The sequence below is a fragment of the Tenrec ecaudatus genome, chromosome 7 (assembly GCF_050624435.1).
Source record: "Tenrec ecaudatus isolate mTenEca1 chromosome 7, mTenEca1.hap1, whole genome shotgun sequence".
Taxonomy (NCBI): Eukaryota; Metazoa; Chordata; class Mammalia; order Afrosoricida; family Tenrecidae; genus Tenrec; species Tenrec ecaudatus.
In genome coordinates, this window is record NC_134536.1 from 16,441,626 (window position 1) to 16,563,521 (window position 121,896).

Here is a 121,896-nt window from a genome sequence, read left to right on the forward strand (position 1 = left end):
ACCTGACCCTGGGGGGTTCTGAGATATTCAATCTACTGGAACCGACAACCTCACCTTCCTCTCGAGGAGCAACTGGTTGGTTTAAACCACTAGCCTTTTGGTTAGCAGCATAATGCACAGCCCACTATGTCCCCTGGGCTACTTGGAAAATGAGAGAATAAATAATATACCTCTGATCCTGAAGGAGGTACCATTATTAAAGTGATGAGATCAGTCTTGTTCAAATGTTTTAAATTATCGTTGGGTTCATTATAATTCAACATGCTGAACAGGTAAGTCTCTTAGAGAACCTCAGGCTTGTGGGAGTGGTGCAAATGGTCCATGCATTTGGCTGCTAACCAAAGGTTGGAGGTCTGAGTCCTTACGAGGTACCTTGGTAAAATTGAGGTCATGATAGTGGGGGGAAGGAAGCACCAAAGAACTGGAGGAAAGTTGCGTGTTTCATCCACCCTATATTGCACCCTGACTGGCTCATCTCTGTGAGGGAATGTCCAATTGTCTACAGCTGGGCCTTGGGTCTCCACTCCATGCCCCCCTCCAATTCACCTTGGGTATGGTTTTATTCTGCGTCTTAAATGCCTGACACCTGGCCCCATCGACCCCTCGTGGTCACACAGGCTTGTGTGCTTCTTCCCAGTGGGCTTTGTTGCTTCTCAGCTAGATGGCCGTTTGATTATCTTCAAGCCTTTAAGATCCCAGAAGCTATATCTGGGATCAGCTTTCTGTATCATATTTGCTTATGCACCTGCTTTGTCTTCGGCAATCGTGTCAGGAAGGTGAACATCACAGAATGCCAGATTGTTAGAACACTATCATGACCTCAATTCTACCTTACAAATTGGATTAGACCGCAGCATGCATACTGCTACAGATAAGAACCTGAAACACAGGGAATCGGGATGAATAAAACCTTTCAGGGCCAACAAGGAGAGTAGAGATACCAGGAGGATTAGGGGGGTGTGGGGGGGAGAAAGGGAGGATTGATAACAAGGATCAATCTAGAATAGCCTCCCAGGGGGGTGAATAACAGAAGTGGGTGAGGGGCGATGGAGGACAAATGTAAGATATGGGGAAAACATCTATGACTTATCAAGGGTTTGTGAGGGAGGGCAGGCAGGGGTGGGGGGAAGAAATGGGGAGCTGATATCAAGGGCTCAAGTAGAAAGAGAATGTTTTGAAAATGATGATGGCAGCATATGTGCAAATGTGCTTCACACATTGGAAGAATGTATGGATTGTGATAAAATATGTAAGAGCCCCCAATAAAAGCATTTTTTTAAAAAAAGAATGTCAACGAAGCTCAGGGTGACTGGGTTATATGCTTAGAACCAAGGGAGAAAGGGCATAGCCCCGCCAATATCCAGAAATAAGATTTCTTGTCTGCAGCACTATGAAAACATAAACTTGTATTCTGTAAAAAAAAAAATTTTTTTAAGTGCCTTGGTAGAAAGGCCAGGCAATCTGCTGAAAAATCAGCCATTTAAAAACCCCACAGGCTGGTTCTCCTCCAACATCCATGAGGAGCTATTAAGTCAGAGTCAGCTCCAGGCCAACTGATTTTATTTGTTTGATTTTATTGCTTTTTAAAGAAATATTTGATATACTCATAAATGTCGGTCACTTTGGATTTAAATTGTTTTTTGAGTTGTCACATCGATATTTATTAGCAACGTCCACCCACAAAAGAAAAGATTTTGTAATGAAATTTGGAGCTGAAAATTCTTTTAATTTCACACTGGCAATGTTACCAAACCCAACCCTGTGGTGTCGCTTCCAGCTCAGAGTGACCCTTAGGACAGAGTCGCACTGCCTTGGGGGGGTTCCGAGACTGTAACTCTTGATGGGGATGGACAACTTTGTCTTTCTCTCATGGAGTGACCGGTGGTTTTGAACTGTGACCTGATAGTTAACAGTCCAAGGAGTACCCACCACACCAACAGGACTCCTGAAATGTAGCAAGCTCAATCCAACCTGAAGATGTGCCTGTAGAGAGTGGTAGTATCGTCTGATTTTACAAACAACACAAAGATTCACAATTGCAGAAGAGGGTCTTTATTTTCAGTGAATTACTGCGAGTTCAAAGTTCCAAAATGGAAGTTCAGATATTTAGCCTGAAACTAGTAACACTCAAACTCTGATAGAGATGGGAGAGGAACAGCTACTAAGCCCACATATTTCCTGCTTAGCATCCTCATTGGCCAGCTGCAAGACTTTTTAAAAAGATTTTTTTGGTTGGGAATTGGGTAGAGACCATCAGTTTTACAGTCAGCCATTCATACAGATTTCGTTGCATGTCTTTGGGGTACCATCGCTTACCCCATTTCCTCCCTGTATTTCCTGCTCCCCTACCTCTATCTTTTCCAGCCCTCTGAACGTGGTCCTGGGGTCAGTGCAGCCCCTTTTGATCGCAGTGGTTAATCATTCTACAGTGGGGTACCTCCCTAGTGGTATGGTCCCATAGGCGTGTCTATGGTTTGGCTGGAAATTGCCCCACAGGGTGAGTTCGGTCCCAGACTTGAAGGAATTATACAGATATGTTCCTTTCTCTCTGCAAGAAACATCCATCAGAATCTCGGAGATGCTAGAGTAGGAGAAAAGGCAATGTGCCCTTTGACCCTGGGCAGCCATGTGGTAGATCTGACTCTCTCTCTCTCTAACCAGCTGCAGCCTGGGATAGGGAACACCTCCTCTGAGCCATGAACCCTCTGCCATTGGCTCCATTCTGACCTGGAGCAACCCTCCCGAGGGTTTCTGAGACTAACTCGCCACAGGAAGAGGCAGCCTCAGCTGTCTCCCTTACAGTGGCTCCAGACTTTGAACCTCTGACCTTGCAACGAGCAGTCCAATGCTTAGCTGATGGTGCCACCAGCACTAATTCCCATAGAAGTTGGAAAATAAATGCCACAAGGGCCTCTCCATCTGGTTGAGATGGGAATTAAATCAGATAACAAAGCCCCTGCCTAATAGGTGCCTAATAAAGGTCGATTTCCTCTCCCATTTACCAACTTAAATATTGTGGAAGTATCTAAGGTATTTAGGAAAATTCTTCTGGGTCCCAACATGGTAGCAAATAAAATATCTGTTTTTAGTGCTGGGCTGGCACCCACGGGATCGTGTATGTGTGTGTCCTAGTTATATCATGAAAGTGTACAGTGTTCACAGAGGAATCTGAACTCAAAGGCATGTGAACTTAGGAGCTGTGTCCATCTCTGCTCCACCTCCTCCCAGAGACAGGGGGTGCTTACGGAAGCGGTTTTAAGAAATCTGTCAGATGCCTGTCTTGCCCAGTGAGCACATCGCTGAGGCAGGCACGGGTGACAAAATGGTGCTGGTAGGAGTGGATCAGTCCTTCAAGACACTTGATGATTTCATAGTCAGGAAGTGCAAGACTGGTCACCTTCAAGCCCAACATCTGGGAAATCACTTCTCTGAAGTCCATCAGCTGCAAAATCAGACAGAAACTTGTTACCTGGGAGAAGGAAGTATATTCACTACTGCTGAGCCAAATGAACCAAGAACCACCAGAAAACCAACCTGTGGAAAACACATGCTTGCACACAGCATGCAAATGAGGAAATCTGTTGCTATGGTGCCCACTTGAATCCTGGCAACCTTGTGTGTGTCCAAGTGGAACCATGCTCGATGGGTTTCCAATACCTGTGATTGTTCAGAAGGAGATTGCCAGGCCTTTCTTCCAAGATCTGTGGTTGGATTAGAACCACCAAGCTTTTGCTTAGTATCAAGTACTTCACTGCTTGCACCAAACAAGAGCTCATGTAGGCAAATCACCTCCCTTGTTTAGTATTTGTTCTCTCGTGTCGACTAAAATACCTCTGAAGTCCCCTCGGGTTTCCATCATCAGTAATTTCTGATTATCAAGGAGTCCTGCTGGCACCATCAGGTAAGCATTGGGGTGTTAACTGCAAGGTCAGTGGTTCAAACCTACCAGTCCCTTCTTGAGAAAGAGGCTGTCTGTTCCCATAAAGATTGACAGTCCCGGACGCCCTGTAAAGAACTGCTATGAGCTGGAATTGACTCAACCATGGACTTGAGAGTGTTTGGGGTTTCTGATTATGAATGTCACATGGCGACCAAGTCAGGAAGCCTGGTTAAGTAGCTGTTACCTAGGTCTTGACCTCAGGAAGACTCAATTTTCTCACCCAGGGTAGGTATCACCATCTCCCTACCTCTCAGGGCTGTAAGATTCAGAGCAGGATCCCTGAAAACTTGCCTGTGTGCTCTACACATGTTGATGTGCTACACAAATGTAGGTGGGGCCAGGGATGGTTAGCTCTAGGCAGTGGAATGCTCACTGGGCAGCGAACCTCCTCAATGGATGTTAAGATTAAGGGGTGAGAAAATATAAGCTGATGAAAAAGAAGGACTTCGAAGCCTTCAAATCCCCTCCACAGAGCCACTTCACAACCTGTAGGCGTAGATGACCCCGAGACTGGGCTTTTGTGCGCAGCTATGGTGAAAACAGGAGGCTGTGGAGCTTCCGGACCAAGGTGGACTTAGAAGGAAGGCCTTGGGATCTACATCTGAAAAATCGGCCGCCGAAACCCTAATGGATCACAACCCCTTTGTGCAGGGGTTGGAGGCCAACTGGATGGCAGCCAACAACAGTTGATGTTCATTGATCGTGGCTAACTGGGCACTGCGGGCAATGGCTGAGGTAGGCCTCAATCGCCTTTGAAATCTCATAGGCTGGTTTCCGAGCTTTCGGTCCAGGTTAAAGCAAGGTTGCCCAGCAACACCCTACCAAGGTACCTGCCACAGGGAGAAGACACCCAAGAGAGCCGCCATTCAAACCCTCTCCCACCCCCCACTCTCTCATTGCCCTCCCTCTTACCCAATTCCCTCCATCCTTGCCTGGTGGGTAGAAAAGTTTCCTTCCAACTTTCCCCACCTTTGACTGAGAGTCAGAGCTCTTCTCTCCTAGCAGGCTGGCTCTCTGAGCACCTTCCCTTCCAAATCGGCCTCCGCCCAGATCTGCCTGACACATGAGCCAAGGCAGAGGCAGCCAAGGAGAGAGAGACTTAAAAAAAGACCAGGACCAGTGTCCACTCCATGTCCTCTGAGCTTCAGAAAGCAAGCAAGATGAAAGCCAAGAACGACGGGGTCAAGCTGCCCGAAGGGCTCTTTATGCGCTTGACCTCCTGATGCACCCCTCAGATAAAACACGCTGACCAGCCAGCAACCGAGAGCTGGTTTACGGCTTCCATCTGCACCTGATCAGCCATCAAGTCTGTGTGCCACTGTTTGGGATTTGGGGCGATTTCCCGCAACAGCTCCCAGCTGGGGATCAGGTTCCCCTCCTGCACCCTCCACCCATCCTGAACCTGCTCTGGGAGGAGACAAGCCCCGGAGACAGCCAGGGAATGTCAGAGAAAGCTTGCCGGAGCCGGAGCCTGGCTTCTCCCAGGCTTTCAGCTGCCCGTCTTCATGTTTCCCTCCAGCTCATGACATGGGTGCGAACTCTTTCTCTCCGCAGAGCAAATCACAGTAGGTCTGAACAATGCCAGCAAGATACCTCGGGGAGCAGGTCGTTCTGTGAGACGGTGCCCCGAACCTGCCAGTGTCCTGCCAGTCCTCAAGCCAGCAAGTTTTCAGACCCACCTGCTTTTCTCTCTTCTCTGCCTCCTCCAGCGATTTCTTTAGGGATTTCATCTCACTGGTCACCACTCCCATCATGCTCTGGGCCCTCTCCTGGTGCTCCTTGGCCGCCTGCTCTGTGGTGTCAAGTTCTGCCTTGAGGGACAGGAGCTTTCTCTCAGCATTCTCCTTCACCTTCTCCAGCTTGTCCCTGGATTTACTTAGGTCTTCGATGGCTTTGGTTTGTTCCAAAGTCTTAATCTAAGAAACCAAGAACATGTGGATAATGCCCTTCATATTTATTTAGGAAAATGGTAGACACAAGACAAATCAGAAATTTACAGAATCCACTTGGCTTTTTTTAAAATGAATAAAGAACAAACAAGTATGCCAAACAATTATGAGACTTTGCAGAGCATCTTTGCTATACAAACATATTTTCAGATAGTTGTTGTGAATGATGAGGGTAACGAATGTAAAAATGTGCTTTATACAACTGATGTATGTATGGATTGTGATAAGAGTTGTATGAGCCCCCAATAAAATGATTAAAAATAAATAAAATAGATACTCCAAAAAAAGACCATTGTTGTTTAGAAATAACATACTGGTGTATCAAGGTTTGGCAAGTCCATGCGATACCATGATCCCAGAGGCTGGATGATAACGTGAAGTCTGTGAACACATGCACACACCTATAGACGTTCAGGCGACTTGCACCTGCTTTCTCCATCACTAAGTCATCCCTGGTGCATCAACGTCACTTAGTAACCAGTTGTCATGGGATTGATTCCAACTGTTGGCCAACCCAAGCATGTTACAATACAACCGTGTTCCAGGGGGCTTCCACTGGATGGCTTGTCATAAGGAGATTGCCACATCTTTCTTCGGAGGTACCTATGGGTGGACACCAATTGCCAGTCTTTCTGCTAGCAACCCAAGTTTGTACCATCTAGGGACTCCTGCATCAGTATCAGGAAGAGCAAACCATCTCCTCTCCTTGCGGTACATCACAATGAGACCCTGCCTAAAACACCCTCCCAAGAGTGCAGAGAAGTTGGCCAGTGATTTTCACAAGAGATGTGCCAGACTTGCACTTCTTTGCTCCTTTCTAGCGAGTGCAACAGGCGGGAGGTGGCAATAGATGTCCACTGCAAGCGAGGTGGGAGGAGGTGGCCCCTCTAGCAGGCTGTTCCAGCAGCTGAAACTCAAACTATGGAATACACTTTGTTTCTCAGCTTAGCATTTAAAATTACACCACGTCGGCTTCCAGAACAAGCATCCCTGGTGGTGGTGTGGTTATGCACTGGGCTGCTAACGGAAAAGTCAGCAGTTCAAAACCACCAGCTGCTCTCAGGAGAAAGACAAGGCTTTCTACTCCCATGAAGAGCCATGCTCTTGAAGCCCACAGGGGCAGTTCTACTGTGTTCCACAGGGTCACTATGAGGCGATATTGACTCAAGGGCGGTGAGTTTGGGGAGCTTACAAAAAGGCTTTGAGATCATTCCATTTGAATTCATTTCACATATTAGAAATAAAGTTTTCAGACAGGAGAGCTAAAATTAGATATGGTCATTTCCTATCCATTAGGATGGGTCTAATAAAAAAGGCCGACAATACAAATGATGACATGGAGAAACTGGAAATCTGGTGGGAATATAAAAGGGGGTGTTCTGAAAAGTCCCTTGTCAGTTTCTGAAATGTTTAACAAAAGTTTTACAATATAAGCTGGTGATTCCGCACCTAGGTTTCTACCCAAGAAAACAGAAACTCATATCTACATAAGAACCTATACTCACATACATTAAAATTCATAAAAGCACTAGCCACAATAGCCAAAATTGAGGCCATCCTAAATGTTACACCAACAGCTAGATGGATAAACAAAATATGGTACATGCCTACAACGGAGTATTACTCAGCCACAAAGAAAAGTGAACTTCTGATAGACTCTCTACCATGGATGGCCCTGGAGAACATTATGGTGAGCAATGTAAGTCGATCACAAAAGGATAAATATTAAACTGCTTACATGAAATATCTAGAATAAACAAATATGTAGAGGCCAAAGCTCATTGGTGGCTCCCAGGGTAGGAGGGAGAGGACAAGGAGAAGCCGTTGTTTAGGAACTATTCATGATCTCTTCATGGGGGTGGATAATTCGGCAAAGGTGGCGGTTTCATAATATATTTATTATATTTATCATTATCACGGTACATATGAAAATATTCTTAATCAGCAAACCGTATGCGTGATGGTTACGGTCGTGTCAACTTGGCTGTGATTCTCACTGTTTTGGCATTGATTCTGTAATCATCCTCATATTGTGATCTGATGTGAGCAGCCAATCAATTGAAAGGGGAGTTTCTTTGGAGGTGTGGCTTACATCCAATATATATGGATATCCCGGGAAAGCTTCCTCTTTCTCAGTCCTACCTACAATTCACCGTCCTCCGACTTACTGGTCTTGGGACATGAAACAGCAGTCATCTGACCAGCAGTTTGGGGAATCCTGCTCCCCAAACCTCATGAACCTGCTGTCTGCACTGCACATTTTTTATTCTTGAGCCTCTGAAACTGTGTAAGTTAGAAGAAGCCTCCAGACGGACCCACACTGGCCAGCCTCTACAACTGGGTGAGCCATTTCTTGAAATAAATCTCTGTATGAACATTTCTGGAAGAAAGATGAGGGCTGTTGGATCCTGTAAATATTTACAGCCTTAGAAACCCCAGGGAGCAGTTCTACCCTGCCCTATAGGGTTGCTATAAGTTATAATTAACTCTATGGCAATGTTTGGATGGGGGGGGTGTGATTTTGTTATTTATATATATATATACACACACACACACACACAAACACACACACACACACACAAACACACACAAACACACACACGCACAAACACACACACACACACACTTCTTTGGTTTTGTTTCTCTAGAGAACCCAGCCTAAGACAGTGTGTTTTATATTAATGCATTGACTGGAATTAAACAAACCGATACACAAGAGTTGATAGCAGTAACATACATAATAGTCAAAAAGTGGAAACGCTGTCATTCCATTCATTAATGAATGAATAAAAAATGTGATTTGTCCATAAATGGAATAGTACTGAGCCATAAAAAAATAACAAAGTATAAATTCACCCAACCACAGGGATGAACACTGAGAATATTATACTCAGTGGAAGAACCCCGTCAGAATAAATTGGGTTCATCACATGATTCCACATCACATGATTCCATTCATACTAAAGATCCAGAAAAGATAAATCCACAAAAAGTAGATTCGAAGTTGTCGAGGGCCAGGCAGCAGGGGAGGGGAGACACGAATGGGTGCGAAGCTTTCTTCTACGGTGATGGAAATGTTCTGAAGTGTGGGGCGATGGCCCGATAAGATAGCCCTACAACTCTGGGAGGACATTAAAAACCACACAATTGTACACTTGGAAAGGGTAAATTTTATGATATGTAAATTATAGCTCCATAAAGCTGTTATTTGAAAGAAGGCGCACTTACCACGAAAGCCTTAAACACCGTCCCAATAAATGACTTTGAAGTGGTTTCTCAATGTAAATAAACAAGTGAATATGGAACAAGCAGCCAAAGTAAAGACCAGGAGAGCTCTCAATTCAACTCCAAGCTTAGGAGTCCAGACAAACCTATAGGCATATGCTTCTAAAAGCAGCAGCATTTTGTCTCTTCATTTTGCTGACAATCATGTGAAGAGTTCAGAGCGACAGAATAAAAGACAGCAAGGCGTGAGTGCTTGAAATCTTCTCTTTTCCCTCACTACCCCCTCACTTCATCTACTCTCATCTGGTTCTTCTGGAGCAGATGGGGGGGGGGGCTGCAGAACAAAGCCAGGCAGAGAGGCTAAGTGCCTTTACATAAGCAAGAACTGAGGAAGAGGTGGGTGAAGGGCATAAGTCCAGCGAGCCCATGCTAAGTAGGTTTCAGGAAGTATGTCTTAAAGAGAGTTGAAAGGGTGACAAGATGATTGAGGAATCCATGAATCTCAAGTCAGCAACAGAACCAAACAAAAAAAGAAAGAAAGAAAAGATTTTAAGAAACTTTGTTGCCTCAACTGAATCAAGCCCCCTTTTGCTTGGTCTTGTTTTGTTGAGCAAAACGAGGAAAGCTGACACTTGCCAGGTAGCTGCTGGGATGTTGGCTATTAAGTGCTTTAAGATGGCTGTGAGTTACATGACTACATTTCGAGGAACGGTGGAAGATTAAAACCCTTACCTCATCTTCAGCTTAGAGTGTATCTTCTCTGGAGGATCTAAGTAATGCACAGGAGCACACGCTGACCTGATAAAAACACTGGAGGTTCTCATGATACCACTAGCAAGTCAGGGGAGTTGTGGAAACTTTTCTAAAATTGGAATGAGGACAAGTGATAGTGGGTACGTCCAGATGGAAAAGCAGACTAATACCCCTGGGGGGGTCCTCAGTAAATTGGGGAGTCTGCATGAAATACCTCCATTCCTCCTCACCTTCAGCAAAGGCTGTGTCATCTGCATATCACAGGTTGTTAGTAAGCCTTCCTATAATCCTGATGCGGCCCTCGTCCTTATATAGTCCAGCTTCTCTGATGACCTGCTCCGCACATAAATTGGACAAGCATGGTGAGAGAATACAACCCTGACACACGCCTTTCCTGATTCTACACCATGTAGTGTGCCCTTGCTCTGTTCGCACAACTTCCTCTTGATCCAAGTACGCGTTCCGAATGAAGTATTCTGGAATTCCCATTCTTCTCAAGATTAGCCATAGTTTACTATGGTCCATTCAATCGAATGCCTTTGCACACAGTCCAGGAAACACAATAGACATCTTTCCGGTAGTCTCTGCTTTGAGCCAAGATCCATCTGACACAGCAATACTATCGCTTGTTCCACGTTCTCTTCTGAATTCAGTCTGAACTTCTGGAAGTTCCCTGTCAAGGTGCTGCTGTAACCATTGTCAGATGATCTTAAGTGAAATTTTACGTGTGTGATATCAATGATATCGCTCTATAAGCAGTCTGCTGATTTTGTCTTACTTAGATCCACAATCAGTGCTCATGGAAGCAGCATTCAAGAGATCAAAAGATGGATGGCATTGGGTAAATCTGCTGCACAAGACCTCTAAACTATTGCAGGCATGAATGTTACTTTGAGGACTAAGATGCACCTGCCCCAAGCCATGGCATTCTCCATTGCAGCATAGGCATGTGACAGTTGGACAATGAATAAAGAAGACCGTAGAAGAATCGGTATATTTGAATTGTGGTGCTGGAGAAGAATATCAAAAATACCATGAATAACTAAAAGGAGAAATTGATCTGTATTGGAAGAAGAAAGTCCAGAGGCTCCTTAGAGGCAACGATGGCAAGAGTTCATCTTCCATACTTTGAACAAATTGTTCCCCAGTCCCTGGAGAACACCATGTTTGGAAACGTGGAGGGGCAACGAAACAGAGGAAGGCCCTCTACGAGATGGATTGACCCCGTGGCTGCCTCAATAGGCTCAAGCATAGCAACAATTGTGAGGATGGCGCAGGACCAGGCAGTGTTTCGTTCTGCTGTGCCTAGGGTCGCTGTGGGTTGGAAATGACTCTATGGTACTTAACCGTGACAACAACTACATGAAGTACCTGCAGACATCATAAGTGAAGAACCAGTTTTGCCCGCTGTCACATGCACAACTTCAGAAGAAACTAAATCCCTTTCCAGACCAAGAGGAGGTCCATGCTAGGCATATTTGAACAAGTTCAAGCCGTTTAAGCATCCCATCCATCAGACACTAAAACCGCTGGGAAACAGCAGTAACCAAGGCTTAAGAACAGCTACTGAAGTTTGGGAAGCAGTCGGGATGTAAAATGCCAAGAGCTAGAAGAAATGAGTCTGCATTGAGGTCATGAGGTGACCCCCTGTATCTCATGGCCTCAACAGAGACAGGGAGATGGTGTGTACTGAGGACGGGCTACAGGACTGATGTTGGGCAGCACAAATTGGTTCAAACCCGCTGAAGGCCACCTTGGAATGTGGACTTTACATTAGATGCCAGTATAATCAAGCTTTGCTCAATGTTAGTTTTGGGTGTTATCGTTGTATTCTGACTATGCAGAAGAATGTTCGTAGGAGACAGCATTTAATGCTTTCAAAGTGAAATGTCATGATGTCAGCAAGTGACTTTCAACACGTTCAGCAATTTGTGTGAATGTGTGTGTTTCTCTCTCTCTTGCTCTAATTCAACTCATTGCTATTGAGTCATTTCTGACTCATAGCAACGTTATAGGGCAGTGGTTCTCAACCTTCCTAATGCCACGGCCCTTTAATACAGTTGCTCATTGCGATAACCCCAACCAGAAAATTATTTTCACTGCTACGTTATAACTTTAATGTTGCTATTATTATGAATCATAATGTAAATATCTGATAGGCAGGATGTATTTTAAATATAATTAAAGCATAGTGATTAATCACAAAACAATATGTAATTATATCTTGTGAAATATTTATGTGTTTTCCGATGGTCTTAGGCCACTCCTGTGAAAGGATCGTTCAATCCCCAAAGGGTTGTGACCTACAGGTTGAGAACCGCTGCTACCGGGCAGGGTGTCTATGATTGTAACTCTTTCATGAAAGTAGAACGCCTCCTCTTTCTCCCACAGCAAGGCTGGTGGTTTTGAAGTGCCTACCTTGTGCTTCACAACCCAAAGTGCAACTCACTACACACCACCAGACTCCTGGTCTATCTGTAATTAGGCCACATGTATCAACCAGTTATCAACGTAAAAGGGGATGTTATCAGATGTTATCAAAGGAAAAGGGGGATCTATTATATTATTTTTTTATGATTCTATAGATTTGAGAATTTTTCTAAATAAAATACAAATGAATGTGTTAATTATGTATCTTATCAGTAGAAGTTTTTTTAATATATGAGTAGATTCACTTAAAAGTTTTATCAACAAACTGATCTGCAAGACATATTTTATAGACTATTGCACAGTTTACAAATCAGGAATGTTACAAGGATGAAATAAAATAGACTTTGAGGCAAAGTGGCCCAATGGCCCCTTTCGTTTGCCAACCATCTCACAGCTGCTGAGGGACCGTGTGACACAGCTAGAGATCAGTGGGATTTGTATGTCAATTTCAGAACTGACATTAACACAAGAGAGCCAAACTCAGCCTTTCTGTTAAGATGGGAGGGAAAATTACAGTGAGCTGTCTACCAAAAGCAAAAGAATACAGCTCGGAGAGCTAGTCGCACATGAATCAAATCATAATGAGAAGACTACAGCCAAGAATTTCTGAAAAGTTTGAGGCCGTATCACCAGCCTGAACACAGTCTGGATTCTTGCTGTCAGGAAACAAGAGTACAGTAAGTTCTAGGGCTGGATCCGTGCCACCCAGTAGGACCAGAGCCAGCCGCAGTGAGGACAGCGACCTCACCCTTGGAAACTCAAGCCTGGGGGTGACCAGAGCTAAGTCGCCTTCCACATCCTCATAAAGCACCTACCCAGAGTTTGGTTAGGGACTATGGCCCCTCATTTTCTCCTGGGGGGGTGATCTGGGCGAGATCAATGTGCCTTGCAGAGCCCCGCTAGGAAGACAGCGTTCTGAGAGCTCTCGGTTCATGTCAGGGGATTGCCTCTTGGAGGGAAAGAATCTCACCCCCCTGGTGGACATCCTGGATCCGTTTCCTAGGGCTGCCGTGCAAAACACCAGAAACAGGGTAGCTTCAAACAAGAGGACTGCATTGTTTCACATCTCTGCAGGCTACCAGCCCAGACCCAGGGTGGAGGCAGGGACTGCACACACACACACACACTTTCTGAAGGTTCCGAGGGAAGCTTTATCTGTTAGCCCCAGACATTCATTGACACACAGCAGCAACACACCAATTTCTGTCTCCATCTTTACGTAGTCTTCCTTCCTTCCGTCCTTCCTTCTGTCATGTCTATTCTTCTAAGGAAGGACACCAGACATATTGGATTAGGGCCCACCGTACTCCAGCAGGACCTCATGTCAACTAACTACATCGGCAAAGATTCAATTCCCAAATAAGTTCATAGTCACACATAGTAAGAGGTACTGGGAGTCAAGACGTGAGCATACCTCTTTGGGGTTACATGTCAACCCATGGTAAATCGCCTCTCATGCTCATGACCAGAGACTCTGGAGTCAACTTAAAATCTAAAGTGTGTTTGCTCTCCCAGAGGGTCTCAATTCTCCAGCTGCATGGTTTTCACAAACATAAACTGGAAACAGCAGCCTACAAGAGCCAGGTGCTGCTCAGAGACCCCCCAGAAGGAACCCTGCTCAGGCCCTGAGAAAAGGGGGCTAATACAGCAAAATGAGAGCATCTCTCAGTGTCCCAAATGGATGCTGGGATCCCTTGGAAGAGGACCACAAAGATGTAACTGGAGAAAGGTGTAGCAGGAGTAAAAGAAGGATGCTACGGGGCTGGCCCCAGTCCCAACTATGTGGACACCCCAATATTCCTGCTCAGAGCAGAGAATACACAGAGCGGACCATAGAGCCGGTCCCACCACAAGATGCTACGTCCCTCACTGAACCATAGCACTGTGGGGGACAACACTGGAGATACAGTGTGGGAATTGTGCCCAATCTGACCCCACTGCTCTGGGGTGAAACACTGAGGGCATGCAACAGAGCAGCAAGGGGAACAGAGTGATGAAGTGCCTGGGGAATACCAAATATATACTTTGGAGACAGTGTGGCAATCCATCAGACTTGACTGGAAAACACTAGTAAAGACCAACTAAGAGGACCTGATACCAGGGGCTTAAGTGGAGAGCAAATGTTTTGAGAATGATGAGGGCAATGAATGTACAAATGTGCTTTACACAATTGGTGTATGTATGGATTGTGATGAGTTGTATGAGCCCCTAATAAAATGATTTTTTTAAAGATATACCATCTAGAGTCTTAAGGGCTTGAAGATAAACAAACAGCCATCTAGCTAAGAAGCAACAAAGCCCACATGGATGAAACACCCCAGCCTGTGTGATCATGAGGTATTGATGGGATCAGATATCAGGCATCAAAGACCTAGAACAAAATCATACCCAATGTGAATTGGGTGGTGTGTGTGAAGTGGAGACCCAAAACCCATTTGTAGACAACTGGACATCCCCTCACAGAAAGGTCACAAGAAGAGATGAGCCAGTCAGGGTGCATTATAGCACCAATAAAACACACAACTTTCCTCTAGTTCCTTAATGCTTCCTTCCCCCCACTATCATGACCTCAATTCTCCTTTACAAATCAGATTAGACCAGAACATGCACACTGCTACAGATAGGAGCTTGTAACACAGGGAATCCAGGATGGATAAACCCCTCAGGGCCAACAATGAGACTAGAGATACTAGGAGGATAAGGAGAAGGCATGGGGAGAAAGGGGGAATCGATCACAAGGATCGACATATAACCTCCTCCCAGGGGGATGAACAACAGAAAAGTGGGTGAAGGGCAACAGAAGATGGTGCAATATATGAAAATAATAATCTATAACCTATCAAAGGTTCATGAGGGAGGGAGGGAGGGAGGGAGGGAGAGAAGGAGGGAGGGGGAAGGAGGAAAGTGAGCTGATATCAAGGGCTCGTGTAGAAAGAAAATGCTTTGAAAACGTTGATGGCAGCGTATGTACAAATGTGCTTGACACAATGGATGAATGGATGGATTTTGATAGGAGATATAAGAGACCCCAATAAAAGCATTTAATAAAAAGAAAGATGCTAAACCTCTCCATCTCCATATATCTCCATTTCTTCACCATTCCACACCCCAGGAGGAGTCGCCCATGCTGGGTCTTTTTCCCAGAAGTAGGTAGAACTCGAAGCAATCCGAGCAGATAGGCAGATCTACAGTCAGAGCTTGGAGTCAAACAATGGCACTGCTGTGTTGGAGAAAGTTCTGTCAAGGGGAAAGAGCGTGAAGGGGTATGTCTTGTGCGGATATATGAAGAGAAAGAGGCAGTGTAGTAGCTGAAGAGTGTTACCCTCTTCTGACGTTTCCTTGCGGGACTTCAAGGAGGAAGAAGAGGAGGATGACTTCCCACTAATCGGTGGTTCTGTCTACTGCTTTTTATCCACGACTCCCTCCTAAAGTCGATACAAGCTGACAGCTGGGAGCTCGTCACCAACAAAGCACCTATTCTTTATTTCTTCTTTATGGCTGCAAGGGAGATGGCAAGCCAGTGTTTTCAAGACAACCGGGCTGTGTGGAGCTCCTAGAACTCTGTTCTGCCCGCACCCATGAGGACATAACATATCTCCCCTTTCTAGCTCCCGACACGAACCAGTCATGCAGCACAGCTTTTGAACCCTACCCACCACACACAACCCTTCAGACTGCGAAAGAGATGCCAGCTATAGCTCAGCAAAAAAAAAAAAAAAAAAAGATGAAAAAGCCTTGACAAGATGAGTTGGCATTGTAATTGCACCAGGGGCTCACACATAGCAACCGTCATGAAGCTGGCCCAGGACCGGCTGTTTTCTTCTCTTGGTCATAGGGTTTCTGTGAGTCCAAACCAACCTGCTGGCACCTAACAACAGCAACAACGGAGGAGTGCAGGTGGCATCCTTACTTCAGACCCACTGGCCACAAATGCACTGATTTATTGTCACACCCTCAGAGTACCAGCTGTGAGCTCAGGGGTCCCCTAATCATTTGGCTTCCCCTAGTCTTCTGAGTTCAATAATTTGTTTAAATGACTCACAGAATTCCCAGAAAGTGCTATCCTTGGAATTACACATGTACTGTAGCGAAAGGATACAAATCAGGACCAACGTAAAGAAGAGCTCCATGAGGACTCCCCAGGCAGAGCTTCTAGACGTGCCTCAAAGAAGGGAGGCACTAATCCCCCCAGCTTCCCGATGTCCTCCACCACCCAGGAAGCTCTGGGAGCCCCCAGGGCAGAGCTTTCGCTGAGGCTTCTGTGTACAGTCGTGAGCGAGGCCTCATCAAACCTGCCCCAGTGATTACATCATGCCCCCACTGCCATCCTCAGGTGAGCTGACCAGGCGGTCTCTGAGGTCTGGCCGGCCCTCCACTCATTTACACACATCTTCACGTGCTGTCTAGCAGTTTTCCATAATAAAGCACTTCCGCGATTCAGGGAATCCTCAGGGTTATCTCTCAAGAAGCAGGAATAGCAGCCGAGTCCTTTGTCGCTGAATGACCCAGAATAAAGACACCACTTCTCAGGCTGACGACCCCCAAGTACGGGCTGGAGACGACATTTTGGAAAATGGAGATGTCAGAAGTGGTATTTGGGTCCTGGAAAGCTCTACCCTTCCTCCTGCCAGGACTGCAGTGAGACAGGAGTGCCCAGCAGCTGGCCACTGAGGGGGCGGTCTTGAGGACGAAAACCATTGCAAGGATAGGGGGACACGAACTAAAGCCAGCCAAGGTGGCGGGTAGCCACAGAGCACCCACCCTAACCTGGGAGTGGCTCCTGCTGTGCTGCTGTTCAAGAAAGAAAGTCACACCCATCCTGTTTAGGGCACCTTTACTGTGGAGGCCAGGAGGACACATGTACAGCTGACCCCGACCATAAATAATGAAGGTCGGGAGACAAGTGACTTTATATAGGTTACACGAAGCATTTGCTGCACCATCTGCAGTTCTACATGATTTCAGAGTGTGCATTAGTTTTGTGTATAGACTGTTCACGTCAACTAACATGACTCGAATTATCCAGTAGCTTACACACTGGGCTGCCAACCACAAGATCAGAAGTTCCAACCCACCAACGTCTCCAAGGGAGGGAGACGGGAGGGTTTCCACTTCCATAAAGATACATAGCCTCAGGAACCCCCGAGAGCAGGTTAATGGGAAAGGGGCAAAGGTGGATTTCATACATAAATAATGCAGTCATGCCAAGCATCGGCCAAACTATGTCACATGGACTATAGAATCAAAAGACCCTCGGTAGTACAATATGGCACACGCGTGTGCACGCGCACACAACAACCAATGCCATCCCGTTGATTCTGACTCACAATGACTATATAGGACAAAATAGAACTGCCCATTGTGTTTCCAAAACTCTGTATCTTTACAGAAGCAGACTGACACACCTTTATCCACACATGGTAGAAAAAGTGTCCGTTGCCAACATACATTACAGGCATGCCTAACTCAAAAGAACCTGCACCACAGGCAGTGGGCACTATGTTGTTGTTAGTCGTTGTCAAGTCAGCTGGCTGAAAGCAACCTTATGCATGACAACAAAACATTGCCTGGCTCAGCACCATCCTCACCATCGCCTGTCTGTTTGAGTTGATCCCATCCATTCTTAATCTTTTTTTAGGAAAATGACACACCCTTATCAACAATTTCATTCTATTTGGATCAACAATATCCCTGAAAGCTGAAGTCAAGAAGAAAACCAATGTCGTATTTCATTGAGCCAATCTGCTGTAAAAGGTCTCTTTAAAGTGTTAAGAAACAAAGATGTCACTTTGATGACAAAGGGGTGCCGGAATGAAGCCAGGATCTTTTCAATCACCTCATATACATGCTAAAGCTGAACAATGAAAAAGAAAGGCTGATGAAGAATTGGTACATTTGAATTCTAGTGCTAGCAAAGAATATTGAATATAGCAATGGGGGAATGCCAGAAGAATGAACAAGTCAGTTTGAGAAGACATACAACCAGAATACTCCTTAGAAGCAAGAATGGTAAGACTTAGACTTGCTTACTTTGAATACATCGTTGGAAAAAACACTAATCAATAGAAAAGAACATGCTTAGAAAAGTCAGCAAAAAAAAATGGGGCGGTGCTAACTTCATGGCCACTAACAAAACCAACTCCATGATGGAAGGAGTTTTATATCATCAACATGACACCAGGTGGCTGGCTGGTATTTGTTGGAGAAAGGTGTCATATTAAGGGCTCAGAATTGGGCAGATTAAAAGTCAGCACTCAAAGTAGCCAGGTCAACCTGGGTGAAGAGACATTCATGTATAGCTTCCAGCCATCCCCAACCCATGGCCATGCCCTTGGTATGTGACTCTTTTGAGTAAAAAGCAAGGTATCCCAGAAAAAGGCTAGCATTCACAGAACATCTCATTTTGTCCGTGTGATTATTGGGAACCCCCTGGTAGTACATGTCCTTTGGTGAATATTCACATATTTCATAAAAATATTGTTTTAAATATAGTAGGGAAAAGTTTAAGTATCCCTTAAAATAGTCTTGATCATGCCAGCAAATCTCTCTCCAAATAAATTGTTTCTCAATCTATATACATTTTCATGACAGGAACCTACTATTCTAGTCTCCAGGGCTAGGATCTGGAAATAGTCCTCCTATTTCTGACATCATCAACTCACCCCTTCTTCATGTGAAGTCACAGAATTTGGTTAAAAACAAACAAACAAAAACAACCCAACTGTGCTGTCCCCAACTCATTCATATTTCTACTCAAGAATTCAAAGCACACATTACAAATTACTCTGGTGATATTATGTATTCCCATATTAACAGATGTTAAGAAGTCCCTAATCAGAAACAAGGTTATGCCAATTGTTGTGGCAGCATTGGGAAATTATCTATGCTGGTAAAGTCTTACCTGTTCAGTTCTTTTATTTCATCATTTCTTCCATTTGCCTTAGCTGCTAATACCTTCAAGAACAAGTTTCAGAAAATAAAAGAACAAGTTCCAAAGTATCTTCTGACGACCACTTTGATATTTTAATTCTTTGTCTTTTCGTAGCCCTTTGCTTTCTTTATGTGTAATGTTCTTGATGTCGTCCCATAGTTTGTGAGGTCTTCTATCTTGTATTCAGTGCATCAAATCTGTTTTTATAATGTGCTCAACATTCAGGTGGAATATACTCTATGTTGTGTTTTGACTCTTATGAATTCATTTTCAATTCCTTCAACTTCAACCTGAACTTATATGTGAGCAATTGATGGTCAGTTCCACAGTCTGTCCCTGGCCTTCTTTTGTCTGGTGATATTGAGTCAATGGAGCTTCTCCATTGTCTCTTCCCACAGATTTTATTTCTGTGCATTACATCTGTCAAGTTCATATGTAATACAGGCACCATTTATGTCATGGAAAAATGGTGTTTGAAATGAAGAAGTCATTGGTCTTACAAAATTTTATCTTGCCCAAAATTTTTCAACAAAATTCTAGCTATAGAACACAACAAAATATGTTGAAAATAATCCATCATGATCAAGTGGCATTTACGCCAAGTATGAAAGGATAGCTCTATATTAGAAAAACAATCCATGTAATCCACCATATAAATAAAACAAAATAATCATGTGATTACATCAACTGATACAGAAAAGGCATTCAATAAGATCCAAAATCTATGTTTTATAAAAAACACTCAGCGAAATACAAATAGAGGGGGAATTCCTCAACATTATAAAGGTCAGGTAGGCAAAACCAACAGCCAGCATTTTGCTCAATGGTGAGAAACTGCAACCATTCCTCCTCTGAATGGGAGCCAGACAGAGTTGCCCTTTATCACCACTCTTAATTAATATAGTCTTGAAAGTCTTAATCACAGCTATTAGACATCAAAAAGAAATCAAAGGTGTCTAAATTGGCAAAGAAGTAAAACTCTCTCTGTTGGCAAGCAATATGATTTGAAATATACAAAACATCAAAATCTCAGTGAAATAATGGTTGAAACTAATTGAAAATGTTGGCAATGTGGCAAGCTATAAGATCAACATACAAAAAATCAATAGAATTCTTGTGTATTAAGGAAAAGAACTCTGAAAAGGAAGTATAAAAGCAAGAGCATTTACAATAACCACCAAAAGATGAAATACTTAGGAATAAACCTAACCAAAAGACAAAAGACTTGTTCAAAAGAAACTATAAAACACTACTACAAGAATATAAAACAAAATTTATCAAGGAAGAAAAATAAATGTTCTGTGTTCATCTGGGTAGACTACAGAAACCAATTCATAGAAACTCATATGTATAAGAAAGAGGTTTATATACAAGGACAATTGAATATTGAGAAAACATCCCAGCCCAGTGCAGATCAAGTCCCTAAATCCAATATTAGTCCATTGTCCAATACCAATCTACAAGGTCCTCTTCAGATTCACAAGGTACATGCGATGATGCCGACTGCAGGATAATCACAGGCCAGTGGGTACAAAGCCTTTGGGATCCAGTGGCAGTAGAAGCATCTCAGCGCAGGCAGGGGTTTCCATGTGGCTCCTCCAGTTCCCAGGGAATGGGGTCTATCAGCATAGTGACATCTGTCTTGTTAGTAGAGAGTCTCCAAGGGAGAGAGTAGAGAGAGAGATAGTGTCTCCCATCTCCAAGAAGGAATACTGGATTTCCCAGAATTCTCAGGAGAAAGCCATACCCACACAGAGGCCTCATCGGTTATATCTTGATTGACAGGCCAGACTTCATCCCTCACTCGTAATCCTCTCAAATTGACACCGCATTATGTACCTACCACAGGTTCTAAAAATGACTGTGGTAATGATTATACAACTCTTCTTTACATGATTGAATTGTATGCTATGTGGATGAAGTGCCAATAAAGCTGTTTTTAAAATTTTACATAAATGGAAAAATTTTCTATGCTCATGGATATGAAGATGTAATCTAGTGAAAATGTCAATATTACTGAAAACACTCTTTACCTATAACACAACTCCCTCCAAATACCAACACTCTTCAAAGAAATGGGAAAATGAATCAACATTCTTACATGGAAAGGAAAGAAACCTAGGATGAAAAAAATGCTACTAAAAAACTAATGTTAGCATTCTCTCCTCTGATTTCAAAACCTAGTAGAGCCGCAGTAAGCTAAACAGCTCCGTATTGGTACAATGATAGAAATGTAGACCAACAGATCAGAACCGAGAACCCAGAAATAAAACCAAACACCTAGAGAAACCTGATTTTTTTATAACAGAAGAAAACACATTAAGTCCGGAAATGATAGTGTTATCCACAAATGGTGTGCTGGCAAAAACAAGGTCTCCAGCAGGAACTCCAGATGAGTTAAAGAGTTCAATATAAACACTACAACTATAAAGATCACCCAGGAAGAAAGAGGGACAGATTTATGTGCCCTAATACAAAGTATGAACACACTACCAAACCTAATGAAAAATACCCACATGACAGAAGCCAAAACAGAGGACTGGGATCTCCAAAAATATATTTATGTGCATCAAAAATTTCATCAAAAGAGTAGATGAGAACCCATAGATTGGGAAAACTGGGAGCAATAATATATTGGATAAAGGGCTAACCTCTAAAAGTCACAGAACACTACACTATTTCAATAAGAAAAACAAAAATACTCTAATTTTTAAATGGGGAGTATACATAAATAGACAACTCACCAAAGATGATATTAAGGTAACCAACAATTATATGAAGAAATGCTCACAATCATGAGTTATAAGGAGAAATGCAAATTTAAACAACAATGAGATACCACCTCACACCAGCACTGATAGCAAAAACTCAAAAGGACAGAAAATAGCAAATGCTGGCCAGGATGTGGAGACATTGGGACTCTCACTGGAATTCAGCTGGTGGGATTGCAGAATGCTACACAGCCACTATGGAAAACAGTATGGTTCCTCCTTAAACAAATAAGAATAGAAAAATGATATGAACCAGCATCTGTCTACTCAGTATATACTCCAAAGAAATAATGAATAAAACATGAAGAGACATGTACACAGCTATGTTTATTGCAGTACTGTCCACAAGAACAAAAAGACGGAAACAATAAAAATGCCTATCTGTGAGGAATGGATACACTCTGGTTCATACATATATTGTGCATTCCTAGAAAACAATGATGACACTGTCAAACACCTGATGACACGGACAAATTGGGAAGACATTATGCTCAGTACAGTTAGTCAATCGTATAAAATTAAATACTGTGTGTGACCACTGTTAAAAGGAGGGGAGAATCAAGAAAAACGTTCTTCACACAAAAGCAGAAAACTTGGAAGGCTGTAGGGAGAGATGGAAGAAGGTAAAGGAGGGGGGAAAAGAGAGGGAAAAAATTAAAGAATATCTATTGATAACTTAAAAAACAAATCTATAGCATGAAATCCAGCTTCACTTCTATACTGATTTAATTAATGTTCTATAATTTACTTCTCTATTTCTAATATCCATTACAACAGCTACAAAAACTCATGATTAGAGTTTATTCAGACAGCAAGTTGTAATGCCATTGATATATACTCAGGGTTGAGTTGTTTATCAGGACATTACAAGGTTCTGGTGAGCCTTCTAATATAAGTGGGTACCACTTCACACACACACCCCAAAAAAAACCCTCTGCTGGGCAGAGGATTATAGTACATATCTTTCCCCCACTAGGTGAGCATCAAGCAAATCGCTCTGAGTGAGTGCAAACAGTGGCATCACCTGGGAAGGTTCTCTCTGGTCACAGTGAATTTTTTCATAAAAGCAGATTTGCTCATTTTACTATTTTTTGTGACGGTCAAATTTAAGAGAACAGTGTACAGCTATGAAATTTTGTTTTCTGCTTGGGAAAATGCTGCGGAAACTGTTGTTATGTTGAACAAAGCTTACAAGTATGGCGCTACGGGGAAAAACTCAAGTGTACAAATGGTTTTCTCGTTTCAAAAAGGTAAAATGTTAATTGATGACAAACCTCGTTCTGGATGTCTGTCAACTTCTAAACTGATGAAAATGTCAACTTGTAGTGCATTTGGAGTTCATTCCACCAGGTCAGACTGTTAATCAAGCGTTCTATTTAGAGGTTCTGAAAAGATTGTGTAACAGTGTGTGACAGAAAAGACCTGATTTGTGGCAGACAGGGCACTGGTTTTGCCACCACAACGATGCACCTGCTCATGCAGCCATCTCAGTGTGCCAATTTGGGGCAATAGCAGCATGCCTCTCTTGCCCCCCACACCTGACCTTGCTCTGTGGGGTTCCTTTTTGTTTCCTCAAACCGAGAGGGACATTGAAAGGACAGAAATTGGACGACAGAGAAGAGATGAAGAGAGAAACAGAGGTGCGTCAGCCATCTAAACAGAAGAGTTTGAAAAATGTTTCCAAAAATTTAATTGCAGATTTGACAAAGGTATTACGTGTAATGGAGAGTGCTTTAAAGGTGAGTTAGTCTGGTAGACTAGAGAAACAAACTCATAGATGTTCATATGAGTATAAGAAAGAGCTTTATATAAGAGAGCAATTATATTCTGAGAAAACATCCTAGCCCAGTCCAGATCAAGTCCATGAGTCTGATATTAGCCCATATGTCTAATATCAGTCCATAAATTGTTCAGATTCACGCAACACATGCAATGATGCCGAATTCAGGAAGATCACAGACCAGTGGGTGGAAAGTCTTGTGGATGCAGTGGCGATGGAAGCATCTTAGCACTGGCGTGGGTCTCCATGTGGTTCCTCCAGCCCCAGAGCTCTGGCTCCATCAATGTAGCTCCATGTAGCTTGTCATCAGGAATGTCTCACAGACAGAGGGTGTCTGGCCTACAGTGAGCTATTTATATCTGTCACGCCTCCAAATAAAGTCAGCAAGCTGTGACTTGATTGACAGGCTAGACTCCACCCCTTCCTCAAGTTGATGGTAGATTATGTAACTGCCACAGAAGGTGAAAAGATTGTTTTGTTAGACTTTGGAGGAGCCAGGGTGTGGCACTCCATCAGACTCCTAAAGGTCAACAAACAGACCTTGAATTATTTATAGGCTTTTTTGTATTGGTTTTTTTGGTTTTGTTGTTGTTTCGTTTTCTTTTGTTGTTTTTATTTTTTCTGTCTTGTTTTTGTGCATATTATTATCTCTGCAGGTCTATCTAGATAAGATAGGCACATAAACAATCTGGAGGAGAAACCAACAGGACCAACAGTTCCTGAGGGACATGGAGAGAGGGAGGTGGGGGGAAAGAAGTGGGTGTTAACAAACCTAGGGACAAGGGAACAACAAGTGATCCAAAATTGATGGTGAGGAGAGTGTAGGAGGCCTGGTAGAGCTTGATCAAGGGCTTTGTAACTGAAAGGAATTACTGAAACCCAAATGAAGACTGAACATGATCGTGGGACAAGAGGAAAGTAAAAGAAAATAGAGGAAAGAACTAGGAGGCAAAGGGCATAATAATAATATATAAATGATCAAGGGTCTGTGAGGGAAGGAAGGTGTGGAGGGAGGAAGAGAGGGGGAAAATGAGGAGCTGATGCCAAGGGCTCAAGTAGAAAGGAAATGTTATGAGAATGATGATGGCAACAAATGTACAAAAATACTTGACACAATGGACAGATGGATGGCTTTTGATAAGAGTTTTATGAACCCCCAATAAAACAATTTTTAAAATAAATAGTTTTTTTAAAGAAAATTATGATTGCAACATATGTGCTTGACACAATGGATGGGTGTATGGATTGTCATAAGAGCTGTAAGAGTCCCCAATAAAATGATTTTTTTAAATTTTAACAATTTATTAGGGGCTCATACAATTCTTATCACAGTTCATACATATACATACATCAATTGTATAAAGTACATCTGTACAGTCTTTGCGCTAATCATTTTTTCTCCTCTTTTCTTTTTTTACATTTTATTAGGGACTCATACAACTCTTATCACCATCCATACATATACATACATCAATTGTATAAAGCACATCCATACATTCCCTGCCCCAATCATTCTCAAAGCATTTGCTCTCCACTTAAGCCCCTTGCATCAGGTCCTCTTTTTTTTTTTCCCCTCCCTCCCCTTTCCCCCCTCCCTCATGTGCCCTTGGTAATTTATACCTTGTTATTTTGTCATATCTTGCCCTACCCGGAGTCTCCCTTCCCCCCTTCTCTGCTGTCCCTCTCCCAGGGAAGAGGTCACATGTGGATCCTTGTAATCAGTTCCCCCTTTCCAGCCCACTCACCCTCCACTCTCCCAGCATCGCCCCTCACACCCTTGGTCCTGAAGGTATCATCCACCCTGGATTCCCTGTACCTCCAACCCTCATATGTACCAGTGTACAGCCTCTGTCCTATCCAGGCCTGCAAGGTAGAATTCGGATCATGGTAGTTGGGGGAAGGAAGCATCCAGGATCTGGGGGAAAGCTGTGTTCTTCATCGGTACTACCTCGCACCCTAATTAACCCATCTCCTCTCCTAAACGCCTCTATGAGGGGATCTCCATTGGCCGACACTTGGGCCTTGGGTCTCCACTCTGCACTTCCCCCTTCATTTAATATGGTATATATATACATATGCATATACACATATATACACATACATACACACACTTACATCATTGTGTTGTTTTTTTTTTTTTGCATGATGCCTTATACCTGGTCCCTTGGCACCTCGTGATCGCACTGGCCGGTGTGCTTCTTCCATGTGGGCTTTTTTGCTTCTGAGCTTGATGGCCGCTTGTTCACCTTCAAGCCTTTAAGACCTCAGACACTATCTCTTTTGATAGCCGGGCACCATCAGCTTTCTTCATCACATTTGCTTATGCACCCATTTGTCTTCAGCGATCCTATCATGGAGGTGTGCAGTCAATGATATGATTTTTTGTTCTTTGATGCCTGGTAACTGATCCCTTAGGGACCACTCGATCAAACAGGCTGGTGTGCTCTTCCATGTGGACTTTGTTGCTTCTGAGCTAGATGGCCGCTTGTTTATCTTCAAGCCTTTAAGACCCCAGTCACTATCTCTTTTGATAGCCAGGCACCATCAGCTTTCTTCACCACATTTACTTGTTCACCCACTTTGGCTCCAGCCGTTGTGTCGGGAGAGTGAGCATCATAGAGTTCCAATTTAATAAAAGAAGGTATTCATGCATTGAGGGAGTGTTTGAGTAGAGGCCCAAGGTCCTTCCGCCACCTTAATACTTGACCTATAAATATAGACACATAGATCTATTTCCCCATCCTCCTATATATAGTTGCATGTACATGTCTTTGTCTAGACCTCCATGAATGCCCTTTGACTCCTAGCTCTTTCCTCCATCTCCCTTGACTTTCCTCCTGCCCTACTACCATGCTTCATCGCCACCTGGGCTAGAGTATACCTCTTCTCCAAGCAACCTTACCCTTGATCATTTCCCACCATGCCTGCTACTCCCCCTTCTCTACCATTTGGGGTCCCATGTTTTTCCCTTGTCCCTGGGTTTGTTAACACCACTTCCTTACCCCCCCTACTCCCCCACCCCAAGTCCCTCGGGAACTGTCGGTCCCGTTGTTTTTCCTCCAGATAGTTCATCCAGCCTGTCCTATTCAGACAGACCTGTGGAGTCACTAACATGCACGAAAACAAGACAGAAGAAAACAAAGCAACAGTATACAACCAGACAACAAAACAACAAAAACAAACCACTGACAAAAAACAGAACAAAACAGTTCACAAGAGAAAAGCTTGTAGTTAGTTCAGGGATCGTTTGCTGGCCCTTAGGAGCGTTTTCCAGTCCAGTCTGTTGGGGCACCACACCCTGGCCCCAAAGTCCACTTTCAGCATTCCCTGGGGACCTTGCCACTCCATTCCCTTGCTGTTCTGCTGCACTCCCCCAGTGATTTGCCTCGGTGTGGTGGGATCAGGTCAGGTGCAATTCCCACACTGTGTCTCCGGTGCTGTCCCCTGTATCGCCCTTAGTCACTGAGGGGCATCATGTCTCATAGTAGGGCCAGCCATGTTGTTCTCTCTAAAATGATTTTTTAAAAAACAGTTGTACTAACTGGACTTCCTTGTAGATGCATAGACACTATCCTATCCCAGACAGTATTCTTCATCAAGATAGATCCTGAAATGTTCTATTTGACAATGACAGTGATGTCATCCACTTGAGTTTGTCATTCCTGGCAAAGTAAACTGCATGCCTGTCTGATTCAAAGTGGCCAATCCCAGACATTTCCATTCATTAATGCCTAGGGTATTGATCATCATGCATTCCATTGCATTTTTGACAACTTCCAATTTTCCTATATTCATCCTTCTTACATTCCACTTTCTAATCATTAATGGACATTTGCGACTGTGTCTTCCCATTTTGAGTCATGTCCCATCCGCAAAGGAAGGTCCCAAACGCTTTACTCTGTCCATGGCATCATGGGTGACACCACTTGGAGAAGCAGCTCTTCCTGAGGTGCAATTTGAGTGTCTCCCAACCTGAAGGGCTTGTCTTCCAGCACCATCGCTGACAGTGTTCTGCAACCAGCCAGAGGCTTCAGTGGCCAATCCCTCAGAGGAGGGCAGTCAGGGTGCTGTGTTTGGCCAGGTTCTGCTGCTGTTCATGGGGTTTTCAGTGGCCAATCCCTCACAAGTAGAAAGCCTATTCTCTCTTCATACACTGCTCGTAGTCTGGAAGTGCCACTGGAAGTATTTCTGGACCCTTTGTCCTGTCCAACAAAGCAGTGTTCCCGGAGCTCCAACATCATGGGAGCTGGTGGGGAACGAGGGCCACCCGACAGAGGGCACTGCCCACACACATCCCCCAAAGGAGAACCGGCTCACACCACGTACCAGCCACTTCAACTTCAGGACAAGCTTTGTGAGTTTTGAAGGGGGTAGCGGGGTAAGAAAATGACTCATATTCGTCATACTCAACTGGTAGAGTAGATGGCAGTTGGTAACCCTATTTCTCCCAGTCTGGCTTTTGCTTTCTTTCCAGCACAGAATGAATTTCAAGGACTCTTCTCTCCCTTCTTTCTTCCTGAGAGAGTAGCTGGGTGGGAGAACACCCTTGGATATTATTGGGAGACCTGTTTTACGTCCACAGGTGGCCCTGGGATCCTTCTTGCAGATGAACTTGGTTCACCCACCAAATTCAAAACCAGGTATTTGGCTTGTCAGACAAGGTTCTCCGGGGGACAGATAGATAAAGGGATAGATCGAGCTAGGTACTAAGAGAGAAATACATCCTCTCCCTATTGCTCTTCTTTCTACCCCTTCCTCACTTCCTCTCTCCTCCTTTCTTCCTCTCTCCCTCCCTCTGTTCCTTCATGTCAAAGAATTGGCTCCTGTAAGTGTGGGGTCTAACAGGCCTGAAACCTAGAAGTGAGGTGATGGGATTCCTGTTTCCATTTGGGGGCAAGCTTTTGTCTGCTCCAGCAAAGCTTAGGTCTGCACCCACAGTATTGTGGGTAATCTCACAGTATTGTGGGTAATCTCACAGTATTGTGGGTAATCTCACTGTATTATAGGTAATCTCACTGTATTATGGGTAATCTCCCTGACTCCACGTGGGCTCACATCTGCTAACTCCCTTCCCATCGGCATTCAGATTCCTGTGTAACCAAACAGTGGGGCACAACCCAGCTGACTGAGCTCACAGACAAGCCCGCACACCTGGGTGGGGCCCTCCATCCTTCATGAGGGCACACCCCACCTGCTTCCACAGGGAGGTCTGGGACTAGCATCTTTAACTCTCACACAGAGACACATCTCACCCCTACCCCCTCCGGAGTGCAGAGTGAGCACCAGGACCCCACGCTGCAATTTAGGTACCTTTCTCCAGGAGGGGGGGGGCATACTTCGTACTGACTTTGGGACAGATGGCCCAGCCACCACACCCCCTCCTATGGTGGCCTGAGGGTTGAGGGAGCAGTGGCTACTTGCTAACTTCTAGGGCTGCCTCCTGACCCAATGCACCCCACAGATGTTCCCCTGCCCCTCCTACCCTTGCAGTCAAACATTTCTCGTGCTTGCCTCTTCCCTCGGGCAGTATGCCATGGGCTGTCTCGGCAGAATTACTTTGAGAGGTTGCAGAGCTAATGGCTCAGAAGGGAGGATATAGTGGGTGTGTTAGTCTGGGTAGACTAGAGACGCAAATGCAGGGAGACTCGTGTATGTGTATGCTTTATGTACAAGAGCAATTGAATATTGAGAAAACATCCCAACCCAGTCCACATCAAGTCCGTAGTCTGATATTAGCCCATATGTCCAATACCAATCTATAAATTCCTCTTCAGATTCATACTACATGCAATGATGCCGAATGCAGAAAGATCACAGGCAAATGGGTGGGAAGTCTTATGGATCCAGTGGCAGTAGAAGCATCTCAGCACTGGCAGGCATCTCCACGTGGCTCCTTCAGCTCCTGAGCTATAACATAGTTCCATGTGTCTTCTCAACAGGGAGGTCTCACAGAGGCGGGGGGGGGGGCGCCTCCAACAAGCTACTTATCTCCTTAGCACCTCCAAATGAGGTCATCAAGCTGTGACCTGATTGACAGGCTAAACTCCACCCCTTCACTCAATATTCTCAAATTGACAACAGGTTATGTAACTACCACAGTGGGAAACAGTCTCCAAAGTGAGATCCCTGCTACCCATCTTCAAAGGCTGGCTTAACTCCAGATTCTTCTTTTCTGCTCATCTGTCTCCAAAAGTCAGTTCCAGAGGGCTGTTCCCCCAAGAGCTCAGGCCCTCGTGTCCTGCTGCTCATGGGGATATGTGTCTGTTCCATTACTTACTGTAGGGATGGCATGTGTGTGTTCCATTTTTTATTGTGGCCCACGGCACACAACTATGCCATTCTAAACACTTGGATTAAATTTGTCTAAGTTTCCATTTCTTTCTTTCCATATCCATTCGGAGTTCACCAGCTTTCCAGGGAGTGTATCTGCCAAGTCTGTTCTACCTCTTCACAGAACGGCACCCCTGAAGCACAGCCCCCTTGCACGCCTGGTTCTCAGGAACCAGCTGTGTGCCTGGTCCCTGCCTTCCCGGAACCAGCTGTGTGCCTGGTCTCTTGCCTTCCCGCTCAACACAAGCCCTGGTAGCAATACCACCACTGGTGCCCATCCAGTCAATTCTGGCTCCTGGCGACCCCCGGGTATCAGAGTAGAACCGTGCTCCATGAGTTTCCCTTGGTTGGATTTTCAGAAGTGAACCACCAGGCCTTTCTTCTGAGGCAACTTCTAGATGGACTTGAACCTCTACCCTTCTGTTAGCAACTGAGGTCATGGCAGTTTCTGCTGCCTGCTCAGGTTGCACCCACTTTCAAATAAACACTTTTCTTTTCTGGAGAATGACACCACCACCCGTCTTTGACTGCCGTGTTACGCAGCAACGACTGCTTCCATTAGAAGACTGAAGAGACACAAAGTTGATATAATCTGGTGATCCCGGTGTTGTTTTGTTTTGTGTTTTCATTTCTCCCACCACTCTAGAGATTGGGAGGAACATTTCATCATCTTTTTCCTGGTGCAAACATTACCAAAATAAACTCACTGCCCTTGAGTCAATGCCAACTCATAGCAAACCCCTGTGGGTTTCCAAGACTTTCACTCTTTATGGGAGTAGAAGGCCCAGTCTTTCTCCCACAGAGGCAGCTGGTGGTTTCAAACTGTTGGCCTTGTGGTTAGCAGGCCAACACTAAACCACTATGCCACCAGGGCTCCTAGGTACAAACATTATGAGGCTGTCACTCTCTTTTTTTTTTTTTTTGAGGCTGTAACTCTTTTGCATCCACTTCTATACTCCCCGTGTCACTGCCATCAAGGTGACCCTGACTCATAGTAACCCTAGGGACAGGGCAGAGCTGCTGCTGTGGGTTTCTGAGACAGTAGCTCTTGAGGAGAGTAGGCAGTCTCATCTTCCTTCCGAGGAGCGGCTGGTGGAGTCCAACTACTGACCTTGTGTTTCGTAACCCACGGTGTAAGCACTGCACCACCAGGGGGCCTGCCGCATCTAAGCTGACTAGCAAAGAAACCCCAACAAACTGCCCCAAGGCTGGGCACTTGCCTTAAGCTCGTTGGTGTCGGCGAGTTTGGCTTTGAGCTCAGTGTTCGATTCTCGACACGCACTCAGCTCCTTCTGCAGCCTGTCCACCCTCTTCTCCAGCTTCCTGATGGTGAGCGTGGCCTCGTCCCTCTCCACAGCCAGGGCCGTGCGCGCCTGCTTCTCCTCCTGCAACTGGGCAATCTTCTGCCGGAGCAGGTTCATGTGCAGCTCTTTGCTCTCCAGCCGTTCCCTCTGAGTCTTTAGCTGGCTCGAGAGAAGCAGGGATGTGATTATTACAACTCAGCCATCAGTCAATAGAAATGAATTGCCCGGACAATGTGGGTCTTTAACTACATTGCAATAAAACTCATTTAGAACATCCCCCCTCCCACCCCCCCTCCAAAAAAAAACAACCCACAGCTACTGGGTTTCTTTGCCTGATTGCGCTTCTCAGCACATGTTATCCAAGGGTTGTTTGCAGAGCTGCAGAGTAAATTATAAGGCACCAAAACTGAAAATTAAATTCACTGCCACTGAGTTGATTCAGACCCAGAGCGATCCTTCAGGAATGGGCAGAACCGCCCCGTGATTTTCTGAGACTGTAACTCTGCATGGGAATAGAAAGCCTAGTCTTTCTCCTACGGAGCGGGAGGTGGTTTTGAACTGCTAATCTCATGGTTAGCAGCCCAACTTGTAACCACTATGCTACCAAAGCTCACCAAAAACCAACTCACTGTCATCGAGTTGATGATGACTCATAGTGACCCTATAGGAAGGCATAAAATTGTCCCAGGGAGTTTCTGAGGCTGTAACTCTTTGCAAGGGTAGAAAGCCCTGACGTTCTTTCTCCCTCGAAATAGCTGATGGTTTCGAACTGCTGACTTTGCAGTTAGCCACCCAACGCGTAACCGCTATGCCACCAGGCCTCCTTCCACCAGGGCTCAGAGAGACAAAAATCCACCCCGGTGCCGAATGGCAACTCTGCCTAGTCCGGTGTTTCTTAAGAAAAGGCAGGGTGTTGATTCAGGCTGCAAACACAGACTTGTAGAGGCCAGTCACCTATCCCAAGTCTGCTAACACCACGCACGCCCACTCGTGTTTTATTGATTTGTATGGTTTCAGTTTTTAATGTTTAAATCTTTTTAAGAATATTGATTCCGGAAGTTTAATCGTCGTGCTTAGGATGTATTACAGAAATGCTTAACATTCTAATTTTTTAATTTTTCAGACTGTTTTCTTGGCATATAATTCACATAGCTAACCAATGGTTTAAATATATTAAAAGGAGTTGCGCACGCTGATGCGTTTCTTAAGCCAGGCACACCCGGGAGGCTGCTCAGGACGCCTTGCTTACGTAGTTAGAAGCTTAGGGGCAGAAGGGCCTGAAGGACATGTCGAGTTCATCAACGTCTTGGTGTGTCCCTCTCCTACATGCTCCCTAAACCAAACGGAACACTTAAACCAACGGAGCACCGCTCACTGCTGGCCATCAACCTGATGAAGGATCGATGGGGGGTTGTAAAAGAGATGCTGGATGCTGAGAGAGGCTGGAAAGTCCTCTTGGGCTTCCCGTGTCGCAATGAGTGAGAGGACTACTCAGGGCCGAAACCTCTTTCATCGGGAACAAACGCTGGGATTCTGATTGGAGAACGTGAGAACTGAGGAACATCCTGTCTCCCTAATTACACCCGCGCTCGTACCACATTCTTTAGGGGGTGCCAGGGACCCACTAAAATGCCGGTTCCCATATCTTGCCAGACAGCCACAGCTGCACCTTCCAACCAGGCACTCTGAACGCTTCTCTTTATTAAACGTCTGCTATGAATTAAATTACTCCCAACCCCCTGCCCTGTGTAGATTCCGACTCACAGCAAACCGATAGGACAGAGTAGAAACACCCATGGAGGTTTCTGGGGTGTAACTCTTGACGGAGGCAGAAAGCCTCGTCTCTCCCACAGAGCTGTTGGTGGGGTCCAACTACTGACCTGGCCATTAGCAGCCAGCCCATTGCTTAACCTTCTTAGTTATCAGGCTCCTCCATAGATTAAATTATGTCCCCTGAAAAGATATGCTGGACATCCCTGTGTTTGTGGAGGTGAGCTTCTTCGGAAACAGGGTTTTTCTTTTGTTATCAGTTAAGCTAAGCAAGGTCCTATGAAGAGGCTTTCAAATGGTTGTGACCAAAGACAACTTCTTTGAAATGCCTGGTGTGTGACTAGGATGCTGATTCTAATCCCTCGTCATCATACTTTGTACAAGGGCGAGGGAGCCTACACGGAGAGACATGCTTGCAGGGGGATGGGGTCCCGGCATATCTGTAAGCAGCATAGGATTGTCAGCAGGTACAGGAGAGAGACACAGGAGGAACTGATCAAGCAGACACCCTGGCCAGACTTTCAAACTCCAGAACCATGAGAGACTACCCTTCTGTTCTTTGAAGCTGCCTCCTTTCCAGAACGAGGCAGCACTGGAAGGTTAAGACAGCTCCTTCCCCTGAGCACCTTCCTGTCAAATTCCACCCTCCTGCACCTGGATGAGGAGCCCTGGGGGCGTAGTGATTGCGTGTTGGGCTGCTAACTGCAGAGTCAGCAGTTCGAACCCACCAGCTGCTCTGAGAGCGCCGGCATTCCGTGATGGCAGTGCGTTTGGTTTGGTTTGCACATGGACACTGGCAAGTCCTTACACAGTCAATTGTCATCCTTCTGGACAACTTCAGAACAGATGGATAAGGCATTGAAGAGGACGACCCCTTCTCTGAGGAATTTGGGAAGGATTGTAGCTCAGTTCAATCTCTGTGGCAGAAACAGGAGTAGTCTGCTTTCTTTTATTAAATAATAATAATAGTCCTAAAAGTAAAGAGAAGCGGCCCAATCTGAATCGAGCACTTTCTGGGAGTCAGGAGTTCAGAAGTGTTACCACCATATTTTAAAGCAAGGAACTGGTGCGTTTTAGGTAGGTCAGCACCAAGCCAGCCCTCACAGTGAATTTCCTGTCCACGCTGTGTGTATTATGAATGTAGGCACCTTGCTTACAGGAGCACATTCTATGTGGACTCTGCAGCAAGGTGGAGTATGGGCCCTGGTGGTGCGGTGGGTTACATATCGGGCTACTTGATTGAACCCACCAGCCGCTGAGGGAGAATACTGAGGCAGTTTATTCCCATAAAGGCTGAGAGTCTCGGAAACTGAAAGAGGCAGTTCTACTGTGCCCTGCAGGATCGCAATGAGTTGGAATCGACTCGGTGGCAGGGGGTTTATACAGTACTCCCTAACTACCCCCATGAGTTAGGGCTCCTCTCCATCTTAACCATGAGGAGACGGAGAGGGGTGTCATTTGCTGAAGGTCACACCGCTAAGAGGAGAGCCAAGTTAGAGGCCCAGATGTGGCGTCAAACAGGCTCCACACCATCCTCCTGGCATCACTATTACCAGAACACATCTGTGTTTTCCTAGTTCTTCCCGCACTACCAATAATTATGGAACCAATGATTATATTTTCATCCTAGTCATCCATTTATGTATTTAGTCTAAACTGTCTCGCACGCCTCCTTTGAGGCAAAAGAAAGTTCTTCTCCACTCTCCACTTCCCAGTGCAAAGGCAGAGATGGCTAGATGGTACCCAACCCTCCCCTTCTCCTAGAGTCCTAGATGCAGCGAACTTTTCAGCTAGGCGAGTGGCTACCCAGGCGAAGGTCTACGTTTGCCAGCATCCCTTGCAGCTAGGTTTAACCATCCGAACCTCTTCCAGCTGAGAGATCTAAACACGCGCAAGCCCACCTAGCAGCTCTGAGAAACCTTCACGGAGAGGCCTCAACCCCTCGCACTGGAAACAGCAGTTTCGAGTAGAACGCAGTCAGTCTACTGTGCTCTTGATTCACCACGGTACACGTAGTGGAAGTACATGCACGTAGTGGGAGTACATCGGTGTTCGATGTTGGGGATTCTCAGAGAGTCACACCCTCGACACTAACCGGTTTTAACAGCCCTACCTTTCTCTGTAAATTGTGGGCAATCGTCTTGTTTTGAACGACGGCGTGGCTCTCGAGGTGGACCAGCTGCTCTGCACGAGCTAAAACTATGTCCAGACGCATGTCGAAGCCAAGTTCAGCAGCCATCTGGTCCAACTTCATCTTCTCGGAAAGCTGATCCAGAAATTTAAGGTACTAAACCCAACAACCAAAAAAATGAAAATGGAACACAAACATAAAAGTCAGTGAGTCATCTCACATAATCCTTCCTCTGGCTCAGCTGGAACTCACTGGCTCACAATAAAGCCAAATGGACCCTGAACCCCAACCTGAGGCTTGGTAATGGACCAGGCAGCTCCGGGCCCTGCTCTACTTCTGCTCAAAGACTCTTGGCTTCTCCTGGTCGGTGACACTGATGCTCAAGATAGACTCACACACCCCTGTCCCCCTACGGCAGGGTCCACGTGACGGTGCCCCAGACGACGCCTTCACCTCTCTGATCTGACCCCACGCTGCTGCGATGTCATCCCTCCGAGGCTAATGCAGCCCCTGGAACCCGCCCATGTCCACAGGCACCTTTCTTTCCTCAGTGACTTCTCCTCAAGGAAGAAAACGGCTACTTTGCCAGTGTCCTTTTCCTCTCATTGAGCTTATCTTAAAAGAACAAGATACAACAGTTGTGCCAATTCCGTCTCAATGCCAAGTCCATTCCAACTCAAGGCGGCCCATGTGTACCCAAGTAGGGTTTTCTGGATCTGGCTTTCAGAAGCAGATTGCCAGGCTTTTCCTGCGAGGTACCTCTGGGTGGGCTAGAAACACCAACGTTCCACATAGTGACGTTTACCACCCAGAAACCAACAACCAAGACAAGCTCACAGCCATCAAGTCAATTCTGACTCCCGGCGACCCTATAGTTCAGGGTAGAACTGACCCTGTGGGTTCCCGAGACTGTGACTCTTTACGGGAGTAGAAAGCCTCATCTTTTCCCCAGGAGCAGCTGGTGGTTTCAAATAGCTGACCATCCAGTTAGCAGCCCACTTGCTACCCAGAGATTTCAAATCACAGCTCTTCATACAAACAAAATTAGATTTTTTTTTCCTTTAAATGTATTGGATAATGTCTTTATCCATTTTTAATGTATCCAAGTTAAATGAACAACCTTCTAAAACACACCTGGACCAAGGAAGTCAGGGTTCATATTGTAACAGGGGGAAATAGCAATGCTGACTTCTGTGGCTTATCTGGCCACAGAAGGAGCGTTGGTGGCCCAGTGAGTTATGCATTGGGCTGCTAACCACAAGGTCAGCAGTTCAAAACCACCAGCCACTCCATGAGAGAAAGATGAGGCTGAATGCACCTGTAAAGATTTATAGTTCTAGAAACCCACCTTTGTCCTATAGGGTAATTATGAGCCAAATGGACTTGAAGGCCATGAGCAAATGACCTGGACACACACATACTACAGTACTGGTCGCTAGATGGTCAACCCAGTCAGGGGACATTCTACGCTTTAGTTTCGAGCCTTGGGCTCTCACTTCATATGTTCTTCCTGTGGCAGTAGCTTCTCATCCATCCGGCATTTGCTGGCAATTAAATGTTTAAAATATGTACAATCTCCTGACGGCCGAAGCATATCATCTTAAGAGCCCAACTGTCTATCTTTCAGTTATCACGATGAAATTATGTGTAGGTGTATGTTTTCTTATCTTCTTAACGAGCATAGAGAGAAATGCAGCTTAACCTCTTCCGTGTGTGCCATGCCATGACAGACAGGGTGGGTTACATCGTCACACATTCTCACAGCGTCCTGCTCCGTCCTCTCTCCCCTGGGGAACTGACATTCCTAACTTGTATGTGTGCAAAGGGGAAACCACTGCTGCTTGTATTATGTTCATATTACTTACATGTTTATTTTCACAGCCTACACCGCTTTTCCTTCCTCCTTCCCTTCCTTCGCCTTCCCCTCCACCCGTTAGTACGTGCCTACATCTATCTAGTAGTCTACTTTCTCTTCCTTCCCCACCCTCGGTAACCATCAAAGAATGCTTCTATGTATATGAAAACCTTTTCTTGACTTTTTATAATCATGGTCTTATAAAATGCTTGTCCTCTTGTGATCGACTTCTTTCACTCCACATAATCTCCTCCTTCATCCAGCTTATCAAGGTGTTGTTTTGTTATTTTACATAAAACTGAGTTGATGTGATGACATGAAAGCTGCTTTATTATTTATTTATTTTCTACTTCTACATGTGACCTACCCACTTAGCAAGCAAGGATCGGTGAGGGGGCCTTCAAAGAGTCTGTGGGAAACATGGAATTAGGAGGTAAAGGAATTTTTCCACCAACTTTGTGAAGCTCCCTTGTATAAGAGAATTCTGAGCAGGCCAAGCTGGACCCCATGCCAGTTGCAGCTTTCCACAGAGGAAGTACCATATTTCAAGAATCTTGGTGATACCCAAGAGAGTCGAAAACCACAAACGAAACTCACTGCCACTGAGTCAATGCCAATGCATAGCAACCAAGTAGGACTATAACCCTTTCAGGGAGATGAAAGCCTCATCTTTTGCCCATGTAGCAATAGTGATTTCAAACACATAGCCAGCCTGCCACCAGGGATCCTCCAGAGGGTCAAGTTTGCTAGGAATAAAGTATGAGTGTATGTCTCGTGCACTTGACTCACAGTCTAATGTGCGTAAGAAAGGGTGTGTGCTATACCATGTTGTATGAATTTCCATTACCTACATGTCTAGGTGGTGCAAACAGTTTGCAGTGGACTATAGTTCAAACCCTCCTAGTGTTACCACGGAAGAAGCAGCCTGGTGATCGATTGGCCTCTATGAACATCTGAGCCAAGAGAGCCCTATGCCACCGTTCTACTCAGTAACACACGGGCTGTCGCCACGAGCCAGAACTGACTCAACATCCAGGAAGCACAGCAGAATTTAAATTCTGCACAACAAGAAATACATGAAATGCTCTGCTGGTTACATGAACAAGGTAAAAATAAGGAAATAAATAAGTTCTGCACATTCGCATGTGCACACTAGGCCAGGCATGTCACAGCGGCCATCTATGGACTACTCGCCTTGAACAGAATCCCCTTACGTAATCTGTTTCCATAATGGAGACTCAATGTGGCCTAATTCCAGTTAAAATGAGTCCGCAGATTCATATGCTGCAAGCGTGGTGTTTCCTCTTTTTTTTTTCCATTACAGGTGGTGAACATGAATGAGTTTCCAGAGTAGAGATTTTTTTTAACCCAAGAATATCTTCCCTGACCAAATCCTGCACCTGTGTGATTGATTCCATGTGTTACCCCTGTTGCTGTTCACCCCCCCCACACACACACACACACTCATCTACAAACTCCTGCAGCCACCAACGCACCCCTCTCTGTCCTGTCCAGAAAAAAAGTCTTTCTGTGGTTCTCATTTTTCACATCTACTGGCTCATCCCTGAGTGATCTGGTCACCAAAGGTCACAGTGGTCTTGTTTAATTCTATACTTCACCCTGCCTAGCCACCCTCTCAGCCCAGCTCACTCTGGTTTCTCTGCTCCACCCCTTGACAGCTACTCCAAATCACATCTCCCATCTGGGTCCCTTCTTCTCCTCCTCTCCCATGGAGTGCCGTCACCACCATTTGTAAGTCTCTGCACTGCAACTCAAGCCCACGGTGAAGTCAAACACGTGGGAATACTTGCAGTCAATGTTTCCCAAAGTAGGTGATCCTGCCCCCTGGTGGTGGGGGGGGACTGGAACCATGGGGCCCTGTGTGCAAAAACAGCTGTGTATGCTTTAATCTGGATTGTGGGCCATAATACAAAAGTATTTCGTTTCTGGGACAGGGGGTACCCAGGGGATAGGCATTGAGTAAATTTTTTTTTCAGAAAAGATGGTGGTAGGCCAAATAATTTGGGGGGAAAGAGGCTCAAAATCATGGATTTCTATTAAGCTCCTTCAGATTCTACAGAATAAAGAACACTTACACTTCATAGTCCAGCCCCAAATTGTCCTCGTCTCTCTTGCCTCAGTCTGATCAAGATCGACCCACTCATCACCCAGGGATGAGCTCTCGGCCTTCTGTAAGCACGGGGGAGGGGGGGGGGCTTGCACACGTTCCTGGGGAAATTCCATTGCCTTTCGCTCCACTCTGATTCAGACCTTGTGAAGCTCCGAGGTACACAAGGCATTCACACACTTTCTACCTTTACTTCAACACACTGCCCCCCCCCCCCCGTGATATCTGCCTCTTCTCTCACCTAAACCCTAGTTCATCTTCAGAGATGAGCTTAACAACCACTTCTTTTAGGGACTGACTTGTGCCCCGCCCCTTAAAAAAGGCAAGTTGAATTTGGAACCCTGTTCCTGTGACTTTGACTTTGTCTGTGGACACAGAGTCTCTCTTGGAGGCGATCCTCTGTTACACAATGCCGTACAAGGTTGGGTTCTCGCCCTGCTCCCCTCCTGAGGACTGCCTGACAAAGAGGAGGGGGAACATGAAGAGAGTCACACACGGAAGAAAGACCTCCTTCCCTGTAAGGATCTCTCTACCAGTCAGGGAATTCCAAGAAATGCCCAGGACTGAGAAGACAGTGACTAGGACCTGGAGCCAGACACCAAGCCTCCCACACAGAGAGAGTAGATTTCTGTTCTTAAAAGCTACCTATCTTGTGGCAACTCTAGGGAACTAAGTCACCACCCCAGTACAGTCCACCCCTTCTCAGGAAGTTACCATTGTTCCTACTGTACTCCCACAATACATCTCTCATAGCACATGTAGCCTTGCAATAGGAGAAACTGCTTGAATACCTATTTCCCCCATCCCTTCTGAGTCATTTCAGATCCAAAACCAGATTCACTGTCACTGAGTCTATGCCGACTCCTGGCAACCCTCCAGGACAGGGTAGAACTGTCCCTGTGGGTTTCAGAGACTGTAACCTTTTATAGAAGCAGAAACTCCCATCTGTTTCCTATGAGTGACTGGTGGTTTTGAACTGTGGACCTTGCCGATCACAGCCTAACAAGCCACCAGGATTGTGTATTCCTCCTACCTTAGCCCCAAACCTTCACACATAATAGGTACTCAACAAATACCTGTTGTGTTGAATTGAACGAATTTGTATGGAGGAAGCTTCAAAGAATGGGAAGAGAGCCCAAAACAATGCCCATTGTTCTTGGAACTTGTTCAGTGCAGAAAGTGATCTAAATCCTGTCAAATTCAGAATGCCAAGTATTCTATCGACTGCAACAGATGTTTTCCCCCCAGGAGCATTCCCTTGGATTATTACTTTTTGTTTCTCAAAATGCAAATTGTCTCGCAAAAAATCTCCGGCAACCAGCTCCTCCTCCAGGTGTGTCAGTTGACCCTGGAGATCCCCCAACTGGATCTCTGCTTTCTGGGCCCTCTGCAGAGCTTTCTGGTGCAGCCCCGTCTCGTTCCCCAACTGTTCAACAAGCTTGGCTATTTGGGCTTCAAGCTGGGAAACCGTCTGGAAACAAAGAGAAACAGAACGCCGATAAGCCTTGTTTTAAATGCAACAAAGCGCTGAAATCCACTGCTTGGTCCAGGCAGGACAACTATTTATAACACCAGCTTCTAGGTACTTGGGAAAAATCAAATAAGTAGATGATAGCAGTATTTGCCTCTGCTTCAGAGAAAGCTACATTCATTTAATTAATTTTCATATGTTTGTAACCAGGTTAATTAATAAATATTTATGGATAACATGCACTTATTTCTCAAACTGGTATTCATTTAGGAGTTTCAAAGCTAGTTGGAAGAAAAGTTTAGACAAAGAATACATCAAAAAACCTACAAAAACATCATTTTCCAAAGAAACCCTTTCATTTATATATATATATATTTGACTAAAGATTATAGTATGAATGAATAATGATAAATTACCTAGAAGCCTTAAGGGAGGGAAATAGTAGAACAGAAATATTTGGTTTATCAAGCTTGTTTTTGTTTGGTTGTATTTAAAATTTCTAATGAGTGTTGGATACTTATGCTCTAAATTTATGGCCCTGCTTGCAACATAAGTGTGCAATAATATTATCAGGTCTCAGCATTTGAAAAGTCAACACCCATTTAATATTGTGGCAGGACATGGACGCAAAGGTGACAATTTGGACAGAGTATGTGCAGAGTGCGTTCAATATTTTGGGACTACATTTCCCAGAAACTCTTACTACCCGCAGCAGAAATTTCCCAACCGTCTCTTGTCCTAGTGAATACTTGAAAAGCCTTTGATTTACAGCAGGAGGGGAGGAGATCACCAGAGGGCCTTGCTGCCTGTCAGGACATTTCCTCCTTCCTGGGAGGGCCTCAATACAATTCTCTATGCAGAAAACCCATTCTGTGCCTCTCAACGTAAACCTTTGTTTTGAGAAGGCAAGAACCTGAAACTCCAATAACAGCAAGGTAGCTCTAAATAAAATAATGGCAAGGGACAGGGTCAGAGGACTGTCCGTGCAACGGCTAAGTGCTTTGGGTGTGCGTTGGGGGAGGGTATTTTTATCTCTGTGTCTTGACCTTCTTAAACCAAGAGCAGTAAAGTTTACCAAAAACCTCAGCTACGTACAAATTGAGAACACACAAATTGATTTCCGTTTTTATAAAATGAATTTAATAAATTCGCCAAATTAAGGATGATGACATCCTTTTTGGAGGAGTTCAGGAAAAATATACACAGTAATTATTTTCCATAACACTACCATACTATTTTTGCAGAGGTTGGAATTTTGAACTCTTTACAGTTGATGTTTATATATATATAAACATATATATATATATATATATATATATATATATATATATATATATATATATATATATATATATATTCAATACAGACAGTATGTATAGACGGTTTGCCTCTCTATAAGTAACACCTGGTCAGGTAAGAAGACATTCTAGAACTAAAGTCATTACCCTCCAGTCAATTCTGACTCATTGTGATGTAATAGGAGAGCACAGAAAAGCTCCATAGGATCTCCAAGATCAAACATCTGTAAGGAAGCAGACGACCACAACATGGGCTCGGTGACAGAAACAAACTAGATAGCACATGATCAAATTTTTCAAGACCAGTGAGCAACACAAAAGGTGGCTATACTCAGGGACTTCTCTCGATGGAACAAATGCACAGAAAGCAAATAAACTACATCTGTGGGAAAAAATGGTAGAAAACTCAATATCAGTGGCTAAAACCAGTTAGGGGCTGGCTGTAGAACAGACAACCAATTTGCGCATATGTAAGTTCAGGTTAAAGCTGAAGAAAATTAAAACACATTCTCAGGAGCTACAATATAACCTTGAACCTATCCCACCTGAACTGTGAGAACATCTCAAGAAGAGATATATTTTTTTTAAAAAAGAGCATTTGATGCCTTACACACTAATAACCGAAGACCTGAGGAGCTGTGGGAGGGCATTCATGAAGAAAGGAAACAGTCATTAAAAGACAGGAAAGAAAGAAAAGATCAAACTGAACATCAGCAAAAACTCTGAAACTTGCTCTAAATCATAGAATGAAAAAGATGAGTCGAAGAACTGAATAAAAAATGTCAAAGGTTATCTCAAGAAAACAAACCCAAATATTTTAACGAAATGTGCAAAGACCGAGAAGTTAGAAAATGAAAAGAGAATGTGCTCAGCAGCACTATGACAGGAGCTGCCAGAAGTGCAGGTCGGATTCAGAAGAGGGCACGGAACAAGGGATATCATTGCTGACGTCACATGTATTCGGCTCAAAGTAGAGAATACCAGGAAGATGTTTACTTGTGTGTGGAGTGGGGGGTTGGTTTGGGGTATTTTTTTAATCATTTTATTGGGGGCTTATACAACTCATCACAATCCATACATACATCGATTGTGTAAAGCACACCTGTACATTCGTTGCCCTCATCATTCTCAAAACATTTGCTCCCACCCTGCTTGTATTTCGTTGACTATGAAAAGGCGTTCTACTGTGTGGACAATAGTAAGATGTGGGTAACCTTAAAAAGTAGGAATTCCAGAACACTTCACTGTGCTCATTCAGAACTTGTTCGTGGATCAGGAGGGAGGTATGCAAACAGAACAAGGGAATGCTGCCTGGTTTAAAGTCAGGAAAGGTGTGCATCGGGGTTGTATCCGCTCACTGTGTTGTTCACTCTATATGCACACCACATCATCAGATTATGTGACGAATGTAGCATCAGGGTTGGAGGAAGGCTTGCTAACACCCTGCTATATGGAGATGACACAAACTTGCTTTCTGGAAATGAGGAGCACTCGAAGCCCTGATGATACTCAAGGATTGTAGCCTTTCTGTGGGTTACAGCTCAATATAAAGAAGTCCAAAGTCCTCGCAACTGGATCGATAGGTAAATGGAGAAAAGGTTGGAATTATCGAGGATGTGTTCTTACTTGGAACCACAATCAATGCTCATGGAAGCAGGAGTCAAGAGATCAGAAGATGTATTGCTTTAGGTAAATCTGCACAAGACCTCTTTAGAGTATTGAAGAGCAAGGATGTACATCTTCGAGGATTAAGGTGCACTTGACCCAAGCCATGGTATTCTCCATTGTATCATATGCGTGTGAAAGGTTGACACTGACTAAGGAAGACCATAGAAGAATGGGTACATTTCGATTGTGGTGCTGGAGAATAATATTGAAAGGACCATGGACTGCAAAATGAGCAAACATCTATATTGAAAGATGTAAGGCCAGAGTGCTCCTTAGAGACAAGGATGGCAAAGCTTCATCTGACATACTTTGGACATGTTGTCAGGAGAGACAAATCACTGGAGAAGGACATCATGTTTGGTGAAGTGGAGGGTCAATGAAAAAAGAGGAAGGCCCTCAACAAGATGTATTGACACAGTGGCTGCACCAATGGGCTCGGGTATAGAAACAATTGTGAAGATGGCAGACTGGGAAGTGTTCTGTTCTGTTGTGCACGGGGTCACTAGGGGTCCGAGCCAACTGGATGGCACCAAACAACAATAGCACATGCGACGACATCACTTCGCTTGCTGAAAGTGAGGAGGACTTGAAACATTTGCTTATAAACATCAAGGATTGGCGCCTTCTCAATGTAAAGAAGACCAGAATCTTCACAACTGGACCCACTGATCATCACAATAAATGGCGAAAGATTGAAGTAATCAAGGATTTCATCTTGCTTGGATCCACCAGCAATGCTCGTGGAAGCAGCAGTCAAGAGGTCAAACCTGCATTAGGGAAATCTGCTGCACGGGAACTCATTAGCTTGTTGAAAATCAGGGAGATTACTGTGAGGACTAAGGTGCACTTGACCAAGCCATGGTCTTTCCATTGCCTCATAGCATGTGAAAGTTGGGCACTGAATAAGGAAGACCAAAGCAGAATTGATGCATTTGAATTGTGGTGCTGGCAAAGAATATTGGAAGGACGATGAAATGCTAAGCATTCAACCCGATCTGTCATGGAAGAAGTAGGGGCAGAGAGCTCCTTATAGGTAGAAATGGCAAGACTTCATCGCACATACTTTGGACATATTGTTTGGAGAGAGAGTCCCTGGAGAAGGACATCATGCTTAGGAAAGTGGCGTGGCAGGGAAATGGATTCACACATAGGAACAATTGTGAGGATGGCTCCGGACCAGGCGGTATATTGTTCTGTTGTGCACAGTATGGTCCCTGTGGGTCTCAAACAACCCAGTGGTACCTAACAACACCATTATTTGGTAGCAATACTTTTTGACTTACAACTCATGTGTGTAGAGCAGTGGTTCTCAACCTGTGGGTCGCAACCCCTTTGGGATTTGAATGACCCTTTCACAGGAGTCGCCTAACATATTTCGCAATATATAATTACTTATTATTTTGTGATTAATCGCTATGCTTTAATTATGTTTAATTATGTTCAATTTGTAACAATGAAGATACATCCTGCCTATCAGATATTTACATGACAATTAATAACAGTATCAAAATTACAGTTATGAAGTAGCAACAAAATTAATTTTATGATTGGGGGGGTCACCACAACATGAGGAACTGTATTAAAGGGTTGTGGCATTGGGAAGGTTGAGGATCACTGATGTGTACCCAAAAAGACAAGCTCACTGCCATCAAGTCAATTCTGACTCATCGTAACCCTATAGGACAGGGCAAAACTGTGAGTTTCTGTGACTGTGACTCTACAGGAGCAGAAAGCCTCCTCTCTCTCCCCATGGTTGTGCACACACATACATGTGCATGTGTGTATATGTGCATACATATGTACATCTATAAATATATGTGTACTCGTGTATGTATCTATAGAAAGAAAAACATGATAGAAGTATAGATACCTGATTGGTTGTATTTGGGGGGGGCACCCTGACTAGTACAATCCTGAAGGAAGCAGAAGATCGTAGGTGTTGGCCAGACAACTGTAGAATGAGACGGGTAGAGTCAGGCAACGTTGGTTTCAACTACCCCCTATATGACTTCTCACAGGATAACCGAAGTAAGTCATTAGCCTCTCTGAAACTCAGACTTTGCTACAATAATGAAATGTGCTGATTTGGTAATGTGTGTGACATGGTAACCCACACTCAACTGAAGCTCAACACACTACAGTCCACCACTATCACGAATATCACTGCTCTGGTGTGTGGGTTTAGCCCATCCTACGTTTGCCATAAAGAAATAATGGATCCCTTGAAAATCGCCCTTACCGTGTTTCTCAGACTCTTCTTGGCTGTGGAGCCTATTCTTCCATCAGAAGTCATTCAAGAAAGGACAAAGAGCAGAAAGCTGTGCGGGAATCAAAGGAGGAGGGTCCCTCCGGCGTCCGCCTCTCAGTGGTGGGTCTGAAGATGTTCCATGGGATCTTGAGGACCAGCAAGTGAGACTTAAAGCCACTGAGATGTAAAATGGCTGAACGGTGCTGGGAACCTACTCCACTGCCGTGCCAACATTCTGGGGTCCAGAGAGGAGCCAACAGCTAGGAGCACCCCCACACCCATCCACACCCCACAAAACGTGAGCCTCACAGCTCCTGTAGGTCTCAGTGTCCTACGTGAGAAACCAGCACATTTTCTTGGGGCTAAATTTACATAAATGTATTCAACCACAATAACATCCCAATTTAATCCATTCTTGAGGAACTCGATGGGCGGTGCCTGGGCGAACATGTGAACATATGCCAACACGGAGAGGCTGTGCTGTGTTTTTCACAAGAGGACGTCTATAGAAGCAACAAGCATGTGTTTCTTCTATCTCTTTCCTTCTCCATTCCTTTCCCCTGGAATCATCTGTTAACCATTCCCTGATATTCCAGTGGGGAAAAATATCCTAAACTTTTAGAGACGTGGGGGGTGGGGTGAAGGCCCATAAAGAAAACAGACCTGTTTTCCTAAACAAGAAAGGGCCCAGAAGCCAGCTATCCTTTTGAGAACAAGCAGCTTGGCTTTTAGAAATGAAGTCATGATGCCCTAGAAGAGTTAATTCACTTCCCAAGGGCAAGTGCTTGTTGATTTCTCCAGAGAGGAATTCTTGCCCTAAGAATAAACCAAATAAAAGCCAAAAAAGCTCTACACTGCAGAAAGAGCCTCTTGGGTCACTTAAGGACCAGTGCTTTGGGTCATAAACAACTATTGTCTAGTTATAATGGAGAGCTAGAATTGTCCCCTAGGAAGTCTATGAAATAACCTACCAGGTATCGGAGCAAATGCCAATAAGCAATCCCTCCTTCTGGTCATTATGGGTCCCCTCTCCCCCTTCCTCTGTGAAAGTTAACTATGGAGACTGGCAAGCTAAAAGCTCCAAATAGCCACCCTTCCAGGTGCCATAGTGGCCAGGGGAGACCATGGAACCTAAGTGTGGATGGCGAATGTTGGTGGCAGTGTGCTAGGATCTCTGTGGAAGTGTTTGCTGTACCAGACTGGAGGAGTACAAACAGAAGAAGAGAGTGATGGGATCAGCTGACCAGGGGCGGACAAGGAGGGTGTCTTAGTTTCCCAGGACTGCTGTCACCCAAATTCCACAGATGGATCACTTTAAAGAACAGGACTTCATTGTCTCACAAGAGGTGGTGGTGCAGGGTGCCATCAAGTCCACCCCATGTCAGAGAGCCCCTGCACACAACAAAAGGAAACGCCACCCATCCTGAGCCATCCTCACAATTGTTCCTATGCCTGAGCCGGCTGCTGCAGCCACCGTGTCCATCCGTCTCATTGAGGGCCTTCCTCTTTTCCTTATTGATTGGGATTTAATACATGTATCATACCATTCCATTGTTCAGTCACATCACCTAGAATTGTACAATTGCCACCACAATCCGTCTCCAGACCTTCTTTTTCTACATGGACTCCTTGACTTCGTCTCCCTTTTACCCCATCACCACCACTGCCCCCCTCCCTCCCCCCGGAACCCTTATTCTACATGCCGTCCCTATAAATCCATCAATCCTGGGTCTCATATACCAAAAAAGCAGAAAAGTTCACAGCACACAATGTCAAGAGGGTAACCGTCAACAACATAACACATCTGAGATGCATCCTTATATGAGCAAACAGAAAACAAACAAAAATATATATAAAATTTTGGAAGCCAGGTCTGGTCTAGCCTATATCGTATGGGGACCTAGTAACAACGTTTTAGCTGTTCAAGCCAGATGTATGACTTTGGTCTTCCATAGTCGTCTCTCCCAAGCACTGTTTCATCACCCCTTTCTTCCCATCCCTCAATTTTAGATAGGGGGTTCTCTGGAAGCTTATTTCCTGAGTAGTTCCACAGTGAATGTCGGGCTCCACTGTCATCCATCACCTTCTGCACGCCGGATTCACAGGGCAGGGAAGTGATGGAAGTGGGGGAGAAACAACGCAAACCATAAGGGTGACAACGGTGGCACAACTGGAAGCATGTCATCAGGGTCACCGAGTTGTACATGTAGAAACCCGACTCAATATGTGTCTTTCCCATTTCTCTTCCATAGCCATGCTGTTATTGAACTACCACACCCACAGAATAATATCTGAGAGAAGAAAACCCAATGCCCAAATGGGATTGCCTCCACCGTCAGGAGAGGTTAGAAGCCCAACACATATTTTGGGAAGATACGACTCAAGTCATCACAGGAGGCCATGGAAAACCATCCCAGTGCTGGAGGGCACCAGGCTGGGTCTCCAGAGCCCCCAGGCCCTGCCTCCAAACGGAAAAGCCATCCATGTGCCCAAAGAAGAAGAAGAAGCCCTCTGGACAAAGGTGTGCAAGGTTGCGTTGCTCTTTCTTTAATTTAAGAAAGGCTGTGGAAATGGATTGTGATCACCCCTGCCCTCTCCACACGTAATGAGTTCTCGTTCCGATGATTGATCAGTTAGGAAGCATGGAAAGGGAAGAACAGGGTTCTAAAGGAGATCTAAAATGTTGGAACTCTCTGTCATTGTACAAGAACACTCCCTGACAGGGGCTAGAGGGTGGGAACAATGGTGGAGACCGGGGAAGGTACTGTGAGGTTTGGGAGAGTTAAAGACAAATACTGTTACAGATACAATCCTGCAGTAGTGGATGGAGATCTACCAATAGGTTCTTGGATCGATGTGCACGCTAACCGGGTGGGGGAAGGGAGTGGGAGTTTGGCCAAGATTGTATACATATATGGGTGGGCACTTGTTTTTGTTGTTGTTTGTTTGTTCTATAACAGGGTGGATCCATACAGATTGGGTGCTTTTCCTCTTTTCTTTCTTCAATTAAGAGATCAATTTATGACACCGTAAAAAAAAAAGAGATCAATTTATTAGGGGATTTACAGCTCTTGTAACAATCCATACCTCAAATATATCGAGCATATTTGTACATGTGTTGCCATCATTATTTTCTAGACATTTACTTTCTATTGAGCCCTTGGTGTCAGCTCCTCTTTCTTCTACCTACCTCCCCCACCACCACCACCCTTTGACCCCTTGATAAATTATAAATTATTATTTTCTTATCTTACACAGAACGCTGTCTCCCTTCCCCCACAGTTTCTGTTGCTCGTCCCCCTGGGGGTGGGAGTTATGTGTCAATCATTGCAATCGGTTCCCTCTTCTTCCCTTCCTCTCCCACCTTCCCCCGACCCTTCTGGTATTGTTACTCCCATTCCTGTAGCTGGATTCCATGTGTCATGTGCCCTTATCACTTATCTGCACCTGTGCACATGCTGCAGTCTAGCCCATAAATAAGTGTAACAGAGTCTATTTCTAGATGTGCATTTACCTTTGCTGAAAATGGATCCATGAATTTAATGGAGGATACAGAGGACAAAGTTATGAAAACTTAGACATAACCAAACACCTTGGGTGACTAAGTCACTGAGTCTTGGGAATCAAGACCATAGTCTCAGGGAACACCAAGATCAACTGACTCAAACCTAGTCCACAAAGACAATGTCCTCCATGGTACCTTGGTGAGTAGAGCTAGAGTCTTAAGACCTCATGAGCAGCCATCTACGGAACAATCATCAATCTCTCTCCATCCTGAGGAAAGAAGAATGTCGAAAACCAGAAGACACATGGAAACAATTAGTCTCATAGATTCATGAACTAGACTGCACAGCCATCAGGCCACACCCAGAGACCAGAAAAACTAGATGGTGCCCAGCTACCACGACCACGTGCTCTGAAAGGGATCACATTAGAAGGTCCTGGATAGAGTAGAAGAAAAAAAGTGGAACAAAACTCAAAATCATAAAAGAACAAGTTTACTGGTTGGATAGAAACTGGTGGGACCACCAAGACTATGGCTCTTGATCACCTTCAGGACTGAGACTGAACCCACCCCTGTGTTAAAACAGTCCACCGTCTAAGATCAAATGGGCAGCATTCACCCAAGGACAAGGTCCTGAAGATTGGGAAGAATGCTGAATGGAGACAGGAAGTGGGATGTGTTGGTACATTGAGGGGACTATAATGGATGAGCTGAGTCAAAATGTGAATGATTGGTTGAAGGCAGAACTGTGGTCTTTACCTAATTCACAATTTTCCAAAGTTTTTTTTTTTTAATTCACTTAGCCTTCCTGGGAAGCCTGGATCTTGTGGAACCTTCCACTAAGAGAGAGTTTTCATCCTGGGGTGATTTTGCCCCAAGGAGCACATGACAATGCCTGTCTCCATCTTTAGTTGTCAAAAAGGGGTCTGGGAAGTGATGGGTACCTAGTGCACTGAGGACAAGGATGCCGCTAAGCATTCTGAAATGCACAGCCAACCAAAGCTTGCCTGGTCCCCATGTCACTAGAGCGTCCTGGGTGACACACACAGTTAAGCCCGTGACTAACAGTCAGGAGGTTGGTGGTTTGAATGCAACCAGAGGCATTTCAGAAGACAGGCCTGGCGCTGTGCTTGGTGTTGGGTTCGCTAAAGAAACAAAACCAGCAGTGCTTGTATGTGTTATGTATAGAAAGGGACTGATGTCATGAACTGTCTTACACAGTTGTGGACATTGGCAAATCTGGTCCCCTTCTAGTCAGGTTTCTCCTGATACATGAAAGTTGATGAACAGGAAGCAGGATGAGAAGCAGAGACAGTAGTGGGCACAGGCTGGTGGGTGCAGAGGTCTGAAGTCAGCTGAATGAATCCACCATCAGTAGTCCACTGATGGCTCCAAGAACAAGCAGGGGATACAATGGAAGATCAAGGAAGCAGACACAAGATCCATCTCCAGGAGAAGACAAAGGGCCAAAGAAAACTCAGCTCTCCTAGGTCTTTCTCTCTCTCTCTCTCTCTCTCTCTCTCTCTCTCTCTCTCTCTCTCTCTCTCTCTCTCTCTCTCTCTCACATACAAAAAGGTTTAGGACACCAAGAAGGTGTCATCAAGGCTTTGTTGAAATGAATAAATTGAGCTCCACCCCTACGCTAACCCAGAGTGTCTAGTTAACATAACCCCTACCTAACACATGCTTCCAGAAGGTTCCAGCCTTTGAAACCCCATGGAGTAGCTCTGCTCTACACACAAGTTGTCACCATGAGTCAGAATCAATCCAATGGCAACCAGAAGCACCACCAATAGCCAATAAAATCAATGTCCGTGCCATTGAGCCGATTCTAACTCATTGTGATCCTATAGGACAGGATAGAAATGTCCTGTGGGTTGCTGAGACTGTAACTCTTTATGAAAGTAGAAAGCCTGGTCATTCTCCATGGCACAGCTGGTGGTTTCGAACTGCTGACCTTGTGGTTATCAGGCCAAGACATAACCACAAAACCACCAAAGCCAATAGCCAATCACCCCAATAGCCAATCATGGTGGGTTAACCAAGAACACATATGTCACTAGGGCCGAAGTTGAGAAACCCTGCTCTGAGGTGCAGGGTAACCTTTAAGAAGGAAATAACTTACCGCCAAAAGCAGAGATACAAGAAACAAGGGGTGAGCTGGGAGTCAAGGGGCATTTATGGAGGTCTAGACAAAGACATGCACATGCAAATATATACATATATATATATATAGATATGGATGGGGAAATAGATCTATGTGTCTATATTTATAGGTTTAGTATTAAGGGGGCGGAAGGACCTTGGGCCTCTACTCAAGCACTCCCTAAATGCATGAACACTTTCTTTTATTAAATTTGCACTCTATGATGCTCACTCTCCCAACACAACTGCTGAAGCCAAAGCGGGTGAACAAGTAAATGTGGTGAAGAAAGCTGATGGTGCCCGGCTATCAAAAGAGATAGTGTCTGGGGTCTTAAAAGCTTGAAGATAAACAAGCGGCCATCTAGCTCAGAAGCAACAAAGCCCACATGGTGAGTGCGTGGTCCCAAAGGGATCAGTTATCAGGCATCAAAGAACAAAAAATCATATCATTGGCTGCACACCTCCACGATACGATCGCCAAAGACAAATGGGTGAATAAGCAAATGTGGCGAAGAAAGCTGATGGTGCCTGGCTATCGAAAGAGATAGTGTCTGGGGTCTTAAAGGCTTGAAGGTGAACAAGCGGCCACCTAGCTCAGAAGCAATAAAGCCCACATGGAAGAAGCACACCAGCTGGTGCAATCATGAGGTGCCAAAGGAACCAGGTATAAGGCATCATGCAACAAAAAAAAAAGAATATATATATGTGTGTGTGTGTATATATGTATATGTATATGTGTGTGTATGTATATATATATATATATATATATATATATATATATATATATATATATATATATATATACCATAGTGAAAGAAGGGGGAAGTGCAAAGTGGAGACCCAGGGCCCAAGTGTCGGCCACTGGAGATCACCTCATAGAGGGGTTTAGGAGAGGAGATGGGCCAGTCAGGGTGTGATGTAGTACCGATGAAGAACACAGCTTTCCCCCAGATCCTGGATGCTTCCTCCCCCCAACTACCATGATCCAAAATCTACCTTGCAGGACTGGATAGGGCAGAGCTTGTACACTGGTGCATATGGGAGCTGGAGGCACAGGGAATCCAGGGTGGACGATACCTTCAGGAGCAGGGGTGTGAGGGGCGAGGCTGGGAGAGTGGAAGGTGAGTGGGTTGGAAAGGGGGAACTGATTAAAAGGATCCACATGTGACCTCCTCCCTGGGAGATGGACGGCAGAGAAGGGGGGGAAGGGAGACTCCGGATAGGGCAAGATATGACAAAATAACAATCTGTGGATTATCAAGGGCTCATGAGGGAGAGGGGAGCAGGGAGGGAGGGGGAAAAAAAGAGGACCTGATGCAGAGGGCTTAAGTGGAGAGCAAATGCTTTGAGAGTGATTAGGGCAAAGAATGTACGGATGTGCTTGATACAATTGATGTATGTATATGTGTGGATTGTGATAAGAGTTGTATGAGTCCCTAATAAAATGTAAAAAAAAGAAAGAAAGAAATGAGGGGTGGGGGACAACTTCCTAATGATGGGGAGAGAACAGGATAAGCTATCTCCTGGATTCTACTAAGGATTCCAAACCCCAGAGAGGGAAAGTAGATGGTCAGGGGGTAACTAGCTAAACAGCTTGCAGTCTCTAGGAGCTATCTTTGAGGGGAGAAGATGGTAGCCATCCTGACATTGGCCTTCATTTTGGTTTTGCCAGCTCAGATGGACCATGCGCTTGGCCATGCCAGCTGGCAAGGAATACCCAGCCTCCTCAACAAACAGACTCATCCATTTGTAAAGCTTCCATTCTTCAGAAACCTTCTTAAGACAATGTACAAAATCCATTTTCTACTGATTGTACTTGAAGATGAGTCACATGTGATGCCGGCGACAGCTTGATTTCAGGCTTTTAAATGGGGAGAGTGGCTATTGAGAGAAATTACAGGGGAGGAGAGACAGACAAAGGCACTCAACAGACTGAATCATTCTAATTTTTGTGGGGAGTTGTGGCGGGTGGAGGGGGTGGGCGCATCCACCTTAACCACTCACATCACTTTGCTTAAGAAAATAAACATATAGATCATGCTGACAATTTTATGCCACATTCCACTGACTGGCATTGAAATCACTTTAGGAAAACACTTGGGGAAATCAAAGAAGAAAGCAATAAAATGAGATGGCCAAGGACCACCGTCACCATTAGTGCTTCCATGACCATTCAAGGTCAATAGCTTGCTCCAGCTTGTCACTGATTCTGAGACAACCCACCACCACCACCACCACCACCACCACCTACCCCATACACTCACCCGAGTCCTATTTGTGCACCTACATTTGCATGTCCACAGAACGGGGAGAAAGAGTGAGGTATCCTCATAGTAAAGTCTCATTGTTGTTATTGTTGTTGTTTGGTGTCATCAAGTTGGTTCCTGACCCTCTGCACAATAGTCCTGTGCCATCTTCACAATTGTTCCTGTGCTTGAACCCATTGCTGCAACCACTGTGTCCATCCAGCTCAGGATTTTTTGCTGCCCTTCTGCTTTACCAAGCATGATGCCCTTCTCCAGGGTCCAGTCTCTCGTGATAACGTGAGAAGAAGTCTCGCCATCCTTGCCTTTTGGGAGCATTCTGGCTGCACTTCTTCCAGGAAGAGCTGTGTGTTCTTTCGGCAGTCCACGGTCACCTGCACCATCGTTCCAAGAGTGGAGTCTCTGGGGGGTGGAAGTGGTTCATGTGCTCAGCCGCTCACTGAACCGTGCTAGGGTGGAGTCTACTCAGCGGTGCCTCCTCAGATGAAAGTCCTGACAATCAACTGAAGAAAAATCAGCCATTGAAATTCCTCAGGGACACAGCTCTACTGTGACACACGGGTGTCCCCACAAGCCAACATCTGCTCCACAGCCACTGGGGTTTCACCCAGGTGGGGCCACACGCTTCACCGGGTGGAAGTCAGCCAAGAGAACAATTTCCAGTCCACACTGTGGCCACAAAATAGTTGCTCAGCCCTTAAGGACTGGGGAGTGCAAAGGAGGGGGAAGGTAGGAAGAGGATGGGAGCAAGGGGGAACTAACCACAATGATCGACACATAACTACACCCTCCCCCTACAGAGGGGATGAGTAACAGAAACCATGGGGCAAGGGAGACAGCAGTTCTCAACCTGTGGGTCATATTTCTGATGATCTTAGGAACCGAGACACTGCTCCTCTATCCATCTCCAGGCAGGTCCACCCACATTCAGATACAGCCACATATGAGTATGCAGCGTGATGACATCATTGCTCCAACCCCATCACATATACCCCGTACAAATACAGATGAATGTGACAGGGTTGATGCCATAGAGTACTTATGCAGACCAGTCTCACACATGTGTAGTGAGCAGTTACTGTGTAGAGAGCTGCTGCTGTGCTGAGAGCGGCAGTACTGGAGTTAAAATAACACTTCATGAATTATAATTACATAATGTTTTTTGATTAATCACTATGCTTTAATTATATTCAATTTGTAATAATGAAAATATATCCTGAATATCAGATATTTACATGACAATTCATAACAGTAGCAAAATTACAGTTATGAAGTAGCAACGAAAATAATTTTATGGTTGGGGGTCCCTACAACATGAGGAACTGTATTTAAGGGTCACAGTATTAAGAAGGTTGTGAACCACTGGTGTAAGATATTAAAACAACAATAATTTATCAAGGGGTCACAAGGGTTGGGGAGGAGGAAGGGGAAAAAGAGGAGCTGATACCAAGGGCTCAATAGAAAGTAAATGTCCAGAAAGAATGATGGCAACATAGGTACAAATATGTCTGATACAATTGATGTATGGATTGTTGGAAGGGTTGTAAGAGTCCCCAATGAAAAGATCTTTTAATTTAAAAAAAAGGACTGGGGAGCATTATTAAAGGTAATTTAATGAAAATTTACCCAGCAGACCCTGGAACTCTGAGTTTTTTCACGGCATAAAAATATGATCCACCTCATAAGGGATGGAGGAGGAGGGGAAGAAAAAAAAAAGAGGACCTGATGCAAAGGGCTTAAGTGGAGAGCAAATGCTTTGAAAATGATTAGGGCAAAGAATGTACAGATGTGCTTTATACAATTGATGTATGTATATGTATGGACAGTGATAAGAGTTGTAAGAGACCCTAACAAAATGTAAAAAAAAATTTTTTTTTAAAGATGATCCACCACCACACACACATATACACATAAGATTCCCCTCTTGTGGAGCAAGCACAAAATCAACAGAAGAAACGGCTGGGACTGGACTACTACACTGACTGTGGACGTCACTGCGTGACCCCTCAGACAGAGCCTGCAGTTCATTGTCATTCCGGATCATTCCATCCATCCGGGCTGGGGCTGGACTCTGCCAAGCAACGCCTTGCAGAAAATGAAAATGATTAGTACCTCAAACAAAAAGCTCACTGCCATCAAGTCAATGCCGACATAGCGGCCCAATGGGACAGGGTAGAACTGTCCCTGTGAGTTTCCCAGACAGCACTGCAAACCCGATCATAAAATTAAACTCCAGTCATAGAGAAAGCGCCCTGGTGACAAAATGGTTAAGCACTAGGCTGGGCACCCAAAGGCCCGCAGTTGGGACCCACAGGCAGCTCCGCAGGAGAAGCCCGCTGCTCCTGTGCTGATCCACTTCGGTAAAGATGATATAGCATGGGACTGCTACTCTGAACTCGACAGTCAAAATCGGCTTGAAGGTGCCCACCAGTCAGAGATGGGAATTCAATCATTTTCCTCCGCTCACTAAACAGGGCCCCTCCAAGACACCAAAGTATCACGAAGAGGAGGTGAGGGAGGGGGCTGGAGGTGGGGGAGCAGCAGTGGCAATGGTTCGAAGTCTGGTCTGTCCAGTGTTGTCATTTGCTGGGCAGTGTCTTGTGGGTGCCCCGTGCAGGCTGTCATGTTATGCTCCCAATTACAATAGCCTCGTGAGTCAGAAACTCACAGATCTACAAACCCTTACCGGCAACCCCAAAAGCCAAGAGGCTCGGAAAACTGACAGAGTTTTCTGTTGTTGTTGTTGTTGTTGTTGTAGCTCAATGACCAGCAAGGCCTGGGTGCCTCAGTTGATTTGGGCAAACCCTGACCTGGGCTATGTAGAGTCTGGGCTTGCCCCACTCAGTGGCCTCTCCACAGCCTTTGCTGCCAAAATGTCTTGCAATATGGGTGAGTGTGGGGTGCTGCCCCGCGTCCCGAGAGGAGGCCTGCATCAGGGAGCTTTCCGGGGGCCACAGCACCTTTCTGAACCTGAGAGCTGCTGAACTCAGAAGCGCATCCAAGGTTTCAGATAAGGGTTTGAGCCCCTTCCCGCGGCTGAGGACACAGTCTTGGAACTGGCCGAGGGTCACACAGGGAGAGAGTGAGTGGGCAGGAGAGATGAGATTGGGGACCCAGAATCCACGTGGGTTGTTAGCTGTCACCGAGTCACCTGCTAGCCTTCCAGAGACGACTCTGGATACAATTGAAAGTCATAAGCCTCACATTTAAATCAGACACTTGACTGACCGAGATCGACGACGGTGTCTTGGGTCGGCTGAAATTGATTTACGATTTCACGGCTCGTAGCTGATGCACAACCATCACGCACTCACCCTTTTCCTGCTCTCTTTCTGGCTGCTCATTTCACGAATCCTCTCCAGAATGGTGTCCTCCGTGGCCCCCGTGGTGCCCCAGCTGCCCTTCAGGAGGGCTACGATCTTCTCCCGGAACGAGGCGTGCCGGCTCTGGGAGGCCGCAGCCTTGTCCAGACTGGCCTTCAAACTCTTCTCCAGCTCGTAAGACGTTTTCTTCAGGTGGCTCAGCTCCTGCTTCAAGGCATCCCAGACCCGCTGGCCAGCAAGCAGCCTTTCTTGGAAGATCTTGACCTCCTTTTCGAGCGCTTCTTTTGCCTCGACCGCCCTGAGCAAGTCCTACCAGAATGACAGAATTGAAGACAAGGATATTAGCAGCCAAGGAGGCAGCCCTTGCATTTGCTTACCTTGTTGGTTTACCTTGTTTCCTAATGACTTCAAGAGGTAGGATTGGGTTCTTATGTCACTGTGAACCTCAAGTTCCCGATCGTGTCTTCATAATCTTAAAGAATAGAGTAGTATGATAAATAAAAACAATGCCCGGCTAGAAACGGTCATCTACTTTCTGTTGACCATAATCTAGAATGGGCCAGTGGAAGCAAGGCTAGCAAGACTTCGTGTGACGTACTCTGGACGTGTTGTCCGGAGAGACCAGTCCCTGGGGGAGGGCATCCTGCTTGGTAAAATAGAAGGGCAGCAAAAAAGCGGAAGGGCCTCAGCGAGATGGATGGACACAGCGGTCGCATGAAGAGGCTCGGGCACAGGAAGAGCCGAGAGGCTGGCACAGGACCAGGCAGTGCTTCGTTTTGTTGGGCACTGGGTCGCTCTGGGTTGGAACCGCCTCAACGGCACCTAACAATAAGAACAAGAAGAAGGATGGTCCAAAGAGTCACCAAAGAGACATCTTTAAAGTCCATTAAAAGGGCAAATGTCTAGAGAGCAAGGTTTGTTAGAGGTTACAAGGAGCTGGAGGAAGGGAGAGAGAGAAAGTTCACAGTGGTGGAAATTTTACGATGGGTAAGAAGAGGGTTGTACACCCGATTATTGTCACTGCTGTCAATAAGTTGTATACTTGTAAAAAATTATAGGATAGACATATTCACAACAATGAATCCCACACCCCAATAGATAAATAAACAGTAGCTGCTCAGGCTGTTTATGTACAAGCAAACACCTCATGGGATTTGGCTCCTGGGTTTGGAAGTTTAAAATCATGGTGAAAACATGTTTGATGTTTCTCTTCTGCCTCCTCATTCCCATCCACAGCAGAATGAGTATTCCTTATCAGCCTGAAACCACGGGGGAAGACGCGCAGCGTGGGGCTGGAAGTGGATAGGGAACGTGTGGCAGGAAACTATTGGCTGGAACACTAGTTTCTACCTTTTTGGAAGATAGGATATCTTCCTTTTGTACATCAAACAACTGTTGGTCTTAAGGAAAAATGCCTCCTGGCTGGACTATTTAAATTGTGCTCATGAGTTTCCTGGAACAGACTGCAGTCCATTAGTCCACTTCAGTGGACACCGCAACATCGAATGGGTTTCTGCGCATTGTGAGGCTGTTTTTTAATCATTTTATTAGGGGCTCATACAACTCTTATCACCATCCGTCCATACATCAATTGTGTAAAGCACATCTGTACATTCTTTGCCCTCATCATTCTCAAAACATTTACTCTCCACTTAAGCCCCTGGCATCAGGGCCAAAATGATTCTCTCACAAATCCTAAGTGGTGGTGGTGGTGTTTTGGTTTTTTGGGTTATTTAGGGTTTTTTTTTCTTCTTCAACTTTTTAGCGTGAGTTGAGTGTAAGCCCACAAAGGAACTTGGTTTCCCAGTCAGCAGTTGGTCCATCGGGGACTGCAGTCCCCACCAGGTAACAGCCTCGTCCATCCCACTGCCTCTTCCCATTCTCCCTTCTGTCATAGTCCTTCCCGCCTGCTGGGCGCTTTCTCTGGGCACAAGTGGCCCTGCTGATCCCAAAGACTGCCCTGCTGATCCCAAAGACTGGGCTGTCTTCGGGAGGGCTTACCTCCCTAGTGTGACCGTTTATCTTATGGGTCTGCTCACTGGCTGGCTGAAAGTGGAGTCACCAGGGGGACTCAGTGGCAGGCTTGACATTGTCTCTGACCACAGGAAAAGCGCTTTTTTCTTTCTTCTTTTAACCTCCGAGCAAGGCGCCTTGGTGGGGCCCTGGGTTATAGATTGGGCTACCGGCTCCAAGGTCAGCTCTCTAAGAGAAAGCTGAGGCTGTGTGGGCTCCCTGAAAGAGTGACAGCCTTGGAAACCCAGAGAGGACATGCTACTCTGTCCTATACGGTAGCTGAAAGTTGGAATTGACTTGATGATGATGAGTTCATTTTGAGGCTGTTGGGTTTTCGTGTGTTTATGAAGCACAATTACGTCTTGGGAAATTAGTTGTTCATTCCAGAATCCCAGTGACTCATGTTACCGAGTCTGTTTTGTTGTTGTTGTTGTTGTTTTCAGGACACTTTATAGCCCAGGGAATGATCAGCTGTGTTTCGTGTGAAGTGGAGGCTTGGACACCGGGGAGGAGGCCTTGGGGGTCCGCTGCTCCCCCTGCAATGCTCTGGGGCATCCGGCTGATGGGCTGGAGAGAGATGTTCTCAGGCTGCAGATGTAATTACCTGCGGAGTCCTCAGGGAGCAGGTACTGGCCTGGAGTCTGGTCGCATAGCGACCTCAAGGCTATGCTGAAGAGTCCACCGCCTAAAGCAATGTGACATTGGTATCAATGGCCAGGACCTGGGGCTTGCTGTCAGGCCACACTGACACACACAAAACAAGAAGCACTGCAGAACTCAGCAGTGACCTCCACTGACACTGACACTACATTTGCCAGCTGGGACAGCCCCTCCCAACAGTGCCTGGGACTGCATTACAAATCACAACCACAGAAAGAAAAAAATACATAAAGATATATTTATACGCAGCTCCACTAAAGCAGCAAATTAATTTATACCTAGAAACAAAAATATGTATATGTATTAGAATGGGCGGGATCCCATGTCGCTTCCCAATCAGATTGGGCATTCAATTCCCAAACCTTTCAAGGATTTGTGTGTTTAAAATACAAGTGATTTTTTACAAGGTTATTAGCTACTATTAGGAGTCCTGGTGGTATAGTGGCTATGTGTTGGATGACTAACCACAGGGTCAGCAGTTTGAAAGCACCAGCTGCTCCTTGGGAGAAAGACGAGGCTTTCTGTCGCCACTGAGAGCTACAGTCTCAGAATCCCTCAGGGGAAGTTCTACCTTCCCTACAGGGTGGCCAAGAGTGGAAATCTACTGGACGGCAGTGAATTTGGGTTTGAGGAGCTATTATTATTAGATGTGGAGAATAGAGAGATCTGGTTATGCTTGCGATCAAAATGCCAGTCAAACGCATACCCACTAAGTCTAGCGAGGGTTGATAAGCACTGGCTTAAGCTTAATTCATTTAGTAAAAATTAGGAATCAGTTGGATACCCCAACCCACTGCAGGTAACAAATAAGTTCAGACGTTTCCCCAAACAGGCAATTCACAGTCAGTCTCACAGACTTATGGACTAGGGCGGCCATGAGTCAGAAGCCACCTGACAGCATCGGACTGGGTTTGGTGGGAGTTATCCTCTGAACTGATGGGGTTTTCTACTGATGGAGGACCAAAAGTGAATTTTGAAAACACTGCATTGTTTCATTGTAGAGAAGCATCACCAGTAAATACCTCGATTGCTTTTAAAATCTCTTTTCTGTTCCCAGCAAACTCCAGTGAAGGAGGTTCTCTACCATTAAGTGTCTTAAAAGCAAAGCATAGAAGCAGTTTGATGCACATTATCCTCTGGTCACCAAACAGTCCAGATGGGAGAAGTTAAGGAGAACAAGGGAAGCCCCTTGTCACACAAAATGGCAAACACTGATGCAAGCGATCCTTGTGCAAAGCGTGCATATAGGATTTGGGGGCAGGGGAGTTTTACTCAAATTTCTTCCTCGACACAATTGCTGAACAACTAAAAAGCTGTGACTGTAACAGGGACACTGGTCCTCTTCCACATGTATAGTTGCAAAAGACAAAAGCTCACACGTTATCTAATTCTTTTTCCCCCTGTTTTTCATTCTGCTTACATTTCTAGAGATCTACCTTTGCGTTGTTCTTGATGTTGAGGCCATCGAGGCAGCGCTGGCCCATAGCGACCCTGTGCCCAGTGGGAGGAAGCACTGCGCAGTCCTCACAGTGGACCCGAGGTCTGAGCCCACTGTTGCTGCCGAAGCATTCATCCATCTCGTCAAGGACCTTCTCTGGCACCGCTGCTCCACCAACACGATGTCCTTCTCTAGAGACTGGGCTCGCCTGACAATACGGCAGATTAAGTCTCACCACCCTCGCCTCTCAGAGGCTCTGTGGTCCCACTTCTTCCAATACAGACTGCTCTATCTTTTTAGTAGTCTGGGGTACTTTCTTCCCCTAGACACTTCAGTCTTCTTCTCCAGCAACACAATCCAAATGCATCAGAAACAATACTAATCCCTATACTAATCCCGCATCATGAACATAACAAAGAAACCCCATTTCCAAATGGGATTATAACCCATTAGAGAAAAACTGCTCCCCCACTAGGAATCCAGGACAGATAAACCCCTCAGGAACAGTAATGGGAGTAATGATACCATGAGAGGAAGGGGAAGGTGGAGGGGAGGGGGAGAAATGGGGAACTGACTATAACGATTGATGTATAACCCACCCACCCCCAGGGTGACAAACAACAGAAATGTGGGTGAAGAGAGACCGGATGGTGTGAGGTATGAAAGTAATAATTATTATTATAATTTATTAGGGGTCCACGAGGGTGAAAGGGTGGGGGAGGGAAGGAAAAAAGAGGAGCTGAAACCAAGGGCTCAAGCAGAAAGATAATGTTCTGAAAACAATGACGGCATCATATGTACATATGTTTGATACAATTGATGTATGGATTGTTATAAGAGCTGTAAGAGCCCCTGATAAAATGATTCATTAATAATAATATATAAACACTGCTTCCATAATTTCGACTCATACTCTCTAGGACCGGGTACCACTGCCCCTTTGGGTTTTGAGACTTTTAGATCTTTTACAGCAGTAGACTGGCTCATCTTTCTTCCACAGAGAGGCTTCCCGGAGGCCTTGGGGTTGGCAGTTCAGTTCATAGCCCTACACCACCAGTGCTCCTTCACAGCCCATTATAACCAGGTTTAAAGATTAGAATGTACAACACATAGTTGGAGGCAACACCCCTCACACACATCTCTAATACATGGCTTGGGTTGTTATTGGTGAAATATTCATACAGGAAATGACATAGAGTCGCTAAGAAAATCAGAAAGTGTCCTTGGCAGAAGCAGCAGGTGGCCTTCTGCAGTGGCTCTGGGCTTCACTAGTAAGATCTGTTCCTACCTGGAAAGCAGCGCTTCAGAAAGCCCGCTGGAGGCGCTGCCTGGGGCTGTGCATAGAGCGGTCCCACCACCTGATGGTGTTTCTCAGTCGGAAAGCCTTGGACTCATAACCCAGTGAATGAGCCCTTTATGAGACACCTCACGCATTTGCGGTCCCTTTTTATTAGTGCCATTTTTAGTGTTTTGGCAAAAATGTCAACCCACGGCAAAATGTGTTTGCATTGCCCTGATCAACACTGAGCTGGCCCCCTACAAACGAAGGCACTTCATAAGAAAAAGAGTGACTTGGGGTTTTGTCATGCGCGGTCACCTCACATTCTATCAACGCTTTCCCTACTGCAAAGACCCTCTGGAGACCTGTGGGTTTCAGCAAAGCCAGCACGAGCTGTGTATGAAGTGCAAACACACTGGGCATGAACTCAGCAGTTCTCAACCTGTGGGTTGCGATCCCCTTGGGGGTCGAACGACCCTTTCACAGGGGTCACCCGATTCCTCACAGTAGCAAAATGACAGTGATGAAGTAGCAACGAAAATAATGTTATGGTTGAAGGGTCACCACCACATGGGGAACTATATGAAAGGGTCACGGCAGTAGGAAGGTTGAGAACCACTGCTCTAGAGAAACACTTTTATAGAGAAACTGAATTTGTTTGTTTGTTTGTTTGTTTGTTTGTTTGTTTCAAACCCATTTTACTGGGAGTTAAGACAGCTATCACATCAGTCCATCACATCAAGTGGTATTGTACCACGGCTACCACAATCCGTTTCAAAATCTTCTTTCCCTTCCTGAACTCCTTAGCTACCTTTTACCCCACCCCTCCAGCCCTGCCCCCCACCCCCAACTGTACCCACCCCCCAGAAACCCTTATTCTCCTTGCTGTCCCTACAGGTTCATCAATCCTGGGTTTCATAGACTGAATAACATAACACAAAAATCAAGAAGAGGACCCCCAGTACCACAACACATCGGAGATAACCCCCAAGATAAACCAACAAAACGAGTCCAGAAAAGGCTGAAAACCAGATTGTTCATTTGCTAGCCCTAGATGCTGCCAAGTCCGTGGAAGGCCGATGAGCCGTGTCATGCGCCGCCGGGTCCTGCCGTGCGATCGTGGCTGTGCCGAGGCCCGTGGAGCACCCACTGTGTCCTTCCGTCTCATTGAGGAGCTTTCTCTTTCGTCACTGACATTCGGTTTTTAACAAGGATGATGTCCTCCTCCAGGGGAGGGGCCCTCTTGCCAACATGTCCAAAGTATATGGCATGAAGGCTCACCCTCCTTGCTTCTAAGGAGCATCTTCCAAGACAGGTGTGTTAGTGCTTCTGGCCACCGGCAGTACTTTCAATGTTCTTTGTAAACTCCATGTCCAAATGCAATAGATTCTTCTCCAGTCTTCCTGATGCATTGCCCACCTTTCAAATGCATGTGAGACCACTGAAAGGGCCCTGCTGTGGTTGACCAGAGAAACCAATCCAGAGGCACTCCTATGTAGAGGAAAGAACTTCACATCAAAAAGTAATTGTATCTTTAGAAAACAGCTCGGCCCAGTCCAGATGAAGTTCATAAGTCCAATGTTAGCCCTTAAGTCCCATATTAGTCCATAAATTTCTCTTCAGGCCCACACAGCACATTCAATGATGCAAAATGCTGGAAGATCACAGGCCAGTGGGTGCAAAGTCTTGTGGATCCAGTGGCGGTGGAAGCATCTCCAGGGCTCTGGCAGGTCTCAGCATGGCTCCACGTGGCTTGTCAACAGTCAGGTGAAATAGAGAGAGAGAGAAGACCCACAAGCAGGCATCATTGGACTGTGACCTGATTGGCTAGATTCCACCCCTACACTTATCAAGTTGACGTGAAATTATGTAACTACCACACCTGTCTTGGGTGAGGTGCGCTTTAGTCTTCCAAGTGCCTTCTTTGCTCGTAAGCACTTTGAAGAGGTAATGTGGCGAAGATTTGCCTATTGAGGTAAGTCAGTTGATTGCTTGATGGCTGCTTCCACAACGTTGGTTATGGATCCCAGTAAAATGAAATCCTTGACAACTTTGGTATTTTCTCTGTTTATCCAACTTTTGCCTCTTGGTCCACTTGAGATGGTTTTTGTTTTCTTTGTGTTGAGGTGTGATCCATCCTTTCAGCCAGCCAGGCTGTATCATCTACACCGTGCAGGTTGCTAATGAGCCTTCCCCTGATCCTGCTGCATGTTCATCTCCATCAAGTCCAGCATCTTGGATTATTTTCTCAGCATACAGATGGAGTAAGTATGATGACAGGACACAACCTGATGCACACCTTTCCTGATCTGAAACCATGCACTAGTCCCTTGTTCTGTTTGTATGGCTGCCTCTTAATTTACCGACAAGCTCCACATGAAAACAATGAAATGTTCTGAAATTCACATTTTTCCCCTTTATCCATCATCTGCTATGATATACACCATCTAAGTCAGTGGTTCTCAACCTTCCTAATGCCATGACCCTTTCATACACTTCCTCATGTTGTGGTGACCCCCAACCATGAAATTATTTTTGTTGCTACTTCATCTCTATAATTTTGCTACTGGTATGGATCAGGCGGCCCCTGTGAAAAGGTTATTCAACCCCCAAAGGGGTCGTGACCCACAGGTTGAGAACCACTTATCTAATGCCTTTGCATAGACTGTACAATACAGATAAACCTTTCTCTGGTGTTTTCCGTTTTCAGCCAAGATCCATCTGACATGAGCAATGAAATCCCATGTCCGCTTCTGAATCCAACTTGACTCTGACAGTTCCCTGCTGTACTGCTGCAACTTTTAAAAATTATAGTCACCAAACTTTACAATAGTGTGGCATTAATGATTTTGCTTGACAATCTCCACATTCGGATGGATCACCTTTCTTTGGAATAGACACAAATGAGAGTTTCTTCCAGTCAACTGGCCAGGGGGCCATCTTCCAATTTTCTTAGCACAGACAATTGAGTGCTTCCAGAATTGCCTCCATTTGTTGAAACATCTCCATTGGTATTTGTCAAAGCCTGGGTTTGGCAGAGTTTTCACCAATTCAGTCAAGTGCAGCTGAAATTCCTTCTTTCGACACCATCAATTCTTGATCACATGTTACCTCCTGAAATGGGTGGATGTCAACCAACTCTTCTGGGTACCATGACTCTGTCTATCACTAAAAGTGTCTGAAAGAAATGATACCCCAAAAGCAATGAGCCCAAAGCTTGGTTTCTAAGTAGCATTCTTAGTAAGAGGAAACAGCATGTACTTTGAGAATTGGATGGCTTCAGTTTTGTGGCCTGAGACCTGCAAGTGAACCTGAGAGATCTTCTGCCCAAAAAGCAAAAAAGCATTGAAAGATGAAGGGAATCCTCTTGAAGGGTCACAAGGACCACCTTGAAGGGATTTCTGCTAGCCAAGACTGGAAGATTTCGAACATCCGAAAAGAATGATTCATTGTAACAAAGTAAATAAATAAAAATGCCTGGGCTTCATCCATGCCACAGAGCATCCTGGCAGCCTTTCGGTAGGATGAGGCACATCTCTGCGGAACAGTAGGGAAAAGAGCAAACTGTAGGACACGGTTGCAGAATACACCCATTTTTATAGATGACAATTGGTCAGTCTACATTCCACAAGGCTGACAAAGCACCAGATGTTACAGTGACCGCTTCTGAGGGATGGGGCGACAGTCAAGGGGAGTGGGGGGCGTTTGTGATCTGTCATCCACAAATGTGTCATAGAATTGGTTTTGTCATCAGGAAAAAAAAATCAACAGTTTGTGGATTTTTTAAAAACGCGCACACCAAAAAATCTTGTACCAATAGAATTGAAACAAGAAGGGAAAACCAGAAAGAGAATTTTCTTTACAGAAGAACACTAAGTACTAAGTAGAAGGACTGACTATTTAGAATAAAAGAATATTAGCAGTTTGTCAACCCTGATATAAAAGTCACGGCACCTTGATGGTTCAGTGGTTAAGCGCTCAGCTGTCAATCAAGGTAAACCTTTTCCAGACAAGCATTAATGGATGCTAGCATCACTCGGCAAATCGGCTGCTCGAAACCTCTTTATAACACTGAAAAGCAAGGATGTACTTTGAGGACTAAAGTGCACCTGACCCAACGCACGGAATTTTCAATCACCTCAAATGCATGCGGAAGTTGGATGTTGAATAAGGAAGCCTGAGGAATGGTGGTGTCGGTGACCGCTAACAGGACAAACCCATCTGTCTTGGAAGAAGTAGAGCCAGGGTGCTCCTTCGAGGCCAGGATGACGAGACTGTGTCTCAAGTACTTTGGACATGTTGTTGAGAGACCAGTCCCTGGAGAAGGACATCAGGCTGGGTACAGTAGAGGGGCAGCAAACGAGAGGTAACTTCTCAGTGAGATGGACGGACACAGTGGCGGCAGCAATGGGCTCAAGCATAGGAACAAGTGTGAGGATGGGGCAGGACTGGGCGGTGTTTTGTTGTTGTTGTTGTCGTTGTCGATGACATGTAACCACCACAGCAAATACAGGGCCACTACGAGTCGGCATGGACTCACGGTAAACAACAGTGTCTGGAACCCCACTGCTTACCCTCAGCAACATCATCAACTCCTACCCAAGCGGCTCATTTCAATTCAGCTTCCCTGCTGAACTCAGAGCTCCTTTGCCTGAGTGGCTTCCATGGGCTGAGCACTGGCTGGTGAGCCCAATATTTGATTTCACCAAAACCCGGCAAAGCTCAAACACCAGTCACTTGCACCAGTAAAGTAACTTGCCAAGGTGACATGGATTTAAACATGTCTGTCCGACACTAGAAGAGCCCTGGTGGCAGAGTGGTTATGCCTTGGGCTGTAATCTACAAGGTAGGCAGTTCAAAACCACCAGCTGCTCTACTGGAGAAAGATGGGGCTTTCCACTCCAGTCATGAGTTTACAATCTCGGAAACTCACAAGGGCAGTTCCAACCTGTTGTATAGGGTCGCAATGAGTCAGCATTGACTCAAGGGCAGTGAGTTTGGTTTGGTTTGGGTCTGAGACTAAAGATAGACCCTTTCCACAAAGCTAGCCTGTCAAGAGGAAAAGTCACTGGGAAGGAGAAGGCTATAATGTCTTGACTTAGAGGGAATCCAGGGCTTTGGACAAGCACTGTGCTGCTCCAACCTCCCATCTCCCTTCAGCTTGGCAGCCAAGTCAAAGTGGACACGGGAGACCCAAAGAAGGTCTCCTCAGAGACGGAGCCTTCTCTGCCCCCACCAATTCCACTGCTTGTTGGGACACCACTGGCCCTTCACTCCTCCTGGAACTTCAGTGTTTTCCTCAAGCTAGATTGTACCCTCTTTGGGTAGATGGAAACATAGGTACCTGCCGGTCAGTCAACCTTACACACAGCAGAAGGCAACACTGCCTGGGTCTCCATCGTCCTTCCAATCGCCAGCATGTTTGAGTCCATCACTGTGCTTCTGGGTCCACACGCCTCGACCAGGGTCGACCTCCCACTCGGTGGCCCTCTACCCCGCTCCTTTGTCTCCACTAGCTCATTCATGTTTGGGGGACTTGATCGTTTTCATGAATCTCATCATTCATTCCTCCATCACAAAATTTTAACACTATTACAGGGCCAACGAATGTTTAAAAACCCACAGTATTCATTCTCCTGTTTAAACACGTTCTTGCTATAAATAAAAACCTAGAATTAAAAATCACTTCCCTTTGGCAAAACCCCTCAAGATTACAAGGCCCACATTCTCTGACACAGCTAGTGGTCTTCCAGGATTTGGCTTCTTGATACATGATAAATAATAAGAGAAACGATACAAGATGACTCCTAGCAGTCTCCTTTATAACAAAGTGTAAGGGATGCGACTATTCGTGTCAAAGAAAGATATAGAGAGAATGAAAAGTTAGCTATTATCTGTTAAAAATCATTTTAAAGAGTACGTATATACATCTCAATCTTGACTTGTTTCCCCACTCTGTCAGCATAGAACTGGGCTCTGTAAGATTTTCAATAGCTGTGCTTTTGGAAGTAGATCGCCATCAGAATAGCAATCAATATAAGTTATCATATTACCATTATAAAGGAGAAACATCAGAGAATATCTCAGTAAATGGAAGAAATGTCATTTGATGAAATTCAGTGTGTGTGCATTATCAAAACACTGTTAGCAATACCGTAGCAGAGTCAGACAAAAAAAAAAAAATAGACCCTCGGTGAGCTGCACTGAGGGCTCAGACAACAATTGTGTGAATAGCACAGTTCTGGAAAGTGTTTTGTTCTGTTGGGCATAGGGTCACTATGAGTCAGACTGACTTACTTTTAACAATGACATTTCTATTCTTTTATATAAATTATTTTATTGGGGGCGCTTACAGCTCTTACAACAATTCATACATCAATCGTATCGAGCACATTTGTACAGATGTTGCCATCATCATTTTCAAAACATTTTCTTTCTACTTGAACCCTTGGTATCAGTTCTTCTTTTGTCCCTCCCTCCCCACTCTCCCACCCTCATGAACCCTTGATAAATTATAAATTAATATTACTTCATATCTTACACCGTCCACTGTTTTCCTTCACCCACATTTCTGTTGTTCATCCCCCTGGGGGTGGGGGGATTTATGTCTATCGTTGCAATCGGTTCCTTGTTTCTCCACCTTCTCCCCCCACCTTCCCCTACCCTCATGGAATTTCTACTCCCATTACTATTCCTGAGGGCTTTGTCTGTCCTGGATTCCGTGTGTCGAGAGCTCTTCTCTGCACCGGTGTACATGCTCTGGTCCAGCTGGGTTTGTAAGGTAGAACTGGGGTCATGACAGTGGAGGAGAGAACGTACTAAAGAACTAGAGGTAAGTTGTGTGTTCCGTCGGTGCTATATCGCACCCTGGCTGACTCGTCCCTCCCTTGTGACCCTTCTGCGGGGGGGGGTCCAATTGTCTACAGAAGGGCTTTCGTTCTCCACCCAAACCCCCCTCATTTGCATCAATTTGAGTGTTTGCTTTGGGTCTTCTGATGCCTGATACCTCATCCGGTTGACACCTTGTGATCACACAGGCTGGTGTGCTTCTTCCATGTGGGCTTTGTTGTTTCTCAGTTAGATGGCCACTTGTTTATCTTACAGCCCATAGGACCTCAGACTGTACATCTTTTGATAGCCGGGCACCATCAGCTTTCTTCACATTTGCTTATGCACACATTTTGTCTTCAGCAATGTCAGGAAGGTGAATATCACAAAGTGTTCTTAAGTTGAGGGAGAACTTGAGTAGAGCCCCGATGTCCATCTGCTACCTTACTACTTAACATATAAATATATGTACATAGGCCTATATCCTTATTGTTATATATTAATATATTTACATATATACATACCTATATTTAATAACTGTATAAATGTCTTTTGCCTCCTAGTTCTTTACTCTATTTCCTTCTACTTTCCACCTGTCCCACTATCATGTTCGACCCTCATTCGGCTCCCTGTACTTTCCTTCAGCTACATTGCACTTGATCAAACCCCACCATCTCTTGTTGTTCTCTTGCCCCTGGGTTTGTTGGTTCCCGCACCCCTTTCCCTCACCTCCTCCTCTCCCATGTCCCACCTAACCCATAGTTTTCTCCTCAGGATGGTAAACAATCGTGTCTATCTTATAGAGATAGACATGAAAGAAAAAAATTATGAATCGTCTGCTGAGGCTTATGAATATTATCTGATTGGGGCTGATGAAGTACCAGCCAGGCCTTTCACATGAGATATGTCTGGGTGGATTTGAACCCCCAGACTTCCAGTTATCAGCAAGAAGTTTACCCAGGTGTAAACTCAGGGCCTCCGATATGTGGCTATGTGCATAGAAGGATTCTAGCAAGGTGGTCAGGCAGTCCCTGCTTATGGAGATCTGACTTACTGACAACTCCTATGGCATAGTGGCTTAGGCATTGGATTAAATACAAGGTTGGTAGCTCAAAACCACCAGCCCCAAGGGAGAAGGAGGAAGCTTTCCTACCCCCATAAAATGCTACAGCCTCGGAAACTGACAGTGGGGATTCTACTGTGGCCTGTAGGGTCGCTAGTCAGATGATAGCGAAGGTGATTTGGGGTTTTGCTTTTAGTTTTTGAAACAATTGACTCAAACTCCATGGCCCCACCCCCAACTGTAACTCTTTATGGAGTAGAAAATGCCATCTTTCTCCCCAGGAGCAGTTAGTGGTTTTGAACTGCTCCCCTTGTAGGTAGTGGCCCAACGTGTAACCACTATATGAGGAGGGCTCAAGCCCTGCTTGCAGCAAATTCTTCATCACAATCACGTTCACTCACTGCATGTGCTGCTTTTAAGTTCTTAAAAAGGCTTGGAGTCTTTGATCAAGCAGAAGGATACAGAAACTGCATGCTACTGTTTTAACTGATGTGCAAATTCTTCAAGCCCCAGGTAGGAGCAGCTCATCCTTGTCACCTGGGAAGTGCCTGGAGCCGAAAGTCAAGGTTAGCAGAAGCAGTTGGGGACATGGAGCAGGAGGAAGACTTTTAACCTTATGCCTCTGTGTACATGTTGAATCTTGTATCTGGCCACTGTATTGTCATTTGTTCAAAACTATAAAAGTTACACGTAAAAAGGTCCTTCTAATTCACTTAAGGTATGACATATTCTCTATAAAATCTTTATGCTTAAATACTCAGTTTCTCCTTTTTTGTTTGTTTTTAACTGGGGGGGATGAAAATAATGACTAGCCTGTTGAAGTCAGGGGGTGGTATTTGGCCCCCAGCCTCCTGCTGAGAGCATGCTGGGAGAAACTGTGGCCATTCACCCTGCGTCCAGTTTCTAGTTTCTGCCCCATAAACTGGGCCGCAGATGCATGCGCGCATGCACACACACACACACACACACACACACACACACGGTACCTGACTCTGTTTGTCTTTCTCCTCCAGACAGGCGACGGCTTTCTCCTGCTGCCTGTTGACTTCCTCGGCCAACCTCATGATCGTCTCCCGGCTAGCCTTTGCTTCCATCTCCTGGGTGCTTATGGTCTCTTCCAGGGTAGCCATCTGCCCTTTCGCATATGCATTTTCCTTGCACAGCGCCCGCAGCTGCAGGGAAAGCAATTACAGCCGTCTTGTAAAAATGATCCATTTCATGTCTTTTTCCCTCAGCGACTGTCCCTGTCTCACATGAGCATATTGAAACCATTCTTAAAACCTTGCCACTAGGAGAAAGAAAATGTCTGGGATATGATGGTAACAAATGTGCTTGATACAATTGATGCATGGATTTTTATAAGAGCTTTAAGAGCCCCCAATAAAATGATTTATTAAAATAAAACTAAATAAAATGAACATTTGGAAAATAAATAAATAAATGTTAAGATGAATACCCCCCCCAAAAAAAAAAAATTTTTTTTAAGCTTGACCTTACAGGCACTTAAAGGATCACTGCTTCCAAGGCAGCCTTTAAATTTTGGTGGTGCAAGGTCACAGTAAAATTACTCAGAAAGGAGGTGGTCCTCAGGCAAGGACATGATGAGTGTCAAAAGCTTCCCAAAGGAACCAGCCCCGGAGAGATCCTGGCTATTGAATCATCCACGCCAGGTGATGCTCTTCAGGGATTAAAAGCTGAGCAAAGCCCAGGAATGGAGGGATGCAGTCAGCCCAGCAGAGCATCTCCCTCATCTAAAGGTCTACCTGGCACAGGGGGAGAGCAGAGAAGATAAGAGCCCTCGTTTTTATCAGAGAAACTATCCTCTATCCTAGAGACCCTCTGTCCAAGAGCGGTTATCAGGGGGTCTGAAGTTAGGAGGGCTTGTTGCCTTCTAAGGAACAATATGGCATAGCTGGTTACACATTGAACTGCTAGCCACAAGGTCAGTAGTTCAAATCTACCAGCTGCTCCGCAGGAGAAAGATGTGGCTCTCTGTTCTCATAAGCATTCAAAATTTTGGGAACTCAATGGAGCGGTTCTACTCTGTCCTATCAGGACTCACTGTGGGTCAGCAGCGACTCAACGGCAGTGGGTTTAAAGGCGCTCTGGTGGCATAGTGGATTAAGCAAGCACTGGGCTGCTAATTGCAAGGTCAGCAATACTAACCCACCAGCTGCTCCAAGGGAGAAAGAGGAGGCTTTCTGCTCTCATAAAGATGTACAGCCTTGGACATTCACGGGCCAGGTCTGTCCTGCGGGGTGACGCTGAGTGGGAATCTACTCAGTGGTAGCAAGCGGGTAGGTATTGCCTGCTATGTTGTGCAGCTGTGAGCTGGGGACATAAATTCCATCAATAAGGTTCACCAGGAGGGAAGGGGGGAACCAGACTGACTCCTGGGGCTCCTTCTGGAGTCCCATGAGGAAGGATCGACAGGAAGGCATGAGATTCCCAGAGACCATGCCCAGGCCTCTGATAGAATTGCTCATGGAAATGACTTCTCTCTTAGCCTCCGCACTTGCCAACACGCACCTGCTCCTCCCGTCATGTCTGTCAGCTCACACCTCAGCTTTCTTCCAAAGCCCCCACCACAGGGGGTCTTCCTTGGCCAGTCTATCTACATGAGCTTCTCCTTCCTCTCACTCGGGGACGGCATCCTGCTTGGTTTGTCCTCGAGGCCCCTTTTCCTACTTGGACAATACCAGATCGGGGTCGGTCTTCTTCCTCGTTGTCTTTGGCAGGGGTCCTCTGAGGCTAACAGCATGGCTGGGGAGGCAAGGCCGGAGGAAGACTTCTCATGCACATTCAGAATCATGTATCTTGTGAATGCAGTAGCTGCTTGTTGAAATGTGTAACCTTTAAGCTTGTTTTGTAAATCCTTATCCTTTAACTCATGTAAGGCATGTTCGCCACAAGAAGTGTTTCGTATTTCCGCTCTGTGTCATGAATCAAAATGCATCTCCCCAAGAGAGGGGCCTGGATCCTAACGCCGGTTAGATGTGCACGGTGGCGTCATCTGGAAGTAGCACTGGAGCAAGGAGGGCACTAACCCAATCTGGAAAAGATGAGGCCACCCAGAGGAAAGACATGGGCAGGTGGAGATGGAGGCAGAGATTGGAAGGCTGCACATACAAGCCAAGAATCCCAAAGGCTGTCAGCCTTCACCAGATGCTCAGAGAGAGGCCAACCAGACTCCCCTTCGAGTACTCAGAAGAAACCAACGTGTATCAGAAATACCCTGATTTCAGGGTAAAAATCTAACACCTTATCATTTGATCTCCCTTTTGACTCATTTTTAATTTGTTCTAGCTTTTACTATTCTCTGCTTCTTTTTGAGTGACATATTTATTTTACTTTGCTATTGTTTTGCTTTGTTTGTACGTTGTTCTGCATATGAAATCCAGGAGCGGTAAGCTGAGAGAGACAGTCGCTGGATGAATGGTTTCTTGGGGGCATGGCAGGCGAGGTTGGGGGAGATGGAGAGCTAATCACAGTGATTCCCAGAAGGAAGAAAGTGTTCTGAGATGCATTGCAGTGATGAATTATACAGTGCTTCTTCAGGTGAATTATATGCCAATAAAATTGTTAAGAGAAAAAGAAATATTCTGATTTCATAGTCCTACTATCAAACAGTAGCCAAAGTCCTGCTCTGATGAGACCCCCTCCCATGCCTGCAGTTTGTGGAACTTGGCATGAGCAGCACGACTGGGGCAGAGAGCACAAACCGAGTCTTCCCTCGATTACTGATGTCAGTCCCCCAGGCCCCAGAGCCCTGCCTGTTGCAGCAAGTGCTGAGGCGGTATTTCTGAATTGAAAGGACACCTGGATCAATGATTGAGGAGGCCGCCTTCTCCACCATAGTTCTTTGCAGGGGCTGGGGTGCACGTGTGTTCAGGAGAGCAAATAAAATTGAAGGCAGGAGTGTTGAGATTCTAGCACTTTCTCCCAGTGGTCTTCCTGCTTCTGGCCAGTGACTTTTTTATAAGAGAAGCCCCTGCTCATGTGATTGGAGCGCTAAAGCCCTGGGACCCTCCGATGCTCTCAGCTCACTGTCATCAAGTCAGTCCAAGCACCTAATAACCCTGTAGGACAGGGTAGAACTGCCCTGTGGGTTTCTGGGACTGGACCTCTTTGCAGGAGTAGTAGAAAGCCTCCTCTTTCTTTCAAGGAGCAGCTGGTATTTTTGAACTGCTGACCTTGCTGTTAGCAGCTCAACCGGGGACCCATTATACCACCGAGCTCCTTAGTATCAACACGCAGAGCATCCCCTGGAGGTCGTCTCTGAGGTCAGAAAGGGAGTCATTCCAGAAAGCACGTCTTCATCCCTTCTTTCAGGCCACTGAGTTTAAAGACAATACCCCAGACGGCACTGCCAAATGGCCTTCTCATGCCAACACCTCATTCCCTGTGAGCAACAGAGAGAAGGAAGCATCCACATTGGTGCCTGGCCAGCACCCCAGTGGACAGGCAGCCTCGTGAAGTCAGCATGAGGTCACCTTGGAGCCATGAGGGAAGGCTCTTGGGGTGTGAGGTAGTTAGTTGATTGTGCCAACCTGGCCAATAAACACATGTGGGGTTAATTGAAGGGCGGAGAGATAAATGGCTCAGTGAGCCTCGCCTTTCCAGTTCTCGGGTCTCTTGCTTTTTGATGGCCAGACCAGGGTGCAGCTGTCTTAGCCAGTTCCCTGCTTTAGCTGACAAGGCTCACTTCCTGCAAGACATCCCCGAGGAGAAGCCACATGGACCTACCCTGATGCAGCTCTGGGTGCTGGAGCAGCCATGTGGAGGCCCCTGCCAGCGCCGAGATGCTTACACAATTACTGATTCCACTTTCCTCCTGCAGTCAGTATCATTGCATCTGTTTTGTGAGGCGGAGGGAGACTTTGTGGATTGGTGTCGGACATATAGGTTAATGTTGGACTTGTAGGCTTGGGCAGCACTGGGTTGGGATGTTTTCTTGATATGCACTTAACCTTTATATAAAGCTCTCTCTTATACATGAGTTTCTGTGGATTTGTTTTTCTAAAGTACCCAGACTAATACAGGGTCCTTCCTAGGTCACAGACGAGAGACAGCAGTTAGAGTGGGCTGCGTGGAATTCCTTCAGGAGCCAAGGACACAAAATGCTCATCTATAAACTAGCAAAGATACATGAGCAACCAAATGCTCTCAGGGGCCCTCGTGAATCACGATGGGCCCAGTGAACCGTGTCGTTGACACAATTCAGGTTCATCTTATAGGCGACCGAGGAACCCTGGATGAGCATTGGTCTACTAGATGCAAGATCGGCAATCCAAACTCATCAGCCACCCATGGCAGCACGATGAGGCGGTCTGCTCTTATCAGGATTGACTGTCTCTGAAACTCGTTATATGTGTGCTTGATGGCAGTGGGGGTGGCGCCGAGGGTTCAGCGTTGGCCTGCCAACGAAAAAGCGCAAGCAGTCCACAATCTAGCTGCTTCGTGGGGGAGAGATGAGGCGATCTGATTCCACAAATATTTCCAGCCTCGGAACCCCTGGGGAGGAGTTCTACTCTGTCCCAGAGGGTCACTCGGAGTGAATGGACTCACCTGCAGTGGTTGATCATTTGTGAGGCTGCTTGTTATTTTCTTTTAATGCAGAAATATTTAAAGTACCTAGGCATTATTTCTTATTTGACAGGTGAATTCAATCCCTCGCCTTAAAATGACACATAGCTGTTTTGTTTTTGGTTGTTAGGTCTGTTTGTTTGTGGGTCCTTTATATGTTTGCTTTTTGGTGTTTCTGTCAATAGCTAAAAGAGGAAGGGACTCCCTAAAGCATATTATTAAAATTAAAAACTCATTTTTTTAATTCTAACTATGGTTTGCCATTAAACCAGTTGTTGCCAAGTCATGGCAACACAGAATGTTGTGGTGTAGAAACTATACTCCCTAGATTTCTCAAGTCTGATGGTTGAGAAATGGGTCTCCAGGGATTTCTTCCTCATCACCTGTGGGTGGGTGTGAACTGTCAACCTTCCAGTCAGCGGTAACGAGATTAACAGTTTGTGCCACCCAAGTACATCTTAAAACAAAACTTGCCACCATCGAGTCAATGCTGACTCATAGCGACCCAAGACTGTAATTCGTTATAGGTGTAGAAAGCCCAGTCTTAAATTATACACAAAGTTGTTGAAATGAAGAATTTTTGTTGTGCATATTTTTGCCACGATTTCAAAATTAATAATTACATGAATAACAATGAGTACAAAAAAATAAGAAAATGTTCTGGAATTGGTGATAATGATTGTACAATTCTTCTTGATGTGATTGTATGATTTGATTGTATGATATGTGGATGAAGTGCCAATAAAACTGTTTTTTTAAAAAGAAAACTCAGTCTTTCTCCCATGGAGCTGCTGGTGGTTTTAAACTGCCAACCATGAGGATCACAGCCCAATGCATAAACACTACATCACCAAAGCTCCCAGTATGTCTTGGGCAATAATGAATCCCTTTTAGAGAATAGTTTCAGGAAGGCATTATGAATGGAGGCTCAGAGAGGTGATGTAGTTGGTCCCAGGTTGCACAGGTAGTTGATGCTAAATTTGGACTCCTGTTTTCCCCTAACACCCCCAAACTGGGCCACGGCACCTTCTTTCACGTCAACCTGCCCACTGCATTGACAGCCTTAGTAAGCTGTACATAAACACCTTTAACATCAAATCTTCCTCTGACACTTCTTCACTCCTCTTCTCCAGGTCCAAGCAGTCACGAAGCTGAGCAAGAAATGCATCCTGCTGCCTGCGGTTCCTCCAGCCTTCGTTCTTCTCCGCCTCGGTTTCCCTCAAGCTCTTTCTACCAAGCAAACACAAATACGTCAGGACGACCACCAGCGAAGACAGCATTCCTCAAAGTTCCCAATGTCAGCTCTCTGTGGGGAGACAGAGCGCAAAGGAGTATCACACAAATCCCTGCCATCTAGAGGCGACTGGAGAAACAGAAAACCAGAAAAGGGCGTTCATCGAAGAGAGAGCTTCCAAAAGTCCGTGGGAAAGGGAATGAAAAAAAAAAATAATGTAATTTTTTTCCGTAAACTTTTTGAAGACTCCTCGTGTGCAAAATATGCAGCGTGTTAGGAAAGGGTTGGAGATCTTAATACATAATAAAGTCGAAAGGAAGAGGATGATATGAAATATTTGAGGGAAATCATAGAGGCAGCGGCCGTGGAAGACCTTACGGAGAAAGTGACTCTGAGCGAAGCTCTGAAGGAATCCATGGGACTGGGCAACCCTGTCTGGGGGGAGCACTTTCTAGACCAAGCTTTGAGGTAGAATAACCCCTGGAAGATTCCAGGGAGAGAAAAGAAACCAGCCATCTGGGAGGAGAAGGAGGGAGAAGACAGTCACTAACCCCAGCTACAATGACCCTTCCAGATCAGAAGGAATAGTTGAGCGTGGTGCAAGGAGAAGGTACGGAGGGCTGAAGGCAGACTGGATCTAACCGACACTGAACAAGGGCCATGCTGGTTACAGGAAGTCCCAGGCAGAGCAGGAAAGAAATTAAATGCTTAAGAGGCTACGGTGAGAATCCAGGTAAGAGATGACCATGGCTTGGACCGGTTGGGGGCAATGGGAAATCACTGACATCCAGATTTATCTTGAGGTAGAGATGGTGGGGTTTTGCTAAAGAATACGAGATGGGCAATAGGATAAGAAGAGAAGCCAAAAAAGATAACAGGGTTGTTGGCTTGATCCACTGGCAGGCTGGAGTTGTCGCGAAATGAAATGTAGGTAAGTGCTCACAGAGAGCCCCAGGAGATTATATTTGGGGACATCAAGTCTGAGATAACTGTTGGACATCTGAGCCCCTGGTGGTGCAAATGGTTAAGCATTCAGCTCCTCACTGAAAGGTGGGTGGCTTGAATCCTCGGCAAAAGGTCTGGAAGGTACCTACAAAGGATGACAACCCTACCCCACATGGGGTCATCATGAGTCTTGCTGAGCTCGGCGTAAGGACACGTGATTTGGTTTCTTGGTGACATTGCGCATCCACGTGGAGACGCCCACTGGAAACGCGATGTACGGCTCCTGGGTGCTGGGAAGTGATACCACTGGACAAATAGAGTTGAGGGCCACCAAGCACGTAGATGATCCTGCAAGCCCTGAGATGACATGAGCTCACCAAGAGAGGGAGGCTAGAAAGAAAAGAGTCAACGCTGAGCCTTAGGACATGCCACCATCTAGAGGTCAGAGGGATGAGGAGGACCAAGCACAAGAGACTGTGACAAAGGAAGACGCAAAGATTTCAACAACAGACACGGGGTGTCCTGGAAGCCAGAGCAGAAAAGGGCTCCAGAAAAAACGGTTAACTGTGACGAATGGTGATGGCAAGGCTGGTCACATTTAACTTAACACACGGGTCACTGATGGGCCACGTGACTGGGCTAGACTCCACGGAAGACGGAGGAGAGGAACTAGAGGCAGGGAGTATATACAAATATCTCAGAGCCTTGCCGTAAGTAGAAGAGAAAGTCACCAGAAGCTGGATTGACGTGAGGTCAAGCAAACGGTATACAGAAAAGAGATGACCGATTATTTTTCGATAAAGCTAATTAATTCACAGGCAAAAATTTTAAGAGTTCCTTAGAAATAACTATCTTCCAATTTTGTCTTAATAAATCATCATGGGGATTTTTTTGGGGAGGGGAGGTTAGAACTAAGTATGGAAAAGTCCTGTCTCGTGTTCTCTACATAAATTGGCAATTAAAACCTGGGGAGACTTGTTCAGGGTGACCTGAGCACTGGGGCATTTTACAACTCACTCCTGAAGAACTGCTTCCCTGTGACCCCACCGCCTCCAGTTAGCCCTGAGCCTGGAGGAAATCTCTCAACGTGCGGACAGAAACATTTGTAGCCTGGATCATTAGGGTATAAGCAAGTCCCTTAGACAAGTCTCTACTTATTGTGGCTCTTAATGAACACTTCAACACGGGATTGGGGACATTTTTCAAGACCTTTGAGTGGGGTCAACCATGTCCTCAAATTACGTTTCAGAACCAAATGATGCAAAGCCATTCAAACGGGCAGTCCGCTATCAGAAGTGGTATTTGAACATGCGCTATACTGAGCGAGAGATTGAAATGCCCTTACTGTAAGTTTTCTTCCAAGGCTATAACTTTCTTCTTTAGCCCCTGGCTCTCCCTGAGGGCAGCGTGAGCTGCAGTGTCGGTTCTAATTTTAGATGAAGAAAGAGCTGCCAATTCGTCTTCTACTTCCCGCACCCTGTCTCTCAGAGATGAGAGGAGAGACGACTTCCGAGCATTGTCTTCTTTGTAGCTCTCCATCTCGACTTTCAGCTCCTGACAGGAAACTTCCTTTGAGAGCATCTTGGATCGCAGGTCTCGAAGCTAGCACAGAAAAGAAGCAAGAGGAAGAAAAGGAAGTTCCTCGGACATGCTGGAAACACCTGTAAGCAAACGCTCTGACAAATTACAGACTTCTGTCTTTTATCCGTGACTCAACCCAACTGTTTTCTCTTCCTTCCTAGTTGAATTACCAAATGGGAAAATTACACCCGGATAATGGACTTCATAGTCTGTCTTTTTCAAAACCAGTTGAGCAATGGCTCAACTGTGTTCGTTTCATCGGACCCAAGAGGCACATGTGGTGCGTTTTACAAAAAGCCATAAAATGTTTTGCAACGTTGCCTAAATTTCCTAAGTCCAGATGGCTGTTGCTGCCGCTGAAGAACAACAGGACAAGAGACTTAGAAACCATTCTCTTTGTGACGTACACAGTCACAACTGCTCCCCTTCATGACCCCAGCCCTGCCTCTCACTGCGGACTAGACCAGCGCACGTACACAGGTACAGATAAGTGCTAAGAGCTCAAGACACACGGAGTCCAGAAACAGGGATGGGAATAGCGATACCAGGAGGCTAGGAGGAAGGTAAGTTCCGGAGGGGAGGAAGAGGGAACAATCACAATGATGATACATAACCACACACCCCGTCCCCCCACCCCGCTGAGGGACAAACAACAGAAACAGGGGGAGAAGGGAGACAACGGTTGGCGTAATATATGAAAATAATAATAATTTATAATTTATCAGGGGGTCATGAAGGTGAGAGGGGGGAGGGAGGAGAAAAAAGAGGAGCTGATACCAAGGGCTCAAATAGAAGGTAAATGTGTAGAAAATCATGATGGCAACATATGTACCAATATGCTTGATACAATTGATGTGTGGATTGTAAAAGCTGTAAAAGCCCCCAATAAAATGATGTTTTAACCAAAAGAAAGAAAAGAAAGTGGTCTGTTGGGTATATCCAGAGCTCTGCTGCTGTGGGCGGTTGTGAGTTAGGCTGACAACCAAAGGGCAGCCATTCGAACCGACCAGTGGCTCCCCGGGACAAAAGTGAGGTTTAGGCTCCTGTAAAAAAATTTACAGTCTCAGAAACACAAAGGAGCACTTCTATTCTGCCCTGTAGGTCTCAATGAGTCAGAATTGACTAGAAGGCAGTGAATTTTTTTAAATAAATCATTTTATTGGGGGCTCTTTCTTACATTATAACAAACCATACATCCATTATCTCAAGTGTACTTGGACAATTGTTGGCAATAACCATTTCTAAGCATTATCTTTCTCTTTGAGCCCTCTGATATCACCTCCTCTTTTTTTTCCTACTTTCCCCCTCCACTGCCCTCTCGAAAGAAGGTAGTGAATTTCGAGTATATTCCCATATAACATTACATTTTTCTCTACTGACTTTCTGGGCCTTAATGGTGACTGAAAAAGAAAATTAATATTCAGGTTTCTGAAAAAAAGGGAGGACAAAGGACAATCCTTAGAGGACAGACACCAAAGAAGCATTTCAACTTCTATGAACTTTGTGGCATCCGAACTCTGGAGCACGGGGTGTGGGGGCTGAAGGTAAGGCGTGAAGTCTGCTCTCTAGGAACACTTGGCGACCATGCAAGGGGCCTTGGACTTTCGACAAATCTGTCCTAGAAGCAGTCCAGCCAGAGTGCTCTCTGAGGCCAGGAGGGCAGGACCAGTCCCTGGAGAAGGTCACCCTGGTTGGTAAAATGGAAGGGTATCAGAGAGGAAGGCCCTCAAGGAAATGGGTGGGCAGCCTGGTTCCCACAATGGGCTCAGGCACAGAAACAACGGCAGGGGTGAGCTGGCACAGGACGGTGAGCTGGTTCATTCTGGGGTGCGCAGGGTCCCTGTGGGTCAAAGCTGACTTGATGGCAATAACAACCACATCAGGTACCTCTTAAGAATGATGAGTGTGCACACATGCCTTCCCGCTCAGCTCCCAGTTGGGTTCTGGCAGACGATTGGCTACCTCATGGCCCAGCCTGGGCTTGCACAGAACCCCAAAGCTATGAACAGGACCAGTCTCGGGGAACCCTCTCAGGATACTGCGCTCTGGACCTTATCTACCCTTGACTTTCCAGAGGATAGCCCAACCACAAGAAACCAGACCCAAAGAATAAAACCTCACAGCCAACCAGTCCATTCTGACTCATAGCGACCCTAACTCTGGATGGGAGCAGACGGTCTCATCTTTCTCCCCATCCGAGCTGCTGGCTTCAAGGTGCTGGCCTGAGGTCAGCCGTCAGGGCTCGCAACATAGGAAAGCAACTCAGAATGACCTCAGAAGAGCCCATCCTCCAGGAAGATGTTCTAAGCTACGCTCACAGTTCTCCAAAGCCCACCCCATTTCCTCCCCAGGGGTCCTCAGCCCCCCCCCCCCAGATACTTCAAGGCCGTGGAGGGCCTCTGATCAGGCAGTGTCCTTAACCCTGCGCCAGGCCCTTCGCAGCAGGGCAAATGCTTAACTTTCCAGGGATTCTCCACCACAAAGGGGCCTCTCTCTCTGCTATCGATCCGATTCCAACACACGGCGACCGGATCGGATCGGGTCAACCTTCCCCTGTGGGTGTCTGAGGCTGAGACTCTTCACGCAGAACGCCTCGCCTTCCGCACCTGGAGTGACTGGTGGTCTCCAACGCTGCCCGGTGGGAGCAGCCCGATTCTAACCCACTTCACCACCAGGGTTCCTTCCGGGAAGGGGGACGGACGTCATAAGAGGAAACTAAAAACTTTGCCAAAAGCTCTGTTAGGGGACCTGGTGGCGCAGTGGGTTACTCACTGCACTATGAACCAGAAGGGCAGCAGTTCAAACACACCCACCCCTCAGAGGGAGAAAGATGAGGCTTTCTGGGCCATGAAGAGTTACAGTCTAGGAAACCCACAGTTCTGCTCTGTCCTGTAGGGTCATCATGAATCAGAATGGACTGGGTTTTTTATTTTGGCTCCACTCCCATTTCTAACCACCTCTAAGCTGAGCTGGGCTCCACTTGGTAAGAGCCCCCTGCAGGGGCTCCTTTCTGAGTGAAGAGGGAGCACAAACTTACCTCCGTCTGAGCACATTCGAACTTGACCAAAGTCGCTGCCAGTTCGCTTTGAGCGTTTTCGGCCACATTCCGATAGTGGTTTAGTTGCTCCCAAGTGACCGGGGCCTCCAAATGACGATCGTAAGTTTCCTGTGGGGTCCCCGGAAGACAATATGGAGAGAGGAATGGTAAACAATCCCTCCGTGCAGCAAGACCCACGAGAGAAGCAGGCGCGGACACACGACCCGCAGAGGCGCTGCTCAGACTGTGCCGCTTGCTCACCCAGGACTTATTCTGCTCCGTTGACAGCCTGGGCCTTGGCAACAACTGTACTTCCCACGCCTTTATGTCCCAATCAAAGATCTCTCTTACTGGTCCCTAAGTCCATCCTCTTCCTCCTTCAAATCCAGCGCAAATCGCACTGTCTGTAGGAAGTCTTCCCAGCACCAACGCACAAGGGTGAGTGTAAAAGTACTCCCACTGGGAATCCAGTTCATGCATGCGGGGCCTCATTCCAAGCAAAGTGTGTTTCAGCAGCTCTCTGTGACCAGTGGATGACTACGGACAAGTTTTCTCAGTAAGACAGTTAATTGTCTTGGTCACATTACAGGGCCTTCCAAAAACAAAGGTCCACTCAAAACAATTACTCCTGGGGAGGTCAGTTGGGCCAATAAAATTCAAGGCAGAAAGGTCAGCTTAGAAGTTTCTGGAGACTGCCTTTGGAGATTGTAAGGGGATACATTTGATTTCTTTAAAAGGGAAAGAGGAATCCCAGACTTTGGAACAGAACACGGGAATACCGAATGGCTTAAAATCAGGAAAAGTATCTATCAGGGTTTTCACCTCTGCGTGCACGCGCGCGCGCACACACACACACACACACACACACTTATTCAATCTGTATGCTAAGCAGATAATCAGAGAAGTTGAACTATATGAGGAACACGGCATCAGGATTGAAGAAAAGCTTATTAACAACCTTCAATAAGTACATGCCACAACCTTGCTCTGCTGAAAGTGAGGAGGACTTGAAGTATTTGCTGATGAAGATCAAGGACTGTCGCCTTCCTTCAGCAAGGACTGACTCACTGTAAAGAAAGCCGGAATCGTCACAAATGGAGAAAAGACTGAAGTTGTCAAAGGTTTCATTTTGCTTGGATCAATGCAGTAGTCAAGGCATCAAATGTCATAAAAACCTGCTGCAGAGGCCTCTTAAAGGACGGAAGTGTGGGGATGTCACTTTAAAGAATGACCCGGGAGCCTGCCCCAAGATGGCCTCATATGCATGTGTAAGTTGGACATTGAAATAAAGAGACCAAAGACAAATTGATGCACCTGAATTGTGGAGCTGACAAAGAATACTGCAAGTACCATGGACTGCCAGAGAACAAGTAAATCCATCTTGGAAAAAGTATAACCAGATGTTCTTTAGAATCCATACTAATAAGACTTTTTAAAATGTATTGTTGCCTCTTACAGATATTATAATAACTCATAAATCAATTATGGCAAGCAAACTTGTACATATGTTGTGATCGTCGTTTTCTTTTTTAAAAATCATTTTATTAGGGGCTCATACAACTCTTATCCCAATCCCTACATCCATCCATGTGTACATTTATTGCCAACACCCTTCTCAAAACATTTCCTTTCTGCTTGAGCCCTTGGTATCAGCTACTCATTTTTCCCCTCCCTCCCCGGGCCTCTCTCCATCATGAACCCTTGATGTACTTTGGACACTTTATCAGGGAAAACCAGCCCCCAGAAAAGGACATCATGCCTGGTAAAGTGGAGGGGCAGTGACAAAGAAGACCGTCAACAAGATGTTGTTGTTGTTTATGTGTGCTGTCAAATGGGTTTGGACCCTTAGCATTGCTGCGTACAACAGAGCAGAGCACTGCCAGCCCTGCGCCATCGTCGACTGCTGTTATGTCTGAGTCCGTTGTTGCAACCACGGCGTCAGTCCCTCTTGTTGAGGGTTTTCCTCTTTGTCAACGAAACAACTGACACAGCGGCTGAGACAACGAGCTCAAACATACCGGCAGTCGAGGGTGCGCAGGACCCGGCAGGGCTTCATTCTGTCTGGCACGGGATCAGTGTGAAGTGGCACCACTTGACTGCACCTGACAGCAACCACAACCAGCTGGATAGATTTTTCCCAAAGGATAGAGAAGACTCATGGGAGCAAATTCTGAAGACATTTTCAGAAAATTGAGAAGCACAGGGGAGAGATCAAGGCGAGGCAAGCAGCAGAGAGGATTTTTTTTTCCCTGTCACCTCAATGCACCTGCTCATTCTGCCGGGCAGCTAGGGCTGTCCTGGCAACAGTTCATCAGGAAACCTCACCCCATTTGCCCTACAACCCTGGCCTTGCCCCATCAGCCTTCTTTTTGTTTACAAAAGTCAAGTGACATCTGAAGGGCACACAACTGCACCCCCTTGAGGATGGCAGGATGGCTGTTCAGATGTGATGTAACCTGCCAAGTACAGAATTCTTCAGAGAAGGGCTAGAGACACGAGACACCTCCTTCGGAAGTGGAAAAACTGAGATAGAGGATACGGCAAGAATGAACAGCATTCCACTTTGAAATTTTTGTTCATTAAGAATTTCTACTTTGTGGCAATACTTACCTTCCTACAGTGATTGCTGCTGTCAGGTGCCACCGAGTCGCGTTTCTGTCTGACATCGACCCTGTGTCCAACCGAAGGAAGCACTGCCTAGTCTGTACCAGCCTGACAATTGCTGTTGGGTTTAAGCCATTGCTGCAGGCACTGTGACAATTGATGTCCTTGAGCGTCTTGCTCTTTCTCTCTGACCCTCTACTTGACTAAGCATGATGTCCTTCCCCAGAGACTGGTCCCTCCTGAGAACCCATCCAAAGTAAGGGAGACAAAGTCTCTCCATCCCTGCTTCTGAGAAGCACCCTAGCTGTTCTTCTCCCAAGACAGACTTGTCTGTTCTCTTGGCAGTCCACAGTATAGTCCAACACTGTACTTCAAATGCATCAGACTTCCTTTGCTCTTCCTTACTCATGGTCCAGTTTTCCCACTTATAGGATCCAGTGAACGTGCTCCAACTAATAGCTAGGCATGTGCGGAGCCTTGCGCTCAGAGCGCGCTGGAAAGTAGGTCATGACCAATACAGACAGGGCAAACTAATCGCTTATCATTTGGGCTCCCTGTTGGGCCCATTTTAAATTTGTTCTAGCTTTTAATATTTTCTGCTTACAGTTCGCGTGAGGGTTTTCTCTATTGTATTTTATTGTTGTCGGGTTGTGTTTTGTTTATGTTTTTCTTTATATGCAATCCACCACAGGTAAAGCTAGAGAGAGTAACCGAATTCATCGTTTCTTAGGGTTGTGGCAGGGAGGTTGCGGGGAGATGGGAGCTGATAATAATGAGAACAAGAAAGAAGAAAACACCCTGAAATTGATCATGGTGATGACGGTACACACACCTCACTTTAATATGATCACACCATTGATTTTTTAAAAATAGAAATGCATAATAAAATAACATATTATTTTCATACTATTTAACATGTTATTTATTTGAAGGGCCTGTGGAGCAGATTTGCCTAGAAACATTATACCATTTGATTTCCTAGTTCCTGCTTCCAGGAGCACTGATTGCAGATCCCAGTAAAATGAACATCATTGACAATGCTAGTGTTTTTCTGTTTATCATGATGCTGCATACTGATGCCAGTTTGAGGAACTTTGTTTGCTGTATGTGACGCTGTCTCTCTCACTGCCATGCAGTCGATGCCAACTCGCAACGCCCCTAGAGGGCAGGGTAGAACCGGCCCTGTGCGTTTCCGAGGCTGCAACGCTTTACAAGAATAGAAAGCCCTGGGGTTCTCCCATGTTAAAGTGGAACCCAGACTAAATCCTGTAGCCCTTGATCTTCCCCAGCAAGTGGGTCAAGTCCTCTTCACTTTCCCATGTAGTCCGGTTTCAGGGGTCGTTGGCTCTAGCATAGAATCAAATAAGGTGAAAGGAGACCACCTGAGGCACACCTTTCCTGATGTTAAACCTTGAGGGGTGCCCGTGTCCTCATCAAACGATTGCCTCTTGGTCGGCTGACAGGTTCCTCAGAAGCGCAGGTAAGTGTTCTGGCATTCCCATTTCTTTCTATGGTATTCGTAATTTATTAAGGTCCACACCATTGACCATCGTCAATATGCAGAACTTTAGACAATTCCATAGTCGATATGCAGATTTCTACAAAACTGAAAACCCTGTAGTCCTTTCATCACAACCTCTGTACAAATGATTCTGATTGTAGACAATGCAGAAGTCCCGTCATGACAAATGTCTGACAAATGTCGACAGTACTAGCCTGAAAAGAGCGAAATGCAATGGCCACAAGAAATGCTACTCCACCCCACAAATTAGCCTTTAGGTAACAAAGACCCTCAGTCTTAAAGGAAAGAAGTTAAAGGTCTGTCCCTCCACACATCTCCCTGTGACTTCTGAGTCCACCCTGAAGTGAGTCTACACAGGACTGTCCAGGAAACGCAATGCTAAATCCTATGGGATGACGAGACCGTTTTCATTGTGCTTGATTCCTGGCTACTAAAAGGACCCATCTGAATTGGGCATCCCCTTACAAGAAGGGTCACAAGGAAGACACAAGCCGGTCAGGGTACAGTATACCACCAGTGAAACATACAATGAAAAGTGGGTGAAGGGAGACAGTGTAAGTGTAAGACAGGTCAGTGTAATACATGAAAAAAATAATTTATTAATTATTAAGGGTTTGTGAGAGAGGGAGCGGGGGAGGGAGGGGTAAATGAGGATCTGATACCAAGAGCTCAAGTAGAAAGAAAATGTTTTGAAAATGATGCATGTATATATTATGATAAGAGCTGTGTCAGCTCCCAATAAAATGATTTTTTTAAGAAAATGATGTCAATAAATGTACAAATGTGTTTGACACAATGGAAGTATGCATGGATTGTGATAAGAGTTGTATGAGCCCCCAATAAAAATTTTTTTTACAAAGGATCAGTCTATTGAATAAGATGTTTCATTTATGTAGCCAGAAGATCTGAGGATGTCTGTGTACAAATCGGCCTCCTTCATAATTCTTACCATGCCTCTCATTCTCAAACTCACACCCTGCCTGGGGGTCGTGAAAGTGTGGGTGTAAATGCTGTGAGATGAGGAGACAGCAGGGGGCATGGGCAGCCTTCCTCCACTCAGGAGAGGGCAGCTCTCACTTCCACTGTGGGGCGGTCAAATCCCGGTGCAACCAGATGATTCCAATTGTTTAGGATAAGTCATAAATCAGGCGTTGTCGGGTTAAAACTTCCCAGGTTTTTCAGCTTGGCAACTAATTCAGATCTCTAAAAGGGAAATTATATCGGAGCCAATAAACACATCTGCAGGGCAGATAAGACACGCCTGACCCCTGGGTCACAGTTGGCGATGACTGGCCCTGGCTCCATCTTAGTGACGCCTCGTGCTTCCTGCTGCCTGCAAGAATGATGTCTTAGCTTGGACAGGGACCTACAGCCATAACCTACGCCCACAGCTGGAGGTCTTTGTTTGAAAACATGTAATATTTTATTAAAATATACATTCACTTATGTATATTAAAATGCTTCATTTTCTTAGGAAGGAGATCGTCTAAATCCATTTATTTCTTATTATATATAAAAGATATTATATGACTCAATGCCATTGAGTTGATACCAACCCCTAATGATCCTATAGAATGGGCTATAACTCCCCTGTGAATTTCTGAGACTGTCATTTTTCACAAAAGTAGAACGCCTCTAGGGCAGAGGTTGTACACTGGTGCATATGGGGGCTGGAGGCACAGGGAATCCAGTGTGGATGATACCTTCAGGACCAGGGGTGTGAGGGGCGAGGCTGGGAGAGTGGAGGGTGAGTGGGTTGGAAAGGGGGAACAGATTACAAGGACCCACATGTGACCTCCTCCCTGGAAGATGGACGGCAGAGAAGGGGGGGAGGGAGACTCCAGATAGGGAAAGATATGACAAAATAACAATGTATAAATTACCAAGGGCACATGAGGGAGGGGGGAGCTGGGAGGGAGGGGAAAAAAAAGAGGGCCTGATGCAAAGGGCTTAAGTGGAGAGCAAATGCTTTGAAAATGATTGGGGCAGGGAATGTGCGGATGTGCTTTATACAATTGATGTATGTATATGTATGGATTGTGATAAGAGTTGTATGAGCCCCTAATAAAATGTTTTTTTAAAAAAAGTAGAACGCCTCATCTTTCTCCCTCGGAGCACCTAGTGGTTTCAAACTGCTGACCTTGCAGATTATAGCCCAATGCGTAACCACTATGCCACCAGGGCTCCTTAAATATTATAATATATTGTGTATAATATATATAATAATATCCAAAGCTGAATGGCTTTATGTGAAAGCCTTTGCACGTAGAGCCATTCATTTCTGAGAGAACCTGCATGAAGCTACCTGAAAGAGAATTTTGGGAACATCAAAGTGGCCTCAGGGGACACAGAAGTAAAACCAGCTTACGGCCGCCAAAAAGACACATGAATGCAGAAATCCCTTAAAACCCTGCACTTTCTGAATTTCCTGCTCATTACTGGTGTGCTTCAGCCCATAAAATGCCAAGGAAGCCTTCCACACCCTGACACACAGCCAGGACCACAAGAGGACAACAGTAGGTCCGTCCTGCTGGGAAGAAGCATAAAAAGCTAAACTGAATCTAAAAGGAGAACCACATCCTGTGGGGCCTCACTCAGTGGTCAGCAGGGACTTTTCCATATTCGAGACAAGGCCCATGCTTTTCTAACATAAACCACTAGGGGAGACGTTCAGACAGTTGTGTGTATAGCACACTAGTCTGTAAGGTTTGCTAGAAAAATAAGTTGCCCCATTGCCCCTATGACGGGTTGTCAATAACTAACATCCTTTTAAGGAAATTGTGCAGTCATGTGATTATTTTCTGGCTCCTCCTTATCAAAAACAACTGTGTCCACGTAGGGAGAGCTCAGAGGCCACAGCCACACACTGCGGAGATTTGGTGAACTGGGCTGAAGGAGTCAGGACTGTAGTCTCATGGGAGAATTTAGTCAATTGGCAATCTCTCTCTCTCTCTCTCTCTCTCTCTCTCTCTCTCTCTCTCTCTCTCTCTCTCTGTCACACACACACACACACACACACTGCCATCAAGTTGATGCCGACTCATCGGGACCCTGGAGGACAGGATAGAACTGGCCCTCTGACTTTCAGAGACTGTAGCTCCTTAAGACAGTAGAAAGCACCTGTCTCTCCTCCAGCGTGATTGGTGGCTTTGTATTGCTGACCTTGCAGCTAGCAGTCCAGTGTGTAATCACTAAGCCACTGGGACGCCCTCAACTGGCATTAACCATTCATAAAGTTAATGTTCTGCATCCTACTTGGGTGAGTAGCACCGATCTCTACTTATCTGTTGTAAAGGAAAAACCAACGGGGCCAGGTGGAGACCAACCCACAGGACTACCTCACACAAAGCACCACCTCTTCTACCTGAGACCAGAGAGCTAGATGGTGCCCACCTACCACGTTAGATTGTCCTAGTCCAGGACACAATCGAAGATCCAAGTTAGAATGTTTGAAAATCAGAGCAAAACTCAAGTTATTATTATTACTTTTTTAAGTGCAGACTGATAGAAGCTGGAGGACCTCTGGAACTACTACCCTAAAGGTAGCCTCTTAACCTGGAATTTTCAGCCAAGCAATAGATTGGATTATAAAATAAACAATATTACCCATAAGCAAGGTGTCCCTTAAATGATCAACATTTACCCAAGAGCAAAGGTAAAAGGCAAGGATGGGCAAGATCAAGGGAAAGAAAGCAAGCTGAATGGAAATCCTGACAATGCTGATACAATGTCACCGTTGTAGCCCATGTCATGAAACAATTTGTATAAAAAATGATTAAATGGGAACCATCACCTTTAAAAAAAAGTATGCATGTATTGTGTCCATTTGACTGTGATCGAGTGCCCCATAAATGCCTCTTCCTTAGACAAATGGGTGCATAAGCAAATGTGGTGAAGAAAGCTGATGGTGCCCGGCTATCAAAAGAGATAGTGTCTGGGGTCTTAAAGGCTTGAAGGTGAACAAGCGGCCATCTAGCTCAAAAGCAAATAAGCCCACATGGAAGAAGCACACCAGCCAATGCGATCACGAGGTGCCCAAGGGGCCAGGTATAAGGCATCATGCAAAAAAAAAAAGATATAAGTGTGTGTATGTATGTGTATATATGTGTATATGTATATATGTATGTATATATATGTATATATATATGTCATATTAAATGAAGGGGGAAGTGCAGAGTGGAGACCCAAGGCCCAAGTGTCGACCAATGGAGATCCCCTCATAGAGGGGTTTAGGAGAGGAGATGGGTTAATTAGGGTGTGAGGTAGTATCGATGAAGAACACAGCTTTCCCCCAGATCCTGGATGCTTCCTCCCCCCAACTACCATGATCCGAATTCTACCTTGCAGGCCTGGATAGGACAGAGGCTGTACACTGGTGCATATGAGGGTTGGAGGTACAGGGAATCCAGGGTGGATGATACCTTCAGGACCAAGGGTGTGAGGGACGATGCTGGGAGAGTGGAGGGTGAGTGGGTTGGAAAGGGGGAACTGATTACAAGGATCCACATGTGACCTCTTCCCTGGGAGAGGGACAGCAGAGAAGGGGGGAAGGGAGACTCCGGATAGGGCAAGATATGACAAAATAACGATGTATAAATTACCAAGGGCACATGAGGGAGGGGGGAAAAGGGGAGGGAGGGGAAAAAAAAGAGGACCTGATGCAAGGGGCTTAAGTGGAGAGCAAATGCCTTGAGAATGATTGGGGCAGGGAATGTATGGATGTGCTTTATACAATTGATGTATGTATATGTATGGATTGTGGTAAGAGTTGTATGAGTCCCTAATAAAATGTAAAAGAAGAAAAGAGAAAAAAATGATTAGGGCAAAGACTGTACAGATGTGCTTTATACAATTGATGTATGTATATGTATGAACTGTGAAAAGAATTGTATGAGCCCCAATAAATTATTAAAATTAAAAAAAATGCCTCTTCCTTGTAGGCGGGAAGTTACAATGCCAAGGGCATAAACATCCTCGAATGCCCATGGGCGAAAGAAGCAAGAGGGTCCCACCACCTGGCTTGCATCCGGGCCCTCATTCGGCGGACCCTATGGATCACTGCGCTTGGAAGACAGTTACTAGGGTTTAATCCCACTCGTTCAGTAGGCAAAGATTATTTTGCCAACAGCTATTTATTGAAAGCTCACTCTCAGTCAGAGACTGAGCTTAAGATGTCTAACAAGGGGAGCAACATTGTATTGAATAACTACACTAGTGCTCATGTTACAACTTTTTCATCACTGGCTTTTGTGGTTGGTGCATAAAAGTTGAATGAGGAGAAGCCACATGGACCTACCCCGAAGCAGCCCTGGGTGCTGGATCAGCCGCGTGGAGACCCCTGCCAGAGCTGAGATGCTTACACACTCACTGACTCAGCTTTCCTCCTGCAGTCAGCATCATTGTGTGTGTTTTGTGAGATGGAGGACTTTGTGGATTGGTGTCAGACATATGGGCTAATGTTGGACTCGTGGGCTTGGGCAGCGCTGGGTTAGGATGTTTTTTGATGTGCCCTTAACCTTTATATAAAACTCTCTCTTATACATGCGTTTCTGTGGATTTGTTTCTCTTATGTACCCAGACTAACACAGCATCTTATGGACTTGGTGACAGAAATGAAGCTGGGGACAGCATGCTAGCATTTTGCCAAACCAATGGCTTATCTGTAGCATGTATCATTTTTCAGCAACACAAAAGGCAACTAGGCACATGAACTTCCCCAGATGGCACACACAGAAATCAAATTGACTGCATCTGTGGGAAGACATGATGGAGAAGTTCAAGATCAGCAGCTAAAGCTAGACCAGGGGTCAACTGTGGAACAGACCGTCAATTTCTCATATGTAAATTCAAATTAAAGCTGAAGAAAACACAAGTCCACAGGAGCCAAGATAGGTCTATCCCACCTGGATCTCACGAACATCTCAGTAACAGATTTGACCCACTCGACACTGATATCAGGATGCCTGGTGAGCTGTGGGAGGACATCGAGACAATCATTCAGGAAGAAACCAAACAGTCATCAAAAAGACCCCGAAGAAAGAAAAGATGAAGGCGGATGTCAGAAGAGACTCTGGAATCGTAGAGGAGCTGAAGCAAATAAAAGAAAGGATGAAGTCAAGGAGCTGAATAGAAAACTTCACACAGCAGTTCCAGGAGACAAAGCCAAATATTTTAACGAAACATGCAAGGACCTAGAGCTAGAAAACCAAAAGGAAAGAATATGCTCCGAATATCCGAAACTAAAAGACCGCAGGGGAAAATCACACCTTGAACTGCAATTTTAAAATCGCAATAGGGAGAATATTGACTGATACAGGAAGCATAAAGAGAAGACAGAAGGGATACCCAGGGTCACTGTACTAAGAAGAGCGTGTTAACATGCCACCGTTTCAGGAAGTAGCATATGAGCAAAACCCAATAGTGCTGAGAGAAGTTTGTGGTGGTTACATAACCTGGTGTCAACTTGACACTATTAAGCGTGAAGGGGTGGAGAGTAGCCTGTCAATCAGGCCACAGCTTGATGACCTCACTTGGAGGCGACAGAGATAAATAGCTCACTGGAGGCCAGATACATTCACTCCCTGCAAGACATTCCTGTTGACAAGCCACAGGAAGCTACACGGATGGAGCCAGAGCCCTGGAGCTGGGGAACTACATGGAGACCCACGCCAGCACTGAGATGCTTCCACCACCACTGGATCCACAAGACTTTCCACCAACTGGCCTGTGATCTCCCTGCATTTGGCATCATTTCATGTGTTTTGTGAGTCTGAAGAGGAATTTGTAGACTGGTATCAGACTGATGGACTTGATCTGGACTGGGCTGGGATGTTTTCTTAATGTACAACTACTCTTTGATGCAAAATTCTCTCTTACACACATATAAGTGTCTCTGGATTTGTTTCTCTGGTCTACCCGGACTACTACAAAGTTCAAGACGCACATATTCCATTAGTCAAAAATAAGGCTCCAGAAAATGATATAATACCCACTGAAATGTTTCAGAAAGCTGAAGAAGTACTGGAAGCTCTCACTCATCTATGCCAAGAAATTTGGAAGACACCTACCTGGCTGGACAACTGACTAAAAGAGATGCATATATTTGCCCATGCCAAAGAAAGGTGACACCACATGTGGTAGTTATATAATTTCATGTCAACTTGTTAAACAGGTTATGGGAGTGAAGTCTAGCCTGTCAATCAGCTCACAGCCTGATTGATCCTCCCTGTGGGTATGGTTTTCTCATGAGAATTCTGGGAGTTTTTCTCTCTTCCTCCCTGGAGTCAGGACACACTCACCCTCTCTCTCTGCTTCACATTCCTATCGACAAGCCTTATGGAATCACACTGATGGCAGCTAGATCCCTGGAGGTACTTCCACCACCTGTGGATCCACAAGATTTTCCACCCACAGGACTGTGATCTTCCTGCTGAAATTCAGCAACATTGCATGTGCAGTGTAAGCCTAAAAGTGAAATTTGTGGGCTAATATCAAACTTATGGACTTGATCTGGACTGGGCTGGGGTGTTTTATTGATGTGTAATTACTTCTTGACATAAAGTTCTCTCTTAAACATATATGAGTGCTGATAAATTTGTTTCTCTAGTCTACCCAGATTAACACACCACAAAATGCTCAAACTATAGTGTGATATCATTGATATTGCACACAAGTAAACTTTTAGTCAAGATCATCCAACCACAGTTACGCATTGACAGAGAACTGCCAGGGGTTCCAGCCACATTCAGACGAGGTTGTGGAGCAGGAATATAATTGCTGATGTCAGATGGATCTTGCCTCAAAGCAGAGAATACCAGAAAGATGTTTGATTGTTTCATTTACTATGCAAAGGCATTTGACTGTGTGGACCATAATAAACTGTGGCTAGATAACCCTGAGCAGAACGGGAATTCTGCAATACTTTCTTGTGTTCATTCAGAACTTGTACATGGATCAAGGGTGTGGCACAGAACAAGGGTATGGCACATGGCTTAAAATCAGGAAAGGTGTGCAACAGTGTTGTAGCCTCTCACAGAGAAGCTGGCTTATATGAAAGAGTGTGGCATCAGGATTGGAAGGTTTATTAACATCCTGAGGTATGCAGATGACACAACCTTGCTTGCTGAAAATGAGGAGGAATTGAAGCATTTGCTGATGAAGACCAATGATTGTAACCTTCAGTATGGATTGCAACTCAATGTAAGGAAGACCAAAATCCTCTCAACTGGACCAATAGGTGACATCATGATGAAGGGAGAAAAGGTTTAGTTGTCGAGGATTTGGTCTTAGCTGACTACACAATCAATGCTCATGGAAGCAGCAGTCAAGATTTCCAAAGATGTTATACAAAGTGTGCTTTACACAATTGATGTATTATGGATTGTGATGAGTTGTATGAGCCCCAATAAAATGATCTTTTTTAAAAGATGTACTACATTAGGTAAATCTCCTGCACAAGATCTCTTTAGAGTATTGAAGAGCCAGGATGTTTCTTTGAGGACTGAGGTGCGCCGGACCCAAACCATGGTCTTTTCCATTGCATCATATGTATGTGAAAGTTAGACATTGAATAAGGAAGCCCATCGATGGATAAATGCATTTGAATTGCAGTGCTGGAGAAGAGTATTGAAAGTACCCTGGATTGCAAAAAGAACACACATCTATATTGGAAGAGGTAAGGTCAAAGTGCTCTGTAGAGGCAAGGACGGCAAGACTTTGTCTTACAAACTTTGGATAGGTGGTCAGGAGAGACCAGTCCCTGGAGGAGGACATCATGTTTGGCAGCAGAGAAGAAGGAGGCCCTCGGCGAGATGAGTAGACACAGTGGCTGCATCAATGGGCCCAGGCATAGGAACAGTGGTGAGGATGGCACAGGACCGTGCAGTGTTTCGTCTGTTTTGTTCTGTTGTGCATAGGGTCGCTATGCATCAGTGCGGATTTGATGGCACCTAACGACAACATACTCATATCAACAAAGTGCTCGCATCATTGCAAAAGGAAATAAATGAAAGGAAACAGCAGGTAACAAAGAAAACAGAATTGAGGTTTTAAAAAACAGTTGCCCTTGGACAAACGGGTGCATAAGCAAATGTGGCGAAGAAAGCTGATGGTGCCCGGCTATCAAAAGATAAAGGGTGGAGCAGGGGATGTGCACTGGTGCGGATGGGGGCTGGAGGTACGGGGAGTCCAGGGCGGATGATGCCTTCAGGACCAGGGGTGTGAGGGGCGATACTGGGAGGGTAGAGGATGAGTGGGTTGGAAATAGGGAACCAATTACAAGGACCTACATGTGACCTCCTCCCTGGGGGACGGACAACAGAAAAGGGGGTGACAGGAGATGGTGGACAGGGCAAGATATGACAAAATAACAATTTATAAATTATCAAGGGCTCATGAGGGGGGGCGAGCGGGGAGGGAGGGGGAAAAAAGAGGACCTGGTGCAAAGGGCTTAAGTGGAGAGCAAATGCTTTGAAAATGATTAGGGCAAAGAATGTACAGATGTGCTTTACACAATTGATGTATGTATGGATTGTGATAAGAGTTGTATGAACCCCTAATAAAATGTTTTTTCAAAAAGATATACAGTTTTTAAAAATCTAGAAAAAAATTAAAACAGTGCCCAAGAGATTATTCTGATTCATGGCAATCCTTTGCATGTCAGAGTGAAACCATGTACCAGAGAGTTCTCAATAGCTGGGTTTTCAGAAGTAGGTTTCCAGGACTCTCTTCCCATGCACCTTTGAGTAGATGAGAACCCCTAACCATTTAGACTAGAACCTCTAACCTTCGGTTTGGGGTGAGTATGTTAACAGCCTGTACCACTCAGAGATTCAGACTCAGTATTAAACCAAGCACTTTGCCATGAAATTGATCCTGACTCAGCAATTCTAGAGGACAGGACGCACTAGTCCCATATGGTTTCTATGGCTGAAAATATTTTGGAGAGCAAACAGACTCATCTTTCTTCCATGGAGAAGCTGGTGGGTTTGACCCACCAATCCTAAGGTTAGCAGCCTGATGCTTCATGGATTTAAGATTATAGAGCTGGAGCTTAAATTGGCAAATGGATAAATTTTTTAAATAATAGATAATAAGTTAATAATAGATAAAAAGTTATCTTTATCTAAAATAAAGCAGATGCAACACACATCATTCCAATAGCACAAAGTCTGTGCAAGGGCCCTGTGGCAGGGAGTGCTTGTGGTCAAGGATCTGAAAGAAGGCAGCAGGACTGAGCGGCAAGAGTAGGGGACCAACCCAGAAGGCAAGGCTTGAAAGGCAGCTCTGAGCTCCATCTTGTATTTTAGTATGTGGTATGGCTTTGTTGCAGAGCATTCTAGTCTTGAGATGAAACAAACGATTAAGTACTTAACCACTGTCCAACAAAGAAAGTCAGTGAGTTGAACCTTGCATCAAGAAAGAAGAACCACCAAAGGAGCCTACCAAGACCAAGCCCCACAAAGACAGGAGGCTGAATTAAGAAGACCACGAGACAGCTCAGAGGAGCAGCACTGACACTGGGAGATAAAGATGTAGAGCAGTGAGCAGACTGGCTGACCCACAGAGGCAGAGGCCAAGAGACTATGCGGCTGAGGACCGGGCAGAGACTTGGCTGCTAGCTGAGGAGAGGTGTTGCTGAGGACCAGTGGCAGTATCCGTAATGTTTTATGATCCTGGCTGTGGTCGTCTGTTAACTTCCCTAATAAACTCATAATTGTATTATCCCTGAGCTGTGTGTGGTCATTGGGATGGATTATGAAACGCTGTAGAGAGGTAGAGTGTCGTGGATGGATTGGTGTCGGGATAAGGTAAAGAAAGATGAAGAGTGGAAGCATGTTTGACCTTGGCCTTGTGGCTATTGGCCTTGGGTTTGTGTGAAGATGCATTCTCCTTCTCTCCTATGAAGCTGGGGAGGTCCAATGTGGCCTCCAAACTGTTTTCAAAGTGAATGTGTGTGTGTGTTTGTGTATAAACCACAGATATGTATATGGTTTATGTAAATTTCTCATATATTGGTGATTTATACGTGAGAAATATTATACAGAAATATATATTTCATTTTCACATAAATATAGGCACTCATATATCTGGAGATTATATATTTTATATTTATATTGTTTATATCTTTTACTTTACATATACTGATCTTTTTATGGCTAAGCTTTATCTCTTAGCTTTACTTTAGTTAACACATAGCTTCTTACTTAGTGTTGTCTTCATAACTATGTTCTTGATATTCTTCCATCTCGGTTTCACTTCCTTCTTTGACCCAAGTTGTTGGCAATACTTTGTGGTGGAGATGGTGGCTTTTAGTTTACTGAGTTTCCTTCCTGAATGGTAGTTTACTGCCTTGTGCTTAGAAACAATGTTGACAATGCTCAGGGCTGGAATTCAATGGGCACCGGAGTGCTTGGCCAGCCTCCATTTAGAACAGTGTCCATTGTAATTGATCGATACTCTTGCAATACTAGCCATTGGGAACTTGGACCATCATCCTATCTGTATTCCTTTTATTTAAGGGAGTTGTTGAGGCATTTGTGAATGCTCCAATCAGGCCATAGCCAATGAGGCCTCTGTGTGGACCTGGCCTTCTCCTGAGTATTCTGGGAATCCTGATGTTCCTACTTGGGGGTGGGAGATTCTCTCTCTCTCTCTCTCTCTCTCTCTCTCTCTCTCTCTCTCTCTCTCTCTCTCTCTCTCTCTCTCTCTCTCTCTGTTCACTCCCTGAGAAACTCTACTGACAAGATACATGGCACTGCACTGATATAGCCCATACCCTGGAAGCTGGAGAAGCCACATGGAGACCCCTGCCCAAGCTGAGATGCTTACAATGCCACTGGATCCGGAGAGGACCACAGCTCAACACGTAACCACTACACCCACCAGGGCTCCTTATTAGTCCATTAACACAACATTAATTCTGTTAATTAGGATACAGTTGTCACTATGAATCAGAAGCAATTTGATGACAGTGAGTTGTTTTCATGTAGAGCCTTATTTAATTTTTCTCATTTCAGTCTACCACACCAACAACCACGGAAACTGTTTAGGAATGGGCAATGCTCCATTCTGTTACCAGGGATTGGAGCCAATTCTCTGGCAACTAACAACCCTCGATGATGAACAGAGAGGAGAATTAAAGGACTTGCTTTGTGCTATTCTTTCCAAACCTTTGACTACAAATAGTTTTCACTTTGCTTGTGTGTGCGCATTTCTATGTGTGTTTCTTCTGATAATTAGGAACATTGGAATTTTTGCTCTAGTTTTCAGATATTGCTATAATTTTAAATAAAACCCTTTATTTCTCTATTTATTTTATTTCTCCATTATCTCCTTATTCTCTTTGGAAGCAAATGTTCTGCTCACTGTTCGCTTCCACCTTCTAATTTTAGATAGTTATGTTATCATTTTAAGCTATTAAAAATGAAGAAATTTAAAATGTTTATGCAAGCTCTCAACTCCTTTCCCACTTTCCCTTCCTCCCCTATACTGTTCAGAGCAAGACTTCAAACCAGTTCAAAATGGTTCAATTCTGACCCACAGAACAGATGCATTGCCTAACAACCAGATCTCTTACTCCTGGGATATTGATCAGAATGGAAAACAGTCAGTAGTGCCCCACTCAAAGATGGTGGCCAACCACCTTGCTTTGACTGTGTGCCTGCTGCCATCTTTGAGATTTGGTTGCTATGCAACGCACACACTCCGTCAGCCACGACAGCACCACTTCCCGCAGGCTCAGGGATCATCATCTTTCCATTCTTCTTGCCAACCGCAGTCCTCATGCTTCTTGTAGTCTTAGTCCTTTATCCTCTTGCCATTGCTTTTTCATCACTGCTTGGGTGCCTGAAGATTATACACCAGGAGATTTCTTAAGAGGACCAGCAGTCTTTGAGTGCTTACATTTTGAAAACGGTTTGACTTTTGTCTTTTTTAGGAAATGGCCGAAACAAAAGCACCTGAGTAATGCCTTTACTCCTCAAGGGGATTGTAGGCACCGTCTCACCCCCTGTGACACAGAATGTTGCTGTGGAGAAGCCTCAGGCAGCTTGCTTTATGAGTCCTCACAACTGATTTATTCTTCTGGACCAAATATATATACATATTCTTTCTTTAACTTGGGATGTATCAGAGTTGACTGTTTCTGAGCCTATGTTCTCTGGCATGTGTTAGGACTAATTTGGATGAAAATCAAGCTTTCTTTTACCTCAGGAAGCGTTTCATGAACTATATGTTTAAATAATCGTTTTGATACTTGAGTTCCTCTAGCTTTCTCTCCAGAAGTCTACTTTTACAGCTGATTCATCTTTTACATTCCCCTTGTATTCTATTTCACTGGGTTTCTCCTTATTCCTTGTTTTCCCTTTTTTAAAAAAATATTTTTATTTTTCTGTTGCTTTTGCATCGATTCAGCAAGTTCTCCTTGTAGAATCCACTGACCCTCATTGCATCCTTCCAGTTGTGACACCATTAGCAGCCTCCTTATCTGGACCGATCCTCCCCAGTTCACATAAACGCTGCTCTCCAACCACCACGTGTCTGTTCGTTGCACTGGGGTGGCTTCTGTGTTGCTGTCGTGTTGCTGAAGGCTATTCCACGAGTACCTGATAGACCAGCAGGGTTATCCAAAGTGAACACGTTTCTGCAGAGCTTCCAGACTCAGAGCAGACTGTGAAGAAGGATCAGCTGCCTGCTTCCCAGGAATGAGCCGGTGAAACCCTGTGGAGCACTCAGACTACGACCGAGGAAGAGCTGCCTTTTCAAAGTAGAATCAGCCCTAAAGGCTCGGAGTAAAGACTGTGGGAGTAAAGCCTTGGGGACCGTCATTTGCTGACGAGGCAGGACTCAAAATGAGAAGACAGCTGCAATTAGCACTTACTAACCAGAACTTAAAATGGACAAAATATGAACCTAGAAGAATTGGAAGTTCTTAAAATTAAATTAAATACATAAAGATAGGCAGCCCAGGGGTTAATGAGCTGAAATAGATTGGTACTGGCCATTTTGAATTTTTAAAAATCATATAATTTACTATTTCTGGATGACACAATCCAAGGGGGGAAGATGGCTCTTTCTACTCCAGTAGAGTTAGAGTCTCCAAATAGAAAGTAAATGTCTAGAAAATAACGATGGCCGGCAACACACATACAAATATGCTTGATACAAGTTATGTATGGAGTGTTATAAGAGCTGTGAGAGCCTCAAATAAAATGACTTTTTAATTTTTTTTAGAGTTATAGTCTCAGAAACTCACAGAAGCAGTTCTGCCCTGTCCTATAGGGTCCTTATGAGTTGGCATTGACCTAATAGCTGTGAGTTTTATATGCAGATGACACAACTCTGTTTGCTGAAAGTTTAGAGGACTTGAATCATTTTCTAATAAAGATCAAGGATTTCCTCCTTCAGAATGATTTACAATTCAACTGAAAGAAAATCAAAATCCTCACCACTGGATCAAGAGGTACATCATGATAAACAGAAAAAAAGTTGAAATTGTTGAGCATTTCATCTTGCTTAGGTCCACAGTCAGTTGTCATGCAAGCAGCAGGCAAGAGATCAAACAGTGCATACATCGCATTAGGTAAGTCTGCTGCACAAGACCTTTCAAAAGTGTTGAAAAGCAAGGATGTTCCTTTGAGGACTAAGATACGCCTGTCCTGAACCATGTTATTTTTAATTGCTTCATATATATGTAAAATTGGACATTGAAAAGAAAGACTGAAGGAAAACTGGTGCATTTGAACTGTGGTCCTGGTAAAGAATATTGAAAGTACCATAGGCTGCCAAAAAAAAAACAAACAAAAAACGGTCTGATTTAAAGGAAATATAGCCAGACTACTCTTTGGAGGCAAGGATGGCAAGACTTTGATTCATGTAATTGAGACATATTATCAGAGGAGACCAGTCCCTGGAGAAGGACATTGTGGTTGGTAAAGTGGAGGGGCATTGAAAAGGAGAAAAGTCCCTGACAAGATGGATTGACACAGAGTGAGTGAGTGAGTTTATTGTGCCAACCTGGGTGATAAACACATGCGGGGTTAATTGAAGGGCAGAGAGATAAATGACTCGGTGAGCCTCACCTTTCTAGTTCTCAGGTCTCTTGCTTTCTGATGGTCGGACCAGGGTGCAGCTGCCTTAGCCAGTTCCCTGCTTTAGCTGGCAAGGCTCCCTTCCTGCAGGACATCCCTGAGGAAAAGCCACATGAACCTCCCCCGATGCAGCACTGGATACTGGAGCACCTTGTGGAGCCCCCTGCCAGCACTGAGATGCGTACACATTCACTGACTCGGCATCATTGTGTCTGTTTTGAGAGATGGAGGAGGACTTTGTGGATTGGTGTTGGACATATGGGTTAATGGGCTAATGTTGGACTTGGGGGCTTGGGCAGCACTGGATTGGGATGTTTTCTTGGTGTGTACTTAACCTTTATCTAAGACTCTCTCTTATCCATGAATTTCTGTGGATTTGTTTCTCTAAAGTACCCAGACTAACACACACAGCAACAATGAGTATAAACGTAAGAACAACTATGAGGCTGACACAGGACCAGGCAATGTTTTATTCTGTTGTAGACAGTGTCTCTAAGAGTCAGAATTGAGTAGATGACGCCTAACAATAGTCTTCTAAGCTTCTGTGTTAGTTAGGTAAACTAGAGAAACAAATTCATAAACATGCATATGTGTATAAGAAAGAGCTTTATATACAAGAGCAATTGGATATTGAGAAAACATCCCAGCCCAGTCCAGATCAAGTCCTTAAGTCTGATATTAGCCCACATGTCCAATACCAATCTATAAAATCCTCTTCAGACTCATGAAACTCATCCAATGATGCCAAATGCAGGAAGATCACAGCCCAGTGGGTGGGAAGTCTTGTGGATCCAATGGCAGTGGAAGCATCTCAGCACTGGCAGGTGTCTCCAGGTGGCTCCTTCAGCTCCAGGGTCCTAGTGTAGTTCCATGTGTCTTCTGTAGAGGAATGTCTCACAGGGAGTGAGTGGCCTGCCTCCAGCAAGCTATTTATCTCCTTAGCGCCTCCAAATGAGGTCATCAAGCTGCAACTTGATTAACAGGCTAAACTCCACCCCTTCATTCTTAAGTCTCAAATTGACAACAGATTATGTAACCACCACAGCTTCTTATCTAACCTACTTGTTTTTGTTTTGACCCCATACAGAGAATCCTTTAAAAGAGCCTAGTGTGGTAATGAGTTATGTGTGGGGCTGCTAACCACAAGGTCAGCAGTTCAAACCAGACAGTTCTCCAAGGGAGAAAGACTAGGCATTCTAGTCCCGTACAGATTGAAGTCCCAGAAACCCACAGGGGCAGTTCTACCCGTCCTGTAGGGTCTTTATGAGTCAGCACCGACTCAATGAGTTTGGTTTGGGTTAAAAGAGCACAATGCTCAAGAAATCCTTTACTAAGTGAAACCTGTTGATTGGTTAAGATGACTTCAAGGGATCCTTTTGTTTTTTACATTTGAAGATAATCTCAGGGCATTGGCTTCAAGGTCAAAGTTTAGCACTGATTGCTAGAAGTGGAGGAAGAGAGGGCAGAGGGGGTTGCTGTGTGTGCAGCACCAAGTTTCTGTTTATAGTGGAGGAAATTCCATGTGAATACTAAGTGTTACACCTTCAAATGTGTCATTTGCGTCACTAAGTTGTCTACCTATTCCTTTTCCATTTCGTTTTTCTTCTCTATGCCTCTCGGTCTCTCTGCATATTTCCGTCTGTGGCAGTGTCAGCATTTCCCCCAATGCTCCTGAGCGCTGCCTGACCTGGTTTCCTCTCTTCTCTTGCCATACCTTCCCTGCTCTCTGAATGTGCTTCACACAAGGAGAGCCTCATTCAATTGAGCTAATTCAAGATGAAATATCTGGGACATGATTTTTACCGGCATCAGAGCAAGTTGTCTGGGAAAGGGACTTCACCTATTGTATTTGTCCTCTTCCTTTCCTCGTTGTTTGTGTGTGTGTGTGTGTGTGTGTGTGTGTGGTTTTGTTTTGTTTGTCTTGTTAACTCTTTACATAATCCTTACGCTGCTCCTTTATTGTGAAAAAATGGATGAGTGTGGGTGTCATCTGACATCCTACAGCTTCACAAGGGGGTGGAAAAGCCAACTCCACATCAGCGTCTCCCAAGGCAGATTGCTATGAGGCTGAGAGATTTGCCCCCACCCTGCCAACCCTGACACCCACTGTCCCTCCCCCATCATGGTCTACTCTTCAGTTGTGCAATAGTCTGGATACTTTAGAGAAACAAATCCACAGAAACTCATGTATAAGAGAGAGTTTTATGTAAAGGGTAAGTGCACATCAAGAAAATATCCCAACCCAGTGCTACCCACACCCACAAGACCATCATTAATCCATATGTCCAACACCAATCCACAAAGTCCTCCTCCATCTCACAAAACACATGCAATGATGCTGACTGCAAGAGGAAAGCCAAATCAGTGAACATGTAAGCATCTCAGTACTGTCGGGGTCTCCACACGGGTGCTCCAGCACCCAGGCTGCATTGGGATAGGTCCATGCAGCTTCTCCTTCGGGATGTCTTGCAGGAAGTGAACCTTGCCAGCTGAAGCATGGAACTGGTTAAGGCAGCTGCACACTGGTCTGACCATCAGAGACCAAGAGATACGAGAACTAGAAAGGCGAGGCTCACTGAGCCATTTATCCCTCTGTCCTTCAATTAACCCCTCATGTGTTTATTGGCCAGGTTGGCACAATAAACGATCTCAAGTTGCATTTGATAATTCAGTGAAATGGCCACATAGAACTCAGAGACGATACTCACCAATCTCGAGGCTTATTAAGTAACTTAAGAGGTTAAAAATGAGCAGGATATAATTATATAGACAGGACAGCCTCTTCTCAGTCATGCCCACAGGCAAGCCTCTCTCTGGTCTTTGGCCTCTCAGCCCCACAGCCCACTGGTCTCTGACCTGCTCAAGCAATGTTAAAACTCTTTGAGGGTTGCCAATAAATGCCCAAAGGGTATGCTACTCTGCCACATGCCTCAGCCTAAAAGAACTCAGCTCTAGATCCAATACACATAGCTCCCTCAATTAAGTGCACTCAGCTTTATTTTTTCTGTGCATTGGGAAAGCCACCACTCTGGCTCTTGGTTCTGCTGCAGCTCTGGTGACAAAGCTATCTCCTGATTAAGGGACGCGGGAAACTCAAGGTCCAAAAACGTGCTCCACCCAGCTCTTCTCTCTTGCTGGTGTTTTGGGAGCCCTCTCTCCTGCTTCTGGGATGGTTCATTTTTCTCACAAATTTCTTAGCATTGATGATGAGCACTTTCAGTATTACAATGTTATTTTAAACATTTCAATTGGTATTCCATCTGTTTCTGGAGCCCTGTTTTTCACAAGGAGTTCTGGTATTGGGTTACATACTGGGCTGTTAACCACACAGTCTGCAGTCACTCTTCAGGAGAAAAATGAGGCTTTCTGCGCCCCTAAAGATTTATAGACTCAGAAGCCCCAAGGGGCAGTTCTACTCTGTCCTACAGAGACACAATGAGTCAAAATTGACTCGACAGCAGTGAGCACTGCTTTTCACCAATGCCTTCAATGTAGCTTGAACTTCTTCCTAAGAACCATCAGTTCTTAATCCATGCTACCCACTAAAATGGTTGTGAAGAGCCCTGTTAGCTTAGTGGGTTATGCATTGGGCTGTTAACCTCAAGATCAGCAGTTTGAAACCAGCCAGTCTGAGGCAGAAAGCTAAGGCTTTCTACTCCTATAAAGATCTACAGTCTTGGAAACCCCAGAAGTAGTTTTACTCTGTCCTGTGGGGTTTCTATGAGTCAGAATGAACTCTACAGCAGTGAATTTTTTAATGGCTGAATATCAGTCGGTTCTTGTTAATACAGGGACTGTGTATTCCTCCGATCTTCTTCCGATGCTTTGTGTGCCATTCAATTTTTGACCACATCAACTTTCAATTTACTCGAGGCTTCCATTTTTTCCTTCTGGCCAAGTTTTTCAGAAGTCGATCCTCAGGTCCTGCACCCCCAAACTGTCTAACATGAGTGACCTGCAGATTTCTGAAATACTGGTGGTACTGCATCCAACATCACAGAAACGCACAAGACACTACAGTGTGACAGATTGATGCACAAGCAGTGGGTCAGTTCGATACAAAGTAATATAATAACAGTGAGATATAGTCCTGGACTTTAAAACTAGTGGTGTTTAAAATATACTTAATAACTAAGTACATGGAGATTGTGTTAGTCTGGGTTCACTAGAGAAACAAATCCATAGACACTCATATGTATATAAGAGAGAGCTTTATATACAAGAGTAGTTGAATATTGAGAGAACATCCCAGCCCGGTTCAGAATAAGTCCATAAGTCAGATATTAGCCCATATGCCTGATATCAATCTATAAAGTCCTCTACAGACCCATGAAACACATACAATGCTGCTGAATGCAGGAAGATCACTGGCCAGTGGGTGGGAAGTCGTGTGGATCCAGTGGCATTGTAAGTATCTCAGCACTGGCAGGGCTCTCCACGTGGCTTCTCCAGCTCCAGAGGTATGACTCCATCAGACTCTCTCCATGTGTCTTCTCCACAGGGATGACTCTCAGGAAGTGAGCAAGTATCCCGCCTCCAGCATGCTATTTATCTCCTTAGAGAAGGCATCCTCAAACTATGGCCCGCGGGCCACATGCGGCCTGCCGAAGACATTTATCTGGCCCACCCGGTGTTTTAGCCCCCTTTGTTATTTTACTTCAAAATAAGATATGTGCAGTGTGCATAGGAATTTGTTCATAGTTTTTTTTTTTAACTATACTCTGGCCCTCCAAGGGGTCTGAGGGACAGTGAACTGGCTCCCTGTTTAAAAAGTTTGAGGACCCCTGCCTTAGAGCCTCGAAATGAGGTCATCAAGCTACTACCTGACTCCACCCTTCACTCTGAATCCTCAAATTAATACCAGATTATGTAACTACCACAGAGATCATTCTATGAGCATGATAACACACTGCTCAGAGAAAGATAAACTGGTACATTTCTGGAAAGGAACTTGTCAATAAGTATCTTTTTACTCATCAATGTAAAATATGTGTGTGTTTGGCAGACTGAAATAAATTACTCTGTATGTTTCAAAGGGTTAGAACACCCACAATTACTAATAAATATCACATATGCCACAATAAAAATGAGCATCCACATGAAAAATTCCCATGAAAAGAAATATAACTGGCTTTTTAAAAGATATGAAAAGATATTGTGAAGACAAACGGGTGCATAAGCAAAAGTGGTGAAGAAAGCTGATGGTGCCCAGATATAGCGTCTGGGGTCTTAAAAGCTTGAAGGCAAATAAGTGGCCATCTAGCTCAGAAGCAACAAATCCTACGTGGAAGAAGCACACCAGCCGGTGTGATCACAAGGTATCATAGGGATCAGATATCAGGCATCAAAGACCAAAAAATCAAATCATTGTGAATGAGGGGGAGTGTAAATTGGAGGTCCAAGACCCATCTGTAGGCAACTGGACATCCCCTTATGGAAGGGTCGCAGGGAGGAGACAAACCAGGCAGGGTGCAGTATTGGAACGATGAGACATACAACTTTCCTCTAGTTCCTAAATGCTTCCTTCTCTCCCCACTATCATGATCCCAATTCTACCTTACAAATCTGGCTAGACCAGAGGATGTACAGTGGTACAGATAGGAACTGGAAACACAGGGAATCCAGGACAGTTGATCCTTTCAGGACCAGTGGTGAGAGCGGCGATACCGGGAGGGTGGAGAGAGGGTGGGGTGGAAAGGGGGGACCGATTACAGGGATCTACATATTACTGCCTCCCTGGGGGACGGACAACAGAAAAGTGGGTGAAGGGAGACGTCGGACAGGGAAAGATATGACAAAATAATAATTTATAAACTATCAAGGGTTCCTGAGGGAGGTGGGATTGGAGAGGGTAGGGGAAATGAGGAACTGGTGCCAGGGGCTTAGGTAGAGAGCAAATGTTTAGAGAATGATGAGGGTAACAAGTGTACAATTGTGCTTGACACAATTGATATATGTATGGGTTGTGATAAGAGTTTTATGAGCCCCCAATAAAATGATTTTTTTTAAGTTAACGCCCCTTGGAAGTCCTACCTGTTTGAGCATGCCTATGAGAATTTAAATGGAAGTACCATCCGGCCCGACAGGTGTACTTCCCAATTATGTCCTTTCAGAAAATAGTCATGTGCACAGAGATATGTTTAAGGCTATGATCATAATTTTAGTATCAAATATATATTTTATATTAAATATATGTATTTCAATATATTGATTCAAAATTCCTACTCGTGGGACAATTGCTAAATAAAGGCATTGCCATACTATGTAATACTATGAGACAGGTCTATACATTTGAACATTATAATACTCCTAAGATATACAGCTGGACAAAAATCAGAAGGTGTTTTCTTTCATAAAACAGAAGATAAAATGAAGTTCATCTTTTCTACAAACTACTGAAGGGAAGAGAGGCAGTGATGGAGAGATGTGAGGAAGTTCTGTGAGAACGAACACACACACACATACACACACACACACACACACACACTTGATGCTGGTCTTCCCTCTGGAGATGACACTAGAACTGGGGGGAGGGAGGCGCAGTGATTTAATTCTTTCAAGAAGGAGCATTAATGCATGATTTAGATAATGCAATAAAGAGGGGGAAATATTGGAAGGAAAATGTTGATTGTCGTTCCCTCTTAACAGTAAACAACAACAAACCCACCTCATTGCCATCCAGTCAATGGCAACTCATAGCAGCCCTGTAGGACAGAATAGAGCAGCTGCCCCTGTGGGCAGTTTTTCTGAGACTATCGCTCTTTGGGAATAGGACACCTTCTTCTTTCTCCCTCAAAGAAGCTGGTTGGTTTCAAACCACTAACCATGCAGTTAGTAGCCCAGTGAGTAAGCGTCTGCCACTAGGGCCCCCTCTCCCTTAAGCCGAGAACTAGAGCTCATTCTCTTGTTGACAATGGGTTCCTTTCGTAATCGGGGTAAACCCCCTTCCCTGGATGGAAAACACGGAGCAAGGCCCAGGCTGGCCCCAGTCACGGCTCGCTCTGCAGCGTCACCAGGGAGACTGCTCGGACGCAGCCGCGCAGCACACAAGGCTCCAACGCTTGGATCCTCGCCCGAGACCTTTGTCCTTCGAACGCTGCCCTCCTGTTGTGAGCAAATTTTTTGGAAAAATTCTCCAACTCCTCCTGTAAGCATTAAACAATCTTCACTTTGAAGAAAATAACGTCTCCCTATTCATGGTGCCCAGGATGAAAACCCATCCATTTGTCCTCACTATGAGGAAAATCTAAGTTATTAGGAACCTCACAGCTAGCCCATGAGGCAATTTTATATTAATTTTGGAAAGGCAGCTACATATGATTCGAGTCTGCTACTGATATTACCATGATAATGATTGAAATTGCCTTGCAGGATGGTGCATAATCTTGTCTGGGGGTGGGAGAGGGTTTCAAAGCTCAGTGGCATAAAGAAAAGAGAAGCTGATTCGTCATTCAATACACAATGTGCCCAATTATCTGACCTGGGGACAATGTCTTGGGCTAGTCTTGCTACTGTAGTGTTTAGTTGTCTTATTATCCCATGGATAAAAAAAGAAGAAGAGAATCGCAGCCTACCTTTGCCACACAAAAGCTCCTAAATCCATTCCTGTCCTCGGGTCCTCCAGCCACGCTCCCCTGGCTCCAGCCTCATTCCGGGCTGGCTGCAGGGCACTATGAGGATACTGGCATCAGCTCTTGCATTACGGACCGCTTCCTGCAGTGTCTCTCTCTCTCTCTCTAAGTTTCCACTGTTGCCCCAGTAAGCGACCCCATCTAAGACCGCCATGCCTCTTCTCGAACTTGCTTTCACCATAGCAAAGTTGTTTACCTTCCTATACAGTGTGTCCTGTAGAAGGCATGTCTCCTGTCTAACCATTCCCCCAGGGTCCCTGAGAGGTGCAGCCTGGGAATGCGCTCAGCCGCTGACGGAAAGGTTACAGGTTCTAGTCCTCCCAGAGGTGCCTGGCCCTTAGCTATCGACTTCCAAAGAATTGGCCACTGGCAGTCCTATGAGAGTAGTTCTGCTCAGGTGCACATGGGGTCTCCATGGTGACTGGTGTAATCGTTGCATCATTGAACCAACTGATGATCAAGGGCTGCAGCCTTCACGATGGATGGTGTACGACTCAAGGAAAAGGAAGCCCAAATCCTCCTAACTGGGCCCATAGATAACAACATGTGTGGTAGGCTGGGTTATCTGGAGAAGCAAAACCAGTGGCACTCATATAGGTAAGAGAAAGAGTTTTATATCAAGAAATTATCTTATATCAAGAAGGTATCCCTGCCCAGTCCAACTTAAATCCATGGGTCCGGGGCTAGCCGGAGCCCTCTACAGTCTCACATAGCTGTTGGCTGATGATGCAGAAAGGTAAATTGGGATCCAGGATGATCACAGGCCAGTGGATCCAAGTGAAAACATGACAGTACTCAGGGTCAGGCGGCCCATAACCTAGTGTGGCAAGCATAATCCCAGCAAGTAGAAAGGAAATGGGCAGAGCGGGGACAGAGAGCAGTGGGGGGGAGAATGTCCCCAATGTCTTCTTCTAAATGGGCCACACCTCCCTTCTACAAGTGCAAGTTGACATAAAATCTAGCTTCCACATCACAATAAATGGGGGAAATATTAAAATCCATAATCAGTGCTCATGAAAGCAGCAGCCAAGAGTCAAATGATGCATTGCACTAGGTAAGTCAGCTGCCCAAAACCTCTTAAAAGTATTGAAAAGCACGGATGTTACTTTGAGGTCTAGGATGCATCTGACTCAGGCCAGGGTGTTTTCAATTGCCTTATCTGCAGGTGAAAGTTGGACATTGAGTCAGGAAGACTGAAGAAAACACACTTTGGACATGTTGTCTGGAGAGCCCGGTCCCCGGGGAAGGACATCATGTTGGTAACGTGGAAGGCCCTCAATGAAACGGGTGGCCCGGTGGCTGCAGCAATAGGCTCGAGCATAAGGACGGTGGTGAAGACGGCCCAGGACCGGGCGGTGTTTCCTTCTGTCGCATATAGGGTCGCTCTGGGTCGGAACTGACTTGATGGCACCTCACAACCACCATCCATTAGCTCCTCTCCCTGCTGTCGATGACTTCCCTGGCCTCTCACCTCTCCTTTCCTCGTCATACTCGCTTGGTTTCTGGGACTCTCTCAAGTCTCGGGAATGGTTTGGGGCCAGCAAATAAGCCTGATCATGGATGTTGTTAGTCACAGGGGGGCGGGGAAAGTTTGGAAGAAGATGCTTCAGCACGACATGGAATGTGGGAACGCCGATTGTCGTTGCTTTTATATTTATTCTCCATCCTCATCCTTTCGGACATCAGTGTCATTCATTCAAAAACCGCTCCAATTTCATCTCCCTCCTGGAGAGAATGCCTGCGGTCACTCCCGACAGAGCTGAGGGAACTGCACCTCTTCCAGAGCCTTTAAGACAGAATTTAACGGATCCATAGGTTTCAGAGCCCAGAAAACAGGTAGTATGAGACAGATCTACATGTCTGAACAGCGTACACGTAAGATGATATGAGATTGTCACCTGGCAGGTTTGCACAGTTAGCTGCCCAGTGCTTAACCTGTGGTGCCACCAGGGCTCCTTCGAAAAAACTAAGAGAAAATGCAGCTCTTCATTGGATAGGAACGAATGCAGCTAGAAGAACTTGTATGTGTCTTGCAAGATAGACCACGTAACCATGGGTTACATTTTGGGTTGCTAACTGCAATGTCAGCAGTTCAAAACCACCTGCCGATCCAAGGGACAAAGAGGAAGCTTTCTGCTCCTGCAAAGAGTTACAGTCTCCAAAACCCACAGGGGCAGTTCTACTCTGTCTTGTAGGGTCCCTATGGGTCAGAATCCATTTGATGGCACTGAAAGTGAGATATGTGTCAGAGAGGCAAATGGATGGATGGGGAGAGAGAGAGAGAGAGAGAGAGAGAGAGAGAGAGAGAGAGAGATCCTCCTAACGGCGCAGTGTTTAAGTACTTGCAAGGTCAGCTGTTCAAACACACCAGCTACTTTTTTTTTAAATCATTTTATTGGGGGCTCATAAAACTCTTCTCACAACCCATACATACATCCTTTGTGTCAAGCATATTTGTACATTTGTTGCCATTGTCATTCTCAAAACATTTGCTTTCTACTTGAGCCCTTGGTATCAGCTCATTTTCCCCCTCCTACCCCAATCCTCCCTTCCTCTCTCACACTTGATAAATTATAAATTATTTTTTCATGTCTTACATTGCCTGATGTCTCCCTTCACCCACTTTTCTGTTGTCCATCCCCCAGGGAAGGGGTTATATGTAGATCCTTGTGATCGGTTCCCCTTTTCTAGCCCACCTTCCCCTTCCCCTCCTGGTATTGCTACTTTCATTATTGGTCCTGAGGGGTTCATCTGTCCTGGATTCCCTGTATTTCCAGTTATTATCAATACCAAAGTACATTCTCTGGTCTAACCAGATTTGTAAGGTAGAATTGGGGATACGATAGTGGGGCGGGGGAGAAGCATTAGAGAACTAGAGGAAAGCTGTATGTTTCGTCGGTGCTATACTGCATCCTGACTGATTCAGCTCCTCCCTGCAACCCTTCTCTAAGGAGATGTTCAGTTGCCTACAGATGGGCTTCGGGTCTACCCTCTACACTCCCCCTCATTCACAATTATATGGTTTTTTGTTCTTTGATGCCTGATACCTTATCCCTTAGATACCTCATGGTCACACAGGCTGGTGTGCTTCTTCCATGTGGGCTTTGTTGCTTCTCAGTTGGATGGCCACTTGTTAACCTTCAAACCTTTAATACCCCAGACAATATATCTTTTGATAGCCGGGCACCATCAGCTTTCTTTACCACATTTGCTTATGCAACCACTTTGTCTTCAGGGATCATGTCGGGAAGGTGAGCATCATGGAATGCCAGTTGAATAGAACAAAGTGTTCTTGCATTGAGTAGAGGCCCAGTGTCCATCTACTATCTTAATACTAAACCTATAGCTATATGCACATATATCTAGTTCCCCATTGTCATATTAAAATATATTTATATATGTACATGCCTATGTTTAGACCTTTATAAATGTCCTTTGTCTCCTAGCTCTTTCCTCTATTTCCTTTTACTTTCCTCTTGTCCCACTATCATGTTCAGCCTTCATTTGGGTTTCAGTAATTCCTCTGGGTTACATTGGCCTTGATGAAGCCCTACCAGGCCTCCTACACCCTCCTCACCATCGACTTTGAATCACTTGTTGTTCTCTTGTCCCTGGGTTAGTTAACACCCACTTCTTTTCCCCCACCTCCCCTTCTCCCATGTCCCCCCAGAACCATCATTCCTGTTGTTTTCTCCTCCAGATTTTTTAGCCCACCTATCTTATCTAGATAGATCTGCAGAGATAATAATATGGACAAAAAATAAGACAGGGCAAAACAAAGCAATAAAAGAAAACAAAACAACAACCCCCCAAAAAAAAGAAAAGCCATGTTTTCTGGTTGAGTCTGATGAAGTGCCATATCCTGCCCCGCCCCTCCCCCCCCCAAGTCTAATTTTGGTATTCCCTGGGGACTTCATTGATCTGTTCCCCTTGCTGTTCTGTTGCATGCCCTTAGTGTTTTGCCTCAGTGTGGTGGGGTCAGATTGGGTGCATTTTCCACACTGTGTCTCCAATGCTGCGATGTCGTGTCTCATAGTGGGGCCGGCCATATGGTCCTCTCTGTGAATTAGCTGCTCTGAGCAGGGATATCATCCTCAAGGCTTGGTGGGCCAGGATGTGCTCCACTCTCTCTTCCTCCCCCTTCATTTGCTCCTGTGTGCTCTGATCAGATATGTCCCTCTCCCTGAGCTGTAGCTTCAGTGCTGTCCTCTGAAGTGAATTCATCTGCAGGGAGAGGGGGGCTGTCCACATAGTTGGGATTGGGGCCGGCCCCTCACCAGCTACTTTAAGAAAGAAAGATGTGACCATCAGCTTCCATAATGAGTACAGCAGCCTTGGAAAGCCTACTCTGCCCTACGTTTGCTAATGAGCCGGAATGAACTTGGTGGCAGTGGGTTGGGATTGGTATCCTCATCATAACTAGTGTTTTCTACACCAACATTTCTAGAATCAGAGCCATTCTGTCCAATCTTCAGAACCCTGTGCATAGAGGCTATTGAAGAAAGTGAAGAAATTGAAGCCACAGAAAGACATTATATTGCCAGAGAGGCCACCACAAGGAGTGGAACAGACACCAATGATCACTGTTTGGAACTCCGTATGTGTGCATTTATATGCACATTTTTTATTTAAAGCAAGCTTAGTGATGAGGATTTATAAAACAGATCAGCCACTGCATGGAGCCCTTTCGCACTTGCCTACAGTCCAAATTCTAACTGTACATCATCGTTCATGGTGTACCCACAGCTACTGAGCCCATCCTGACTCGGTTGCCCCATGTAGGACTTCCGAAGCTGTACATCTTTATGGGAGCAGACAGCCTCATCTTTCTCCCATGGAGCAGCTGTGGGTTTGAACCACCAACCCTGAGTTTCAGTATCAGAAACCCACGTCGGCAGTTCTACCATGACCTGTCAGTTCGCTGTGAGTAGGCATGACTGGCTGGCAGTGAGTTTGGGTTGTGTTGAATCTCTCAGTCCTCCCGTTTGATTCCCTCCAGGGGCTTGCCCTGCTCTTTTCATGATACCAAATCCTGTCCCCTCAGGCTGCCTGCTATCGAATGAGCCCTTCAGACCCACAGACTCGCCCCCTCAGAGAAAAGTTGCTGCAATCATCCATCTCAGCCAAAACAAAAAACAAAAAAACATTGCCATCAAGTCAACTCCGGTTGGTGGTGGCACGCAAACACCCACCCCTAAGCTCCACCCCAGTTTCAGAAAAGAACTACCTGGGTGGGTGTTCAGTGACTGATTTGGGGAAGGAGCTCGGGCTTTCTTCCGAGGCGCGTTTGGGCAGACACGCAGCTGACAACAGTCACCATTTGTACCAAATGGGCCCCATCGTTCTGAGATAGGTCCCAGATTCCTCACCTTCTGCGCTGCCACAGCTGTGGACATCAGAGAGCCGTGAGCCCAGACAAGAGGAAAGTGGCCTTCCCTTTGACTCCATGGGTGTCCCAGAGCATCCGTGCCAATATCTGGAAAACCTCTCCTATGACTTAGCACTATCACAAGCTAGAGTCAGGTCCCCTCCCCACCCTCCAGTCCCCACCCACTGCCCCCAAGCCCCACTCCTAGTCCCCAAAGTCTTTACTGTTTCCAAAAGACCCGGATTCTAGAGACTGGCTTTACTGACGTCCAAAGATTCCAGACTTACCCAATAAAAAATGAGAGTAATAACAAGCAAGTAGTTGGGAAGAAAAAGTAAAGGTGGGAAGGAAATGGTGCTGCACACCTGCTGGAAGTGGGTTGCACAGCAGACTGGGCTTCTTGCCAGCAGGTGAGCGTGAGTCACACCTGGAGCAAGAGGTAAAGCAAATGGCCTGTCCCGTAATCACCCACCCAGCTCGCTCTGAGCACACATGACAAGTTCCAACACCTGCAGTCAATCCAGTGGCAGAAGGCCAAGCCACTGAGGAGAGAAAGCAGGGGTGTCAGAACAACTAAGCCCTACCAGTCAGTTCTCCCCAGGTTCTGCCTTCCCAAGGAAAGTGGTCATGCTGAGAGGAGGAGGGTGGGGGGGGGGATGATGATTCTCAGCCAATCCTCTGTAATAGTTGGCTACAATCCTGGAGTTAGCATCAGAATCATTTCTGAAATCTATCCAGGTATCAGCCAGGCATTCCTCATTACCCAGATCCAGCATCCTGGGAAGACCAGTGAGCACCAACATCCTGCTTGGTGGGGTCCCAGGCTGGGATATCTCATTGAAACTGACCAAACTCTCAGATTCCCTACCACCTGAGCTATTGTGAGATGTTAAGGTGTTTCAAGGTTAAGGCTGGACAGGGAAAGGCCAAAGTTCCCTCGAAATAGATATGTAGATAGATGTGGGTGTTTCCCTCTCCGGCCTCCCATCATCCTTTGTGTTAGTCTAATCTCTTTGCTACTGAAGCAGAAAAACCAGACACCAAGCCAGTAAACCAAGACCTACGGATTACAGGCTGTGTGCGGACCATACCATTCTACACCTGACAGCCTAACGGCTTCATACACATGTAATGTGAGGGGCATGTGTTACATGTATGTGGGCAGCTGTTTCCCTGGATACAACAGTTGTATCTGCTCAAAACCAAATCAAAACTCACTAGCAACTCATAGGACAGGGTAGAACTGCCCCAGCGGGTTGCTGAGATTGTACCTCTTTACAGGAGTAGAGAACCTCATCTCTCTCCCACAGGGCAGTAGTGGTTTTCAACTGCTGAACGTGTGGTTAGAAGCTCGATGTGGAACCCACGGGACCAGCAGGACTGCTCATCACACAATACGAGGGTCTCGGAGTTTGCTTATTTTGAACACTGACAAGATTTCAACATCAAGGCATTTTTTATTTTTATTTTCCACTACTGTGCCAAGCTCTTTGCCCCTGAAACAGAAACTAGGGAATGAGATCTTAAACCTGTTCCCCTCTGCACGGGCTCTCACAGCTAGGTGATCGTGCTGAGAAGAGCGGTTCCTTTAACAGAGCTAACGGGGAGCATTCTGGGGGGGGGGGGAAGCAGAAGGTAACTTCCATCAGCGAAAAGGAAGGAATTTCAGTTACTCAAAAAAATCGACTTGCTTTTGCTTTTTTATTGTTTTTATTTTTTTAAGTTTTACTAGCACTTCACCCACGTGTCACACATTCAGCACATCAGGAAGAGCTGGACACCACAGTCCAGTCTAGAACGGCTGCTCCTTCCTTACACTCATTGTGGCTCAGGTCACTATTCTTTTCCTCACTGGGGCAAAAACACGCAAAAAAAACCCAACATTCTCCAGTTCCACAACTTCTACATGCACCGTGCAGTGTCATTGATTATACGCTTCGGGTTGCACAACCATTATTGATACCCTTTTCCAAATTACTCCACCATTCGCATAAACCCACGCCCCCTAAGCAACAGAGCGTTCTCCTTCACCCATGGTATCCATCGGTCAATTTGGTTTCTTTATTAGTACTTGCTTTTTCTAAGAGCATCATTTAGAAGTTTTATTCCAGCACTATCAAAGCATGCAGCTATCGGGGCGATAATCAATACTATACTGGTATCACAGTGAAAGAGGGGTGTTGCTGCGGGTCCATCTCAGTAATAATGCCTTTGAACTTCTCGGCCTCAGATCAAAGCCACCAAGGCTCCGGTTTCAAAGGGAAAGACTTGGAAGGAAAACAAAGGGAAAAGAAACCTTGGGGAAAGAATGTAACATAAACAATTCCTGGTGTAGCAAGTCCAATTCGACTCCCCTCCCCATTTTTTTAAGTTGTCCTTGACCTTGGGAGGGGGAAATAGAAGGAAGTCTTTAAACAAACCAACCTACTTCAAGTGCAAACGGGGCCGCATTCACTATTGTTAGCAACTGCACACATTCTTTGATGTTCAACTACTTACTTCTTTTCCCCTCCCTGTCCTTTGAATAGCAGCGCCCTGGTGGCCTAGAGGTTACCACTTGGGCTGCAAATTGCAAGCTCAGCTATTCAAACCCCCCACCCCATCCCCCACAGTTCTGGAAGAGAAAGACCAGGCTTTCTACTCTCCTAAACAATCACAGAGGCAGTACTACCCTGTCCTATAAAGTTGCATTGAGTTGGCATCCACTTGATGGCACTGAGGGAGACTAATTCCCTTAAAATCCCTGGTAGCCTGTGATGGCTAGTCAAGAAGTGGCTTTTCAACTCCTTCGGTGGCCCCTTGGAAGAAAAACTCCGTTGGCTTCCAAAAGATTTACAGCCGTGGAAATCCAACGGGGCTATTCTACCCTGTGCTATAAGGTAACTGTCAGTTGGAATTGACTCACGGGTAAAGGGTTTGGGTTTTGTTTTAATAACTTCCTCAGAACAATTTTATGTGCTTGATGTGTCAAATACTAACAGATATGTTTTTAAATGTCCTACTCTAATTGTGAACTTACATATTTCCCCATGTGTTTCTGCCAATTTTTGCTTCATACATATTACGTCATTAGATGTATAGACATTTAGAATTATTACAACTTCCTGGAGAATGAAAATGTTTATCATTAAGCAGTGAGGTAATGAATCTCTTTACCTCTAGCCTTAAATCATGCACACTATTAGCATACCAATTAACTTCCCTTTGTTTATATCTTGCTTGGTGTATCTTTTGGCATATTTTTGCTTTCAGTTTTTCCATATTCTTTTGCTTAGATATGTCTTTCACAAATAGCAAAAAAAAACAACTCATTTTTTAAAAAATTCACTCTGATGATTTTCTTATCTTGTAATTGATGTCATTGACTTACATTGCTGTTTCTTTCTACAACCATTTCTTCTATTCGCCTGCTTTTTCCTGCTTCTCTTTCTTTCCTGTCTTTCTTTGGGGCCGGATTAAGGATTGGTGTTGTTTGGGTTTTTTTTTTTTTAATACTTAGAATATGAAGCCCTGTGGCTTAAATTCTTATCAAGCAAGAGATCTGACTAGAATAAAATTCTCTTTAAAACTTTTTTCAGGCTTGACACACAACAGATGCAGGTATGGATTGTGATAAGAGTTGTTTAAACCCCCAATAAAATGACTTTTTTTTTAAGTAAAAAGAAAACACACCAAAATGACAGCAATAAATTCATATATATCAATTTTTGGAGGGAAAAAAAACACCTTTTCTCAGATTTTTATAAAGAGAACACAGCAAGCCAGGAAAGGGGGGAAAACTGGTTCTTTTACGAAGTGACACGGGAATAGGGGTGGAGGGTGTAGTGGGAGAAGAGGAAGAGGAAGCAGTAAAACAGGCTTGCCTTCTTCACGATTATCCAACAGTTACATAGCTCATAATCTGTTGCCTTGAGGAACCAAACTGTTGACTCGTGTTGCTATTTACATGTTCCTCACACAATAACCCCAAGGGACAGCTATTCCAATTAAGCCTGTGTCACAGCCAGAAGAGAGGCTTGCCCAAAGTCCCAGTAGCGAAGGATCCACAACTCTGGCTCCAGTCCCGTAAATGTGGGAAAGTGCACCTTCCTATTTCCTAGGCTTTGTTTGGGGGACAGGTGTTGCCATTTGGGGATGTAGGGTTGACTGTTCTATGTCCCAGCTTCATGATTTACTACTTGGCACAAGCCAATCCTTCATGTGTATAATGGGATGATTTTGCCCTGCCCACGGCCATTGACAAGCCCAGAGGGCACTGTGGTTATGCCCAGAGGGTTGCTAGGTCAGCCATTCAAAACCACCAGCCCAACCTCAGGGGGCAGTGGAATTTCTACTCCCGTAAAGAGTTACAGTCTTAGAATCTCACAGGGGCAGGTCTACCCTGTCTGCTAGGGTCACTGTGAGTAGCCATCAACACAATGGTAGAAGTTACCTCCATCCTACTCCAATGGCTGATGTGTGGAGAAGTAGAACATCAGGCCTTTCATCCATGGCTCTCCAGGTGGATCTGAATCTGTAGCATTTAGTTACTGTTTGCACCCCCAAAGGAGCTCTGGCGGCACAGTGGGTTATGCCTAGGGCTGATAACCACAAGGTCTGCAGTTCAAACCCATCAGCCACTGTGCAGGAGGAAGATGAGGCTTCCTGCTCCTGTACAGAAACACTGCCTTAGAAACCCACAGGTTAGTCTTGATTTCCTTAGAAAACGCCCTTGTTCTTAGAAGACATGCTAGGTTAAGCGTCTGGTGGATCCCTCGGCCAGAATAACCCTGTGATCAGACAGAGACTATTGTATGCACTTGACTATGGTGGGTGGAATCAGGTTCTAATGTGATACTTGGTCATTTGATCTCCCTCTTGGTCCATTTTGCATTTGTTCTAGCTTTAAATATTTTCGGCTTTTTTTACCTCGATGGAGGTTTTTTTAACCTCTGGTTTATTTAATATTGCTGTTGGTCTTCTCTTTCTTTTTAAAATACATTTGCTGTTTTAATTTTGTTGTTGTTCGTTTTGTTTTCACTTTATGAAGCACAGGAGAGGTAGACAATACTTGGTGTGGTGGCTTCTCAGGCATGGGGGGATGGGGGAGGGAAATAGGAAGCAAATAATGAATACGGGGGGGAGGGGGTGTTATAATCTAACCTTGATGATGTATATGCAACTATTTTCAAATATGATTGAACTATGGAAGTGTATGATATAGGAATTATATAGCTCAATAAAACTATTGGAAAAAAATAAGACAGACTGTTATTTATCAAGGAGAAAAAGAAACATCCTAGGGTATTTGGGTGTGGCTGTAAATGACTTTCTAAGGGTTAAGCCAAAAAGTGAGTTTGAGTTTATATATGTGTGTGTGTGTGTGTGTGTGTGTGTACTGTGTACATACTTACATATGAGTTTGACATTCTTTGGCTGGGATAACGTAAATGTCAAATATAAAAATGTCACATGGAGGGAATAGGCGTTTGACTTGTACAAAATGGGCTAATTTTCCCCCAAATATGAAAGACATCGAAAAGCTTGGCTCAGATGCAAGGAACTACTGGGTCACATGAAAGGCAGCAATCAGAGTCGGCGAGTATTAGAAGAACTCCTAATGTGGGAGGACCCAGCCTAAGTTTTCAGTCTAATTATGGCCCACCCGAGGACACATACTGTCAGTAAACTCTATGGCAACACCAGGATGCTCTCAGGTCACCAGCTCAGCTGGACACAATCCCCGCCTCTCTGGCAACAGCCCTGACCCTGCACTGTTCCGGGTGGACCCGGAGCCAGGCCCAGGGGCCGGTACTCTGCCAGACGCTCTCCTGGGTGGGTTTGGCATCGCTAATGGCCGTCTTCGCGTCGCGCGAAACTCCAGGGGATAAACGCGTCAATGGATCCAAAGACAAGTGAGTTGTGAACGACTCTGGAAGGACCGGCAACGCTCAGCGCAGCAGCTACCCACCAGTGCAGGGAAGAGGGCGCTGCTTGCTCCGGGGGGTCCGGCGAGGAGAGGATTGGAGGAGCAAGGGCACCTGGGCACCCTCTGTCCAGTAGAACCTGTGTCCTTCTGCGGAAAAGCAACGCGGCGCCCCTTAAATACAGACTCTCCTCACCCCCTGGCCGGGCCGGGCCGGGCCGGCCCCCAGGGCGCCTCGGACGCGTCCGCTTGGTGCGCCCGCCCTGGCGAGAAGGAGAGCGCGCTGGCCCAGCGCCCGCGCCCAGCCTGGGGTGGACGGTACCTGGAGCGCCGACGAGGCACCGAGGGCGGCGTCGCTGGTCGCGTCGTCGAGTAGCCTGGAGGCCGAGGAGCTGCTGCTGCTGCTGCGGCTCATGGTGACCAAGCCCCCGCGCGCTCGGAGCGGGAGCCGGAGCCTCACAGAGCGGCGAGTGAGCCGGGCTCGTCGCCTGGGGCAACATGTCAACACCTGGAGGCGGCGCGGCAGGGGAGCGGCGCAGGAGGCAGGAGGTGAGGGAGGAGGGGGCAGAGGGGCAGGGGGTGGAGGAAGATAGTGGCGGCGAGGATGGAGCCAGGTGAGGGTGGAGAGTGGGATGGCCGTCAGCTGAGCCCACGGGCCCACTCTCCCAAAGCGACTGGAGACCGCGGAACTGGGATTTGGGCCTCAGGAGGACTCGCAATTCCAGGTCTAGTCCTTGTATCTAGGCCAAGGGGCCAAGCCGAAAGGAAACTCACTGCCATGGGGTCAGGTCTGACACCCTGGGGCACAGCGGTAGAATGAACTGCCCCTTTGCATTCGCAGCCCGACCTGTAGCCCTCTGGCCCACCAGGGCTCCTTGGACAAGGGGCAGCAAG

General features: G+C 45.4%; 1 protein-coding gene across 1 annotated transcript; it reads right to left on the reverse strand.

The window, feature by feature from the left end:
• Window positions 1-3,241: 3,241 nt before the first annotated feature.
• Window positions 3,242-121,417, reverse strand: CCDC170 (coiled-coil domain containing 170). Its single transcript, XM_075554219.1, has 11 exons — window positions 121,325-121,417; window positions 82,884-83,012; window positions 79,611-79,867; window positions 77,172-77,316; window positions 71,487-71,672; window positions 57,211-57,528; window positions 40,568-40,768; window positions 35,297-35,470; window positions 31,330-31,572; window positions 5,620-5,856; window positions 3,242-3,442 (listed from the first exon to the last, which is right to left on the reverse strand). Exons 1-11 carry the CDS (start codon window positions 121,415-121,417, stop codon window positions 3,242-3,244), a joined length of 2,184 nt encoding a protein of 727 aa, XP_075410334.1.
• Between the last annotated feature and the right edge of the window lie 479 nt (window positions 121,418-121,896).

Bases quoted from the DNA above. Each gene is read 5' to 3' on its own strand.
- CCDC170 (XM_075554219.1), bottom strand. From the start codon at position 121,417: ATGAGCCGCAGCAGCAGCAGCAGCTCCTCGGCCTCCAGGCTACTCGAC. The intron at 57,529-71,486 runs GTACCGTGTGTG...TCATTCTGGTAG, and splicing joins AGAAAGACAAACAGAGTCAG to GACTTGCTCAGGGCGGTCGA. The intron at 40,769-57,210 runs GTGAGTGCGTGA...CTTTGTTTCCAG, and splicing joins AGAAAGAGAGCAGGAAAAGG to ACGGTTTCCCAGCTTGAAGC.